The following is a 144,179-nucleotide window of genomic DNA, read 5'->3' on the forward strand; positions in this document are numbered from 1 at the left end:
ATTGATTTCCTTGGGCATTCAATTTCAGAGGGGCGCATTTCTCCTGGCATTGGGAAGCTTGAAGCACTGTTGAATGCACCTAGACCTGATACGCTCACAAAGTTGCGTTCTTATTTGGGGTTTCTGAATTATTATACCCATTTTATTCCTAATTTATCCGCTGAATTGAGCCCTTTATATGAATTGACTAGGAAGGGAAGAGAATTTAAATGGTCAAGGGAATGCGAAGAATGTTTCAATAGAAGTAAATACTTGCTTCAGAACAATAACGTTTTAGTTCTTTATGATGCGGAAAACCCTATAGTTATACAATGCGACGCTAGCCCCTATGGATTGGGAGCAGTTTTGTCGCATGTTATCGATGGTGTTAACAGACCAGTATTATTTGCTTCGAGCACATTAACAAAGGCAGAACAAAACTATTCCCAATTACATAGAGAGGCTTTGGCGATAATATTTGCAGTTAAGAAATTTCATAAATATATTTATGGAAGGCCGTTTGTTATACAAACGGACCATCAACCGCTCAGGGAAATATTTAACCCGACGAAGGCTACATCGGCAATAACCGTGGGCAGGTTGGTGAGATGGTCAGTTATATTAAGTATGTATGATTACAGAATTGAATACAAAAGATCTAGTATAATGACAAACGCTGATGGCCTTTCCCGCCTGCCCATAGGTGAGACAACAGGTGAGGGTGAGGAATCGATAAACCTTATTGAGGACTTCCATGTTAATAACATACGAATAAATCGGGTTGAGTTGGAGACACGAAGAGATGAGATCTTGACAAATGTAAAGAGGATGCCACTGGATGGTTGGTTATTCCCAGTACCATTCTCTTTGAAATGCTTTTACAATAAGAGACATTCCCTAAGCATACATGATGGATGTTTATGGTACGGTTATCGACTGATAATACCAACCATAATGAGATCGAATGTTTTGAGTACCATACATGAATCACATATTGGAATTGTGAAAATGAGATTAATCGCAAAGAGATATGTATGGTGGCCAAGCATAGACAGTGACATAGAAGAATATATTTCACAGTGTGACACATGTCAAGTTATGCTCTCAAAACCGCTCTCATCTTCTTTTAGTAGTTGGCCCAAATCCACCCACTTTTTCGATAGAATTCACATGGATTTCTTTCATTTCAGAAACAAGAACTTTTTGTTAATTGTGGATGCTTATAGCAAATGGTTGGATATAAAGGAAATGACTAGTACAAATTTGGAAAGTTTAGTGTCGAAATTGAGGGAAATTTTTGCATATTTTGGTTGCCCTCGAACTATAGTGTCGGACAACGGTCCCCCATTTAACTCTGAAGGTTTTATAAAATTTTGTTCAGATAATGACATCAAATATTTGAAAAGTCCACCTATCATCCTCAATCTAACGGCATTGCCGAAAGGTCGGTCCAAACTGTTAAGACTTATTTGAAAAAATATTGCATTGACCCAAAAACTTCTTCGCTACCTCTAAGTACAATTGTATCTAATTTTCTCCTAAAGTACAGATCAACACCATCGAATGTAACCAAAGAAAGTCCTAATGATCTGATATTCTCATTTAAGAATCACGTAGTTCCATTGCCGGATTCCCTTGATCTCCAAAACACTAATTTGGTATCCAAAAGAAAATATGAAACAGACCTCAGTCAAGCAAGAGTCGACGATAAAAAAGACAAAATGTTACCTAAACTAAAAACTGGGGAACATGTTTATTATAAATTAAGTTCTAACACTGACATCAAATGGGTTCCGGGGATTGTTGTTCGGAGTTTGGGAAAGGTCATGTACATTGTTAATGTTAATGGCTATCATCGCAGTGCACATATATCCCAACTTAGAAGAGCCAAACATAAGACAGTTCAATATGTTCCATTACACTGCATAGACGAAGAGAGTGTGAATGAGAGAAAGAGAAAGCGATCAGAAGGGGACGATAGCGGGGTTATTCTTCGTAGGTCATCTCGACTAAAACAAAAGAGATGCGATTTGGAAGACGATTGATAGTATTCTTTATTTAACAATACTGTTTGTATTTATAGAGCTATAAATACAAACAGTATTGTTATTACATTCACTGAACTGAATATAATGTGAGTAATTAATGCTTTCAAATGTTATTATTATTATTGTTGTATCCGTTGTTAATTATATTATTGTTATCATCATAAAGTTAAATTATTATTATTATATAGTTGTAAATATGTTCTGTTTATATATGTATATATACTTTAAAACTAAGTGGAAAGGAATGTTATGTATGTATGGTTATAAGTTACGCTTGAAGTATAAGAGTTGTGTTAAGGTATATTACCCTAGGATAATAATAAAGAGTTTTAGTCTTGAATCAACCGCTAACCGTGCTGTTTCAATCGGGCTTATCAGGGTCTAACAATAAAAGTGCCAAATACTGAGTGTATCAGTCCGCACTGAAAACTGAAAAATTCTTAAATAACTCGGCTCTGTCCGGTTAAATTTTCGATATTTAATCGTTCTCAAATGCGACAGCAATTGGATATTTTTGATCCCTTCGTATGGAAGGTACGTAAAGGAATGTCCAGAACCAATCTTTGCATTTTTCTTAGCCATTAATGAGGCTCTATAATGTTTCGCATTGCTACAATGCATATTTCAAAACAATATTATAGGAAATATTTTTGTGGCAACCATGTAGTATTTTCAACTCAGTGAACAATGTAATAGTCCTCATCTAAAATGCTGTAATATTGATATGGTGTTCGTTTTTTCTCGCAATTAAAAGAACACGACCGAAAATGTTATGATCTGCAAGAAAATAATTTTGTCCCAATTAAAAAAACATGGTCACGGGAGCCACACAAGGTCGTGGGTTCGATTCCTGCTTCGACCGAACACCAAAAAGTTTTTCAGCGGTGGATTATCCCACCTCAGTAATGCTGGTGACATTTCTGAGGGTTTCAAAGCTTCTCTAAGTGGTTTCACTGCAATGTGGAACGCCGTTCGGACTCGGCTACAAAAAGGAGGTCCCTTGTCATTGAGCTTAACATGGAATCGGGCAGCACTCAGTGATAAGAGAGAAGTTCACCAATGTGGTGTCACAATGGACTGAATAGTCCAAGTGAGCCTGATACATCGGGATGCCACCTAACCTAACTAACCTATGGTCACAATCTAAAATTTTATGACTTTATGATTTTTTTGTCGGCGAAAAAAGGACGCCATTTGAGAAAAGAAAACACAAAACTAACTTATAAAATTATTTTTATATGTTCACTAATTACTGGTTTATTTGTCAAACGTCATATGTTTATAACTCTATTGTGGTTTCTATAAGTAATCGTTCCACATTTACGTCGTGCCCATAAAATGTACAAACGCTGACATCATGTAACTGCAATAAAACAGGTACATTCTTTCATTTACACTTCCCTTCTTTTATGCTCACATAAAACCACGTGCATCTTATGAATAAATAAATTAACACAAAACACAGTAATTCCGTATTCTCCGACTATTCCAAGCAACAATCAAAACTCTACTAACGCTCAAAATGAAAATCGTGTGTTCATAATCAAAGTTTTTATACATTTTTTTTTGCTGCAAAAAAAGTTAAAAAATTAAATGGTCACGAAAAAATGCATATGGTCTTCATGACCATGTAATGGTACTAGACATATCTATACGTAACCTATAAAAATTTTTTCCCTGCAAAAAATACAAAGAATTTAATGGTCAGGTACATGATTTTCCCGACCATGTAATGGTCTCAAATTCTATAATTTCAATAATAGAATATGTTCGCGGCATTTGAGAAGCATTTAAATGCTTATTGTTAGCGTACATATTTTCTCGGTTAGAAAATTAGTTTGACAAAGACAAAATACATGGTTTTCTCGACATTTACATGTCCTGGATAAGCATTAAATGGATGCGGCAACCATGTCCAAACATGTTTTTTTCTGCGTGTATTCTTAAAAGCTCCTAAATGCGATCAGCAAACATTTGCTGTTATTCCGTAATTTGCGACAAATTCAGATTCTTGCGCACATACAAGATTTTTCAATGTGTCACGATAGTCGGTAGATTACATTGTTTTGTTTGTTTCGGCTGAATTTAACCATGGTTTAGTGCAATCGCTCTCAACTTCTAAGCAAGCCTGAAGTAACGGACTGCCACTACGTAACCTCCCCCAACACGCAGAGAAGGTGATCCTTGTTTTAAGACCAAAATGTTCTTTTTTGGGTGGGAAACATTTTTATCTTAAAAAAAGCAAAAAACATGTTCCCCGCCCAAAAAATATTGCTCTTGAAACATGTTTGGGATGATCATATTCCTTCTCAGGGTTTAGTATTGATACCCGATTGGACTTTGAAGATTATACGAACGTATTGTATTTAATGGGGCATTGCTACTTACCCAATGTATACTACAAAAAAAAAGTTCTTCCAAAACCAAATATTAGGCCAACAAAGTTTAGGTTTGCTATTGTTGTTGAAGTTATTTAATGTCACGTTGTTTCTACATTTTTTCCCAACTATTAACCATAGCAGATCTTTTACAACAATCTGGACCCTTGATAGTATGAACTTTCATATCGGTGAAAAGATATTGCATTTTTCTGTGTGTGTGTTTTTTTTTTAATTTTGGATAGAAAACAGTAACATTTTTTATTTATGAACTAAACTTGCATCTTGTATATTGGCAACATCTCTCATGGCAATCCCTTTTCACCTGTTTTCCATAAAATGCTTTGTTACGCCACCACAGTAATGATTGTTGATTGTTTTTACTTACGAACTTTTATAGTTTAATACTCGTATTAAATGACGACAAGATCACTCTTTGTCATTAACATCGAAAATGAGACACCCGCATTTACACTTTATTCGAATAGAGGCATTCAAATGTTAAGAGAGAGAGAGAGAGACAAACACACATTGTAAATACTTTCAGTCAATCTCACTATTTGCATTGTCGGTGGCCCCATCTCCACCCTCTCAACTGGCGTTGGGGAGAGTGAGTTTAGTTGCTCGGAAACAGTTGAACGTATCGTTTTGATTGCTGGCGGTTACGGAAACTTGAAGACGTAGTGATCGCTTTGTTCGTTTTTTTTTTGTTTACATCAAAATTGTTAGGCTTTGTTTATTTCATTTCTTTGTCAATGCTCTTTCATACACGCAGCTATGTACATATATATATATACATACGTACGTACAATAGCCGGTAGAAAATAAATAAAAGAAGTGGAAATATAAAGTTAAATATAAATTGAAAAATTATTTACAAAGAAGTGATTAAGTGCAATATACAAATAAAAAATTTTAAATCACTCAGTATATGATTGTGAAGATACACAATGAGTATAGCCAACAAACATTTTGCCAAGTGAATACGCCAAGCTCAGCTTTTTATTGTACTCATAGGAGAATTGTGTCGGTAAAGCTTTTGCTTGAAAGCATTTGGTAGTATTCGTGAGTTGAAGAAATCGCAAAAGAAAAGAATAAGCTAAGTGATAGAGTGGAAATGTCTAATTTATCTGAATAAATAAAGAACATAATAATAATAAAATCTAAAAAATATATATATTTATGCAAATACATATGTCCAGTGAATACCCGTTTATAATAACGAAATCTATTATGAATTAATAATAGTGCAAATACACACACTCACACTTTGTTTCAAGATGGAGTATTAATAACAAAAAGGTACGAATCGAAGTCCAAATCTACAATTAATAAAACAAAATCATACCAATAAACGGAATTATTTTGCGATGGACAACGCGCGAAAGTTGAACTATATTTCATTACAATTACGTCGTTTATTTTTTAATTTGTCATTATCATTATCAATACGGCTTCACAAGCATTTTAATTTGATAAAAATGAACTGGTGTATGTAAATGTAGTGTTTTAGCAAAAGCGAATAATTAATTAATACGCTACTAAGGTACAACGACCTAAATGACAAAATTTAACAATTGCCCAATTAAATGTTTCCGGGTCGATAGCGAAGATCCAAGATTCGTCGCCAATTATATTACGTTCCATGATATTCAGAATGCATTGTTTGACAGACGTCAAGATTGAGAATAACTTTTTTGCCAAAGCGTTCTTGATAATTTGTACAAATCCAAAACACTTGATTGCGGCGTAATATTATCACCGAAGGCGTTTTGCAATATTCTGAACATTTCGACATGTGAAATTTCATTCCGCAAACAAAATTTAATGGAACTTCGTACACAGAAAAAATCAATTGTTAATACTATGCACCCTCAAAACAAATCGCGTCTGCAACTAACATATAAACCAAATACAGTTTGCTTCAAGTATACATATTTTCAGGATTGATCCAAACAAAATATTGTTCAAACATGTTATGTTTTACCTTAGGCATACACTGGTAGAAAAAATTTTAATGAAAGTTTCGTTGTACATATATGTATATTTTTAAGGCGCCAATTGGATACTTCCATTCTTTTATTTGCAGCATACTCTCTAGGTCTCTCTTTCTAAACACATTTTTGTTTATAGGCTATTTCTAAATTAATATATGTTTGCATCCAAACATATTGTATTTACAAAAATGTCCCAAACATAACATGTACTAACATATTAACATGTATGTCCCAAACAAGTTATGCTAGTATATGAACATTATATACTTGCACTTAAAAATAATGTGCTAAATATTTTAAGCCTTTTGCGTCCGTGTGCTAAAGATAACAGATGCTTATTGCAAAAAAAAATATTTTGCTTTATTTTATTTCTTGTAAGAAATTTTCCTCAGCCCAATGAAATTTTCTTTATTCCAAACACGCAAAAATTATATGTTTCGAACATTAAGAATAAACTACAGCATGGCTAATATGGAAATGTTTTGGTGCTAATTATTTCTTACATATGAATCATTTTATCTTTTATTAAAACAAAGAATTTCCCAAATAATAATTTAAAAATCAAAAACGTGGGGAAATTCTCGCTATCATCATATTTCACTTAGTGCTTAAAAAATTGAGCATATTAAGACGATGCCTTTCCCAAACATATACCGAAAAATGAAGCACCTGCCGGTCAATTTCATGTAAATTAAAATTTTTCACTTAAAAAAAGTCTGACAAGAAGCCTGTTCAAATATCGTAAAAATATGTACCGAGGTACCATTTAGGGACAACCCTTTACTTTCGTTCTTCCCCGACCATAGCTTAGGTGGCAGCACGATGTATCAGGCTCACTTAGACTATTCAGTCCATTGTGATACCACATTGGTGAACTTCTCTCTTATCACTGAGTGCTGCCCGATTCCATGTTAAGCTCAATGACAAGGGACCTCCTTTTTATAGCCGAGTCCGAACGGCATTCCACATTGCAGTAAAACCACTTAGAGAAGCTTTGAAACCCTCAGAAATGTCACCAGCATTACTGAGGTGGGATAATCCACCGCTGAAAAACTTTTTGATGCAAATTGGTCCAAATCGGTCTATAGTTATATATAGCTCACCCAGATAAACCTATTCCCAATCACACAAAAATTGGTACATATCGGTTCGTAATTAAAGTGACCCCCATATTTGAATTCCGCTCTCTAATTACTGCGCAAAACTTCATATCCGTTGGTAAGTATTTATACGCTTCCCTATATACCATATACCGGGTCAAGAACTGAATTATATACGCATTTAATCTGTTGTTTTTTTGTCTTATATATTTTAAGATGACAAGGTCATCGGCAAATATTACCACAACCCAAGTAACTCGATTGTGGATGACAGTCTTTAGTAGAAGTTTCTACTCAATCCATGGTGGAGGGTACATAAGATTCGGCCGGCCGAACTTACGGCCGTATATACTTGTTACTATTCATGGACCCTGTATTTATTTAATCATCTTCTCCCACATTCTCTGTAACTTTCAAGTGGGTCGGAGAAGTTTAAATTTTGCTCTATTATTTAAAAAAGGGAGCTGCCTTTCCCCGTTCAAATATAGAAAATAAATTTCAAGAAGATATGGGAACTTTCCTTCAAGTTTCAAAATGTGGGGCAAGGGGAAGGTCCAAGTATCCGAAAATCAGGTACATCATATTGATTTCATAACCTCCCCCTAAGTCCTTTGTAAATTTCATGTAAAGTCCTCTCAAGGTAGGTCCTCTTCCCGACCAACTATCGAAAAATAAAGTAGCGGATCTTTGTATAGACACCGCTCCTAACCGTCCCTGAAAATGTCATTTTCAAAAAATTGGGCAAGAGGGAGGTCCCCCTCCTCCACCAGGTCTCAAAAAATGAGGTACCCCACTTTCACAATACTATCCCGTCTACACGAAAAAACAAAAACGTTTGAAAAATGTGTACTGGAAACGTTTTTCTTTTGTTAGAGATTTTTAAATTTCCTCAAAAAATTCAAACTTTTATCACCAGAACATTGTTTTGTTACAAAATTTTTAGTTTTGGAATACAAAATATAATTTTTGATTCGAAAACAATCCGTCCCGTTTATATCATGCACTGTTCTTTTCTGAATATAAGTCTTTAATAAAATGACAGATATTCTCCCAAGCCGAGCAGTTCAACCAGTACACTTCCCGAAGATAAATTTAAAGATTTTACCTACGAAGACAATATCAGATTCTGGATTTATAAGTACCATTTTTGGTTGAGTTTTAAAGGAATCATTAACATCTCTTGTAAGTGTGCAAGAAAATTATGAAATAACGCCTTGATTTGAAATCTAAAATCTGTACATTTTCACCCCGTTTAAATGATTACGAGAAGTAAAATCTGGAAATTTTACATTCAGTTTCAATTTTCATGATCAGTGCGCCTTCTATACCCTCAGGAAGTGAAATCGGCCTATATAGAGGCCTTACCAAATAGACCGATAAAAACTAAATCCGATACACGTTTTTGTGAGTCTAAAATTCCAGTATATTTACAATTCAGGCAAATCGGATAAAAACTTCGGTTTTTAGAAACCAAAAGAGTTAAATAAAGAGATCGGTCTTATGGGGGCTATACTAAAATATGGACCGATTCTCACCGTTTTCGGCACACCTGTTCCTAAAATCATTTCTTGCACACCTATTTATAGTCCTTAAAAACTCCAGATTTTCAATTTCAGGATAATTGAACAACTATGGTTTCTAAAAGCTCAAAAAGTAAAATCGGGATATCGGGGGTTATACTAAAACATTGAACGATACTCACCATTTTCAGTGCACCTCTTTATGGTCCTAAAATACCTCTAGATTTAAAATTTCAAGCAAATTGGATAAAAACTACGGATTCTTGAAGCCCAAGACCCCAAAATCGGGAGGTCGGTTTATATGGGGACTATATCAAAACCTGGACCAATATAGCCCATCTTCGAACTTGATCTGCCTGCAGACAAAAGACGAGTTTGTGCAAAATTTCAGCACGATTGCTTCATTATTGAAGACTATAGAAAAGATTATAGCGTGATTACAACAGGCAGACAGACGGACTTGGTTATATCGTCTTAGAATTTCTCCCTGATCAAGGATGTATATACTTTATATAGCCGGAAATCGATATTTCGATGTGTTACAAACGGAATGACAAACTTATTTATTATACACCCGTCACCATTCTATGGTGGTGGGTATAAAAAGATGCTAAGAACTAACAAAAACCAGTCGAAGTGGGAAAGATGTGAGGAAAGATGCAATTGGACAGAAAAATTTGTTTTTATACCCTCGTATTGAAATTCTGAGTCGATCTGAGCATGTCCGTCCGTCCGTCCGTCTGTTGAAATCACGCTAACTTCCGAACGAAACAAGCTATCGACTTTAAACTTGGCACCAGTAGTTGTTATTGATGTAGGTCGGATGGTATTGAAAATGGGCCATATCGGTCCACTTTTACGTATAGCCCCCATATAAACGGACCCCCAAATTTGGCTTGCAATTGCTCTAAAAGAAGAAAACTTCATCCGATCAGGCTGAAATTTGGTACATGGTGTTAGTATATGGTCTCACACAACCATGCAAAAATTGGTCCATATCGGTCCACTTTTACGTGTAGCCCCCATATAAACGGACCCCCAAATTTGGCTTGCGATTGCTCTAAAAGAAGCAAATTTCATCCGATCCGGCTGAAATTTGGTACATGGTGTTAGTATATGGTCTCACATAACCATACAAAAATTGGTCCATATCGGTCCACTTTTACGTATAGCCCCCATATAAACGGACCCCCAAATTTGGATTGCGATTGCTCTAAAAGAAGCAAATTTCATCCGATCAGGCTGAAATTTGGTACATGGTGTTAGTATGTGGTCTCACACAGCCATGCAAAAATTGGTCCATATCGGTCCACTTTTACGTTTAGCCCCCATATAAACGGACCCCCAAATTTGGCTTGCGATTGCTCTAAAAGAAGCAAATTTCATCCGATCAGGCTGAAATTTGGTAAATGGTGTTAGTATATGGTCTCACACAACCATGCAAAAATTGGTCCATATCGGTCCACTTTTACGTATAGCCCCCATGGTTAGGTTAGGTTAGGTTAAAGTGGCAGCCCGATTAAATTTCAGGCTCACTTAGACTATTCAGTCCATTGTGATACCACATTTAACTAAAAGTACCTATTACATATGGGCACTTCTAGTCTTAACCACTGAACCTTCTCTATTATTTACTTTTGTGGAACCAACCAGATTGCTCCAAAAACATTAACAAACTGCTTAAGTTAACGTTTTCCAGGTCAGCCAGTAATCTAAAGCTATATGCTCCTAAAATTCGCTTACGCCTTACACAAAAAGCAGGACACTCACACAAGAGGTGTTTAATTGATTCCTTTTCCTCCACGTCATGACAGCTTATACAATAGTCATTATACTTCGCACCTATAGTTTTTGCAAATTCGCCTATCAGGCAGCGACCCGTTATAGCAGATATTAGGAGTGCTATCTGACGCCTTGAGAACACTAGCATATCTAGTGTGCGGTTTAAGTTTAAATGGGGCCATATTTGCTTGGTGTCGTTACAACCCTTGCAATTTTCCCATCGAATATTGGCCATCATAACAGCCTTCTCACGCAGTAAGAGCTTGCAGGTGGCCAGAGGCATACCAACAGATTCTAGTTCCCCTGGAATGTGTAAGGTAGTTCCTAGCCTTGCTAACACATCTGCTTCAAAGTTCCCCGGTATGTTCCTATGACCAGGCACCCATATTAGGTGAATATTGTACTGCTCAGCCATCTCGTTGAGAGATTTGCGGCAGTCTATGGCCGTTTTTGAGTTAAGGAACACAGAGTCCAAGGATTTTATTGCAGGTTGACTGTCTGAGTATATATTAATGCCAATATTTGTTGGAACATTACTTCTCAGCCAATTCACCACCTCTCTTATTGCCAATATTTCAGCCTGAAAAACACTACAGTGATTAGGTAATCTTTTCGCTATTCGAATTGCCAGATCTTTAGAATATACTCCGAACCCCACTTGTCCATTAAATTTGGAGCCATCAGTATAGAAATCTATATATCTTTTATTCCCCGGGGTCTGTGTACACCACGCCTCACTGTTGGGAATTAGAGTTTCAAACTTTTTGTCGAAAAGTGGTTTTGCCAGGGTGTAATCCACTACGTTAGGCACATCTGGCATTACTTTGAGGACCGAACTATGACCGTACATTTTTTCCGACCACAGCGATAGCTCGCGCAACCGCACAGCCGTTGTTGCAGCTGACTGTTTGGCCAAAATGTCTAAAGGTAATAGATGTAGCATGACATTAAGGGAGTCTGTTCCTGTCTTACTAAATGCGCCTGAGATACATAAGCTCGCCATACGCTGAACTTTATCTAAACAAGTCGGTTTCTGAAGTGCCGGCCACCAGACTACAACACCATATAGCATTATAGGTCTAACCACTGCCGTGTATAGCCAATGCACAATTTTTGGTCTTAGTCCCCACTTTTTCCCTATTGCCTTTTTGCACGAGTACAAAGCTACCGTGGCTTTTCTCGCCCTCTCTTCAATATTAAGCCTAAAATTCAGCTTCCTGTCCAAAATAACGCCAAGGTATTTTGCACACTCACCAAAGGGAATTTCAGTACCCCCTAAGGAAATGGGCCTAACCGTGGGAGTTTTGCGATCTTTGCAGTACATGACTATTTCTGTCTTTGTTGGATTTACACCAAGACCATTATCTTTCGCCCATTTCTCAGTCATCCGGAGAGCTCTCTGTATAATATCTCTGATTGTGGATGGGAATTTTCCCCTGACTGCTAGCGCCACATCATCTGCGTATGCCACCACTTTTATCATTTCTTTTTCTAGAGAAACCAGAAGGATGTTTATAGCAACATTCCAAAGAAGAGGTGATAGAACTCCTCCTTGGGGAGTGCCTCTGTTGACATACCTTTGTATGTTTGCTTGCCCTAGTGTGGCTGAAATACGTCTCTTTATTAGAAGTTCGTCTAACAGCCTAAGTATACCTGGATCAACATTCAGAGTTGTCAGTCCATTTAATATCGAGCTCGGATGGACATTATTGAACGCCCCTTCGATGTCTAGAAACGCCACGATTGTGTATTCTTTGACAGATAGTGAGCTTTCAATAAAGCTGACCAGTTCATGCAATGCGGTCTCAGTAGACCTGCCCTTCGAGTATGCATGCTGTCGTTTCCAGAGCAAACTTGAATCCACGCTAGTTCTAAGATACATGTCTATCATCCTCTCCAGGGTCTTAAGTAGGAATGAGGATAAGCTGATTGGTCGGAAATCCTTCGCACTCGAGTGAGAGGCTTTTCCTGCTTTAGGTATGAAGACGACTTTTGTTTCCCTCCACTTTTCTGGAATATATGCTAAGTTTACACATCGTTTATATATCACCGTCAACCAGGGGATAATTCTTTCAGCCACTGCCTGTAATTCCGCCGGAGTAATTCCATCAGGTCCGGGGGATTTGAATGGTCCAAAGCTATTTAAAGCCCATTTTATTCTAGATTCCGACACAATTTCCTCGATAGGAAGTGATCTCCGAGCCTCTGTTACACCTCCGGAACATGGTTCAACCGTCTGATTTCCAGGGAAGTGTGTGTCCAAAAGTACCTCCAACGTCTCCTCACTGGACGTTGTCCAATTTCCCTCCGATGTTTTAATGAAACCTGGAGCGGTGTTAGTGGATGCTAGTACCTTCCGTAGTCTGGAAGCCTCTGACGTATTCTCAATACTGCTACAGTAATCATCCCAAGAGTTTTGTTGAGACCTTCTCAGTTCTCGTTTATATTCTCTCAGATTCATCTTGTAAGTGTCCCAATCCTCCGGAGCTCTTGTGGACTTTGCTTTGTTAAAGAGCTTCCTGCAGGATTTCCTCATATTACTTAACTCCGTAGTCCACCATGGCGGCCGATTTTTTCCCCTTGGCTTTCCTCTAGGGCAAGCAGCTTTCAGTGAAATGTTGAAGGCCTTCGTAATCCGCTCCACTGCGTGTTCGATATCTTGCACAGTGCTCATATTTGTCTCCGGCATTTCCGGTATCATCAAATTGAACGATTCCCTATACCTATTCCAATCAGCTTTCCTAACATTTGGCGGAAATATGGTCTGTGAAGTACGAACAGCCAATCTGAAACTGATGTAGCGATGATCTGAGAAGCTATGTTCCCTCAAAACTTGCCACTCAGATATCTTATCATTCAGTTCCGGAGAGGTCAACGTTACGTCCAAAACCTCTTGTCTGTTCCTGGTGACGAAGGTTGGTGCATCTCCCTTATTGCAAACTACCAGGTTAGTACGCAAAATAAACTCTATTAGCGACTCTCCCCTTGCATTAGTATCACTACTTCCCCAAATACTATGATGTGCATTTGCATCGCATCCCATAATGAGTTTTGTCTTTGTTTTTAGTGACTCCTCAACTAAGGTCTTAACGGCACAGGGTGGCATATCCCTATCATGTCCCATGTAGACCGAAGATACCCAATATTTGCATGTGGATATCTCTAGACTGGCTACGACAGTGTCTGCATTGCTCAATGAAGGAAGCAGAAACAAGTTTAGTTCGTTTTTAGCAATTATACATGCTCGATTTATATCGTTACCGGTATTATGCAAAAGTTTGAAACCCGGAGTGCCTAATTCACAGATCTTGTTCTTATATATGTATGGTTCTTGAATAAGAACTATATCTATGTCTCCTTTCATCAGGAGAACTTTTAAGGCAGCACAAGCGGCCTTACAATGGTGAAGATTTATCTGGAGGAACCGTAGAACCATCCAAATTTTCAACCACCGTCACATCAGCCGCTTCAATTGAGTCATCAAGGGCTTCCTCTTCACAGATCTCGGTGACTCTCGCAACAATCCGCGGTTCAGCGTTGGTGAGGCTTGAGCCTGTAGAAACATCCCGCATATGATTTTCGCCATAGTCTGCAGGTTTTATGTCTCCTTCGGCTTCGCTAGGAGATTTTTTCACTGCTGACTCTACCGAAGGCTTGTCCGTTTCGGCATCCTTTGACTGATCGCTTTTGTATACCTTCATATGGATATCATGAAAGCCATAACTTACGCGTCCTTGGGTCTGGGCTAGATGTGGCAGCGACTCTATGTTTAATATAAACACCGCATGTCGTCTTGGTCCATCCACCTCATCCAAACGACCAACCTTCCAATCGGCGGTTGGAAGATCTGGGTTACATTCTTTTAGTCTCTCTAGTATTGACTCAGGATCAGGAGGGTTTGCCGGTATCCATGCATGTGCTCTAGGTTTAGCCGGTATGTCTTTTTTATCGACTAACTCCAAAGCGGCTCCTTCCCAAACTTCACCAATTAGCATCAATGCAGCTTTAAAGCAATCCATAGACCTCTGGTCTGCAAAAGCTATTAACTTATATCGTCCTTGATACCATCCAACATCTTGCTGTCGAGGACTTGGTCCGGGAAACTTTTTTCGCACCTCTGAGTAGACACCAGACATCGCGTTCTCAATTTCCCCCCATTTTTGCCTTGGAATCATACCGTCCAATGCTCCTTTATTAATAATAGCCATCACAAGGCTGTCTTTTGCAACTGAGGCAAACGATCTTTGATCCCGTTTAGAGGATGGTAGCTCATCCGGTGATCGTTCCCTTTTTCCAGCTTCAAGAATTCCTTGAGCCCATTTTAAGGAATCGCTTTGCTTAGCCGACAACGTGCTTGGGTCGACTGATCCTAATTTCTTTAGGATAAACAAAGCATTTCTTCGTTCCTTGAATCTCTTTCGAGAGGGATTGCCTCCTTTTGATGTTGTCACCTTAGAAAAGGTTCGACTTGCCAAAGTGTCACCGCCAGTCGACCCGTCTACAGGTCGACTAATTGGGCCTGACTCTTGGTCGCTGCCCAAATTTATAACTTCAGTCGTTACCCGTCCACTGGGCCCTGAAGTTAGCAACCCAGTGGATGACTTTGAATTTCGCTGCATGGTGGTTTATTATTTCCACCACACGTGAAATTCGTAATAAGTACTTATTACGATGAAATACTCCGCTATTAGAAAACACGTCCGTTCAGTTCGACGGTTGAATAAAAAAAATAGCCCCCATATAAACGGACCCCCAAATTTGGCTTGCGATTGCTATAAGAGAAGCAAATTTCATCCGATCCGGTTGAAATTTGGTACGGGGTGTTAGCGTATGGTCTCTAACAACCATGCAAGAATTGGTCCATATCGGTCCATAATTATATATAGCCCCCATATAAATCGATCCCCAGATTTGTCCTCCGGAGCCTCTTGGAGGAGCAAAATTCATCCGATCCGGTTGAAATTTGCAACGTGGTGTTAGTATAAGGCCGCTAATAACCATGCCAAAATTGGTCCATATCGGTCTATAGTTATATATAGCCGATCCCCAATCACACAAAAATTGGTCCATATCGGTTCATAATATAGAAAATTTTGACAAAATTTTATTTCTATAGAAAATGTTGTCAAAATTTTATTTCTATAGAAATTTTTTCCAAATTTTATTTCTATAGAAAATTTTGTCAAAATTTTACTTCTGTAGAAACTTTAAACTTAATTATATACGTATTTAATCGGCCTTTTTTAGTTTAATATATACCACGTATGGACTATGTGGTATATATTACGGTGTTAGGAAGTTTTAAGATATCTTGCCATCGGCTTCAGTAGAAGTTTCTACGCAATCCATGGTGGAGGGTACATAAGCTTCGGCCTGGCCGAACTTACGGCCGTATATATTTGTTGTTTTTGTTTTTGAGTTAGTCTGTATGAAATTGTTTTTACAACCAGTAAAAGAATCGACGTTTAGTACATATTTACTGTTCTTCCAAACAAACTTTCATCGTGGAGCCACCATGGTGCAATGGTTAGCATGCCCGCCTTGCATACACAGGGTCGTGGGTTCAAACCCAGTTTCGATCAAACACCAACATTTTTTAGCGGTGGATTATCCCACTTCAGTAATGCTGGTGACATTTCTGAGTGTTTCAAAGCTTCTCTAAGTGATTTCACTGCAATGTTGAACGTCGTTCGGACTCGGCTATAAAAAGGAGGTCCCTTGCATACACAGGGTCGTGGGTTCAAACCCAGTTTCGATCAAACACCAACAGTTTTTAGCGGTGATTATCCCACCTCAGTAATGCTGGTGACATTTCTGAGTGTTTCAAAGCTTCTCTAAGTGATTTCACTGCAATGTTGAACGTCGTTCGGACTCGGCTATAAAAAGGAGGTCCCTTGTCTTTGAGCTTAAGATAGAATAGGGCAGCAATCAGTGATATGTTCACCACTGTGGTATCACAAGGGACTGAATAGTCTAAGTGAGCCTGATACATCGGGCTGCCACCTAACCTAACCTTACAGCGAAAAGCAAATGAGAAACGATATTTGTTTGCCTTTTGTTTCGTATGGAGGAAAGAATTAGTTTTTTGCGTGTACGTTATCAGAAAATTTCAAGTGAATTGATTGCAATTACAATATATAGTTCCATACATGACGAGACCTTACGAGACGAAATTAGATCTTATAATTTTTTCCATCTACTCATATATAATTAGAATTCAAGCACTCCTTCTCTTGTATTAATTTATGGGTACACTAAATCTTCGATCATTATTTTGTTCTCCTATTAACTCTCACTTCTATTCCACTTTCAGAAATATCTCTGCAAAAACACTCTCTATACTGATAATGACATCTTGATCGGAGAGGATTTTATGATATTGTTGCATAGAAAAATGCATCTGAATCACCTATTACAGCCACAACAACAAGAACAACATCAACAGCCAAATCAAAATCAACAAAAAGAATCACGCTATGATTTCGTCCAAACATCAGATAAATCCTCGTCATTGTCATCTGACGGAAGTAGCGTTAAGATAACGAACGCGACACAACAGCCTTCTCATATGGCGCAAATCGCTAGATCTGAAACAAATTGCACATCTTCCACTGACTCTGGTGTCCATATCAGTGATAACGAAAATATAAACATCACCACATCTGCTCCATCATCCTCACAACAGACGCCACAACATCAACAGCCCACTAAAACTTCACCATTTGTATCAAACACCGCCTCGAAGCCACAGCGACATCAGTTCCATCCCAATAATAAAGGCAATCATTCAAATGTGTTTGGTGATAAGAACTCGAGTAGCTATTCCATCAATAGAGAAAGCGACTGGAATGACTCGAATGTCTTGGGCTATACATCTAAGGGGAGGAACAGTAGCAGCAGCAGCAATGTAGATAAAAAGTTTGCAAAAATTGAAAAGAATTTTGAAAGTGGACTTGATACCAGTGCCTTGCAACAGAACAATAGAAATGTCATTGAGAGTGACAATGTGATGCTACACAGATATCCTGCTATGGCGGAAGAGAGGGTAACGATTGGGGGAGTCGTGGGGCCCGGCACAAATGGTCGTCAACGTGGCTCCTCACCAGATCCCTCATCAACTGTGTCATCATCGTCTACCGATACTCTACCAAATACGCACCCGCCTTTCCATCACCACTGCAACCGTTCACCTGCAGTCTCGATACGTAGCATAGACTCAAGTGTCATTGACTCCGATAGTGACTCCGATGAGGCCGGTGACGCGGAAGGAGTGCACAAAAACTATGTGATAAAGAAACTCGGCACCCAGGTGTCTTACCCGCCCAAACATCCCGATATACCAACAATCAACAAGGGTCTCACAGTGGTCAATCAACAGATAACCCCCAACCAGATGGGACCCATGCCTCCATCTCCTTTGGCCATCCTCACACAGTTGGGTGACAATCTAGGCATGGCGAATTCATTTGCTCAGGCCCCAGTCAATCGACCCCAAGTCGCAATTAGCAGTTCCACAGATGTGACCATTGGTGATAAGCACTTCTATGAGGGACCAGTGACAATCCAACAGTTCCTTATTGACAGTCGAGACAAGGCGAATGAGCTCAACGGCAAAGATAATGTCGTTTTTGTAGATGAAAACGGGGCTACTTGTACAAATGGTGAGTTAGTTGACCATGTTATAGCAGCGATATTTTTTTTTGTCCAATATTCCAATATTATTATGGTACTCAAAAGACGAGTGTCTACAATGACCTACATTTTTAATATGTTCTATTATGTTTGGGACATTCCATTTTGTTAAATATAATATCTCTGGATGTAAACATATATTAATTTATAAACATATACCAGTTTAGAAAGAGACCGAGAGAGTATAAAGAAAAATAACGACGGCGAATGAAAGAGATAGCGAAAAACATCAACACAACACAGTGAGGCCAAAAGTCCAACATGAAGGGATATGTAAAACGTAAATGTTAACTTTAATATTTTGTTAATAAAACAATATTTGGAGTATAACTTTCAAATAAATTATTAGATGTGAAGGTAAAAATTATATGTTTCGTATAAATGTGGGATTATGTTTGAAATAAATTACTTGTACAGCGTTCGCCTTCCATAGATATCATCCCAAGAAGTCTCATATGTAATTCACCTGAAAGGTTAGAGCCAAAAAGGATTTACGCAAATGATTGTCCGTCCAAACATATGTTGCGAGTCCAAACCCGATAGCCTTAATAGAATTTATTTCAGCAAATACTTTATCGATGCATTTATAACAAATTGTTTGAATATTTCCAGACATTGTTGCAGTATGTGACAAAAAGTTTATTACATCCACGTTTTTACAATTTCTTGCTCAAAAAGATGTTGCGAATTTAATAACTTTATTTAAGCCCTTCGCTTATCCTTCAGTATCTTATTCCGTTTTTTATACTAATTGAGTTCTTTTCATTTTAAAATTGATAAAACTTTTATGCTAAGTTCGATATAGTACTCCCATTGATTTGCATACATTTTTGCAGATGTCTCTGTTGCTATTAATTTTTGACTCTTTGACATTTGTACTTGTTGTTGACTTTTTAAAACACAAAATAGCACTGACCCGTTCAGTGTTTGCATTCGTTGACTACTGCCAAATAACTGATTGAAGATTATGTTTGTTTTTCGATTGATAGCAGTATTGCCAGGTGATTTTTTAACCTAGACCTACAGTTTTTCGAAAAATCCCTAAAGAATGTTAGAAATTTAAATGGGTACAAACTGATTTTCCAAATTTTGTGACAAAAATTGTGTAGTAATATTCTTCAAAAATTCAATGTATAACAATTAAAAAAGTAGGTAAAACAAAATAATGCCCGCCTTGCATGTATGGGTTCAACCCCAGTTTCGACCAAACATCAAAAAGGTTTTCAGTGGTGGATTATCTCCTCTCAGTAATGCTGGTGACACTTCTGAGTGTTTCCATAGACCTTTTAATACATAGATGATCCACTATTCTCTTTTAAAAAAATGTGTCAGTTCCAAAAATTAATTTTCTGACATTTCGTTTTGATTTCACACAAAAAAATAACTGCAAATAAATATTAACAACTTTATTTGTATATAAATCTGCTGATGCTCAACAAATTTATCTATTGAATATGAGGCATTTGTTGTTGAAATGTGTTTGTAGATGCTTGACAGAGGAAATAATAGAAATATTCTGAATTTTCAACAAATTGTTTTGTTGCGAAAATAGTTGACTGCTATTGATATGAAAACAAAAACAAAAATACAAGACTGGTTACGCGCACATCGCTGAGAACATGTACGAAAGCTAAAATAAGTATGCGAAGAATACCGTTAGAACAAAATGAGTATGAGCACATGCATGTGTATAATAGCAAGCAAAGAGCTCTTTCATCAGAGAATACAGAAAAGCATTTATAAATGTCTGTGAAAAATTTGTATTTTTCAATATGGTAGTTTCTTAAATGTGTTTGTTGTATGAGATAATTAATAAAACCATATTAATATCGGGATTAGAGTTATTACAATTCTAATTAACTAGAATATATATCACTGGGTAAAAAGTTGTCAAAATGCTTGCTAGACCCTGGACTACTCAAATTTAAAATCGTAATACATTTACAAAACTGAGTATAGGATTTTCGACACAAAAATGTTACATGTTCACCGTCCAAAAATAACATTTTTGTCATATTCCTTCTCTGTGTATACTTAACAAAATATCTCCAAAATTGTTCCTGCAATTTTGGTGCAATAATTCTGGCAATTTCAATTTAATTTTTTGTCAATACACCAATAAATTTGTTACAGTCATTGATAGACTCCAACAAACCACATACAAATTTTTTCGTTCAAATTCAAAAATATTTGTTGAGGATTAAATGTAACGTTCAGCAACAAATATTTTGTTGCTCAACAAATTACTTACAAATTATGTTACTGAGAACACAAATTATTTGTTGCCTTCTGATGGTAACGATTGCTAACAACTTTTTTGTAATAATGGTTATTAAAAGTACAAATTAGTTTGTTGCAGGAAAATTAACAAATTTTGTTACTGGTTTTCCAACAAAAGTTGTTGGTTCTCAAACTTATTTTTATCTGTGTTTTTCGTAAAGAGTCAGTCCCAAACATTAATTTTCGCGCATTTGCTTTTGTGTTGTTCGTAAAGAGCTACGCTGCTCAAAATTAAATTTCGTATTTTCGCGGTTTTGGTCATATTTTTTTGTTTAAATATGAACTTTTAATATATTAATTTATTTATAAATCCTCTGTTGCATCTTAAACGTTCTAATTTTGTGTAAAAGTGACAAACTACAAAAAGTTAAACGAAAGAGATTGTAAGCGTGCTCTTATTTTTTTCGTTTATTCTTAATCTTAGGAACTGCCAAACATAGTTTGACACCCATGGCTCATCTATGTATTATAAGGTCTATGAGTGTTTCTCCAAGTAGTTTCATCGCACTGAGGAACGCCGTTCGGACTCGGCTATAAAAAGTAGGACCTACTTGTTATTGAGATGAACATATGGTATCACAATGGATTGAATAGTCAAAGATAATTGAGAAGAAGATGCAGTCTTGTCACTCTGCTAACAAAATATCATAAAGTTTGCGTCGACGTGTTTCTCAAATGTACTGCCGTTTGCGTCGGAAAATATAATAACATTTGTGTTTTTCATAAATTTCTGAATGAAATCCCACAAAAGCAATACCAAAACGATTGTAGAAAATTAAAATAAAACGTATGTGTATTTTAAAGCGAATATTCATTATGGTTTTATGTGAATATTGGCGTTTTGAATTTATTCCTGGGCAGAGCTGCTTTGGAAACAATTGACAAATAAAACAATTTTTTCTCATAGCCCTCTACACCTTGACATTTGTTTTCTCTTTATAAGAGCACAATGCTTAATCTTGTTATACTCAATTATCTTTGGAATAGTCTAAATGAGCCTGAAATATTGCTGCCACTATACCAAACCAAACCATACATGTTTTAAAATTAAATTAGTTAACAAATAAAGGGTGATACGGTCAAAATTTGGTCAAGGGAAAACGCGTGTAAATCGGTGAAATCGTTTATTTAAAAAATCAAATTAAATTTCTTTTTCAAGTTCAATTAGTATAAAATTCAGGAAAAATATTCAGTTAGGCTTTTCCAAATCCGAATTGCCGGGCCTCACGCTTAACACCTGCCATCAGATTTTGTACAGCCACCTTGTCCACCTTCTTCGCCGCAGAAAGCCAGTTTGCCTTGAACTACTGCTCGTCCTTAGCAGTTTTTTGGTCTTCTTTAGGTTCCGCTTGACAATAGCCCAGTATTTCTCAATTGGGCGGAGCTCTGGCGTGTTGGGAGGGTTCTTGTCCTTGGGAACCACCTGCACGTTGTTGGCGGCGTACCACTCCATGGCCTTTTTACCGTAATGGCAAGATGCCAAATCCGGCCAAAACAGTACGGAACAACCGTGTTTCTTCAGGAAAGGCAGCAGACGTTTATTCAAACACTCTTTCACGTAAATTTCTTGGTTGACAGTCCCGGAAGCTATGAAAATGCTGCTTTTCAAGCCACAGGTACAGATGGCTTGCCAAACCAGATATTTCTTTGCGAACTTTGACAGTTTTATGTGCTTGAAAATATCTGCTACCTTTCCCCTTCTTTTTGCCGTATAAAACTCCTGTCCCGGAAGCTGCTTGTACTCGGCTTTGACGTATGTTTCGTCGTCCATTACCACGCAGTCAAACTTCGTCAGCATCGTCGTGTACAGCCTCCGGGATCGCGCTTTGGCCGTCGTATTTTGTTTATCATCGCGATTTGGAGTCACTACCTTCTTGTAAGTCGATAGTCCGTTCGTTTTTTGGCTCGATGCACGGTTGTAGACGATACACCCAGCTTATTTGCGGCATCTCGGAGAGAGAGAGGTTAGGGTTTCGCTTGAAACTACCGGCAACTCTCTTTGTCGTCTCAGCGGCTTCCGGTTTTCGATTTCCCCCGATCCAGACTTCCTGGCTGTCGACAAACGTTCCCCAAACACTTTAATTACATTTGTAACGGTTGATTTGGCAACTTTTAGCGATTTTGCCAGCTTTGCGTGCGAGTAGCTCGGATTTTCGCGATGCGCGAGCAAAATTTTGATACGCTGCTCTTCTTGCTTGGACGGCATTTTGACAACTGAAGAGTGAATTCCAAAATCAAAATAGGAGCAACATTTTACACACACACACCTTCAAAATGAGAGGTGTTCAGGTTTTTTAAATGCAAAATTGAAAGAAATACGTCGAGTTTATATTGACCAAATTATGACCGTATCACCCTTTATATAAGTGAAAATTCCGTTTAAAAAGTAAAAAATCTGTAAATGTATACATTGTCGCCAAAAATGTCCACAATTTCTAAAACTTCTGCATTTGCAGTGTACAAATTGTGCGAGGAAATAATTTAATCATTTCACTGGCAGGCATTAGCGTAGCTAGACAATTTTCCTAGGGGGGGGCTATAGCCCCCCTAGCTAAAAATTTATAGACTGAACTTATAGGTTCAATTAATGTTTTATTTCATAAAATTGAATAAAAAATTAGACATCAAAATAACTCGACAATTAATTTATAATAAAGCAACTAAAAGTAGTTCCACACTTTTCCCAGCAAAAAAATTGTGAGTTGTTCTAAAGGCACATCTTTAAAAGTACTTCCAAAAATGCCCTCAATTATTTTAACTACACAGGAAGTTTTTTTACTTTCATATTTTAATGTGTAATTTTTTGTTTTCTTTTTTTTTTCAAATAGTTAAAAAAAGAGTAAGAATAAATAAATTGGTACAAATTATTCAAATTTTGCCACAAAACTGATAAATCCATGATAGAAAAATCGAAATTTTGGAAATTATTCGAGGAAAAACGTTTCAAACAAGCGTCAGAATGCATTAAAAATTATAAAAACAATATAAAAATTATTTATTTGGGAAAATATCACAAAACTTTTTAATTCACATTCAAAACACTGAATTCGGATATCACCTTAAGAAGTGATGCAAATGCATTGCAACGGCTGTTGAAATGGTGGACATTTGTCCTATGACAAGCCCATGTTATATTCATCGCTTCTGCGCCAATTTTGCACCACTTCCGGATCCAAAAATAATATTTTCACTACTTTTTTGGCAACGCTTTTTTACAGCATTATTAAGATATTCATTTATGAAAGAATAGTTTTAATATCAATTACTATTTTTTTAATTAAATTGACTAAACTAAATCAATCATAAGTTCAACCACAGCTTTATTTCATAAATATCTGACTTCAAACATTGCCATCGGCAACTGCTACCACAACCCAAGTAATTCGATTGTTCATGAAAGTCTTTAGCGGAACTTTGTGCGATTGTATATACTTGTTTAATTTTTATAAAAATTAAAAAAACTATTGACATTTATTGAAAAATGGAAAATCATAAATAGAGTTTCAAATTCTGGGGGGGGGGCTAAAATTTTTCTGGGGGTCTAAGCCCCCTCCCCAGAGGCCTTCCTACGCTTATGCTGGCAGGAGTAAAATTATGATACCCGTCATTTAAGGAATATTTAACTTATAAAGTCCATGCCCGAATTGCTCCGATTTTTTATACCCTCCATCATAGGATGGGGGTATATTAACTTTGTCATTCCGTTTGTAACACATCGAAATATTGCTCTAAGACCCCATAAAGTATATATATTCTGGGTCGTGGTGAAATTCTGAGTCGATCTAAGCGTGTCCGTCCGTCCGTCTGTTGAAATCACGCTAACTTCCGAACGAAACAAGCTATCGACTTGAAACTTGGCACAAGTAGTTGTTGTCGATGTAGGTCGGATGGTATTGAAACTGGGCCATATCGGTCCACTTTTACGTATAGCCCCCATATAAACCGATCCCCAAATTGAGCTTGTGGAGCCTCTAAAAGAAGCAAATTTCATCCGATCCGGCTGAAATTTGGTACATGATGTTGGTATATGGTATCTAACAGCCATGCAAAAATTGGTCCACATCGGTCCATAATTATATATAGACCCCATATAAACCGATCTCCAGATTTGGCTTGCGAAGCCTCAAAGAGAAGCAAATTGCATCCGATCCGGCTGAAATTTGGTACATGGTATTGGTATATGGTTTCTAACAACCGTGCAAAAATTGGTTCACATCGGTCCATAATTATATATAGCGCCCATATAAACCGACCCCAGATTTGGGTTGCGGAGCCTCAAAGAGAAGCAAATTTCATCCGATCCGCCTGAAATTTGGTACATGATATTGGTATATGGTATCTAACAACCATGCAAAAATTGGTCCACATCGGTTCATAATTATATATAGCCCCCATATAAACCGATCCCCAAATTTGGCTTGCGATGTCTCCAAGAGAAGCAAATTTCATCCAAACCGGTTGTAATTTGGAACATGGTGTTAGTATATGATCTTTAACAACCGTGGCAGAATTGGTCCATATCGGTCCATAATTATATATAGCCCCCATATAAAACATTCTCCAGATTTGACCTCCGGAGCCTCTTGGAGGAGCAAAATTCATCCGATCCGGTTCAAATTAGGAACGTGGTGTTAGTATATGGTCGCTAACAACCATACCAAAATTGGTCCAATCACACAAAAATTGGTCCATATCGGTTCATAATCATGGTTGCCACTAGAGCCAAAAATAATCTACCAAAATTTTATTTCTAGAGAAAATTTTGTCAAAATTTTATTTCTAGAGAAAGTTTTGTTAAAATTTTATTCGGTTCATAATAAAATTTTCATCATTGTCGAAATTTTATTTCTATAGAAAATTTTGTCAAAATTTTATTTCTATAGAAGATTTGGTTAAAATTTTATAACTGTAGAAAATTTTGTCAAAATTTTCTTTCTATAGAAAATTTTGTCAAAATTTTTATTTCTATAGAAAATTTTGTGAAAATTTTATTTCTGTAGAAAATGTTGTCAAAATTTTATGTGTACTTTGTCAAACTGAATTATATACGTATTGGATCGATCTTTTTTGATTTAATATATACCACGTATGGACTTACATCAATTTAGAAGATGGTGTTAAGAGGTTTTAAGATACCTTGTCATCGGCAAGCGTTACCGCAACTTAAGTAATTCGATTCCGGATGGCAGTGTTTAGAAGAAGTTTCTACGCAATCCATGATTGAGGGTACATAAGCTTCGGCCTGGCCGAACTTACGGCCGTATATACTTGTTACTTTATAATTTTATATTTTTTACTTTATAAGTTGTAAGATAAAACCCGTGAAATTGGGTGGGGAAAACTCCCAAGCTGGCAACACTGATTGCTAGTTACTTCGTGTCATATAGAAAGTTTCGTCTTTGCAAAAGCAAACTATTTTATCTTCTCTAAATACAAATGTTATTTTGTTTTGCTTGTGACGTGACAATATCAAATTGGAAAGTACTGCACAACGATTCATATTGAATGTGATTCATATTGCAAGTAATTATTTGTATATATATATATATATATATATATATATATATATATATATATATATATATATATATATATATATATATATATATATATATATATATATATATATATATATATATATATATATATATATATATATATATATATATATATATATATATATATATATATATATATATATATATATATATATATATATATATATATATATATATATATATATATATATATATATATATATATATATATATATATATATATATATATATATATATATATATATATATATATATATATATATATATATATATATATATATATATATATATATATATATATATATATATATATATATATATATATATATATATATATATATATATATATATATATATATATATATATATATATATATATATATATATATATATATATATATATATATATATATATATATATATATATATATATATATATATATATATATATATATATATATATATATATATATATATATATATATATATATATATATATATATATATATATATATGAATTGTCTTCTTCTATTCACTAATTTTTCTCTAGCAAATTTTGTATCGGGAAAGACTAATATGGAGTTCGCATAAGCATGTCTTGGCGTTTGATTTGAAATATACCTAATGTTAAAAACTTTTATTTTTCTTCTGTTTTTACTTGTACACTGTTAGAAAAATATGTTTTTCATATGTTCCGATATAAACAAAATGTGTTTCGGGCACAATTTCTTAACACAATATATTTAAGTGCAAACATGTAATGTTCTCAAACTAACAATAAATGTTTGGGACACATATGTTAATATGTTAGAATATATTATGTTTGGGGCATGAATGTTTCATAAAAATAATATGTGTGAATGTAAACATATATAAATTTACAAATTTCGAGTAAACATATATATGTTGTGATATTTTATTCAGAGAGCGACAGAGAATGAAATAGAGATGGAAACCGGGAGAGTTGACGAAAGATATCAACATAACACAGCGAGAGAATCAAAAGAGAGACCGCTTGAATGTTGTTTCGGAAAACTGTTTTATGATAAGGCCAAACATTTGATATGCTTAAGTCTAAATATTATTTAATTTGAATATTAGAATGAGTATTCGGAGTAAAGAGAATAGGCATTCGGAACCAAAAGAATAGACATTGAAAAAAACAGCATGTATTTTCGCCTCGAGAGCAGCATTTTATGTATGTGTGGACATGTGTTCATAATTTTGGCATTATGGGCAAAATTTTTTTCTTGGTTCGTTAAAAGAAATCGGAACGTACGAGGAGTAAGTCAAAATATTCAGGCAAGGGAAATTAAAAAAAAAAAATAAACGGTGGAAAATATACAAAAATTACATAGGGAACTTCATAAAAATAAAGAAAGGGCACTATACTATTTTTAGAGTTGGGACAGTAAAATGAAAAAAGGAGGAAATAGTGAAAACTTAAACAGTAAAATGTATATAAACAAAGTTTAGTTCCTCTTTATTAATAAGTAGTCCAAGAGGAGTTGACGGACACCTTAAAATATAAAAGCGGGCATTAAGTTCGAGTGCAGCTAAAACAATTGAAAAAGTTTATTTCCTTTAAAATGAATTATTAATGAAAAGTACAAGGCAAAACAGGGTTATTTTAGAGCGATAATGCCAACTTAATACCGGCCTTAAAGGTAAAGGTAAAATTTTGCAATGCATTTAAAATGGTGTTAAATACTAGTAAAAACTGTTCACGCCTAAATAAATGTATGTGTGTATTATAAAATTATTTATGTATGTTTATACTCGACTCCACGTCTTCTATAAATGTGTAAATAAAAAAATTGGTGTTCGGTCGGAGCAGGGATTGAACCCACGACCCTTTGCATGCAAGGCAGACATGCTAACCACTGCTCCACGTGGGCAATAAATGTATGTATCTGTTAAATAATGTTGTTTACATGGGCTCGTGGGCGCTGCAAACTATACTATATAAATGTAACTTATGACAATAATTTTCTACTGGTGACTATAACAGCTACGTAGCCCAGTGGATAGTGTGTTGGCTTACAAACTGTACGGTCCTCGGTTCGATTCTCCGTCCAGGCGAAAGGTGAAATTAAAAAAAAATATATAAAATTGAATAATTTCTTCAACATTATTTGTATTACCGAAAAAGGTGCCAAGAACTAAAAAATTTCGTGGAAGTGAAAATTATGCGAGGGAATGAGCACAATCTTCTTTGGGGAAAATTCTTCCAAGCATATAATATTTTTGGGCTCAAAATGCTTCCAAACATATAATTTGTTCACACAAAACAAACATATCAATGTTTCGGCAGTATCCAATAATATATGTGCTTCCTGCAAAATATGTTTGGAACATATGTTAGAGAAGCAATTTTTCTTGAGGGTGTACTAACAGCATGTAGAACAAAAATTGTCATTTTAAAAACTTACCTCAATTACTTCAAGAGCTATATGAGCTTGTTCTGAAAATTTGATTCTTGAATCGTGACCAAATGGCCTTACGAAAATAAGCGCTATTTAGCATATATTATTTTTCAAAGTGTGAAAAAAATACAAAAAAGAACCCGAAAAAGTATCAGCTATATAGTTTTTGTATAAATGCCCACTTACTAGAAACATACAGTAGAAAAATTGTCTCACATTTTCGTATTTTTCGTTTATTGTTAAAGAAGATTATATAAATCTATTTTAGACCTCACCAATATGGACAACATTTATAGCTTATTTAGATTAAAGCCTCTACTTTAAAATAATATCGAGAAGAAAATCAAGAGTTAGTGGGAAAATAGAATTTGGTGTCTTTTTTGAATGTCCTTCTAAGTGGACATCGGTAGTGAAAGGGTTAAAACCAGTCGGTTTACTCCAAAACTCAACATAGGGATGTGAAAATAAAAAAAAATATGCTGCCGCGGTATTCAATTGAGCGAAATTTGAATTTATAAACCAGATTATTTCAACGAGTGTGTGGGAATATAGAATAACTATATGATTCCTCTTTTCCATGATTGCAAAATTTTTGCAAGTATTAAAACAACAAAAATTTTATTATGCTAACAAATTGTTGGGAGAATGCCAGTCTCATTTTAAATGAATTTAGCGAACCCATGTTCCCTTATCCATCGAGAGTAACTTTTTGAGTATTATCTATTTCAAACTCTTTATCAAAAGCAGGACTATCTACCAAATCCCATAAAATTCTTGCTATCAAAAATCTATAAAGAGGATTACAGAGTGAAACACTTCGAACGCGGAGACTCTCCATTTTAAAATTATTCTTTGTTTGTTTTTTGTTTTATTCTTATTAAATATTAATAAATTAAAATTTTCTTGAAAGTTAGCCTCTACAGCGATTGTAGGCACCGTTAATAGTAGCAAAAATAATGTCAAATTATATTTCAGATAAATTGCAACATAATTTATAATGCCAATAAAATATACACTTGTTTTCATAAGTTGTATAGTACATAATTAATATTGCAATTATACCCTACTTCTATGCCGTGGAGTAGGGTATACTAATAGAAACAAGTAAAGAAAGTCTAAAGTCGGGCGGGGCCGACTATATTATACCCTGCACCACTTTGTAGATCTAAATTTTCGGTACCATATCACATCCGTCAAATGTGTTGGGGGCTATATATAAAGGTTTGTCCCAAATACATATATTTAAATATCATTCGATCTGGACAGAATTTGATAGACTTCTACAAAATCTATAGACTCAAAATTTAAGTCGGCTAATGCACTAGGGTGGAACACAATGTTAGTAAAAAAATATGGGAAATATTTCAATCTGAAGCAATTTTAAGGAAACTTTGCAAAGTTTATTTATGATTTATCGCTCGATATATATGTATAAGAAGTTTAGGAAAATTAGAGTCATTTTTACAACTTTTCGACTAAGCAGTGGCGATTTTACAAGGAAAATGTTGGTATTTTGACCATTTTTGTCGAAATCAGAAAAATCTGAACCGATTTCAACCAAATTCGGCACGCATAGCTACAAGACTAATTCTACTCCCTGTGCAAAATTTCAACTAAATCGGAGTTAAAAATTGGGCTCTGGGGTCGTATGAGTGTAAATTGGGCGAAAGCTATATATGGGAGCTATATCTAAATCTGAACCGATTTCAACCAAATTTGGAACGGATAGCTACATTGCTAATTCTACTCCCTGTGCAAAATCTATATATATATATATATATATATATATATATATATATATATATATATATATATATATATATATATATATATATATATATATATATATATATATATATATATATATATATATATATATATATATATATATATATATATATATATATATATATAGGAGCTATATCTAAACCGATTTCTTCTAAAATCAATAGGGTTCTATTCTGATCCCAAAACACATACTTGTGCCAAATTTGAAGTCGATTGCACTAAAACTGCGACCTAGACTTTGATTATAAAAATGTGTTCACGGACAGACGGACATGGCTATATCGACTCAGGAGCCCACCCCGAACATTTTTGCCAAAGACACCATGTGTCTATCTCGTCTCCTTTTGGGTGTTGCAAACATATGCATTAACTTATAATACCCTGTTCCACAATGTGCCGCAGGGTATAAAAATTGCGTCCCACAATCGTGAACGGACGGTGACAAAATGAAACGGAAACGTTCACAAAAAATCAAAACGGAATGTTCACGATTTCGTCCAATTTCATGAACGGCATTTTTTCATTTGGCCATGAAAAGTCTTAAAATAATCGCTAGACGTTGTTACGGCAACTCCGCCGGTGGTGCAATGTGCTAAGGCGACTGTTAAATGATATGGTGCAGGCAACACAGGTTCGAGTAACGATAGCGGATTTTTTTTTAATTTTGTTCATAAAGTCGTAACCATTACGTTGTCAGATCATGAACGCTGGTTGTTATTTTGACAACGCATGGTGTCATTTTTACTTTGTCAGATTGGACGGGGTCAATCTCTGTTTGACAGCAAGTGTGTGTTGATTCACTTTCAGGAACGGATCGTTTTGAAATGACCACGCCGTTCATGATTTTTTCTATGGGCGTATAGTTTGTTGGATTACAAAACAACAAGTCTGAGTTTGATTCTTCATACACGCAAAAAAATAATTCTTTCCTCCTAAACGAAATTTTAGACAAACAAAGTTCGTTTCTCATTTGCTTTTCGCTTAAAGGAAGTGTATTTGGAAGAAAAGTATATACTTTTTGTGATAAACGTTTATTCTTTTCCAGGATGTAAAAACAATTTCATAAAGACTAACTCAAAAAAAAATTTTCTGGCTAATTGCATTTTCCCTCACATCTTTCTCACTTCCACGAAGTTGTTTAGTTCTTAGCACCTTTTTCTGTTATACAAACAATGTAGAAGAAATTATACGATTTTATAAATTTTTAAATTTTTTTTACCTTTCGCCTGGACGGAGAATCGAACCGCGGACCATGCAATTTATAAGCCAACACACTATCCACTGAGCTATGTAGCCGTTATTGTCATCAATAGACAATTACCCATATAAGTTATATTTATATAGCATAGCTTGCGGCGCCCACGAGCCGATTAAACAAAGTTTATTTCACAGAAAAATACATTTAGTTGGGCACCATGGAGCAGTGGTTGCTACGTCTGACTTGCATGCCAAGGGTCGTGGGTTCGATCCCTGCTTCGACCAAAGTTTTTTTTTGTTTTTTTTTACATATATTCCAGATATGTTAGGAAGATTCCGAAAAAATGTTCAACATTACATTGTAGTATATTAAATTTTGAACTGTAAAATGTGTCATATTAAAGACCTAAAGTCGGAAAAGAACAGTGTTTGATATAAACGAAATGGACTGTGTTGTTGGTTCAAAAATAACTTTTTTTATTAAAAAAATTAACATTTTGTAACAAACGAATTTTTTTGGTGATAAAAGTGTATACTTTTCGAAGCAATTCAAAAAACTCTAACAAAAAAAAAAACGTTTTCGGTACACGTTTTCCAAACGTTTTTTTTCTTTGCGTGTAGAGATTTTCAAAGTACAAATTGTACCATAAATGTAAACAGAGAGAAGGTAAATGTAGATAAAGACCGAGACTACGAAACTATCTTATAAGAGAGAATAAAATCTATAAATAGATATGAGAGCAGCAACTCTCTCGTTTAAGTATATTTACTTTACGACTGCTGGTATGCTTGCATCGAAGCACTTTCCTCCAATGTTATGCCCGTGTAAAAGTATTACTACTGATATACATATGTACGAAGAAGTTGTTACCTAATTTGGCGCAGGCATACTTGTACCTATACCTGCCCAGCAAAAAAATTTGGAAGTTCTTCCAAAGGCACAACTTTGAAAGCACTTCCAGAAGATGCACTCCCAATAAGGTTCTTTATTTTAATTACCAGGAAGTTCTTTTAATTCGTTTTCTTATAAATAACTTGGTTTTTTCATACTTTTAATGGATAGTTTTAACTTTTTTTGTCTAAAATAGGTTAAAAACAGAGTCAAAATTTATAAAATGGTACAAATCATTTAAATTTTGTCGAAAAAATGCTAAATCCAATCTGAAACAATTGTGAATTTTTGAAAATATTTGAGGTCTAACGTTTCCAACAATCGTTAGAATCCATTAAAAAATTATAAAAATTATTTATTTGACAAAATATCACAGACTTTTTTAATTTACATCCAAGACACTGAATTCGGATCACATCTAAAGAAGTGATGCAAATTCAGTACAACGGCTGCTGAAATGGAGGACTTCCGTCTTATGACAAGCCCATGTTAAATTCATCACTTCTACGTCAATTTTGCACCACTTCCGGATCCAAAAAGAACATTTTCATTACTTTGCTGGGTGCTAATAGGAGTTTTTGCTGTGTTAAAGTAAAAATGTATTTTAGGTGTTTTCGTTTTGTATCTAAAGTAGTTGTTGTTTGGTTTTGCTAAATAAAAATTTTTTGAAAAGTACTTTTGCTCTCAAAAATGCCCTTTTTGTACTTTTTCAAAAATTGGATTTTTCATCTCTGGTGTATATAGAGAATAATCTGACATTGCTCAATAGAAAAAGCAAATCTTGTCTTGTCGTCTACAGATTATAGGAGAGTACTATGTTCGTATTTTTCACCAAAACACTAAATTAAAAGTACAAAAATTAGAGGTCTGCACAATTCCATTTGTAAATGAAGAGTACACGTGTACTTACTACATGAGTACATCTATTTGAGAGAGTCGCAAAACAATTGGTACACATTTTGGTGAACACCAAAGGTTAGGTTAGGTTATGTGGCAGCCCGATGTATCAGGCTCACTTAGACTATTCAGTCCATTGTGATACCACAGTGGTGAACTTCTCTCTTATCACTGAGTGCTGCCCGATTCCATGTTAAGCTCAATGACAAGGGACCTCCTTTTTATAGCCGAGTCCGAACGGCGTTCCACATTCCAGTGAAACCACTTAGAGAAGCTTTGAAACCCTCAGAAATGTCACCAGCATTACTGAGGTGGGATAATCCACCGCTGAAAAACTTTTTGGTGTTCGGTCGTAGCAGGAATCGAACCCACGACCTTGTGTATGCAAGGCGGGCATGCTAACCATTGCACCACGGTGGCACGGTGAACACCAAAAGCCACGAGTAACTTTTTGTAGCTACTCTGATGTCTTCACTACCAACAAACACATATTCCTCTTTCTCTCTTATTGAAGTGTACTCAGAGTGATAACGTCGAGTATGTTGCGAGAACAAAACTTCATAGAGTACTCCATGTACCACGTGTAGTTTCAGAAATACAAGAAAACAGTTACTCTCCATAATATGACATACATAAATATATGTGTGACATACATAAATATATGAAATATATGACATACATACATATCTATGATGAATAATAATGGAAAGTTTTGCTTCGCACATAACTGAGAAATACTTGTGGTACCACGTGAAGTAAAGAGAATCCATGTTGTACTTTTTCTCAAGTACTTGCATTTTTATTGTTCCTTTTTTTCGGAACACATATTGTTTCGGATAAGTACTTGGTGGTATTTGACAAGCAAGTATTCTCTTCACTTCACTACTTGCGCTCTGAGAGAAAGACAGTGTATGAACTATATTCTACAGCGAATTGCATACATGTAGTGAAAAGTTATTCGATGCAGACCTCTAACAAAAATCTATATGAAGACGATTATATTTTTATAAAGTTTTGTGAAATAATGAATGGAAAAGATCTAAGGAATTGATTGTGAACCATTTTATATTTATAATTTAATTAATTTAAAAAAGTAACCGTGAAAACAAGCTGGTTTTCAGCTTGAAAACTGAACATAGTACTCAGCTTATCATTTGTAATTGCTTACCATTGGATTTGAATTTATTTAACATATAAAACTGAATTACATTCACCCCTAAATCTCATGGCTACTACGTATTTGCTGATGTTCAATAATGGAAGCAGGCATTTGGTAGTTTGTGTTTGCTGACACTGCGCCTCGTGTATGGTATAACGTTTCTCCAGAAATGTGTTTCTGCCTAGCAAAGCGTCTTAGAGCATTTTTGCTGCTGGCCAAGTTACAGGGTGGAGCGTAATTTTATTGCTTTGCATAGTGAGTATGTTCTTACATATGACTCTAGAATTTCGAATCGCATTTATGCCTCTTTTTTCAAGAGGAATGAAGGAGATTTACTTATTTATATTAATTTTGTAATTTGAAGCCAATTAGCCGAGATCTATGAATTATAAAGCACTCAAAATTTTGTGATCCCTTCTTTAAGTTATAATAAACAATAAGTGATTTTAAAGAGCCATAGGCCATTACTGCTGCTGGTCATGGTACAGGGAGAGGCGCAATTTTATTGCGCTCCCTAGTGAACATATTAACTTATGTTGTTTTCTTTTCTGAAAAAAGTGCTTTGCCTTCATTTTGTCTGTACAGAATGCGCATTTTTCGAATGCTGCCAGCAACCTAAAAAATGCTATCATTTCAGTGGGCAGAAAAGAATTCGAATCCTTTTCGCACTTTTGCCTGTTTGTTAGAAAAAAGTAAAATTTCCGGGCAAAATGCAAACAAAGCGCGCATTTTTTACAAGAAAAGAAAACGCCATTACTTATAATTCGTGAACTTCGAATCACATTTATGTCTGTTTTTTCAAGAGGAATGATGAAAGTTGATTTACTTAAACTCATTTTGTAATTTGAACCACACCCAAAAAAAAGTGAACCCAGCGTGGAAGAAAATGTATGTTTATTTTAGAAAATTTTAACTAAAATAGTTTTCTAATTGCAACATGTTATAAATAAGTTAATACTTTTTGTCAAATTGTAGAATTTTTTTTTAAATAATAAATTTTTTTTCTGTTGTTTAAGAAAATTTCATATGTTGAAGGAAAAATTTGGATTTAAAAATTGTTAAAATGTCTTTAGCGCTGTCCGAAGTTCAAAACAGGTACAATTTTAGTAAAATTTACTCATTTGAGAGACTTACGAACTCAATTTAAGCAAACTTCTGCCATTTTAGGAAAATATGAACTATTTTATTTTGTAGTAAAATTGTGCACTATATTTGTATACAACTTTTTTTCTTATTTTTAGTAGACGTCATTAAAGTTACCAAAAAAATTATTCAAATAAGGAACATTTACTCATATTGTGCAAAATTTAACTAAAATCAACTTATCTTCATGAACTAAAATAAAGTTCAGTTGGCATTAGAGCCCCTTTTTTCTGAGTGCACTTAGTAGCCAAATTACAATGCACTCAAAATAAAGAGAGCCCTTCTTAATGTTAAAACCATCTAATAGTGAAGAAGGTTGAACTTCGCTTAGCGCCATAGACAGTTTTATACCATCCATCATACACCGAAAGAATTCTCTTCGTAAAAAGAACGAAAAATGTCATTAAAAGTACGAAGTTTGTCATTGTTTTACAACCAAAGAAACTTTTCATTGAAAGTACGAAATAATTCGTATTTTTTGCGACGAAAAGTTCTTCCAAAAATTTCGTAGTTTTTAAGAAAAAAATTCGTACTTTTTATGAAACAATTTCGTACTTTTTATGAAACAATTTCGTACTTTTTATAAAAAAATTTCGTACTCTTTTTTGAGAATGTTCGAACTTTTAGAAAAAGTATAGTTCAAAGTGCATTTAGTTGTAACATATTAATAAAAATAATTTAGTTTGAATCAAAAGACAATGGTCACGATCTAAAATGTTATGGCATTCGCCAAAAATGTTTTTCTTCCAGTTAAAAGAACATGGTCACAACCTAAATTGTTTTGATCTTCATGAAAAAACTTTTTTCGTCGTCGAAAAAAGACGCTATTTGAGAAAAGAAAACACTAAATTAACTTTATTTATTTGTTTTTTTATTTATAAACTAATTCATTGTTTATTTGTATTTATAATGTCGTGCAAGCAAACATCACATACATAATTTTACACACTCTATTTTGGTGCAATTTCAACAATATGTAATCATTCCATATTTACGTCGTGTCCATCAAATTAACAAACGCAGTCATCATATAACTGCAAATAAAAATAAATTATACCATAAGCAAAATGCAGACCAAAACCCAGGTACATTTTTTTAATTACACTTTCCTTTTTTGTGTTCACATAAAACCACGTGCCTCTTCTGAATAAATAAATTAACACAAAACAGAGTAATTCCGTATTCCCCGTCCATTCCAAGCAAAAATCAACACGAGACTGACGCGAAAAATGAAAATCGTGTGTACCTACTCAATGTTTTTATAAAATTCTTTTCGCTGCAAAAAATTAAATGGTCACGAAAAAATGTACATGGTCTTTATGGCCATGTAATGGTTCTAGACATGTCTATACCTAACCTATAAAAATACTTTTTCCCTGCAAAAAGTTAAAAAATTGAATGGTCAGGTACATGATTTTCCTGACCATGTTATGGTCTCAAATTTTATCATATAAATAATAGAACATGTTTGTGGCATTTGAGAACCATTTAAATGCTTATTGCCAGCATACATTTTTCTCTGTTCGAAAATTATTTTTACAAAGACAAAATACATGGTTTTCGCGATAATTACATGCTCTAGATAAGTATTAAATGGATGCGGCAACCATGTCCAAACATGTTTTTTCTGTGCGTGTACCTTCCAGTTTTATGTTGCTGTCCTAACGATTTTGCCCTTTTTTAAGATTTCATTCCCTACAAATATAAGAAAACCATAAACCAATTTTTTTCACAGAAGGTTAGCATCACTGAATGCTACCTTATAATAAAATTTTTTTGAAGACACTAACATATCAAGTGTGAGGTTTATGTTTAGATGGGCCATATTTGCTTGCGGTACACCCTCACAAAAAATCGCTTCTTTAACATATGTTCCAAACCTATTTTGCAGGAAGCACATATGTTATTGGATACTGCCGAAACATTATTATGTTTGTTTTATGTGAACATATTATATGTTTGGAAACATTTTGAGCCCAAAAATATTATATGCTTGGAAGAATTTTTCCCAACGACGATTGTGCTCATTGCCTATCATACCCGTAATTTTCACTTCCACGAAATATTTTAGTTCTTGGCGCCTTTTTCTGTAATACAAATAATGTTGAAGAAATTATTCAATTTTATAACCTTTTACCTTTCGCCTGGACGGAGAATCGAACCGAGGACCATACAGTTTGTAAGCCAACACACTATCCACTGGACTACGTAGCTGTTATAGTCACCAGTAGATAAATATCGTTATAAGTTACATTTATATAGCATAGTTTGCAGCGCCCACGAGCCCATGCAAACATAACATTATTTAACAGAAACATACATTTGTCCCTGCTCCGACCGAACACTTTTGTTTAATTTACACGTTTATATTTATACTACAGTAGTTTTCGCTTATAGTCCATAGCACATATAGGAGATTTTCACTTATAGTCCAAAAATTATTCTTCTAGTGTCATTATGACATAAATTTCAAACATATAGTTTGCTGAATAATCAATTTCACATATATGCCGATTTTGCATATATTCCGTTTTTTATTGTGCTGATCAAAAGAAGTCGATAAAAAATATTTAAGATATAGTCCACAATAATGTAAAATTTTGGCAACATCATGAAAAATGCGCCAGATTGGCAGTATTGGTACATATTAAGAAAATAGGGAAATCCCATTTTTTTACCTCAAACTACATTAGCAAAAGTGCGTTCTGAGTACACAAAATAAGTTGTCTTTTTCTTATTTTCCGTTTATCTCATATTCTTGGAAATGTGCGAAAACAGTTATATAACAAAGTGGCATATAAATGCATTTGCTTAACTGTCGAATTTCACTTATAGTCCAAAAAAGTTGTGCAACTATTGGTGTGGACTATAAGCGAAAACTACTGTATATTAAATTTTTATAATGAAACTTCGAAATGTGGATTATTAAAGATTTATAGTCAGTAACAGTGCTTGATATAAACGAAATTGACTGATTTTCGGATAAAATATTATTTTTTTATTGCAAAAATAACAATTTTGTAACAAAGAACTGTTTTTGGTGCAAAACTTTAACATTTGGAAGGAATTCAAAAACTCTAACAAAAGAAGAACGTGGAGTCGAGTATAAACATACATAAATAATTTTATAATATAACATAAATTCATTAGGCGTGAACAGTTTTTTTTACTAGCATTTAACACCATCGCTCTAAAATGCCTTTTATTTTTCTTTAATAATTCATTTTAAAGAAAAAAAAAACTTTTTAAATTGTTTTAGCTGCAAAACTTGAACTTAATGCCCGCTTTTATATTTGAAGGTGTCCGTCAACTCCTCGTGGACTACTTATTAATAAAGAGGAACTAAACTTTGTTTTTAGACATTTTACTGTGTAATTTTTCACTATTTCTCCTTATTTAATGTCCCAACTCTAAAAAAAAGTATAGTGCCCTTTCGTTATTTTTATGAAGACCCCTGATTTCTTTTAACGAACCAAGAAAAAATTGTGCCCATAATGCCAAAATGATAAACAAAACACATGTCCATACATACATAAAATGCTGATCTCAAGGCGAAAACATATGCTGTTTGTTTTTCAAATGTCTATTCTCTTGTTCCGAATGTCTATTCTCTTTATTCAAATTAAATAATATTTAGACTTAAGCATATCAAATTTTTGGAACAGTTTTCCGAAACAACATACAAGCGGTTTCACAGAAATTGTTCTCTTTTGATTCTGTGTTAAGTTGATATCTTTCGTCAACTCTCCCGGTTTCCATCTCTATTTCTTTCTCTATAATCTCTCTGTCGCTTTGAATAAAATATTACAACATATGTATGTTTAGTCGAAATTTGTAAATTTATATATGTTTGCATTCACACATATGATTTTTATGAAGCATTCATGCCCCAAACATAATATATTCTAACATATTAACATAGATGTCCCAAACATTTAGTGTTAGTTTAGGAACAATACATGTTTGCACTTAAAAATATTGTGTTTTAAAATTGTGCCCGAAACGTATTTTGTTTATATCGGAACATATGAAAAACATATTTTTCTAACAGTGTAGTTATTGTGCCGGTATTTTCTTTATATTATGTTATCTTTATATACCATCACGCATATTGAAAGACTCATAGTGTTTTGTTATTGATTTGCAATATCTTCCAAATAAAAATGGAGAAATTAAATCACTAATTTAAACAAAACATAATTAATACATTTTCGTTGTAGTTTTCCAAATAATACCGACACAAAATTAATTTTTCACAGTAGACAAAAAATATAGGAAAATTTTGCTATATTTAAAAAAAATTGTGTTACCTTAAGTTTTGAAAGGATTGAATACTTCTTAGTACGAGTGAAAAATCTTTTTATACCCTCCATCATAGGATGGGGGTATATTAACTTTGTCATTCCGTTTGTAACACATCGAAATATTGCTCTAAGACCCCATAAAGTATATATATTCTGGGTCGTGGTGAAATTCTGAGTCGATCTAAGCGTGTCCGTCCGTCCGTCCGTCCGTCCGTCTGTTGAAATCACGCTAACTTCCGAACGAAACAAGCTATCGACTTGAAACTTGGCACAAGTAGTTGTTATCGATGTAGGTCGGATGGTATTGAAAATGGGCCATATCGGTCCACTTTTACGTATAGCCCCCATATAAAGGGATCCTCAGATTTGGCTTGTGGAGCCTCTAACAGAAGTATATTTCATCCGATCCGGCTGAAATTTGGTATAAGATGTTGGTATATGGCCTCTAACAACCACGCAAAAATTGGTCCTCATCGGTCCATAATTATATATAGCCCCCATATAAACCGATCCCCAGATTTGACTTGCGGAGCCTAAAAGAGATGCAAATTTCATCCGATCCGGCTGAAATTTGGTACATGGTGTTGGTATATGGTCTCTAACAACCATGCAAAAATTGGTTCACATCGGTGCATAATTATATATAGCCCCCATATAAACCGATCCCCAGATTTGGGTTGCGGAGCCTCAAAAGAGAAGAAAATTTCATCCGACCCGGCTGACATTTGGTACATGATGTTGGTATATGGTCTCTAACAACCGTGCAAAAATTGGTCCACATCGGTCCATAATTATATATAGACCCCATATGAACCGATCCCTAGATCAAATTTCATCCGATCCGCCTGAAATTTGGTACATGATATTATATATGATATATTTAACAACCGTGCCAGAATTGGTCCATATCGGTCCATAATTATATATAGCCCCCATATAAAACATTCTCCAGATTGGACCTCCGGAGCCTCTGGGAGGAGAAAAATTCATTCGATCCGGTTCAAATTAGGAACGTGGTGTTAGTATATGGTCGCTAACAACCATACCAAAATTGGTCCAATCACACAAAAATTGGTCCATATCGGTTCACAATCATGGTTGCCACTAGAGCCAAAAATAATCTAAGTTGCGTTACCGCAACTTAAGTAATTCGATTGTGGATGGCAGTGTTTAGGTGAAGTTTCTACGCAATCCATGATGGAGGGCACATAAGCTTCGGCCTGGCCGAACTTACGGCCGTATATACTTGTTTATCCTAAGTCTTATTCAAATATAGGGTAAGCTTTATATAACAAAGGAAGTCAAATATATCATCTCATAAGAAATTTTACTACATTTGAGGAAAACTAGGTTTAGTTAGGCTTTTGTTTATTACTATGAATATTTAAGTACCGGTGTATGAAAACTTTTTTATTAGATGTAAATTTTTACTCCCCGTGAAGATATCAGTGTTAGTAAAATTCCATATCATATTCTAGTTAATGAACTATTTCTAGCAGCTGCCAGTTTAAACTTTGGGCTCGAACCCATGACAATAGGGTAAGTGAAAAGTCAAAATTCACTTCAAAGCTCGAGAACGAGTTGGCATTACTTTCACAAAGACGAAAAGTACTCTTAAGCTTAGAAAAGTATTTTTTCGAAACCGATTTAGGACTATTTCATCAATGCCATTTATCATCCCTGTCGTCTACATCTTTATTTCTTTCTCTATTTATCTCGCTCTGAGCGATAACAAAGATAATTGAGAATAATAAGATTAACTCTTGTGCTTTTATAAAGAGAAAACAAATGTCAAGGTGTAGAGGGCTATGAGAAAAAAATTGCTTTATTTGTCAATTTTTTCCAAGGCAGCTCTGTCCAGGAATAAATTAAAGCATCAATATGCACATAAAACCATAATAAATATTCGCTTTAACATACACATACGTTTTATTGTAATTTTCCATAATCGTTTTGGTATTGCTTTTGTGATTTTTAATTCAGAAATTTATAAAAAACTCAAATGCAAACGGCAGTACATTTGAGAGACACGTCGACGCAAACTTCATGATATTTTGTTGGCAGAATCCTCTGGTGCTTCAGTTCTGCTATGACAAGACTGCGTCTTCTTCTAATTTGTCTATGGCGATAACCTATGAAGGGGTTACCTGATTGGTGTGAGTAAACTTATGTGTTAACCATGTTATCTTGCATATATAACTGTTATGGAACAGTTGTTGTTGTAGAGGATACTCTCTCCTCAGCTCCCTTTTCAATAAAAATCTTATGATTGATAAGAAACGTGACGAGACAACATCCATCGTTGTATTGGTCGAAACACCTCTATGAGATGATTCTTTCATAGGTTCTCTATAAATCTCCAAAGTGGTAGCGGGGATTTTTCGTTTTACATTTATGGCAGTGACACGTAGGGGAGCTTAACATCCAATGCTATTTAATCGTCCATTCATGTACGGAGTGGGGATTTCCCTTGCTTGTTTTGATTCGCTTGCGTTAATTAAACGCTCTATTGCATATAATTATCTAATAAGCACGCGAATAATGCTAGCCGTCCCCAGTAGTCCAGAGAACTCGCATATTCTAGACGCGTTCATTCCAATAAAAAATTTGTATAACGCGGCACAATTCAAATCCAGTGAAAATGGAAATTTGTGAAAAGTGTAAAAATTCCATTGAAACGCATGAACGATATGGCCACGTTGCTTGTGCGGGTGCGTGCGCAGAGAAATTTCATGGTTCTTGTGTTGGCCTAACCGATAACCAATTAACACTCATTAATTCATCCAAAAACATTCGATGGCTTTGTGACGAATGTTCTAATCGGCGAGTTTCACCGCAAATTAGGCTTTGCGAGGCAGTTGATCCAATGGAATTTAGAAAGATTTCGAAGCAACTCGAATATCAAGAGAGACTTTTCTCGCAGTTGCTTAATCATTTGACTGATTTGGAAAAAACACCAATACGCAAAACCTTTTTTGGCAAAGGTAAGACAAGTGGTATTCCATAAAATTCAGGGATTAAATGTTGTGCAAAAATTTCTCATTTCTGGTAATTTCGATACTAGCAAAATGGTTTTACAGGTTATGCCAAGGAAACTAACGTGTGAGTTTTGGGTACAGTGACCAAAATCACCTTTTGAGTTTTGCCAATCTCAGTAAAGACCGGGTAACCACTGGTAATTCCCCTAGCATTATCGGTAATCAAAATCTACTACTTAGGTCGAAAACCTTTGTTGTTAGTACCTATCTCATTTAATATCATAATTTATTATGGGTTTAAATTCTTTAATTAATAAATAAATAAAATCTACAACTTTCACTATTACCGGGGATTTACAAATAATAAGTTACATGTGTAGACAAAATGTAGTGGCAGCCCAATATTTCAGGTTCACCTACACCCTTACAAAAAATCGCTTCTGTAACATATACTCCCAAACATATTTTGCTTCAAGCATATACATTTTTGGGTATTGCCCAAACATTTATATGTTTGATCTCTTCCAATATATAATATGTTTGAAAGCATATTGGTCTAAACAATATATGTTTGGGTAGTCTAAGTTCCAAACATTTTGTATTTTTGCATCCAAATTCAATAATGTTGTCTTCCAAAAAACAATATGTTATTATGTGAACATATAATATGTTTGGAAGCATTTTGCACCCAAAAATATTATATGCTTAAAAAAATTCTCCCAAACAATATTGTGCTCAAAATTTTATTTATTTATTTATATATTTACAATCATAATGAATTATGAAAATAAACAGGTAATATAGGTGCTAACAACATAGGTTTTCGACCTGAATGCTCAAAATTTTGTTTCTGCCTAATTGTATATTCCCCCACATCTTTCTCACTTCCACGACATTTTTTAGTTCTTAGCACCTTTTTCTGTAATACAAACATTGTAGAAGAAATTATTCAATTTTTTTTTTATTTTAATTTTACCTTTTGCCGGACGGGGATTCGAACAGCGGACCACACAGTTTGTAAGGATCAAAGAAGTAGCTGATCAATTGCCCAATGAAAAATAAAATGTTAATTTTGTAATAACAAGCAACAACCACCAACTTAATTCAATATCGCTCCCTGTTAAATAGCGCTCCAAGCTACTAAACACATATATGTTTATAGGCTATTTCTAAATTAATATATGTTTGCATCCAAGCATATTATAGTTACAAACATTTTATGTCCCAAACATAATATGTTCTAACATATTAACATATATGTCCCAAACATGTTATGCTAGTTTATGAACATTATATGCTTGTACTCAAAAATATTGTGTTTAAAAATTTGTGTTCCAAACATATTATGTTTATAACCAAACATATGAAAAACAGTCTTTTTCATCCGTGCAGGAACAATGCCAAGCAATTATATTTTCTACGGCAAGAGATATAGGGTTGGATATTTACCAACGGGAGGGGAATCATATTTCTAGAACGGGAAATCATTCCAGGAAGACTTATCTCATTAACGAACCTACCCTCTGACCTAAAATGTATGGCAGATTAATGTACTTGTAATACCCTCTAATTAACGGGTAAACATTTATTGAAGCGATTTATCAGGACTTCAAAAATGTTTCTCCAATATTAGCTATGTTTACCTACAAATAGTACGAGGGGAGAAATGCGCCTATGGGGAGTAGGTCACATCCTGTCGACATAACTCCGACACAAATATATACTACGAGAGACACATTTTCGATAAAACGAAAATCCAGCTCCTTACCAATATGATCCTTTTTCAAGCAATATAAAAATAAGGTAATGAGGAAAAGCAGAAAGATTGCATACCAGATTAATGGCCAGGAGCAGTGACCACATCTTCGAAACGAATTATGCTGACGCCATCAACTTACCACTATTGTACAGTCCTATGAATCTCCTCTACGTATTGGTGTCACTACGCCTGTTCAAATGTGGCCAATCTCATATCGGATTTCTGGCCAGGAGCAGTGGCTACATCTTTGGAACGGATTATGCTGACGCCATCAACTTACCACTATTGTACAGTCCTATGAGGCTCCTCCAGTTTATTCTAAAATTGATTTTGGTATACCAAGATACGCCTGTTCAAATGTGGCCAATCTCATATCGGATTTCTGGCCAGGAGCAGTGGCTACATCTTTGGAACGGATTATGCTGACGCCATCAACTTACCACTATTGTACAGTCCTATGAGGCTCATCCAGTTTATTCTAAAATTGATTTTGGTATACCAAGATACGCCTGTTCAAATGTGGCCAATCTCATATCGGATTTCTGGCCAGGAGCAGTGGCTACATCTTTGGAACGGATTATGCTGACGCCATCAACTTACCACTATTGTACAGTCCTATGAGGCTCCTCCAGTTTATTCTAAAATTGATTTTGGTATACCAAGATACGCCTGTTCAAATGTGGCCAATCTCATATCGGATTTCTGGCCAGGAGCAGTGGCTACATCTTTGGAACGGATTATGCTGACGCCATCAAATATCCACTGTTTTATAGTCCGATGATGCTCCTTTACGGATTGTTGTCACCTTATTCCCGAATTGATTTTGGTATACCCAGATACGCCTGTTCAAATTTGGCCATTTCATACCGAATTTCTGGCCCGGGGCAGTGGCCACATCAATAGTTACGATGACTTTGCATCGAATTCCAATGAAAATGTGGGCATTTCTCCTTCATTATTTCATACTAAATTATGAATACTTATTTATTTATTATAGTCTATTTGTTCAATCAACCAGCCCAATACAACTGTATAATATCATTAACACTTCATTGTATACAGCAAAAAACTGGTATTTATTGTAAACATGTCTCGGCGTTCACATCTATTAACATTAGAGTGGATCAAAGACTTGAAAAGTGGAATAAAAAGCTGAAAGGTTGTGTATAAAAATCAATTCACCTTAATTCAAAATCTAACATCGGAAGCACTTGTGGTGTGGAGAGCCACACTTGCATCAGTGTCAAATAATGTAAGGTTACTTAAACACTATCATTTAAAAAATTATTTTACGGCATGATAACGACGGCAAACAATATCGTCTAATATTAAATGCAAGGAAAAACATGATTGTCATGATCATATAAGAACAGAAAAATTATATTATTGGAGCCTTTTTGTGCACACTTGCTTAAGAAAATTGCTGGGACATTTTGTAACAAACATTATATTCCTTCTCTGCGTGTATGATAAACAAATTATTCAATTGATGCTCGCCGTTCCCTTCAAAATAGTGATAGATTTTGCAAACTAAATATAACCATATTTTTATTATTATATTTTGTTCCTGAGTTTTTTTAACACAATATTTTTAAATGCAGAATTATAATGTTCCTAAATTAGCATGAAATGTTTTGGGGCACATATGATAGTATTTTCGCACGCAAAAAAATAATTCTTTCCTCCCAAACGAAATTTTAGACAAACAAAGTTCGTTTCTCATTTGCTTTTCGCTGTAAGGAAGTGTCTTTGGAAGAAAAGTATATACTTTTTGTGATAAACGTTTATTCTTTTCCAGGATGTAAAAACAATTTCATAAAGACTAGCTCAAAAAAAAAAAAAACATTATTTTCTTGCTAATTGCATTGTCCCTCACATCTTTCTCACATACACGAGGATTTTTAGTTCTTAACACCTTTTCCTGTAATACCAACAATGTAGAAGAAATTATACGATTTTATAAATTTTTAAAATTTTTTTTACCTTTCGCCTGGACGGAGAATCGAACCGCGGACCATGCACATTGTAAGCCAACACACTAACCACTGAGCTATGTACCTGTTATGGTCATCAATAGATAAATATCCATATAAGTTATATTTATATAGCATAGCTTGCGGCGCCCACGAACCGAATAAACAAAGTTTATTTAACAGAAACAAACATTTAGTTCGGCACCGTGGAGCAGTGGTAGCTACGTCCGACTCTCATGCCAAGGGTCATGGGTTCGATCCCTGCTTCGGCCAAAGTTTTTTTTTTTTTGCTTTTGTTTTTTTTTTTTTACATATATTCCAGATATATTCGGAAGATTCCGAAAAAATGTTCAACATATATTAAATTTTGAACTGTAAAATGTGTCTTATTAAAGACCTAAAGTCAGAAAAGAACAGTGTTTGATATAAACGAAATGGACTGTGTTGTTATTTCAAAAATAACTTTTTTTATTGAAAAAATAAAAATTTTGTAACAAACGAATTTTGTTGGTGATAAAAGTTCAAAATTTTCGAAGCAATTCAAAAAACTCTAACAAAAGAAAAACGTTTTCGGTACACGTTTTCCAAACGTTTTTTTTCTTTGCGTGCGAATATATTATATTTGGCATATCAATTAGTCATAAAAATAATTTGCGTGTATGTAAACATATATACATTAAAAATTTCGAGTAAACCTATATATGTTGCGATCATTTCAAAAATTTCAAAAAAAAATCGGCACTCTTTTCAGAAAAAATTGTCAAACCGAAAATTAACGAGCACAACTACACGCAAAAAAATAATTCTTTCCTCCCAAACGAAATTTTAGACAAACAAAGTTCGTTTCTCATTTGCTTTTCGCTGTAAGGAAGTGTAATTGGAAGAAAAGTGTATACTTTTTGTGATAAACGTTTATTCTTTTCCAGGATGTAAAAACAATTTCATAAAGACAAACTCAAAAAAAAACATTGTTTTCTTGCTAATTGCATTTTCTCTCACATCTTTCTCACATCCCCGAGATTTTTTAGTTCTTAACACCTTTTCCTGCAATACCAACAATGTAGAAGAAATTATACGATTTTATAAATTTTTTTACCTTTCGCCTGGACGGAGAATCGAACCGCGGACCATGCACTTTGTAAGCCAACACACTAACCACTGAGCTATGTACCTGTTGTGGTCATCAATAGATAAATATCCATATAAGTTATATTTATATAGCATAGCTTGCTGCGCCCACGAACCGAATAAACAAAGTTTATTTAACAGAAATAAACATTTAGTTTGGCACCGTGGAGCAGTGGTTGCTACGTCCGACTTGCATGCCAAGGGTCGTGGGTTCGATCCCTGCTTCGACCAAAGTTTTTTTTTTTTTGTTTTTTTTTTACATATATACCAGATATGTTCGGAAGATTCCGAAAAAATGTTCAACATTACATTGTAGTATATTAAATTTTGAACTGTAAAATGTGTCTTATTAAAGACCTAAATTCAGAAAAGAACAGTGTTTGATATAAACGAAATGGTCTGTGTTGTTGTTTCAAAAATAACTTTTTTTATTGAAAAAATAAAAATTTTGTAACAAACGAATTTTTTTGGTGATAAAAGTTTAAAATTTTCGAAGCAATTCGGTACACGTTTTCCAAACGTTTTTTTTTCTTTGCGTGTATGCATTTCAATAAAAAAAATAACGAAACTTTAAAAACTAATCCAGTTTTTACACCCTAAACCACATAGTGCTTAGGGTATAATATTTTTGACCTGCAAAAACATGTACCTACCAGAAATATTTTAGACCCTATAAATTATACACCGATCAACTCAGATACACGCAAAAAATAATTCTTTCCTCCCAAATGAAATTTTAGACAAACAAAGTTCGTTTCTCATTTGCTTTTTGCTTTAAGGAAGTTTATTTGGAACAAAAGTATATACATTTTGTGATAAACGTTTATTCTTTTCCAGGAGGTAAAAACAATTTCATAAAGACTAACTCAAAAAAAAAAATCTTTTCTGGCAAATTGCATTTTCCCTCACATCTTTCTCACTTCCACGAGGTTTTTTAGATCTTAGCACCAGGGCTGTGGAGCCGGGGTCGGAGTCTGAAGATTTTGTTGGAGTCGGAGTCGTAAAAATTTTGCTAGACTCCGACTCTGGCTAAACTAAATTTTTTAAAACACTTCACATGTTTGTAACTAAGCAAGTTTTTACGCAAATTAGTTTCCATTGCGTTATTCATTCGATCAATGTACAGCATGATTGTAAATGAAAATCAACTTCCAATTACGGCTATCTTTTTATGTTTCCTAGAATGTTAGACTAGCAGATGGGCTGGATCGATCCATTTTAATGCCCACATCAATTTATTTGAAATATTTCGAACAATCGAAATTATTTTTTTTTAATTTTATGGCCATATACACGCAAAGAAAAAAAAAAGTTTGGAAAACGTGTACCGAAAACGTTTTTCTTTTGTTAGAGTTTTTTGAATTGCTTCGAAAATTTTAAACTTTTATCACCAAAAAAATTCGTTTGTTACAAAATTTTTATTTTTTCAATAAAGAAAGTTATTTTTGAAATAACAACACAGTCCATTTCGTTTATATCAAACACTGTTCTTTTCTGACTTTAGGTCTTTAATAAGACACATTTTACAGTTCAAAATTTAATATAGTACAATGTAATGTTGAACATTTTTTCGGAATCTTCCGAATATATCTGGAATATATGTAAAAAAAAACAAAAGCAAAAAAAACTTTGGCCGAAGCAGGGATCGAACCCACGACCCTTGGCATGAGAGTCGGACGTAGCTACCACTGCTCCACGGTGCCAAACTAAATGTTTGTTTCTGTTAAATAAACTTTGTTTATTCGGTTCGTGGGCGCCGCAAGCTATGCTATATAAATATAACTTATATGGATATTTATCTATTGATGACCACAACAGGTACATAGCTCAGTGGTTAGTGTGTTGGCTTACAATGTGCATGGTCCGCGGTTCGATTCTCCGTCCAGGCGAAAGGTAAAAAAAATTTTAAAAATTTATAAAATCGTTTAATTTCTTCTACATTGTTGGTATTACAGGAAAAGGTGTTAAGAACTAAAAATCCTCGTGGATGTGAGAAAGATGTGAGGGACAATGCAATTAGCTAGAAAATAATGTTTTTTTTGAGCTAGTCTTTATGAAATTGTTTTTACATCCTGGAAAAGAATAAACGTTTATCACAAAAAGTATATACTTTTCTTCCAAATACACTTCCTTACAGCGAAAAGCAAATGAGAAACGAACTTTGTTTGTCTAAAATTTCGTTTGGGAGGAAAGAATTATTTTTTTGCGTGTACATATGTGGAATATTGACAGAAAATTTTTTTCAAAGTTGTTTTTTTTTAGAAAATTTCGTCAAAATGTTATTTCTATAAAAAGTTTTGTCAAAATTTTATTTCTATAGCAAATTCTGTCAAAATTTTGTTTCTGTAGAATATTTTGCAAAATTTTATTTCTATAGAAAATTTTGCAAAAAATTTTTTATTTCTATAGAAATTTTTTTTATAGAAATTTTTCCAAAATTGTATGCTCACTGATACTCATTGCTAAATTGAAAACTTGTGGAAATGACTCAAATTTTCAAACTTTTCAATGAATGAATCATAAATGCATTTTTGCGAAATTGTCTAAACAATTATAAAGATTTCCCAAATAGTGCCCGAGATTTTGTAGAAGTCTGATTTGAGTTTTTATCAAAATGTAGATCTAAATACAACGTTGTGCAGAGTATATCATAATCGGCCCTCCCGACTTTAGACTTTCCTTGCATTTTTATTTTTTGTTAAAATTGTGTTACGTCCCATAACATTAGATTTAAATTTAAAGTACATAGATTTTGTAGAAGTATATACAATTTTGTCTAAATCGATTCAGATTCAAATTCATGCATATGGGAATATAAACCTTTATATAGCTCGCAAAAAATTTAAAGAATTTGAGATAGTATCAATAATTTTGGTCCACAAATACATATACTCTTGGTATCTTCTCGTATTATGATGGGTATTTATATCATTATTTTATTTATTAAACATTGACCTAAATTTGAAATATAGAGTTCAATTGGCATCTAATGTGAAATTAAGAGCTTTTTTTTGTACACATAAATAAATACGATATCGATCCACTTACGGTACCCCCACAATAGAACTACAAATTAGTGGTATTAAAATGAGATTTAGTTATATTACCCGGAATCGACTCCGGAGTCGGAGTCGAGCTGATGAAAAATGCTGGCGTCGGAGTCGAGCAAAATTGGCTCGACTCCACAGCCCTGCTTAGCACCTTTGTTCTGTAATACAAACAATGTAGAAGAAATTATTCGATATTATAATTTTTTTTAAATTTTACCTTTCGCCTGGACGGAGAATCGAACCGCGGACCATGCAATTTTTAAGCCAACACACTATCCACTGAGCTATGTAGCTGTTATTCTTATCAATAGACAATTATCCATATAAGTTATATTTATATAGCATAGCTTGCGGCGCCCACGAGCCGATTAAATAAACTTTATTTAACAGAAACATACATTTAGTTGGGCACCGTGGAGCAGTGGTTGCTACGTCCGCCTTGCATGCCAAGGGTCGATCCCTGCTTCGACCAAACAACAAAAAATTTTCTGTTGTTGTTTTTTTTTAATATGTTCCAGATATGTTCGGAAGATTCCGAAAAGATGTTCAACATTACATACTACTATATTAAATTTTTACTATGAACTGTAAAATGTGTCTTATTAAAGACTTAAAGTCAGAAAAGAACAGTGTTGAATCAAAAATAATTTTTTTTTTATTGAAAAAATAAAAATTTTGTAACAAACGAATTATTTTGGTGATAAAAGTTTAAAGTTTTCGATGCAATTCAAAATACTCTAACAAAAGAAAAACGTTTTCGGGACACGTTTTCCAAACGTTTTTTCTTTTTTTGCGTGTACATGTGTCGCTCGATTTCAACAAATGAATTCGCTTTTTACTAACTGATCGTCTTCAAATTTAACACAAAGTAATTTTCAAAGTACCCAAAATTTAATCAAAGTCGATTCAGATTTATGTATCGCACGGTTTGTTCAAATTTGCACAGCGTAATAATAAACACAACCCTTGCATTTGAAAAATATCAGTCATATCGGTTCATATTTACATATGACATTTATGTGTATATCTCAATCATATTTTAGTAATACCCCTCAAATGCCTAGGTTTACTAATTCAGTTTATGGTATAATATAGTGGGCCCGCCCGACTTTCTACTGTACTCAATTGTTTTAACTCCCAAGAGTGACTAAGGAACATGTTCATTGTACTAAAATCTTGTTTTTTTACAAATCCCATGAACGGAGCTAATTTCGTAATTTTTGAAGCAAAAATGGGAAAATCGGCATTTTCTATTTTTTGAGTAAAAAATCGTCATTATACCCTTCACCACTACTGTGGTACAGGCTATTTTTTTATGTATGTATGTTTTATGTATGTATTCATTTTTATACCCCTCACCATAGGGTGGGGGTATATTAACTTCGTCATTCCGTTTGTTACATATCGAAATAGTAGTCTCGAACGCCATAATGTATAGCGGCCTTATTCGTACAAAAAAAAAAAAAAGAAAACGAAGCTTATAAATGACTAATACACTATTTCATGAAAATTAGTATTCATAAACGATTAATAGCTTACCAATTCTCTAATAAGTACTTCGTAATTTGCAAACATTTGTTGTAGGATGTACCCTTCTTATTATTTATTTATTAAACTTATAATAAATATAAAAATAATAGAGAATAATCTAGCATTAGATACTTAGGCTATCAGTCATGTACCCTTCTTTAACACTTTGATAAACTGTAAAATGCTTTTTGGGACAATACAAATTAATTTTTCACAGTTTTATGCCATTTCGTGGATCATATGTCGTTTGTAATGCCTTCTATAAATTAATATAAACTGGAAAATTATTTTCGCCAAAAAACATCTATCAAAGCAAAAAAAAAAAGCGTCGCCAAAAAAGTAGTGAAAATATTATTTTTGGATCCGGAAGTGGTGCAAAATTGGCGCAGAAGCGATGAATTTAACATGGGCTTGTCATAGAACGGATGACCACCATTTCAACGGCCGTTGCACTGAATGTGCATCACTTCTTAAGGAGTGAGGCGAATTCAGTGTTTTGGTTGTGAATTAAGAAATTTTGTGATATTTTGATAAAAAAAAATAATTTTTAAACATTTTTAAACAAAAAAAAGTTTAAATTACCCATTAAAAATATGAAAAAAGCGACTTATAAAAAAAATTGACTCAAATTAACTTCCTATGTACTTAAAATAAAGAACATCTTCGGGAGGACATTTTTGGAAGTGCTTTTAAAGTTGAGCCTTTAGAAGAACTTCCAAATTTTTTTGATGGGTATATTAGTGAACCCTCTATTTCACTAAAGCCTATTTAACTTTATTATAGTTCATGGAATTATTACATCTGGAGAAAGTTTCCTTTACTCTAAGAATTCTTTGCATACGTTAGTTAAATTAACTAAGAAAAATTATACACAAATGAAACATAAAGATTTACCAAATTTGTACTTCTTAAAATATGTAAATGCGCCCATCTTGAACTTCGTACGGCATTAAAGACATTATTGCAATTTTAAACTCCAATATTTTCCATCAAACTACAAAATTTTCTTAAAGAAGTGAAAAAATTAATTATGTCTAATAAATTTTCATGAATTTGTCGAAAAATATTTACTTTCTAGTACTGTTTAGTTAAAATTTTATAAAAATGATATAAAATTAACCAAAATTTTTCTTCGTGGAGGGTTCACTGTTTTTTCAGTGTATTGTTATAGAAGACTTATAAAACAGACTTATAAAAACTTATAAAAAAAGTGTGCGATAGCTAATCAGTGATAGCTGTGTTAATGATTTTTTTTTTTAATAAGGCCGTATATTTTCTACACTGTTAGAAAAATATGTTTTTCGTATGTTCCGATATAAACAAAATGTGTTTCGGGCACAATTTTTAAACACAATATATTTAAGTGCAAACATGTAATGTTCCTAAGCTAACACTAAATGTGAATGAATGTTTCATAAAAATAATATGTGTGAATGTAAACATATAAAGAGTTACAAATTTGGAGTAAACATATATATGTTGTAATATTTTATTCAGATATATGTTTAAGTCTAAATATTATTTAATTTGAATATTAGAATGAGTATTTGGAGTAAAGAGAATAGATATTCGGAACCAAGAGAATAGATATTTGAAAAAAAAACAGCATGTGTTTTCGCCTTAAGAGCAGCATTTTATGTATGTGTGGACATGTGTTTTGTTTATCATTTTGGCATTATGGGAACAATTTTTTTCTTGGTTCGTTAAAAGAAATCGGAACGTACGAGGAATAAGTCAAAATATTCTGGCACAGGAAATTTAAAAAAACGGTCGAAAATATACAAAAAATACAAAGGGATCTTCATAAAAATAACGAAAGGCCAAATGTAAAAGCGGGCCTTAAGTTCGAGTATTGCAGCTAAAAAATTGAAAAAGTTTATTTTATTTAAAATGAATTATTAAAGAAAAGTAAAAGGGGGCTATAAAATAGGGCTATTTTATAGCGATAATGCCAACTTAATACCGGCCTTAAAGGCAAACATGAATTTAAGTACAAAACACGAAAAGTTTTAAATGCATTTAAATTGGTGTTAAATGCTAGTAAAAACTGTTACAAAATTGTTATTTTTCCAATAAAAAAATAATATTTTATACAAAAGCTCAGTCCATTTCGTTTATATCAAGCACTGTTCTTTTCTGACTGTAAATCTTTAATAACCCACATTTCAAAGTTTCATTATAAAAATTGAATATAGTATAAATATAAATGTGTAAATTAAAAAAAAAAATGGTGTTCGGTCGGAGCAGGGATTGAACCCACGACGCTATGCAAGGCAGACTTGCTAACCACTGCTCCACGTGGCCAATAAATATATGTTTTTCGTGGGCGCTGCAAACTATGCTATAAAAATATAAATTATAACGATAATGGTCTACTTAGTTTCCATTGCGTTATTCATTCGATCAATGTACAGCATGATTGTAAATGAAAATCAGCTTCCAATCGTCTTTCTTTTTATGTTTCCTAGAATGTTGGACTAGCAGATGGGCTGGATCGATCCATTTTAATGCCCATATCAATTTATTTGAAATATTTCGAACAATCGAAATTATTTTATTTTTAATTTTATTTTAAGGCCATATACATATGTGGAATATTGACAGAAAATTTTTTCAAAGTTGTTTTTTATAGAAAATTTTGTCAAAATGTTATTTCTATAAAAAATTTATTCAAAATTTTATTACTATAGAAATATTTTTTTATATATAAAATTTAATCAAAATTTTATTTCTATAGCAAATCTAGTCAAAATTATGTTTCTATAGAATATTTTGCAAAATTTTATTTCTATAGAAAATTTTGCAAAATTGTGTTTGCTACACAAATTTTTTTTAATTGTATTTCTATTGATAATTTTTTCAAACTTTTATTTCTATAAATAATTTTGCAAATTTTATTCAAAATGTTATTTCTATATATTTGGTCAAAATTTGATTTCTATAGAAATTGTTGCCAAAATTTTTTTCTATAGAAAATTTAGTCAAAATTTTGTTTCTGTAGAAAATTTTGCAAAATTTTATTTCTTTTTTATATACTATAGACATTTGTTAGATTTAAATTTGAAGTAAATAGATTTTGTAGAAGAATATACAATTTTGTCTAAATCGATTCAGATTCAAATTCAGGCATATGGGAATATAAACCTTTATATAGCTCGCAACAAATTTAAAGGATTTGAGATAGTATCAATAATTTTGGTCCACAAATACATATACTTTTGGTATCTTCTCATATTATGATGGGTATTTATATCATTATTTTATCTATTAAACATTGCCCTAAATTTGAAATATAGAGTTCAATTGGCATCTAATGTGAAATTAAGACCTTTTTTTTTTGTACACATAAATAAATACGATATCGATCCACTTACGGTACCCCCACAATAGAACTACAAATTAGTGGTATTAAAATGAGATTTAGTTATATTACCCGGAGTCGACTCCGGAGTCGAGCTGATGAAAAATGCTGGAGTCGGAGTCGGAGTTGAGCAAAATTGGCTCGACTCTACAGCCCTGATGGTGACTATAACAGCTACGTAGCCTAGTGGGTAGTGTGTTGGCTTACAAACTGTATGGTCCTCGGTTCGATTCTCCGTCCAGGCGGAAGGTAAAATTTAAAAAAATTGTAAAATTGAGGAATTTCTTCAACATTATTTGTGTTACAGAAAAAGGTGGCAAGAACAAAAAAAATTGGTGGAAGTGAAAATTATGTGAGGGAATGAGCACAATCTTCTTTGGAGAAAATTCTTCCAAGCATATAATATTTTTGGTCTCAAAATGCTTCCAAACATATAATATGTTCACATAAAACAAACGTATTAATGTTTCGGCAGTATCCAATAATATATTTGCTTCCTGCAAAATATGTTTGGAACATATGTTAGAGAAGCGATTTTGAGGGTGTATATAATCGCCCAGCAAAAAAGGAGCTTCCAAAAAAGTAGTTTGGATACCAAATCTGTGATCCGGAAGTAGTGCAAACGTGGATCATCTCCAATGAATTTTACATGGGCTTGTCATAGGATGGAAGTACTCCCTTTTGGGATCCTTTGCATTGCTTTAGAAGTTGTGCCCTGGGAGTTAATTTGAATGAAGAAATTTAAAAAGCAAAAAAAAAATTTCAACCAATTTCACTTTTTTTTTTCATCCATATGTTTTATTACACTATTATCTAATTTTTACAATTTGAAAAACTTTATCGCTCCGACCAGGGGTTGAACCTGGGTTTGCTGGCACCATAACAGAACGCCTTAGCACACTCAGCCACTAACGCCATTGAAAATAAGGCGTCGATAGTTCAATTTAAATGTTTGTGATATGATCGTAATACGACACTAAGGAATAACATTCTACTTGCTTCTCGAGATGTTCTTTATAAGTATGAAAGAAAAAACGCAGGTTCAAATTTCACCAGCGGCAATTTTTCTATCAAATATTTTTTTCAAAAATGATTTGTTTATGACATGCATCGTTTTTATTTTATATTTTCGGCATATATTTTCGTATAAATATTTTTTTCCATTGAAAATCAACCAAAAAATTAAAAATTCTCGTAATTTGCAAAACCTTCTCAAAAGAACTTCCATGGAAGCGAAAAAGTCAAACGGCACAGGTTCAAATCCCAACGGGTATGAAATTAATTTTTGATTATTATTTTGTTCCTTTTTTTACTAATTTTCTATTTTTTTTTATTAGTTTTCTATTTTTTTGTAAAAGTTAATTGTCCAAAAATTGCACTTAAAGTAGCCTGATTGCGTTCTCTCTAATATTTGTCCACAAGGACTGCATCGGAAGTAAAAAAAAAACATTGGGGAATCCCAAGATGCGCTTTAGAAGAAATGTTTGTAGACTTGTCCAAAAAGACTGCATCGGAAGTTGAAGAAATTCGATGGGGGATTCTGGGATGGGCTTTAAAAGAAATGTTTGTGGGACAACTTCCAATTTTTTTTGCTGGGTCGTTATATATTGGAAAAATGAAAAAGTTTGTTCGTTTAGAAAAACTCTTCTAAACTCTTTGAAAATTGGAGAACTAATATCAATGTGTAGAGGTCTATGTGAAAAAATTGATTTTTCTGTCCAAGCAGCAATATGGACCAAAAATCACAATAAAAAATCGCTTTAACATATACATTTTGTCTATTTTCACTCTCTATTTACCATCGTTTTGTTTTTGTTTTCTGGTTGTTAGTTGATTTTGTGCACCAAAAAGAAAAATCGTTCCTCTAACATGTTTACATCCACATATATTATTTTTTTTATGAAAAATTGATGTCCCAATATATTCTAACATATTAACACATGTGTCCCAAACATTTTATGCTAATTTAGGAACATTATATCTTTGCACTTAAATATATTGGGTTCAAAAAATTCAGCCCAAAACATCGGAACATGTGAAAAACATATTTTTCTATCCGTGTGGTCGTTATTCTATCTTAGAGCAAGGTTATCAATGTAGATACTTCACAATATTCCACTGAAATCAAAATGGTTGATAATATGATACAATAAGATGTTTCGCAATATTCTTAAAAAAATTAGAATGTACCTCTTTCGAAATGAAATGTTTCGATGCAATATTGAAAAACGTTGTTTTTTATTGCTATGTTTGTTTACGAAAACATCGGAAAATTGGAATACATAAAAAGTTTAATTTGTGAATAAGTTTTATGTTATTATTCAGGCGAATCAAAATTTATTACAACAAGAGGTTTGCATAAAGATATGAAGAATTCAAAAAGTGTTTAGTTTTTATCCAATTAATAAATACAATTGACATGACACTCCATCCTTAATATAGTTAAAAATTGTAATATTAATGTAAAACATAACATTAAGAAAAAACTAAAATAATTAACGTATTTAGTACTACACCCTCAAAAAAAAATCGCTTCTTTAACATATGTTCCAAACATATTTTGCAGGAAGCACATATATTATTGGATACTGCCGAAACATTAATATGTTTGTTTTATGTGAACATATTATATGTTTGGAAGCATTTTGAGCCCAAAAATATTATATGCTTGGAAGAATTTTTCCCAAACACGATTGTGCTCATACCCTAACATACTCGCAATTTTCACTTCCACGAAATATTTTAGTTCTTGGCACCTTTTTCTGTAATACAAATAATGTTGAAGAAATTATTCACTTTTATAATTTTTTTAAATTTTACCTTTCGCCTGCACGGAGAATCGAACCGAGGACCATACACACACACTATCCACTGGGCTACGTAGCTGTTATAGTCACCAGTAGATAATTATCGTTATAAGTTACATTTATATAGCACAGTTTGCAGCGCCCACGAGCCCATGCAAACATAACATTTAACAGAAACATACATTTGTTTGCCACGTGGAGCAGTGGTTAGCATGTCTGCCTTGCATGCAAAGGGTCGTGGGTTCAATCCCTGCTCCGACCGAACACTTTTTTTTTTTTTTAAATTTACACATTTATATTTATACTATATTAAATTTTTATAATGAAACTTTGAAATGTGGGTTATTAAAGATTTATAGTCAGTAACAGTGCTTGATATAAACGTAATTGACTGATTTTTGGATAAAATATTATTTTTTATTGCAAAAATAACAATTTTGTAACAAAAAACTGTTTTTGGTACAAAACTTTAAAATTTGGAAAGAATTCAAAAACGAACAAATGAAGAACGTGGAGTCGAGTATAAACATACATAAATATTTTTATAATATAAACATAAATTTATTTAGGCGTGAACAGTTTTTTACTAGCATTGAACACCATCGCTCTAAAATGCCTCTTATTTTTCTTTAATAATTTATTTTAAAGAAAATAAACTTTTTCAATTGTTTTAGCTGCAAAACTCGAACTTAATGCCCGCTTTTATATTTGAAGGTGTCCGTCAACTCCTCGTGGACTACTTATTAATAAAGAGGAACTAAACTTTGTTTTTATAGATTTTACTGTGTAATTTTCCACTGTTTCCTCCTTATTTCATTTTACTGTCCCAACTCTAAAAAGAGTATAGTACACTTTCGTTATTTTTATGAAGACCCCTGATTTCTTTTAACGAACCAAGAAAAAAAAATTGTGCCCACAGTGCCAAAATGATAAACAAAACACATGTCCACACATACATAAAATGCTGCTCTCAGGCGAAAACATATGCTGGTTGGTTTTCAAATGTCTAGTCTCTTGGTTCCGAATGTCTATTCTCTTTATTCAAATTAAATAATATTTAGACTTAAGCATATCAAATTTTTGGCCTTATCAAAAAACAGTTTTCCGAAACAACATACAAGCGGTTTCACAGAAATTTTTCTCTTTTGATTCTTTCGCTTTGTAATGTTGATATCTTTCGTCAACTCTTTCGGTTTCCATCTCTATTTCTTTCTCTATACTCTCTCTATCGCTTTGAATAAAATATCACAACATATGTATGTTTAGTCGAAATTTGTAAATTTATATATGTTTGCATTCACACATATGATTTTTATGAACATTCATGCCCCAAACATAATTTATTCTAACATATTAACATAGATGTCCCAAACATTTAGTGTTAGTTTAGGAACATCACATGTTTGCACTTAAATATATTGTGTTTTAAAATTTTGCCCGAAACACATTTTGTTTATATCGGAACATATGAAAAACATATTTTTCTAACAGTGTATACTGTCGACCATTGCACAGTGGGCCAAATGACAGGGTTTTGACGCATTAAATCAACGAAAGCACACAGAGCTCTGAAATTTTGTACATATACCACTGGGGGTGAGAATAAAGTATGATAAACATTTTGGACCGATCGGCCCACTGCCACGCCCACTTTCAAATGATGCAACCCAAAGGCGGCGCCTAGAGCTCTGAAATTTTGTACATGTAACACTGGGGATGAGAATAAAGTTTGATAAAAAAAATTGGACCGATCCGCCCATTGACACGCCCACTTTCAAATGAAGGGCGTATTTCAACCCAAAGGAAGCGCCTAGGATCTGCAATTTTGTACAAGTTCCACTGGGGATGAGAATAAAGTATGATCAGCCCGACCGATCGGGCCACTGCCACGCCCACTTTCTAATGGAGGATGTATCACAACCACTTTTATCATACACCAAATTAAATATATCAATATGTAGTAACATTGGAAACTGAAAATCTTCAATGACTATTAATCAAGTTCCTTAATCTAATTTGTCCATAAAAGCTCGAATAATAATTGTAAAATTAAAATATCATGCATTTGGACGTTAATTGTCTGTTTCAGTATCAGGCTAACATGAAAAATAATTAGAACGGATGCTCACTGTTACTCCATCTTGATCACTACCTTAGAGTGTATATGATTTCAGAAATTTTAGTTCAATTCAATCTCTTACACTCTCATTTTATACCATTATTTCTGCAACACTATGTAGAAATGCGAACATATTCATTACAAAATGTCCAGATTTTGCCAACCCTGTATGTGTTTGTAGAAAAAAAAAACATTTTTGTGTTCCCAGTCCAAAAAAAAACATTTTGTTCTTGAAACATGTTTGAAGTAATAATATTACTTCTGTACGTGTCACTACATTAAAACTCTGCTATATGTAAGTCTATATTTAAATAATAGCTTTATGATTTAGCAAATTTTGTAACGGAACCTGTGTCGACGAATCAGTTACAGTAAGACACCCAGGACGACATTTTATTTTATATACCTATTATTAATGATATGGTAGATATTGCAGATTTACCCAAATCTACTAAACAAAGTAATGCTACTTCATTCTATTTCCGTGCACAAATATTTTACTTTTTTCTTGATGGTAGACTTATTACTTTTTAATGTTTTTGCATTATTATTACAGCTCTGGGAGTTGTTTTCTATCCAATATTTAATAATGTCTGCGTTTTGATTATAACACCATAATTATAATGGGGTACCTTCATTAGCACTTATAAGCAGACAAATGTATGTTTGCAAGAACGACAACATCTCAACCTTTCTAACGCAGTATAAAACTCTACCAATACGTTCCAATATAGTAAGTTCTACTCTACACGCAAAGAAAAAAAACGTTTGGAAAACGTGTACCGAAAACGTTTTTCTTTTGTTAGAGTTTTTTGAATTGCTTCGAAAATTTTAAACTTTTATCACCAAAAAAATTCGTTTGTTACAAAGTTTTTATTTTTTCAATAAAAAAAGTTATTTTTGAAACAACAACAGAGTCCATTTCGTTTATATCAAACACTCTTCTTTTCTGACTTTTGGTCTTTAATAAAACACATTTTACAGTTCAAAATTTAATGTAGTACAATGTAATGTTGAACATTTTTTTCGGAATCTTCGGAACATATGTAGAATGTATGTAAAAAAAAAAAAAAAAAAAAAAAAAAACTTTGGTCGAAGCAGGGATCGAACCCACGACCCTTGGCATGAGAGTCAGACGTAGCAACCACTGCTCCACGGTGCCAAACCAAATGTTTGTTTCTGTTAAATAAACTTTGTTTATTCGGTTCGTGGGCGCCGCAAGCTATGCTATATAAATATAACTTATATGGATATTTATCTCTTGATGACCATAACAGGTACATAGCTCAGTGGTTAGTGTGTTGGCTTACAAAGTGCATGGTCCGCGGTTCGATTCTCCGTCCAGGCGAAAGGTAAAAAAATTTTAAACATTTATAAAATCGTATAATTTCTTCTACATTGTTTGTATTACAGAAAAAGGTGCTAAGAACTAAAAATCTTCGTGGAAGTGAGAAAGATGTGAGGGAAAATGCAATTAGCCAGAAAAAAATTTTTTTTGAGTTAGTCTTTATGAAATTGTTTTTACATCCTGGAAAAGAATAAACGTTTATCACAAAAAGTATATACGTTTCTTCCAAATACACTTCCTTACAGCGAAAAGCAAATGAGAAACAAACTTTGTTTGTCTAAAATTTCGTTTGGGAGGAAAGAATTATTTTTTTGCGTGTAGACAACATGGGACATACATTATATTTAGCAAAGAAGAAATATGCTTTTATCACATACATTTTTTTACATTTTAAATTAAGTTTATAAGTTTAAACACTTTTTTTACCAGAAAAATCTCTAAAGCACTTTTCTAAGCTATGAATTCAAGATAAAAATCAATAACAAAGAGTTGCCACTTCGTCGGCCTGAAACCACCAAACGTGTTGCCATATTAATATCATGTATTTGGCCAGAAGTTCAATGTTTTACCATATTGTTTTACCATTTTGAATTTGTTTTTGGTAATGTGTTGTCAACTTTTTCGTACCACCAAATATTTAATTTTCACAAGTTCAAAAATTGATTTTATGCGTGAGATTGCGTCATTTGGCCCAATGTGCATTGGGACAACTTTTTAAATTTTCATACGCCAGAAATGATAAGCCATTACATGTACTACACTGAAAAAAAAAAACAGTGAACCCATCTGGAAGGAAAATTTTGGTTCATTTTAGATAAATGTGGCTAATTTTAGAAAATTTTAACAAAACTGTACAATAAACGCCTACGTCACACCGATTTCTACAAATTCAAGAACATCCCAGCAAAAAAAGCGTCGCCAAAAAAGAAATGAAAATGTTCTTTTTGGATCCGGAAGTGGTGCAAAATTGACGCAGAAGCGATGAATTTAACATGGGCTTGTCATAGGATGGAAGTCCTCCATTTCAACAGCCGTTGCACTGAATTTGCATCACTTCTTTAGGTGTGATCCGAATTCAATCTTTTGAATGTAAATTAAAAAAGTCTGTGATATTTTGTCAAAAAATTATTTTTATAATTTTTTAAAACTTTTAATGGATTCTAACGCTTGTGGGAAACGTTTGACCTCAAATATTTTCAAAAATTCACAATTTTTCCAGATTGGATTTAGCATTTTTTTCGACAAAATTTAAATGATTTCTATCATTTTATGAATTCTTTCCCTGTTTTTAACCTATTTGAAACAAAAAAGTTAAAATTACCCATTAAAAGTATGAAAAACCAAGATATAAAAAATTGAATTAAAAGAACTTCCTGGGTAGTTAAAATAAAGAACATCATTGGGAGTGCATCTTCTGGAAGTGCTTTTAACGTTGTGCCTTTGGAAGAACTTCAAAATTTTTTTGCTGGGATGCAATTCAAAACATAATTATAATTAACTTTTTCACTTGATAAAAACAAATTTCGTGAAGGAAAAAATTGCAACAATGTCTTTAGAGCCATACGAACTTCAAGATGGGCGCATTATTGGTAACATTTACATATTTTAAGAAATTCTGAACTATTTTTTGGGATACACGAATTTAGTTCATCGGTATGCTTCATTTGTGTAAAAGTTTCCTCCCTGTTTTAGTTCATTTAACCAACGTACATAAAAAATAATAATTCCGTGAACTACGAGTATAATAGAGTTAAATTGGATTCAGTGAAATGTAGTGTTCACTTTTTTTTTTGAGTGTACGGCATACTATATGTACTTCGTACAACAAACAGTCTCGCATGCGCATTATAGATGTCAAAATACATCTTTAAGAAATGTATTTTTATCGTCTCAAAAAAAAACATTTAGGGAATTAAGTATGTAATATAAAAAACAAGAACATATGTGGACCACTCTAATGTACATACTTCACAACAAAACAAAAAAAAAAAACAATTGCTTCTATTTATCAAATAGTACACATCTTTGGAGGCAACCTTACTAATGGATTTCGTTTCTTCTCTTTACAGCCAAAGATATAAACTCATCACCAACCGGGTCTGACGCACCGCATATAAACTTTCTGAGACGCAAAAAATTCATGATCGCAGGTGCTTGTGCGGTGATAGCACTCATTGTGGTGGCCATCATTTTCGGAATGGAGGCGATAAACGACAACAAAAGTAAGATTGCGTCCGGAAATAGCGAAGAATCGAGAAAGAATATTCCAATCAATTCAACCATAGGTATTCGTTCAATCTTCCCCCAACACTCACTTATATCATATATAAATACAATTGCCCGGATATGGGCAATAAGTACCTAAAAATTATTTCAATTTTGTCCTCTTACATACATTTTCTGGACTAAATAAATTGAAAAGTTTTTGACGAATTAAATGCTGGGTGTATGGCCCCGCGCGGTATTTTTTTTTTCACAAAAACAGATTCTTTAAAATCTTTTTCAAATCGTTTGGTGTAATTGTTTAACCACACCGTATTTGCTGACTACACTCAAAAAAAAAGTGAACCCTCTATTTCACTAAAGCCAATTTAACTTTTTTTTTTAGTTCATGGAATTATTACGTTTGGAGAAAATTTCCTTTACTCTAATAATTCTTTACTTACGTTAGTTAAACGAACTACACTCCAAAAATATGTTTACTTGGATCCAAAGATTTTGACCTTTCCATAAGGATTTTGGTAGCGATTCCTAGCCGGTATTGATTCCGAGAATAATGAAATTTTTACGGACCTCCTTGGCTTTAAATCTAGGATCGATAAAATTAAAATTGGATACAGATCTCATTCTTCGAATTTTTATTCTCTGTTTGCGATAAATTAATGAAGGTATTCATGTACAAACAAATTCCAGTTTCAAAATCAGCATTATGCCAGGTACTTCAAAGTACAAACTGTTTTCTTAATGCTAAAAACAAAACTTTAAACCAAAGATGCAAATCCTTAAAATAAGTCTTAGACTATATTTGAAGCGTTTTTATCTTAAATTTAAAAATTCAATAAGTCAGTTGAGTTAAAGACGATTTCTTTAAATCAAAATTGTTTTTCTTTGTTTTAAGGAAAATTTGCCTTACTTCAAAGATCTACAACTTTAACAGAAGGACGCAAAATATAAAGACTTGTGTCCTAAAGTTTATGAAAGCATGGACTATAAACTTTCTTTTAATTAAAATGAAAAAATAACAACTGAAAAACAAAAATAATTATGTCTAATAAATTTTCTTAAATTTGTGGAAAAATATTTACTTAGTTTTGTGATATCGTCGTGATGTCAGAGTTTGTAATACTGTTTAGTTAAATTTTTTTTTTAAATAAACTAAATTTTCTAAAATTAACCACAATTTTTCTTCCTGCTAGGTTCACAGTTTTTTTCAGTGTATTGATTAGTTGCTTATACAAAAGATTATAGAGGATTATTTGACCGAATTTTACGAAATCAAGTTTGTTGCATCTAAAACATCTAAATGCTTTACATTTTTAAGAATGTTTTTTTTTTTTTGAAAGCTAATTGAAAAAAAAAATTTGCCCGAATATTCAAAAACGTACAAACTGGAAGGTAAATAATATTTACCAGATATTAAAGTAGAGTAGGTAATACGGCTTTATAATGTAAAAATATATCTGTTCTCTACTACAATGTGCTGGAAGGGTGGTAGATGAGTTTTACGTTGTTTGATAGGTTTCCGGATCTTTCGTCATTTGTTGCCTCTCCTGTATCGGGGACGAAACGGAAGAGGTCTTCCAAGAAGTCGTCGCCGAAGGAGGGTCGTACTAAAGTTGTTGGGACTGGTTCGGGGGTGCCGAAATCTGGTGTCTCCGGTACGTCGGAAAGTGGTGCCGTATCATCACTGCCTCGAACGGCTGTGACTGCTCCTATTGCTTGTCATCCTGTTCTAAGTATTGTAGCTGAACAGCCCATGCAAGCTCCTGTACCGATTCCTTTGGTGACTGACTCGATATCGTCTTCTTCGCGGGGTCGATTCAGGCTTGTCTCTCATAAGTTTCGCGACGCCTACTTTGTTGGATAGCCCTCAGCCTCAGTCGTTAGTTTTTGTTTATCGTTTTCCCCGGAGACGACGGCTGAGGATATTGATTGTTATATTAGGTCTAGGGTCGATGGTAGATCGGGATTTAGAACTATTAGTTTGAAGTCTCAGTTCTCTGATTCATTTGCCTACTCTTAGGAGCCGACGGACGATGTTGAGTTCCATGATGATGTATAGGCTAGTTTGTGGGGATATTCCATGCTCTGAATTGATATCTACACACAAAAAAAATTTTTTCTGATTCAATCACGAAATTAATTGATCCAATTAATTTTTAATTGAAATGTCTTCAATCACAGAAATGATAGTATCAATTAAAAAATTAATTGAAGGTCAATTAAACAGTTAATTGATCCAATTAAAAAATTAATTGATACTATTATTTTTGTGATTGACTTTTGTTTCAATTAAAAAATTTGTTGAATCAATTAAATTTTTAATTGAATATTTTTTAAAACACAATTAAAATTTTAATTGGAAAAATGTTCGTGAAATTTTTTTGTGTGTAGGATTAGGATAAATGTTCCTTTTCGGTCATCTAGGAATTACCATTTTCTTTTCATTGATTTTCAACATTCGAATTATGCTTCTGTGGAGCCTATTCGTAGGATGTGCATTCATTTTAATTCCATCTATCATCTAGTTAACACTAACTTAAGTATTGAAATGGTGAAGTCCAGAATTTTAGCATATTTGGATAACTAATACATTTGTTTTATTGAATAACCTAATATTTGGTCTTGTGTTGTAATATATCCGGCTGATGAGTCCTTCTTTGTAGCTGGTTAAATCCCTCAGCCTCCACCCCGCCATGGTCCGGATCATGGTGTGTACGCTGTCTCTACGTCATGGGTACGAGGCCCTCACAGTCGGAAGGGGCTGGAAGTGGCCGATGGGACCGTTTCCCAATAAAAATAAATTAAAGATAGCGTTAGTTTAATTATGGGATTTTGTTTTGGTGCATGTTATATATTCTTTTTCGGAGAAATCGGTGTTCTTGTGCATTTAAGGGTTAAATATATAATATGAAAATGGAAAAAATAAGAACATCTGCAAAAATATTTAGTGGTTGTATCTTACAAGATATGTTACAGTACGAATTAAACTAAGCTTTTGTTTACAAATAAACAATTTGATTGAAGTAGAGAATAGAGATATTTTACACTACATATTTTATTATTCCGCAATTTGTAGGGCTTTTTCAAATTTGGTTTCATATTACACAGAAGTACCATAGACTTTCTGGAAAAATATATTTTTTGAAACAGCATTAGATGTTTTAGATGCAACAAACTTGATTTCGGTCAGAATTCGGTCAACATTTTAAGATGTAATAATTTTTTCGATTGTATCTTAGAAGAAATATGCACTAATGTTGTAAATTTTGATTACTTTTGACTACTCGTTACTATTTGTTACTTTTGAATTGAGTACTCGTTACTACTCGTTACTTTTATAAAAAAAAAATCAAAAAGACATTGTGGGCAATTTTCAATATTTTCTTCTTTTTAAAATTTAAAAACAGTATAGAAAAGCAGATTACATTATCCAGTTTTATTTTAGTGTTATAAAATGTGGTGGTATATGGGTCTCGTTAGAAAAAGATTTTCACCAATCATTCAAATTTTTAGAGCGAACTTCGTATTCACTATTCGGTATTTTTTTCGTCAGGGTATATCTAGATGGCATTGTGTATTACTGATGCCTGCAATTTGCAAACTTTTTAAATCCACGATTTTCCACCATTGACAGTGGATGCAAATATTTAGCGACCATTTTTATCGTGAGACCCAATATTGAAATCTTCCATGGGTTTTTGAATAATGCGCTTTACAGACTATCAGTTATTCTGGACGACAGTGCTCGTGTCGAACATATCCCATATGTTGTGCACATTATAAGTTAAGTCCGAAGGCATAATCGATACTGCTGCATGTTTATGGGATCGATAACACATTTACCGATTATTTAGTCATCGTCGACAAGTCGTATCGATCCGACACACTGTAAGATTCTTTACAAACACCGACAGTCCGGAATAACTGATAGTCTGTAAAGCGCATAAGTGTGGGCCCTTCTCTGAAAACAATTGATTGAACCAGCTGAAGTCAACACCCAATGCAATTTTTTTCAAATGCAAACGTTTTTAAGAAATCAGAAAATTTTTCACTTTCTTCAAAGATGAAGCCATATATCCTTTTCGTGTCATTTTAACTGATAAACGATTTTCGAAAACTTCAATTAATATTTTCCAAGAAGTCAAGAAAAAACTGGCATTGAATATATTGAGTACTCATTTAATAGTAGGTTAGGTTAGGTTAGGTTAAAGTGGCAGCCCGATTAAGATTCAGGCTCACTTCGACTATTCAGTCCATTGTGATACCACATTAACTAAAAGTACCTATTACATATGGGCACTTCTAGTTTTAAACGTTGAACCTTCTCGATTATTTTCTTCTGTTGAACCAACCAGATTGTTCCAAAAACATTAGCCGACTGCTTAAGTTAACGTTTTCCAGGTCCGCTAGTAATCTGAAGATATGCCCCTAAAATTTGCTTACGCCTTACACAAAATGCAGGACACTCACACAAGAGGTGTTTTATTGATTCCTTTTCCTCCGCATCATGACAGCTCATACAATAGTTATTATACTTCGCACCAATAGTTTTTGCAAAATCGCCTATCTGGCAGTGACCCGTTATAACAGATATCAGGAGTGATATCTGACGTCTCGAGAACACTAGCATATCTAGTGTGCGGTTTAAGTTTAAATGGGGCCATATTTGCTTGGTGTCGTTACAACCCTTACAATTCTCCCATCGAACATTTGCCATCATGACAGCCTTCTCACGCAGTAAGAGCTTGCAGGTAGCCAGAGGCACACCAACAGATTCTAGTTCCCCTGGAATATGTAAGGTAGTTCCTAGCCTTGCTAGCTCATCTGCTTCGCAGTTCCCCGGTATGTTCCTGTGGCCAGGCACCCATATTAGGTGAATATTGTGCTGCTCAGCCATCTCATTGAGAGATTTGCGGCAGTCGATGACCGTTTTTTTTATTGCTAATATTTCATCCTGAAAAACACTACAGTGATCAGGTAATCTTTTCGCTATTCGAAGTTCCAGATCTTTAGAATATACTCCGAAACCCACTTGGTCATCCAATTTGGAGCCATCAGTGTAGAAATCTATATATTCTTTATTCCCCGGGGTCTGTGTGCACCACGCCTCACTGTTGGGGATTAGAGTCTCAAACTTTTTGTCGAAAAGTGGTTTCGCCAAAGTGTAATCCACTACGTTAGGCACATCTGGCATTATTTTGAGGACCGAACTGTGACCGAAACTTTTTTCCGACCACAGCGATAGCTCGCGCAACCGCACAGCCGTTGTTGCAGCTGACTGTTTGGCCAAAATGTCTAAAGGCAATATATGCAGTATGACATTAAGGGAGTTTGTTCCTGTCGTGCTGAATGCACCTGAGATACACAAGCACGCCATACGCTGAACTTTGTCTAAACTTGTCGGCTGGTGAAGTGCCGGCCACCAGACTACCACTGCCGTGTATAGCCAATGTACAATTTTTGGTTTTAGTCCCCACTTTTTCCCTATTGCCTTTTTGCACGAGTATAAAGCTACCGTTGCTTTCCTCGCCCTTTCTTCAATATTAAGCTTAAAGTGCAGCTTCCTGTCCAAAATAACGCCAAGGTATTTTGCACACTCCCTAAAGGGAATTTCAATACCCCCTAAGGAAATGGGCCTAACCGTGGGAGTTTTGCGATCTTTGCAGTACATGACTATTTCTGTCTTTGCAGGATTTACCCCAAGACCATTATCTTTCGCCCATTTCTCAGTCATCCGGAGGGCTCTCTGTATAATATCTCTAACTGTTGATGGGAATTTTCCCCTGACTGCTAGCGCCACATCAGCTGCGTATGCCACCACTTGTATCCTTTCTTTTTCTAGGGAAACCAGAAGGTCGTTTATAGCAACATTCCAAAGAAGAGGTGATAGAACTCCTCCTTGAGGAGTGCCTCTGTTCACATACCTTTGTATATTTGCTTGTCCTAGTGTGGCTGAAATGCGTCTCTTCCTTAGAAGTTCGTCTAACAGCCCAAGTATACCTGGATCAACATTCAGAGTTGTCAGTCCATTTAATATCGAGCTCGGATGGACGTTATTGAACGCCCCTTCGATGTCTAGAAATGCCACGATTGTGTATTCTTTGACAGATAGTGAGCTTTCAATAAAGCTGACTAGTTCATGTAATGCGGTCTCAGTAGACCTGCCTTTCGAGTATGTATGTTGTCGTTTCGAGAGCAAACTTGAATCGACGCTAGTTCTAAGATAAATATCTATCATCCTCTCCAGAGTCTTAAGTAGGAATGATGATAAGCTGATTGGTCGGAAATCCTTCGCATTCGAGTGAGAGGCTTTTACCGCTTTAGGTATGAAAACGACTTTTGATTCTCTCCACTTTCGTGGAATATATGCTAAGTTGATACATCCTATATATATCGCCGACAACCAGGGGATAATTCTGTCAGCCACCGCTTTTAACTCCGCCGGAGTAATTCCATCAGGTCAGGGGGATTTGAATGATCCAAAGCTATTTAACGCCCATTTTATTCTAGATTCTGATACAATTTCCTCGATAGGAAACGACCGCTGAGCCACTGTGGCACCGTCAGTGCATGGTTCAACCGTCTGATTTCCGGGAAAATGTGTGTCCAATAGTACCTCCAGCGTCTCCTCATTGGACGTTGTCCAATTGCCCTCCGATGTTTTAATGAAACCTGGAGCGGAGCTCGTGGATGCTAGCACCTTCCGTAGTCTGGAAGCCTCGGACGTATTCTCAATGCTGCTGCAGTAATCATTCCAAGAGTTATGCTGAGTCTTTCTCAGTTCTCGCTTGTATCCTCTCAGATTCTTCTTGTAAGCGTCCCAATCCACAGGAGCTCTGGTGGACTGTGCTTTGTTAAAGAGCTTCCTGCACGATTTCTTCATATTACCTAACTCCGTAGACCACCATGGTGGTCGATTTTTCCCCCTTGGCTTCCCTTTAGGGCATGCAGCTTTCAGTGAAATGTTGAAGGCCTTAGTAATCCTCTCCACTGCGTGTTCGATAACTTGCACAGTGCTCATATTTGTCTCTGGTATTTCCGGTATCATCATATTGAACGATTCCCTATACCTATTCCAGTCAGCTTTCCTAACATTTGGCGGAAATATGGTCTTGGTGGTATGAACATCAAATTTGAAACTGATGTAGCGATGATCTGAGAAGCTGTGTTCACTTAAAACATGCCACTCAGATATCATTTCATTCAGTTCTTTCGAGGCCAAGGTGATGTCCAAAACCTCTTGCCTGTTTTTAGTGACAAAGGTTGGGGCATCTCCCTTGTTGCAAACTACCAGATTAGTACGCAAAATAAACTCTATTAGCGATTCTCCCCTTGCATTAGTATCACTACTTCCCCATATACTATGATGCGCATTCGCATCGCATCCCATAATGAGTTTCGTCTTTGTTTTCAGTTACTCCTCAACTAAGGTCTTAACGGCACATGGAGGCATCTCCCTGTCATGTCCCATATAGACCGAAGATACCCAATATTTGCATTTGGCTATTTCTAAATTGGCAACGACAGTGTCTGCATTGCACATTGAAGGAAGCAGAAACAAGTTAAGCTCGTTTTTAGCAATTATACTGGCTCGAATTACATCATTACCAGTATACTGCAGTAGTTTGAACCCCGGAGTACTTAATTCACATATTTTGTTTCTATAAACATATGGTTCTTGAATAAGAACTATGTCTATGTCCCCTTTCATCAGGAGAACTTTTAAGGCAGCACATGCAGCCTTACAATGATGAAGATTTATCTGGAGGATCCGTAGGACCATCGAGATTTTCAACAACCGTCACATCAGCCGCTTCAATCGAGTCATCAAGAATGTCCTCTTCAGAGATATCGGCGACTCTCTCAATAACCATAGGTTCAACTTTGGAGAGTTCTGAGGCAGTAGAAGCCTCCTCACGCATACGGTATCTATCCATGTCTTCAACTTTGGTATCTCCCTCGACTTCGCAAGAGGATCCGCTTACTTCTGATTCAGACAGAGGCTTGTCAATTTCGTTTTTATATACCTTCATTTGGATATAATGAAAGCCATAACATACACGGCCCTGGGACTTTGCTAGATGTGGCAAAGTCTGAGTGTTCAATATAAACACTGCATGCCGTCTTGGTCCATCCACTTCATCCAAAAGGCCAACCTTCCAATCAGCTGTTGGAAGATCTGGATTGCATTGTTTTAGTCTATTTAAAATAGATTCAGGGTCAGGAGGGTTTGCAGGTATCCACGCATGTGCTCTTGGTCTAGCCGGTATGTCTTTCTTCTCGACTAACTCTAGAGCAGCTCCTTCCCAAACTTCACCAATTAGTATCAGAGCAGCTTTAAAACATTCTATAGACCTCTGGTCCTCAAATGCGACTAGCTTAAATCGTCCTTAATACCAACCAGCCTCTTGGTGTCGAGGATCTGGGCCGGGAAACTTTTCCAGCACCTGTGAATAGACGCCAGACAAAGCATTCTCAATTTCCCCCCATTTTTGCTTTGGAACCATACCGTCCAATGCTCCTTTATTTATGATAGCCATCACAAGGCTGTCTTTAGCAACTGAGGCAAACGATCGTTGATCCCTTTTGGAGGATGGCAGCTCATCTGGTGATCGTTCCCTTTTTCCAGCCTCAAGAATTCCTTGAGCCCATTTTAAGGAATCGCTTTGTTTAGCCGGCAACGTGCTTGGGTCGACTGATCCTAATTTCTTTAGGATAAACAAAGCATTTCTGCGTTCCTTGAATCTCTTTCGTGAGGGATTACCTCCTTTTGATGCCGTTACCTTGGAAAAGGTTCGACTTGTCAAATTGTCGCCATTTACTAGTAACGAGTACTCAAAAAAGTAGTCAGTAACGAGTACTTGTAATCAAATACTCGTTACTTTCCCAACACTAATATGCACTGTATTTAAGGGTTAAGGAGACACCCATTGCCCAAAAAAAAAAGTTTTACAAATAAGGTGTCAATGTAAACGGTGCATTAGTCGGCATGTGTACAAGTAACTACGTTCATTAGGAAATTGTCCAAAATCTTGTATTGGGTTTAAAACCAAAAAGAGAAATTGTGAACGGGAGATTTTCACTTTTATTGATGCGGGGAGTTTTAGTGAAAGTACATATATTAATCATGATTTGGGTTGCCGATTTTTTGGATTTTTGTTTTGGATTTCGATATAATTATGCATGGATTTGAAAACATTCGAAGGTGCTGTCTAAATTTAAATTTTGTATAAATAGCACCTGCATTGATGAGAAGTTGCACTACTCCAAATCACTAAATTAAAGTATTTTTAAAATATGTTCATTCTCAAAAAATTGCTTCTCTAACATATGTATGTCTCAAACTATTTCGCAGGAAGCACATATAACATACAGTTCTGTTCAAAACATTTGCAACTAGCTCTACCATGCACTTAATCTATGTATATGTTATCTCCCACAATAATAACTTTATTGTTTCACTTCCACTTAAAAAATAATCGTTATGGAGTTGTATTTCCAAATTCTAATTTGGAAAATGAATGGGCTGTTATTAAAAATTGATATTTCACGAAAGGTAAAGAATCGTATGATTCGACCCGTTCAAAACAATTGCAACTACCAGGACCCTGTAATATTTTCTTCTTTAAGGGCATTGTTTTTTGTATTTTTTACCTGAAATAGTTATACGAACCTATAAGAACATGGATTAAACGTACAAAAATAGCATTGTATATGTAACATACCCTATTCAAAATAGGCGACCGGACATATCCTCCAACGGACATTTCGCCCAAAATGATTTTTGGGCGTTATGACCTCCAATGGAGCGGTCACATCGCCCAATTTTAGTTTGGGCTTTATGTCCTCCCTCATCGCGGTCATATGTCCCAAAAAATAGGCGGTCAAAACGCCCAATATTTTATGGGGAAAATAAAACTGTCCTAAATGAAGTAGTTTTGATCCCCAATTTTGGTTAACTAAATACGTACGGTACTTAATTCAAAATGCCGTAACTAGAAAGACAGTGCAGATCTCGTGGTCTATAAGAAAATTAAGGAGAAAATGGTACAAAACGCTCCACAAAGCCCCCAAGAACTCATTGCACTATTTGCCAAATCAGAACATATGAGTGAATACTAAATGTGCGAAAGTGTGCCGGAAAAGATATTTTACCAAACCACTATTATGGAAGCCGATTTGACATACAGTCTCTTTGTGTTCCACCCCAGTAACTGAAATAATGAATAATATGGATGATGGAGATGCTATTGTTTTATTGATGTCCCTTTTTAGGTCGTTTCATTTTATCTTATTGGTACAAGAAATTACTAATATTTACGAAGGTTACAAACGACATGTCAGTATAACTGTCTTCATTTTTAAAATCAAGTTAATAAAACGAAAGATGCAAGAACTTGAGGACAAACTGAATGTGATGAATTTAACAAAGGATTCGCGTGCGCGAATTCTCGTCGTCCTCAAATACTCAAATAAATCGCGCGCGCGATTTTTTTCACGTACCCATCAGCAGCAAATCGATCATCTCATCTTGTTCCAATTTTAATGTTTAGAACAAGATAATAAAACGAAAGTTCAGCATTTGTCTGGTTTGTTCAAAAGAAAAAAATTATCAATTTCCGAATATTCATGTTTCAATATATAAATTCAAATGTCTTGGAGCTTTAACCGACCTATTTCACGAGCGAAATAGGTCTTCGTAGTGCCACTTTAGCCGCTTTTCCATTTCAATCATACGCTGAGAAGAAAAATAGTCAAAAATTATGTTCCAGTCAAAAACAATTAAAACAAACGATGAAGACCAGATATGCTAGTTTTACATCTTCTTCCAGCATACACAATAAAAGCAGGATTCGATATTTGTCAATAAGAGGCATATCTATCTATTAAATATTTAAAAAAAAATTATGGATAGATGAAGTAATCATATATAGCTTTTGAATGATTTAAAAAAATTTATTTTGTTATTTTAAACTATTGTTTATATTCAATTATATTCAAACGGTCATAACACCCACATTTTTTATGGGGCTTATGACCGCGATGAGGGAGGACATAAAGTCCAAACTAAAATTGGGCGATGTGACCGCTCCAGTGGAGGTTATAACGCCCAAAAATCATTTTGGGCGAAATGTTCGTTGGGCGATATGTCCGGTCGCCTTCAAAATATTGAAATAAGTTTCATAGAAAAAAAATAAAGAATAAACAAAGGCTTTTAAGAACATGGACATGTGAAAATAACAAAGAAATTTTTCCCTTTGCGACCGCGGTAATTATTTGGACATAGGTTGCATATATGTGAATTTAGAGTAAATGTGAATTTCTAGTTTCCATGGTAACTGTCAAACTAAAACATCTCAACCCGGTGTGAACGGTGAAATGTTTTGGAAAAAGGAATGAGGAAAACGCGTCGATGGGAATACAGCATAAGCATTCCGGGAAATGCCGCCTGCATTGATTATTCAGCGCGATTATGACCTCTAGTACACGTGTAACGTGGTAAAACAATGGATTTCCGATAAAAAAATTCGGGTGCTTGACTAGCCTGTTCAGTCGCCTAAAGTAAAAGTCATAAAACAAGCTTTGGACTTACGAAATCTATTTGAACCTGAACCATAGTATATCATTTAATCTTAACCAATGGAAAAAAGTTGCGCAGAAGTTATCAAACGGCATGGCTATAGTTGAACTTCGTATAGCGCCAAAGGCATTTTTATTTGTTTGATTTTCGTAGAAATTAGGTAGAATGCATTCCATATATTAGTTAACATTTTTCTATATTTATGTACCACTATACTACAGAATGAAAAAATTTAACTGAATTGAATTAATATATGGATTGATTTTATTGAAATTTTTTCATTCATTTAGACAAATCTTACATATTTGTGGTAAACCTTTTACTTCAAAATTAGAACTGTTTACCTTCGTTTTTGAATACAATTTATTTATTAATAAAACCATTTTTTTCTTCTACAAAATACATGTTTTATTAATATATTAAATATACGTATTTAAAATCAACAGCATCGACTGGCCTTGAAATATTAGTTTATTATTCCTCTATTTTCAATTTCCATGTAATGTTATCAACTGTAAGCCGCATTTTTCTTCTTCTTGTACCTTTCACTTTTAATAAGTTCCTGCCTAACGATTTTGTCCTCCTTTTACAATTTCAATACATACAAATATAAAAAATCATAAACTAATTTTTCACAAAATTTTAACATCACTGAACAGCGTCACCTGATAATTGAAGACGAATTAAGGGGTTGTTATTCTTCAGGCATTTTCTCACTTATTTAAAATAGCAAATATATTATATATTTTATTTGTTATTTATTATATTATCTTACTAAATTATTTTTTAACTATCTCTCCTATATCTAAAAAATAACCCACGCGCAAACATGTCGATTACATCGATGACAGGTATCGATTACAGGCAGATAAAAGAAATATAGGAAAATTTCCTATATTCTAACAAGTGTGATTCCTTAACTTTTGAAAGGATTGAACTGACATATTTTTCTATGCCAAGTGTTATTTGTACATATGTATGATAAGCTTTCTATAATAAAAGAAGTCAGAATTATCATTTTATTGGAAATTTTACTAAATTTGAGGAAACTTGGGTGTAGTTCGGTTTTTGTTTACTTTTACGAATGCTTTGTTATCAGTGAATAAAATTTTCTTTTTCAGTAGTAAATTCTTATACCCAGCGAAGAAAACAGCATTAGTAATATTCCATTCCTTATTCTACACGGACGAAAAAGACTGTTTTTCATATGTTTGGGTATAAACATTGTATGTTTGGAACTCAAATTTTTAAACACAATATTTTTGAGTGCAAACATATAATGTTCATAAACTAGCATAATATGTTTGGGACATATATGTTAATGTGTTAGAACATATTATGTTTGGGACATAAAATGTTTGTAAATATAATATGCTTGGATTCAAACATGTATTAATTTAGAAATAGCCCATAAACATATATGTGTTTACAAAGAGAGACAAAGTGTATGCTGGAAGTTTAATAATGAAAGTAACCAATTGGCGCATTACAAATATATATACACAAAAAAATTTCATTAAATATAGGAAAAAAATACTACGTGTGAATATAAACAAGTATAAATTTACATATTATGAGTAAACATATATATGTTGTGATATAAGACTTCGCCAAAAATTGTATATGCTTAAGTAAATTATTAAAATGAGTATTCGGAGAGAAAATTCATTCGGAATCAAGATGAAATATATTTGAAAAAAAAAGAGCATGAGTTTTGTTTATCATTTTCGCATTACGGGCACAATTTTTTTGTTTCGTCAAAACTAATCGGAACGTAGGACGAGTAAGTCAAAATATTCAAACAAAGGTAATTAAAGGGATCTTCATAAAAACTAACGAAAGGGCACTATACACTGAACAAAAAGCATGTCCGGTTCCAAAGATTGTGTCTCCACTTTAACAATTTTGGTATTGATTCCGAACCAAAGAAGCGGAGAATACAAGTTAGGATGCTTTTAAGACACAATTCTCTTTTAAATGGGGTTTTGTGTACTTGACTCTACACCCTCATAAAAAATCGCTTCTGTAACACATACTCCCAAACCTATTTTGCTTCAAGCATATACATTTTTGGGTATTGCCCAAACATTTATATGTTTGATCTCTTCCAATATATAATATGTTTGAAAGCATATTGGTCTAAACAATATATGTTTGGGTAGTCTAAGTTCCAAACATTTTGTATTTTTGCATCCAAATTCAATAATGTTGTCTTCCAAAAAACAATATGTTATTATGTGAACATATAATATGTTTGGGAGCATTTTGCACCCAAAAATATAATATGCTTAAAAAAAATTCTCCCAAACAATATTGTGCTCAAAATTTTATTTATTTATTTATATATTTACAATCATAATGAATTATGAAAATAAACAGGTAATATAGGTGCTAACAACATAGGTTTTCGACCTGAATGCTCAAAATTTTGTTTCTGCCCAATTGTATATTCCCCCACATCTTTCTCACTTCCACTAGATTTTGTTTAGTTCTTAGCACCTTTTTCTGTAATACAAACATTGTAGAAGAAATTATTCAATTTTATGATTTTTTTATTTTCATTTTACCTTTTGCCGGACGGGGATTCGAACAGCGGACCACACAGTTTGTAAGGATCAAAGAAGTAGCTGATCAATTGCCCAAGGGAAAATAACATGTTAATTTTGTAATAACAAGCAAAACAACCACCAACTTAATTCAATATCGCTCCCTGTTAAATAGCGCTCCAAGCTACTAACCACATATATGTTTATAGGCTATTTCGAAATTAATATATGTTTGCATCCAAGCATATTATATTTACAAACATTTTATGTCCCAAACATAATATGTTCTAACATATTAACATATATGTCCCAAACATGTTATGCTAGTTTATGAACATTATATGCTTGAACTCAAAAATATTGTGTTTAAAAATTTGTTTTCCAAACATATAATGTTTATAGCCAAACATATGAAAAACAGTCTTTTTCATCCGTGTACGAAGCACATTTCAATTTGTCGCTTTTTCAGCTTTTTTATATGCTATAAAATGTCCGTTAAAAACAAGACTTCCAGTAGAAATTATGCTATGTTTTAAGTAAAAAATGTCTTTAAAATAAAGTATTGAAAAACATATCCTATTTTTAATGATTTTTGCCTTGTAGTCAAGATGCAAAAATGCAACAAATTTAAAGACAGTTTCATTAATTTTAAAGAATTTTTCTGAATTATTAAAGTCAAGTTGACCTTAGTCCAAAAATTTGTTCTTTCATGTTATGATACCCATTTTTAAGTCAAATCACTTAATTATAACGACAACACGACTTCATTGAAAGTATCGACCTTTGAACATGGAAAAAACTTTATATTAGAGAAATGCGTCTTCTAAGCTAAGCAAAAGTTGTATTCTTATTTTAAGGACATGAACTCTTTGGCCTCACAACAATATTTTTTCAATGCACTCTTTTTAGAGTTGTGAAAGTAAAATGAAAACAGGGCGAAACAGTGAAAAATTAAGATCTATAAAAACAAAGATTACTTCCTCTTTATTAATGAGTAGTCGAAGAGGAGTTGACGGATTTTTTCGAAAATAAAAGTGGGCATTGAGTTCGAGTTTTGCCGCGGCAAAACCAGAATAACATTACAACTTTTTCCGGTAAATTGTATTATAACATGTATATAGAATTTAAATATAATGTGCTTTTGAATGGTTATCGTTAATCTTAGGATGAAAATTTGTAGACATGAATTCATTATTTTTTTTTTTTTGTGTGTAAATTTTGCCACAAATCCCACCATCGAGAACTTCGTATGTTGAAAAAAAAAGCTAAATCCAATCTGAAAAAATTTTGAATTTTTTGAAATATTTGAGGTCAAACGTTTCCGACAAGCGTTAGAATCCATTAGAAATTATAAAAAAATTATAACAATTACTTATTTGACGAAATATCACAGAATTTTTTAATTTACATCCAAAACATTGAATTCGGATCACACCTAAAGAAGTGATGCAAATTCAGTGCAACGGCTGTTGAAATGGAGGACTTCTGTCCTATGACAAGCCCATGTTAAATTCATCGCTTCTGCGTCAATTTTGCACCACTTCCGGATCCAAAAAGAACATTTTCATTATTTTTTGGCGACGCTTTTTTTGCTGGGCAAATAAGCGTTGTCCATACGCATCAGAAAGTTTAGGTTTATAAAATTCCATAAATAAAAATTGGATGATTTGAAGATGAATTAAAAAGTATGTCTTTGTGGCAGAATAACGATCGGTATTGAATTTGGAAGAACTGGGACCGTTACAAACTGCAATCATATGAATGCTTTATGCTAGCTTAATAGTTTCAGAACATTTTACATGAGCCTTTTTACCCGATCAGCACATGTGTTTGTTTGCGGTATTTCGCTACTGCGAATAATTGGTGCAAAATTTGCCAAAATAAGAATTGACGAATATTGCTTTGAGTTTTTGTTCTTCGCTATGTCCTACCCTATTCGCATCAACATTTATCCGATATATGGAAATGACCAATCTCTAACACCACTCATTCCTGCATATTTTAGATACAACCTCCTATGACAACCTTGAGGATGATGGTTGTGTCGAGGGTCAATTATGTCTAATCGAGAGGGATATATGGAGAGGTCGTCCACAAAAAAATAAATTGGATCCACAGAAGTTACCACTGCATCGCGTAGTTATCGCACACACAGCTTCTGAACCCTGCGACTCCTTAGTAAGTATTGCCGTCAGGTAGTTGAAAGAATTTCCACGTCTAACCGTCTTAACCTCGCCTTACAGCCTACTTGTCGCGAACGTGTCCGTGTCATACAGGATTATCACATGGACTCCATCCATTGGGATGATATCGGCTATAATTTTCTTATAAGTAGTGATGGTCGTGTCTACGTGGGTCGAGGATGGGATGATGTCGGAGCTGTGGTGAAGGGTTTTAATTACGATAGTGTTGGTATTGCATTTATCGGCACATTTGTGAAAGATAAACCCACCGAGGCTCAGCTTAACGCTTGCCGACTGTTGTTGGAAGAGGGTGTCCGTCTGAAGAAATTGGTCCCCGATTACATCCTTAATGGTGCCCGACAGTTGAGTCCTACAGAAAGTCCTGGAGAAGCTCTATACAAAATAATTCGACGATGGCCACATTGGACATCGCAAATATTATTGTGATTTATTGAAATTTTCAAGATGTATGTGAATCTACCAATGCAAGTTCAAATTAAAACTTATTATTATTATTTTTTTTTTTAACTCGAGCAATAACATCAGTGCACAAATTATTCAGCCTATCTCTGTGCCAAATGTATTCCCTTAATGTATGTATCTCAATAATTTTAGATTTGTTCTTAAACATATTTGTAAGAATTACCATTCAATTATTTATAATAAAGAGAAACTATATATTAAAACAAATTGTCAAGGGATTTTGATTCTTTGTGAGCAACCACACACAGAAACAGTACCTTTAGACAGACAAAATTGCCTTTTTACATAAAGGCAATTACTTTTCGCTATAAGAAAGCTTTTTGGAAGGAAATTACATACTTTTGCGATAAACGTTGGATCTTTTATAGGATGCGAAAAGAATATAACTCAAAAAAAAATATTTTTTATAAATTTTCTACCTAGTTGCATTTTTTTCTCAGCATTTTTTTCTCTAATAAAATCTTGAAGCAATGTTGCGTGTTAGTTCTAAGGTCGAGTTTAGACGTCAAACTCAAAAATAAATCTGTACAAGCAGAATACATTTACAACAATTTGGTGCAAGTTTTATTATAACTGCGAAGGAAATGATTCAATGCAACAATTAACAACATATCCCAGTGGTGTTTGTCTACAAGACATCCTCAACGAATCTTGCACGACCGTTTTAAATCCTTGAAGACATACTCTGGACACTACACACAAATGTCGCAAAATTCCAGCATGAAATTCTAAGCCACAATGTGAACGATCATGTCAATGACGACAACATCGCTTACAGTTTCTTATACTTTGTCATTAATGATAAGCTGGCAGACACAGTCATAAACATTTTCGTTGATGACTTGGTAGGAGACAGAATCTTCTATGTTCTTGTCGATGATAATATTAACGACAATTTCTAGCATTTCGTCCTTGACGACTACATAAGACACTTCGCCCTGCTATATCTTTTGATGATATAGTTGACGTATTTACACAAAAAGAGGTATTTTAACAGTAATGAATATAATTTTTACTTTTTATGTATATTGTTTTTTTTTTACGAGAAATCAATATAAATATATTCATGGTTGTACCATGAAACTTTACATCACATTTTTACAACGGCAAATTCTTTCCTTTCTTCCATTTTTCTGCATCTGAAAACTATGGAATACATTTAATACAACATTAAATTGTTTAACACAGAAAAACTTACCTTATAAACCGTTCACAATATTTGAGTCTTACACTTTCGATGATCAAAATTTGAATGTCTAATTTATTCTGCACTGATTTGTAGTTTTGTTTTGTTTTTTCTTTTTTTTCATCTGATATTCCGTTAACTTACATTAAAAGAGGAAGAATGGTTATCCACGACAATACGCAGGGCGCTGGCAGTGAACATGTCGATGATGACATCTGCACAGTACTTCGATTATTTAGTCGACAAGTACACGCAAAGAAAAAAACGTTTGGAAAACGTGTACCGAAAACGTTTTTCTTTTGTTAGAATTTTTTGAATTGCTTCGAAAATGTTAAACTTTTATCACCAAAAAAATTCGTTTGTTACAAAATTTTTATTTTTTCAATAAAAAAAGTTATTTTTGAAACAACAACACATTCCATTTCGTTTATATCAAACACTGTTCTTTTCTGACTTTAGGTCTTTAATAAGACACATTTTACAGTTCAAAATTTAATATACTACAATGTAATGTTGAACATTTTTTCGGAATCTTCCGAACATATCTGGAATATATGTAAAAAAAAAAACAAAAAAACTTTGGCCGAAGCAGGGATCGAACCCACGACCCTTGGCATGCAAGTCGGACGTAGCAACCACTGCTCCACGGTGCCAAACTAAATGTTTGTTTCTGTTAAATAAACTTTGTTTGTTCGGTTCGTGGGCGCCGCAAGCTATGCTATATAAATATAACTTATATGGCTATTTATCTATTGACGACCATAACAGGTACATAGCTCAGTGGTTAGTGTGTTGGCTTACAAAGTGCATGGTCCGCGGTTCGATTCTCCGTCCAGGCGAAAGGTAAAAAAATTTTAAAAATTTATAAAATCGTATAATTTCTTCTACATTGTTGGTATTACAAGAAAAAGGTGTTAAGAACTAAAAAACCTCGTGGATGTGAGAAAGATGTGAGGGAAAATGCAATTAGCAAGAAAACAATGTTTTTTTTTTGAGTTTGTCTTTATGAAAATGTTTTTACATCCTGGAAAAGAATAAACGTTTATCACAAAAAGTATATACTTTTCTTCCAAATACACTTCCTTACAGCGAAAAGCAAATGAGAAACGAACTTTGCTTGTCTAAAATTTCGTTTGGGAGGAAAGAATTATTTTTTTGCGTGTACAGAAGACATATTATTATTTTTCTTTGAAGACAAATTCTTCATAGACAGATTTCCCACTGGGATATTTTAAATAAATTGTTGAACAAAATTAACCACACTATTTTAGTGTGAATTTGTTTACACACAAAAAAATTTTTGATTTCAATCACGAAATTCGCAGATTTTAATTGAAATGTCTTCAATCAAGAAAATGATAGTATCAATCACCCATTTTGATTGGAAACACGACCAACACGATTTTCAATTAAAAATTTAATTGACTTTTGTCACGGAATCAATTAATTGTGTGATTGAATCAATTACAACAGTGATTGGTTTCTGACATTTAGTTTTATTTGAAATAAAAGAAAATATGCGTTTCTTATAAAACATTCAATATTTTATTTTTGCGAATTATGCAATAGACGAAAGAATTTGGTTCTTGTCATTTGTGTGTTTCCCATGTCAGCATGCTCCTTCTAATATGTAGATGCGCCTAGATTTCCAATAAGCCAGAAACCTGTAAGCTATCTTTGTTTTTCTGAAAGTAAAGAGAATAATTATAACTTATTTTATACCCTCCACCATAGGATGGGGGTATATTAACTTTGTCATTCCGTTTGTAACACATCGAAATATTGCTCTAAGACCCCATAAAGTATATATATTCTGGGTACACACAAAAAAATAACTGCAAATAAATATTAACAACTTTATTTGTATGTAAAATCTGCTGATGCTCAACAAATTTGTCTATTGAATATGAGGCATTTGTTGTTGAAATGTGTTTGTAGATGATTGACAGAGGAAATAATAGAAATATTCTTAATTTTCAACAAATTGTTTTGTTGCGAAAATAGTTGACGGCTTTCGATATGAAAATAAAAACAAAAATACAAGACTGGTTACGCGCACATCGCTGAGAATATGTACGAAAGCTAAAAGAAGTATGCGAAGAATACCGTTAGAACAAAATGAGTATGAGCACATGCACGTGTATGATAGCAATCAAAGAGCGCACCAGGGCTGCCAATAAAATTTCAAGAAAAATCGTCACTTTTTTCGATAAAAATCGTCATAAACGGCACTTGCATTTTAAAAATCGTCAAAAAATCGGCAATATAAATTATATTAAAATAATTAAACGTATTTTTGGGGTAAACTAAAAACAAAGTAAATAAAGAAATCAGTTTTGTATACAAATAACATTACCATAAAAATCATTTTTTGTTAAACAAAAATATTTCGTAATTTTTGTATAAAAAATCTATTTTTCTAAAATATTGTTATTAATTGAGTAACATTTTTAATTATATATTTTGAAACTAAAGAAAAAGTCCCATGTTTTCCAAAATAGGTGATTTTTATGGTGGTTATTTTTTATACCGTACTAGAATTTTATCATAATAATAATAAGTAAAAGTTTCTATTGCACATTCTGTGTAAATCATTATCAATTTTGGTATTAAAACAATTTGAGTTATTTCATTTTAGGTTGTTTTTTAAACAGAATATTCCATCCAATGAATTATTCTCCAGCTATCATCTAATTTTAGTTTTTTGCTTAAAAATGTCTACGTTTGCTGTGGAGTTTGGAAGAATCATGATTACGAATTTTGACAAAACTCGAAAAGCCAAAGTACTCCACGTTCTGTTTCCGAATTTTTTCCCAACATTTTTCAAATTTATTTTAATATTTTCAAAAATTTCTTAAAAATGTAAAAAACTTAAACTCCATAAACTATGTGTCTAATATCGTTAAAATCGGAAAAAAAATCGGAGTTGTCCATTTTGTGAGTAAAAAATCGTCAAAATGCCGATAAATCGGCAAAATTGGCAGCCCTGGAGCTCACTCATCAGAGAATACAGAGAATACAGCATTTATAAATGTCTGTGAAAAATTTATATTTTTCAGTTTGATAGTTTCTTAAATGTGTTTGTTGTATGAGATAATTGATAAACCCATATTAATATCGGGATTAGAGTTATTACAATTCTAATTAACTAGAATATTTAGCACTGGGTAAGAAGTTGTCAAAATGCTTGCTAGACCCTGGACTATTCAAATTTAAAATCGTCATACATTTACATGTTCCCCGTCCAAAAATAACATTTTGGTAATATTTCTTCTCTATGTGTACTTAACAAAATATATCCAAAATTGTTCCGGCAATTTATAAATGTCTGTGAAAAATTTATATTTTTCAGTTTGATAGTTTCTTAAATGTGTTTGTTGTATGAGATAATTGATAAACCCATATTAATATCGGGATTAGAGTTATTACAATTCTAATTAACTAGAATATTTAGCACTGGGTAAGAAGTTGTCAAAATGCTTGCTAGACCCTGGACTATTCAAATTTAAAATCGTCATACATTTACATGTTCCCCGTCCAAAAATAACATTTTGGTCATATTTCTTCTCTGTGTGTACTTAACAAAATATATCCAAAATTGTTCCGGCAATTTTGCAATTTTGGTGCAATTCATAGCATAATTCGGTCAATTTTAATTTCAATTAAATTTTTTGTCAATACACCAACAAATTTGTTACAGGTCATTGATAGACTCCAACAAACCACATACAAATTTGTTCGTTCAAATTCAAAAATATTTGTTGAGGATTAAACGTAACGTTCAGCAACAAATATTTTGTACTCAACAAATTACTTACAAATTATGTTATTGAGAACACAAATTATTTGTTGCCTTCTGATGGTAACGATTGCTAACAACTTTTTTGTAATAATGGTTACTAAAAGTACAAATTAGTTTGTTGCAGGAAAATTAACAAATTTTGTTATTGGTTTTCCAACAAAAGTTATTGGTTCTCAAACTTATTTTTATCTGTGTAGGTGTGAAATTCTGAGTCGATCTGAGCATGTCCGTCCGTCTGTTGAAATCACGCTAACTTCCGAACGCAACAAGCTATCGACTTGAAACTTGGCACAAGTAGTTGCTATTGATGTAGGTTGGATGGTATTGCAAATGGGCCATATCGGTCCACTTTTACGTATAGCCCCCATATAAACGGACCCCCAAATGTGAATTGCGGGGACTCTAAGAAAAGAAAATTTCATCCGATCCAGCTGAAGTTTGGTACATGGTGTCAGCATATGATCTCTAATAACCACGCAAAAATTGGTCCACATCGGTCCATAATTATATATAGCCCCCATATAAACCGATCCCCCGACTTGGCTTGCGGAGCCTCTAAGAGAAGCAAATTTCATCCGATCCGGCTGAAATTTGGTACATGGTGTTAATATATGGCCTCAAACACTCGTGCAAAAATTAGTCGAAATCGGTCCATAATTATATATAGCCCCAAATATAAACCGATCACTAGATTTGACCTCTTGGAAGACCAAAATTCATCTGATTCAGTTGAAATTTGGTACGTGGTGTTAATGTCGAAATCGGTCCATAATTATATATAGCCCCATATAAACCGATCCCCAGATTTGACCTCCGGTGCCCTTTGGAGAAGCAAAATTCATCCGATCTGGTTGAAATTTGGTACTAGGTGGTAGTATATGATATTTAACAGTCATGCCAAAAGTGGTCCATATCATTCTATAATCATATATGACCCCCATATAAACCGATCCCGAGATTTGGTTTTGGAGCCTCTTGGAGGAGCAAATTTCATCCGAGTGAGTTTAAATTTGGTACATTGTGCTAGTATTTATATGGCCGTTAACAACATTCCTAACTAGGTCCATATCGGTCTATAGTTATATATAGCCCTCAGATAAATCGATCCCCAATCACACAAAAATTGGTCCATATCAAGTTCATAATTGTATATAGCCCCCATATAAGCGACCCCCATATTTCAATTCTGGCTCTCTACCTCGTATGGACTAACTCACAATTTAGAAAACGATGTTGAGAAGTTTTAATGTACCACAACCCAAGTAATTCGATTGTGAATGATAGTCTTCCGTAGAAGTTTCTACGCAATAAATGGTGGAGGGTACATAAGATTCGGCCTGACCGAACTTACGGCCGTATATACTTTTTTTTTCAATTAAAACTTAATTTTGTTAAAAATGACCTGAATTCTTAGTTATAATCTTCATTAACCTTTATAGTCTTTTGGCATAAAAGGGGCTCGGTTTAATTTAATTTTAGCAGCAATTCCTTTCCAAAATTTCTACACATTGAAATGATCTATTAAAATCTGAACCAATCAGAGACAAAAATAATAGCAAAGCAATGTAATATTTGGTATTATACCATATTGAAAATACACATTTTTATTATTTTCGGATTTTTTCATATTATTAAGAAAGAAATGTTTTACCATTACATAGAGATTGTATTACTGCTCATCAGGTTATATATCAGATATGCTGCTTTCTACTTGGGTTCAAACTGAAAAAGGCAGGTAAAACAAAAATGCAATTTAATGCCAACGCTACTTCGCAGGAGTAGGATTACTAAGGCCTTCAACATTTCACTGAAAGCTGCTTGCCCTAGAGGAAAGCCAAGGGGAAAAAATCGGCCGCCATGGTGGACTACGGAGTTAAGTAATATGAGGAAATCCTGCAGGAAGCTCTTTAACAAAGCAAAGTCCACAAGAGCTCCGGAGGATTGGGACACTTACAAGATGAATCTGAGAGAATATAAACGAGAACTGAGAAGGTCTCAACAAAACTCTTGGGATGATTACTGTAGCAGTATTGAGAATACGTCAGAGGCTTCCAGACTACGGAAGGTACTAGCATCCACTAACACCGCTCCGGGTTTCATTAAAACATCGGAGGGAAATTGGACAACGTCCAGTGAGGAGACGTTGGAGGTACTTTTGGACACACACTTCCCTGGAAATCAGACGGTTGAACCATGTTCCGGCGGTGTAACAGAGGCTCAGCGATCATTTCCTATCGAGGAAATTGTGTCGGAATCTAGAATAAAATGGGCTTTAAATAGCTTTGGACCATTCAAATCCCCCGGACCTGATGGAATTACTCCGGCGGAGTTACAGGCAGTGGCTGAAAGAGTTATCCCCTGGTTGACGGTGATATATAAACGATGTGTAAACTTAGCATATATTCCAGAAAAGTGGAGGGAAACAAAAGTCGTCTTCATACCTAAAGCAGGAAAAGCCTCTCACTCGAGTGCGAAGGATTTCCGACCAATCAGCTTATCCTCATTCCTACTTAAGACCCTGGAGAGGATGATAGACATGTATCTTAGAACTAGCGTGGATTCAAGTTTGCTCTCGAAACGACAGCATGCATACTCGAAGGGCAGGTCTACTGAGACCGCATTGCATGAACTAGTCAGCTTTATTGAAAGCTCACTATCTGTCAAAGAATACACAATCGTGGCGTTTCTAGACATCGAAGGGGCGTTCAATAATGTCCATCCGAGCTCGATATTAAATGGACTGACAACTCTGAATGTTGATCCAGGTATACTTAGGCTGTTAGACGAACTTCTAATAAAGAGACGTATTTCAGCCACACTAGGGCAAGCAAACATACAAAGGTATGTGAACAGAGGCACTCCCCAAGGAGGAGTTCTATCACCTCTTCTTTGGAATGTTGCTATAAACAACCTTCTGGTTTCCCTAGAAAAAGAAAGGATAAAAGTGGTGGCATACGCAGATGATGTGGCGCTAGCAGTCAGGGGAAAATTCCCATCCACAATCAGAGATATTATACAGAGAGCTCTCCGGATGACTGAGAAATGGGCGAAAGATAATGGTCTTGGTGTAAATCCAGCAAAGACAGAACTAGTCATGTACTGCAAAGATCGTAAAACTCCCACGGTTAGGCCCATTTCCTTAGGGGGTACTGAAATTCCCTTTGGTGAGTGTGCAAAATACCTTGGCGTTATTTTGGACAGGAAGCTGAATTTTAGGCTTAATATTGAAGAGAGGGCGAGAAAAGCCACGGTAGCTTTGTACTCGTGCAAAAAGGCAGTAGGGAAAAAGTGGGGACTAAAACCAAAAATTGTGCATTGGCTATACACTGCAGTAGTTAGACCTATAATGCTATATGGTGTTGTAGTCTGGTGGCCGGCACTTCAGAAACCGACTTGTTTAGATAAAGTTCAGCGTATGGCGAGCTTATGTATCTCAGGCGCATTTAGTAAGACAGGAACAGACTCCCTTAATGTCATGCTACATCTATTGCCTTTAGACATTTTGGCCAAACAGTCAGCTGCAACAACGGCTGTGCGGTTGCGCGAGCTATCGCTGTGGTCGGAAAAAATGTACGGTCATAGTTCGGTCCTCAAAATAATGCCAGATGTGCCTAACGTAGTGGATTATACCCTGGCAAAACCACTTTTCGACAAAAAGTTTGAAACTCTAATTCCCAACAGTGAGGCGTGGTGTACACAGACCCCGGGGAATAAAGGATATATAGATTTCTATACTGATGGCTCCAAATTGAATGGACAAGTGGGGTTCGGAGTATATTCTAAAGATCTGGAAATTCGAATAGCGAAAAGATTACCTAATCACTGTAGTGTTTTTCAGGCAGAAATATTAGCAATAAGAGAGGTGGCGAAGTGGCTGAGAAGTAATGTTCCAACAAATATTGGCATTAATATATACTCAGACAGTCAACCTGCAATAAAATCCTTGGACTCTGTGTTCCTCAACTCGAAAACGGCCATCGACTGCCGCAAATCTCTCAATGAGATGGCTGAGCAGTACAATATTCACCTAATATGGGTGCCTGGCCATAGGAACATACCGGGGAACTGCGAAGCGGATGAGTTGGCAAGGCTAGGGACTACCTTACATATTCCAGGGGAACTGGAATTTGTTGGTATGCCCCTAGCTACCTGCAAGCTCATGCTGCGTGAGAAGGCTGTTAGGATGGCAAATGTTCGATGGGAGAATTGCAAGGGTTGTAACGACACCAAGCAAATATGGCCCCATTTCAACTTAAACCGCACACTAGATATGCTAATGTTCTCGAGACGTCAGATATCACTCCTGATATCTGCTATAACGGGTCGCTGCCTGATAGGCGATTTTGCAAAAACTATTGGCGCGAAGTATAATGACTATTGTATGAGCTGTCATGATGCGGAGGAAAAAGAATCAATTAAACACCTCTTGTGTGAGTGTCCTGCATTTTGTGTAAAGCGCAAGCAACTTTTAGGAGCATATAGCTTCAGATTACTGGCGGATCTGGAAAACGTTAACTTAAGCAGTCTGCTAATGTTTTTGGAACAATCTGGTTGGTTCAACAAAGAAAAATAATCAGGAAGGTTCAGCGGTTAAAACTAGAAGTGCCCATATGTAATAGGTACTTTTAGTTAATGTGGTATCACAATGGACTGAATAGTCTAAGTGAGCCTGAATCTTAATCGGGCTGCCACTTTAACCTAACCTAACCTACTTCGCAACTTGAAGGTGAATCTTCCTGCGAACGCATACCGCTCTTGGTTTAAAGAAAACTAGGAGTGAACAAAAATTTTAAATTTTAAAAGATAACCTACCATTTGATTGCAAAAATATTCTTATACTAGATGCTTTCACCCTCAAAAAAAATCGCTTCTCTAACATATGTTCCAAACATATTTTGCAGGAAGCACATACTCGTATATTATTGGATACTGCCGAAACATTAATATGTTTGTTTTATGTGAACGTATTATATGATTGGAAGCAATTTGAGCCCACAAATATTATACGCTTGGAAGAATTTTCCCCAAAGAAGATTGTATTGTGCTCATGCCCTCACATAATTTTCACTTCCACGAATTTTTTTTTAGTTCTTGGCACCTTTTTCTGTAATACAAATAATGTTGAAGAAATTATTCAATTTTATAAATTTTACCTTTCGCCTGGACGGATAATCGAACCGAGGACCATACAGTTTGTAAGCCAACACACTATTCCCTGGGCTACGTAGCTGTTATGGTCATCAATAGACAATTATCGTTATAAGTTATATTTATGTAGCATAGTCTGCGGCGCCCACGAGCCGATGCAAACAAAACATTTAACAGAAACATACATTTGTTTGCCACGTGGAGCAATGGTTAGCATGTTCGACTTACATGCAAAGGTTCGTGTTATTTTTGTTAATTTACACATTTATATTTATACTATATTAAATTTTTATAATGAAACTTCGAAATGTGTGTTATTAAAGATGTACAGTCAGAAACAGTGCTTGATATAAACGAAATGGACTGAGCTTTCGTATAAAATATAATTCTTTTATTGGAAAAATAATAATTTTGTAATAAATAAGTATAAACGGCCGTAAGTTCGGCCAGGCCGAATCTTATGTACCCTCCACCATGGATTGCGTAGAAACTTCTACGAAAGACTGTCATCCACAATCGAATTACTTGGGTTGTGGTTTCTTAAATAGTTTTCAAAATTGTGAGTTAGTCCATACGTGGTATACATTAAACAAAAAAAGTATGTGTAGGTAAGTCTACAAATAATTACGAATCGATATGGACTTTTGCACGGTACGTAGGGAGCCAGAATTGAAATATGGGGGTCGCTTATATGGGGGCTATATACAATTATTGATATGGATCTGAGGGCTATATATAACTATAGACCGATATGGACCTAGTTAGGCATGGTTGTTAACGACCATATACTAGCACAATGTACCAAATTTCAACTGACTCGGATGAAATTTGCTCCTCCAAGAGGCTCCAAAACCAAATCTCGGGATCGGTTTATATGGGGGCTATATGTGATTATGGAGTGATATGGACCACTTTTGGCATGGTTGTTAAATATCATATACAACCACCACGTACAAAATTTCAACCAGATCGGATAAATTTTGCTTCTCCAAAAGGCACCGGAGGTCAAATCTGGGGATCGGTTTATATGGGTGCTATATATAATTGTGGACTGATATGAACCAATTCCTGCATGGTTGTTGGATACCATATACTAACATCACGTACCAAATTTCAACCGAAGCGGATGAATTTTGCTCTTCCAAGGTGCTCCGGTGATCAAATCTGGGGATCGGTTTATATGGGGGCTATATATAATTAGGGACCGATTTCGACCAATTTTTGCATGGGAGTTTGAGGCCATATACTAACACCATGTACCAAATTCCAGCCGGATCGGATGAAATTTGCTTCTCTTAGAGGGCTCGCAAGCCAAATCGGGGGATCGGTTTATATGGGGGCTATATATAATTATGGACCGATGTGGACCAATTTTTGCATGGTTGTTAGAGACCATAGACTAACACTATGTACCAAATTTCAGCCGGATCGGATGAAATTTGCTTCTCTTAGAGGCCTCGCAAGCCAAATCGGGTGATCGGTTTATATGGGGGCTATATAATTATGGACCGATGTGGACCAATTTTTGCATGGTTGTTAGAGACCATATACTAACACCATGTACCAAATTTCAGCCGGATCGGATGGAATTTGCTTCTCTTAGAGGCCTCGCAAGCCAAATTTGGGGGTCCGTTTATATGGGGGCTATACGTAAAAGTGGACAGATATGGCCCATTTGCAATACCATCCGACTTACATCAATAACAACTACTTGTGCCAAGTTTCAAGTCGATAGCTTGTTTCGTTCGGAAGTTAGCGTGATTTCAACAGACGGACGGACGGACGGACATGCTCAGATCGACTCAGAATTTCACCACGACCCAGAATATATATACTCTATGGGGTCTTAGAGCAATATTTCGATGTGTTACAAACGGAATGACAAAGTTAATATAACCCCCATCCTATGGTGGAGGGTATAAAAACCGTTTTTGGTATAAGTTTGAAATTTTGAAAGGAATTTAAAAACTCTAACAATAGAAGAACGTGGAGTCGAGTATAAATAATGAATAATTTTATAATATACACATAAATTTATTAAGGCGTGAATAGTTTTTTACTAGCATTTAACACCATGTTAAATGTATTTAAAACTTATTGTGTTTTGTACTTAATTTCATTTTTAACTTTAAGGCGGGTATTAAGTTGGCATTATCGCTCTGTTTTGCCTTTTACTTTTCTTTAGTAATTCATTTTAAAGAAAATATACTTTTTCAATTGTTGTAGCTGCAAAACTCGAACTTAATGCCCGCTTTTATATTTGAAGGTGTCCGTCAAGTCCTCTTGGACTACTTATTAATAAAGGGGAACTAAACTTTGTTTTTATACATTTTACTGTTTAATTGTTCACTATTTCCTCCTTTTTTTCATTTTACTGCTGTTGTTTGTTTTCAAATATCTATTCTGTTGGTTCCGAATGTCTATTCTCTTTACTCCAAGTACTCATTCTAATATTCAAATTAAATAATATTTAGACCTAAGCCTATCAAATTTTTGGCCTTATCATAAAACAGTTTTCCGAAACAACATACAAGCGGTTTCACAGAAATTGTTCTCTTTTGATTCTCTCGCTGTGTTATGTTGATATCTTTCGTCAACCCTCCCGGTTTCCATCTCCATTTCTTTCTCTATACTCTCTCTCTCTCTGTCGATCTCTGAATAAAATATGTAAACATATATATGTTTACTCAAATTTGTAAATTTATATATGTTTACATTCACACATATTATTTTTATAAAACATTCATGTCCCAAACATAATATATTCTAACAGATTAACATATGTGTCCCAAACATTTAAGTTTAGGATCATTACATGTTTTTCACTTAAATATATTGTGTTTAAAAATTGTGCCCGAAACACATTTTGTTTATATCGGAACATATGAAAAACATATTTTTCTAACAGTGTTTTTATTAAAATGATTGATTGCCCAATTTGACGAAATAAATTTGATTACTAAAGGAAATAAATAAAAAAATATATTATTTTAGTTCATTTAATATAAACAGGCTTCAATGGAAAACTGTATTCACATTTCAAATTGCTTACCTTCAATAAATGCAGATTGTGTTCCATGTTTACAATATCGCAAAACATAAACGCAGGTAATTCCAAATGCATTCCTTTGGCGCATGGCCATTTGTTGTTGCACACTTTATTTTTATCGACCTTTTTGTTTGACTTGTTATTGTATTCAATATATGTATTCATACATTTCGAACGCAGTAGACAGAATGTTGCCAAACATTTTTTTCAATTTACGCGAAAAACAAAAACCTAACCGTTCGTTTCGAGTTACTTCCACAGACTGATCTCTCCATCACGTGTTGTTGAAAAAATTCACATTCTCTTGTTCTCTTTTTGCTCTTTCTCTCCATCGCTCAAAACTTTTCAATTTCAATCACAAAGGTGATTGAATCAATCACATGTTTAATTGGGAACGGAAAAATTTTCAATCACGTTAGTAATTGAAAATTGATTTAATCAATTAATATTTTAATTGGAAACGTAATAAATATAAATAATTTTTTAATTGGATTTTATGCGGATTTGATTAAGTAATTAATTGTATCAATTAACATATCAATTGAATGCGTTCCCAAATTCAATTAAGTGTTTAATTGAAAATATATCGGTGATAATTTTTTGTGTGATAGTTGCAAGCAAACAATATATTTATAGAAACGTCAGAGAAAGCGAGAGAGAATAGAGGAGAAATGTAAAGATGGCAACGGAGGTAGATAACGAAATACATTTAAAGATATGCAAAACTGCAAGTGACATGACAGTCATAAAAATACGACTCCCAACACAAACTCAATTCTATTATTTTCTTGTATTTAAAATGGGAATGCGTGTTTTGCTTTGCATAGAAGACACATCTCTCTTCTACAAAATTTTTTCCTTGTCCAATAGTGAATAAACTTTTCAATGAAGTCGTTTCGTTACTGAATTAAGTAATTTTTAGACTTAAACATTTCAAATATTTGGATGCCTCGTTCATGTACCAGACCCATACCAATATGAATGTTAGCACATTTGTCCCCAACAAAATATGTCTCTCTAGTTGATCACCATTTGATTTGGTTTGAATTTCTCACTGTGTTATGTTGGAATTTTTCGTTATTTATCTCCGTCGCCATCTTCATCTTTTCGGACTAACTCTGACTTTTCTAAACATATATGTAGGTATATGTCAATACGAAATTTCTAAATTAATATATGTTTGCATCCAGAGACATTATATTTAAACAAATTTTAGGTCAGTGAAACAGACTTAAGTAGCAGCAATAGTGAATAGCAATTTATTGTTAATTTTTGTGAGCGTTTTTTATCTACATCGCCATCAAACCAAGTAACATAATAATAGTAAAATGAAAATATGGAAAACAGTGAGATGTATAAAAACAAGTTTAGTTCCTCTTTATTAAAAGGGGGACCAAGAGGGCACAGGTAAAAACAGGAATTAAGCACAAAATTATTCGTTAATAAAAACGTTGATATTAATTTGTATTTCTAAATACGACAAATTTTGAATGTAATCAAATTGTGTTTAAATGTAAAAATAAAACATAGTTCGTATGTGTGGGTTGAAAAAATCATTGCTTGCAAATATATAATATTTTTTTTGGGTCAAAGGACTTCCATGCATAGTTTTTACACCAAATACCAATTTTTTTCTGATTCAATCACGAAATTATTTAATTGGCTAATTTAAATCAATTACATATTTATTTTATTATTGTTAATTTATTTAAAATTATAATAAAATATTTTTTTTTGTAATTCTACATGGGTTTATACATTATTATGAGTTTTCCGGTTATAAATACATTTGGATTTTTCTTTAGATGAGTCAAAATGAACCAATGGATAGTATGAAACTAAATAATTCCAAATAAAATTTTCAATTATTTTTCATTCGGAAATACTTTTATAAATAAAATGTTAATTGGGATAAGCAATATTTTATTTAAACATTTTTAATTGTTTTTTAATTGGCTGTATTTTTTAAATTGATTAATAATTAAATCTATAAGTAAATTATTTAATAGATTACACTGAAAAAAAAAACATGCCCGGTTCTAAAGATTTTGTCTTTACATTAACAATTTTGGCATTGATTCCGAGCCAATGAAGCGGAGAATTCAAGTAAGGATACTTTTAAGACACAATTCTCTTTTAAATTTGGGTTTTGTGTACTTGATTCCAGGAAGCAAATTTCAATTGTTCGTTTTTTCAATTTTTTTTCTTCATATTCTATCAAAGTCCTTTAAAAACAAGTTAACGACAATTTTATTGTGCAAATTCATACTCGACTTCCAATAGAAATTATGATATGTTTCAAGTAAAAAAGTGTTGAAAAACGTGTCATATTTTTAATCGATTTTTTTAAAGACAATTTCATTAATTTTAAAGAATTTTTCTGCATTATTAAAGTCAAGTTGACCTTAGCTCAAAAATTTTTTCTTTCATCACCCAAAGAAGGAATATGATCACCTCAAACATGTTTTAAGAGCTAAATGTTATTTTTGGGTGGTGACCATGTAACATGGTTTTCGCAACCATGTTATTTTCTCGGAAATCATGTATCTGATTTCGGCAAGCAGGTTATATTTGACGATAAAATAACATTTTAGTGACAAACATGTTACATGGTCACCATACAAAAATAACATTTTGCTCTTGAAACATGTTTGAGGTGATCAAATTCCTTCTCTGCGTGATGTTATGATACCCATTTTTAAGTCGAATCACTTAATTATAAGGACAATAAGTTTATCGACTTTTGGACGAGGAAAAAACTTTTCTATTAGAGGAATGTGTCTCCAATGATAAGCAAAATCTGCATTCGTATTTTAAGGACATGAAATCTTTGACCTCACGACATTATATTTTTCAGTGTACGTTTTCAACTTCCATCAATTTTATAATTGGAAATATTTTAGTAATATTTTTCACTGTGAAACATATGAAGAACTATTTTTTTCATCCATGTATGGAGAGACAAACTTATAGTTGAGAGAGAGAGAAAGTTGACGAAAAATACATAAAACAATTTTTTTAAATGCCATATATGAGTATGGATGGTGAGGTGATGAAACAAACCTATGTGATGCATAATTTCGTATCGTCGATGATTTGATTTCATCTATGTGATGATATGATTATTCACTACGGTGACTATGTTTTCAATTCAAGCCTATTCTGAAAACATACGTAGAATGCAAAGATTACTAAGAATTTAAAGACAGTTGGCATTATTTGAAAGAAATTCGAATGTAGAGGAAGAAAACACATTCCAATTTTTTTCTCAAGAATGAAATGCCCTAAATCAATGTTTAATATTTTGAATCAACTGCACAGAAAAAATATAATCAAAATATTCACAATTTAAAAGATGGTTGGAGCTGGAAACGTCTTAAATTAAATTATTAACTGATACAGTTAACTTTATAATCAATTATCGGAAATTTTAAAGTTTTTTTATTTATTTATTTATTTATTCATTCAGCTATGGTAAGCCAGCTTGAAGATAAATTCATTAGTACAATAGGTTTATATATACTTTAACGTTAAACAAGAAATGCGGACCAGAAAAAAAATTATGTAACGATAAAAAAAACTGGATAAAATGAACAAAATAGATAGCCTCAACTTCTTTAAAGTATGACAATTACGACCAGAAAAAAAGAAGTTGAGAAGAAAAAAAAACTGGTGTACGTTGGCATAATAACGGGATTGTCACAAACGGGAACAAAAATGTAAGCTGGTGACAGGAACATTCGAATCCATCAGATTATAGGAATTGGTGAGACAACAATCAGGAAACAGTAAATCAGGAAGCAGTAAATTGAAGAGACAAATAGAACGGCAGGAACAATTTGCTGACAGATGATATAGGTTAGCAGGAACAACTTGGAAGGCAGGAACAGTGATGCGATCAGAACAGGAGAGAATTTTACTGGAACAGTTCTCGAGACAGCCAATTTTCCAGGGTACGGGGTAAAGACTTAGGTAGAATTATAACGAAGTTCCATGGCAAAGCTTAAAGTGGTGTACGATGCTGGACGACGTGTATCAAAACTCGTTTAACAATATGAATCGGATCAGATAAATCAAATACGTTGCTAAATTCATTGTAATGTCTACAGAGGCGGTAAAAGGAACTGTGTTCCTCGTAATTATTTCTAACTACGGGTAGTTTCAATGGAATGTATTGTCGCGTAACACGTGAAGGAACATTAATGTCAAGTTTACTAATCAATTGCTGTGAGTTGATTTCACCTTTCAGGAGTCTACTAATAAAAATTACATCAAACACTAAACGTCTTCGCTCCAGAGTCGGCAAATCTATCAATTTCAAGCGATTTACATAAGGAGGGAGATCCAGAGGATCAGTCCAACCTAAGCCACGTAACGCAAAAAGTAGAAATCTCTTCTGAACCGATTCAACTCTATCAACATAACATTGATAACTGGGAGACCAAACGACAGACGCATATTCCAGGATCGGACGGACAAGTGAGGTATAGATACGTTTCGAAAGGTAAGGATCATTAAATTCCCTCGACCATCTCTTAATGAAACCCAGTGTGGACATAGCTCTGGAGACAATTGACTCAACATGAGAATCAAACTTCAGTCTGCGATCAAATAACACACCTAAATCATTAAATATTTGAACGTCTTCCAATTTAACGTTGTCAATATAATATTCCGTCAATAAAGCATTGGACCGAAAGAAGGTCATCTTCTTGCATTTGCCGAAATTGAGACACATTCCATTAATGTCACACCAGCGAACAACCAGATCCAGATCTCCCTGTAAACGACAAGAGTCAACCGTCGTACTAATGGACGAAAATAATTTCACATCATCCGCATACATCAATATATTTTAATGATGGATGGCCGATGACAAATCGTCAAGATAAAGAGCGAACAGTACTGGTCCGATATGGCTTCCCTGAGGAACCCCAGATGTAACCGATATCTTACGAGATGTTCGACCCTTAAACATAACGCATTGAACCCTGTCAGACAAGTAGGATGAAATCCAGCATAGTAAAGCTGGAGGAAACCCTAGCGCAGATAACTTATACAACAATAGACGATGATTAACCTTATCAAAGGCCTTGCTGAAGTCAGTATAGACAACATCAACTTGATTACGCCTTGAGAATGCATCATGTATATATGAGGTAAACTCCAAAAGATTTGTCGACGTAGACTTCCCTTTCATAAAACCGTGTTGATACACCGAAAATATAGACCTTAATGAGTGAACGAGTCTATCAGTAACCAATCGTTCAAAAAGCTTCGGAATAGCACTTAGTTTGGCTATTCCCCTGTAATTCTCTATCTCCGTCCTATTTCCCTTCTTGTACAAGGGTATAATGTAACTCTCCTTCCATAACGTAGGAAAACAACCTGATGACAAAGAATAATTGAATAGATTCGTCAGGGGAATGCACAACACGGATGCACAGTTCCTTAATACCGCTGAAGGAACTCCATCCGTGCCAGGGCTAAAATCTAATTTCAAGGAGCAAAGTGCACTTAACACCTCGTCAGACGTAAACCATATATTGGGAATCGTATCGAAAGTGCGAATCCTGTAAGGGTAATATACATCAACGGCCGAATACTCAACATAAGTCTTCTCAAAAAAATCAGCAAATAAGTTAGCAATTCCATGAACATCCGAACACTCCTTGTCCAAGTACCTAAGCGTATTTGGAAAACTCGTCACATTCCTCTTAGAGTTCACAAATTTATAAAAACATCTCGGATTAGCATTAAGGTTAAATCTCATACGTTCCAAATATCTTTCATAACATTCCTTAGACTTCTCCTGATATAAGTAACGTGCATTAATATATCTCGTGTAATTCAAGTTCGAGTTGACACTTTTAAATCTTTTAAACAATCTGTTCTTTCGATTTCTCAGACTTCTTAATTCTTAATACAATTAACATTTTAATCAAATTCGCTAGTCAGCTAAAAAATGGATTTTTAATTAGATTTTTTTTTTAACTATCAACTTTTTAATCATAATAATGGCCAGTTTTTCATCTTCCGATTAATTTTAACCGGAGGATAGACCTCCGGTTAGTAAAATTTTTGTATGGGATCAGCTGTTTTATCGACACGATAAATAATAACAAGACATTGAGAAACTTGCCCTAACAGTTAAAAAGGGATTGAAAATACGTTACGTTTTTAATTAAAAATCCGATAAATTTTTAATTGAATCAATTAAAAAATTAATTGAAATTTGCTAATGAAATCAATTAGGTTTTTAATCAAGTATTTTTTATGCCCAATTAAAACTTTCATTGATTCTATAACTTTTGTGATTAAAAAGAAGTGAGCCTAATGTAAAGATTAAGAAGGATTTAAAAACCATTGGCATTATTTCAAAGAAATTCAAATATAAAGGAAGAGCACACTTTTCAAAAATATCCTTAAAGATTTAATTAAGATATATTTGTGTATATGAAATTTATGAGCAATACACAATCTCTAATTCAGTTAGTAGTTTTTCTAGAATATCTTTGGTTAATTTATAATAACTATATATTATAATAAACTTATTTCTACAGGCACAAGCATATCCTTATAAGTCATCCTTTATCTACTACTAATTTCCATAATGAACAGCTTGAAAGACAATTCGAGTTATAATGAAATTGTGTCTGTCAATTATCTACTTTAGGTCAGGATAATGTTGGAGGTGGAAATATTTTGCGAATAGTTCCTAGAGATGGATGGCTAGCTCAACCACCCATAAACCCATGGGTACCACTCGACCTACCCGTTGAACGAGTTATTGTTATTCATACCAGGACCACAGATTGCGAAACTCAGGTATTATTTGCTATTTCTCGATAACACAAAAACGAAGATTTTATTCCATTTTATATATTCCAGGCCGCCTGCACATTTACAGTTCGGAATACTCAAACCTTCAACATAGAATCACAGCAACAGGACGATATTATTTACAACTTTCTCATTGGTGGAGATGGAAATGTTTACGAGGGGCGTGGATGGAATTATAGGGGTTCCACCATCAAAGGATACAATGATGATAGTATATCCCTGGCCTACATTGGATCATTTAAGAAACAAAAGCCATCGGACAAACAATTGAAAGTCACCAAATTATTACTTGAAGAAGGAGTGCGCTTGGACAAATTGTCCTCGGATTACCGAATTGTTGGTGCAAACAAATTGGATCCAGCATCCACAGCTACATCAGCCGATGCTTTATATGAGAGTTTTAAGGACTGGCCACATTGGTCAGACCATTAAGTAAATTACTTAGATAGATACAAAGAAAAAAATAGCAAAATTTTTGAACACCAGGACTTTTGAAATTAGTGTGGTTGTGGATGAAACGAAGTGGAACCGCAGGTAAATTAACATCGTCAGCTTTTTGATAACATTACAGTGAAACCTCTGAAAGGTGGACACCCACGGTCGCCTAAATTTTGTCCACCTTTGAGAGGTGTCCTGGATTGAGAGGTTAATTTTAATGCGTTTAATGCGTCTTCCGAGAACTATTCGTGTTCTGGAGGTGTCCGGTTTTCAGAGTGTCCAAGTTTGAGAGGTTTCACTGTATACACACACACACACACACCAACAAAACACGTAGTTAAAAATAAAACATTTTAAACAATTGTAGACTCCGGAATCGAATGTCGCTTACCAACTTTCCTTATAGGCAAACTAATTATCATTATCTACCAATTTTTTTTTTTAACAAACCGAGTTCGTTTGCGATATTCGTTATTGCTGAAAAAATCATTTTTACCCAAAAGAAAAGACAAAGAAAATCTTTAAAATTTTCTTCTTCGTGAATTATTCATTACCAAATTTCACTCAAAGAAGGAATTTTTTAACTTTGATTTAATTTATCTTTTAAAATTGTTTTTGAACGTATTTTTCTATGCCATTAATCTTACAATAATGTCACATTAGATTGGATTTAGTTTGAAGTAAATTTTAAACCAAATTGTATATTGCTTGCATATAAATCAAAAAGTATAAAGAAATAAAGAGTATCGAAATCGCTCACCTACGATATGCCCAAATGCCATAGATTAGGGTGAAACACGCAACATGTTTTATTTACGTTTGATGACTTGGAAATTATATAAGGCGTGTTCTGCAATGCGAGTTAGATTTTAATTAGTTTGTCTTTGATTAAAATCAAAATGAAAAATGCCAAAAGGACTAAAAAATACTTTTGTTTGCTAAATCTATATATTTATTATATGTTCCAAAACATTCATTCGACATGTTTTCTTGATTTAGACAAATTATTAAATATCGTCAAACAACAAAATTACTGTTTTTATGACAATATGACTTTAACATATTTAAGCAAGCATTTTAAGGAACATCTGAATTGGTACCTACATATAAGTTCGGTTGGAGATGAATACTAGGATTAAAGTAAAATACTCGAGAAAACTTTCACTTTTCACCAGATTTTTGTGTGAAGTCACTTTTTAGCATTTATACAAATTATAAGAATACACTGTTTATTGTAAATTAAAACAATTTTTGGATTACAAAAAGAATAATTGGATTTATAACAATCGAATCGCAAGTCGCCGAATCAAAACCATGTGAAATGCTGTAGACAACAAAAGGGAATACGAAGAAAAAGTTCGTATCGTTTTGCAACATGTTCGACCCTAAACTATGACATTTATACGATATTTCAAAAATGAGCGGTTTCGACCCTCTTTATTTCTTTATACTCTTTGATATAAATACATCTTATATAAGAAACAAAAACGCATATAAAAAATTTAGTAAAAACAATGCCTTGGTGTTATTTACTAGCAATTTTATACACTAGAAGTACTACAAAAAGAGAACAATGTACTGTGAGATAAATCTTTCGTTCAAAAAAAAAAAAAAGCTAAACAATTTTTTCTGATTCAATATTAATTGATTCAATTAAGTTTTTGATTGAAATATCTTCAATCACGGCATTAATTACTAATAACAAATTTGGTTGATTTTAATATTATTTGTTTTCTGCCAGCATTGTCAATTAATTTTTATATGAATTTTTTCTTATATGTGATGTGCTCATATCCGTTACCTACTGTTGTGTATTTTGATTACAGCCTGGTGACGCTTTCGAATGTCCTCTGTAGTGGAAATCTGTAGTCTAAGAAATTTTAAACTTATAAACAATAGATAACTAAACGGAAAAAGTTTTTTTTTTGATTTCCTTTTATCCGTTATCGACGGTAGCATATCTTTATTTTGCCACAATATTTTGCTAAGCTAATTAATTATTGGAACCATTAAGTCACCGGATCGTGTGGTGATTTACCTTTTATTGCCTTTATGTTACTCTTTGGTAACTGGGTCGAACTGTATGACGCAATATGATCCTGCAATTCATTATGAAAGTGAATACAGTACAACCTCTCTAATCCGGACTATCAATGTTTCGGTTTTAAGGATTGGCCACATGTTTCCTCTATAATCCGGACAGTAATTTTTGTTTGTTTTTGTCGCAGCAATTGTTCGTTATTTTATCGTTTGTATAGAAACTAAAACAATACACACAATTTGCGTGTTATCGCAGTTCGTCGGATCTTATAAAAATCAAAGCAAGGAACTTTCACAGAAAAATTGGGGGACATGATCTGCTAGCAATTGTTGCCGCAGGATTTTTTTTGAAGTGGTTAAAATACTTAAATATATGCGGTGAAAAAAGTCATCTTTCAACTGTCGAGAATTTTAAAACAATCAAGTGAAGGAAATGGGCCTTGGTGAACTGAAAAAAGCATTGCCGGTTCCAAACATTTTGTCTTTACACTAATGATTTTGGTATTGATTCTGAGCCAAGGAAACGGAGAATTGAAGTAAGGATACTTGTAAGACAGAATTGTCATTTAAATTTAAGTTTTGAGTACTTGATTTTAGGTTTATTCATTTTTTAATTTATTCATTTTTTCTGTTTTTTCTTCATGTGCAAGTCGTTTAAAAACGTGTTAACGACAACTTAAATTTTCAAATTCAGATTCAACTTCAAGTAGAAATTTTGCTATGTCTCAAGTACAAATCGTCTTTAAAATAAGTTGTTGAAAAACGTCTACTATTTTTAAACGCTATTTTGCTTTGTTGTCAAGATGCAAAAAGACAACAAATTTAAAGACAATTTCATTTGAAGCATTTTTCACAATTATTAAAGACAAGTTGGCCTTAGTCAAATAAAATTTTCTTTCATTCAAAGATACCCATTTTTAATTTGAATCACTTAATTATAAGGAAAAAACGACTTTATAGAAAAGTTAATCGTTTTTCGGGCAAGGAAAAAAAACTTTATATCAGAGAAATGCGTCTTCTATGCTAATATTTTTTTTAAGTGTGAAGATAACAAATATATAAAGCAGATGAATGCTCTGTTTTGGAGACTGCTCCCAACAAATGGGTTCACCGAAAAGAGACTTCAGTACCTGGAACAAAACTATCATAAGCTAGATTCATTTTTATGACATGTATAAAGCATAATTTGACACTTCTTGTAATTGGCAAGGTTTTTTTTTATAAAAAATGTAATGTCATCATCACACCCAAAAGAAAATAAACCCCTATACTGACCCCAGCATTCGTAACAAATTTTTGTCTTCTTTTTGCATGGTAATACTCCAATCAATTGACGAGAATTTTACTCATTTTGCAAAAAAAATTAAGCTACGAAAAATAAAGACGATATTCAGTCAATATTGTTAAACGAAAATGTTAAAATATACGAAATATATATTTAAAACTCCAACCAACTAGCTACTTTAAATTTGATTGTACTATAATCCGGACAAAGGTCGAAACTATATCTGACCCGACTAGGGAGGTTGTACTGTACATTTGGCTTTAACTCCTCTTCTCCAAGTGCTAAGCGTTTTCGTTGATTTTTACTGAAGATGATCTGCAATAAAAATTGTGAATATTTATTTAATTATATCATATGTATATGAATATTCTATTAAATTTTTAGTGGTGTGTGTATTTTATCGCAAAAAAAAAAAACAAAACTATGTAACAGGAGAACAAGAAATACAACATACTGAACTTTCACAGAAAAAAAACTTAAGTATCAATAACATTTGAGGGGAAACAACAACACACATATATCTGAAAAGGTAGTGTTGTATAAAGGGTGATATGGTCAAAATTTGGTCATGGGAAAACGCGTGTAAATCGGTGAAATCGTTTATTTAAAAAATTAAGTTAAATTTCATTTTCAAGTTCAATTAGTATAAAATTCAGGAAAAATATTCAGTTAGGCTGTCGCTTTTCCAAATCCGAATTGCCGGGCCTCACGCTTGACACCTGCCATCAGATTTTGTACAGCCACCTTGTCCACCTTCTTCGCCGCAGGAAGCCAGTTTGCCTTGAACTGCTGCTCGTCCTTAGCAGTTTTTTTGGTCTTCTTTAGGTTCCGCTTGAAATAGCCCAGTATTTCTCAATTGGGCGGAGCTCTGGCGTGTTGGGAGGGTTCTTGTCCTTGGGAACCACCTGCACGATGTTGGCGGCGTACCACTCCATGGCCTTTTTACCGTAATAGAAAAATGCCAAATCCGGCCAAAACAGTACGGAACAACCGTGTTTCTTCATGAAAGGCAGCAGACGTTTATTCAAACACTCTTTCACGTAAATTTCTTGGTTGACAGTCCCGGAAGCTATGAAAATGCTGCTTTTCAAGCCACAGGTACAGATGGCTTGTCAAACCAGACATTTCTTTGCGAAATTTGACGGTTTTATGTGCTTGAAAATATCTGCTACCTTTCTCCTTCCTTTTGCTGTATAAAACTCCTATCCCGGAAGCTGCTTGTAGTCGGCTTTAACGTAGGTTTCGTCGTCCATTACCACGCAGTCAAACATCGTCAGCATCGTCGTGTACAGCTTCCGGGATCGCGCTTCGTCGTATTTTGTTTATCATCGCGATTTGGAGTCACTACCTTCTTGTAAGTCGATAGTCCGGCTCGTTTTTTGGCTCGATGCACGGTTGTAGACGATACACCCAGCTTATTTGCGGCATCTTCGAGAGAAATGTTAGGGTTTCGCTTGAAACTACCGGCAACTCTCTTTGTCGTCTCAGCGGCTTCCGGTTTTCGATTTCCCCCCGATCCAGACTTCCTGGCTGTCGACAAACTTTCCCCAAACACTTTAATTACATTTGTAACGGTGAATTTTCGACTTTTAGCGATTTTGCCAGCTTTGCGTGCGAGTAGCTCGGATTTTCGCGATGCGCGAGCAAAATGTTCATACGCTGCTCTTCTTGCTTGGACGGCATTTTGACAACTGAAGAGTGAATTCCAAAATCAAAATAGGAGCAACATTCTACACACACACACCTTCAAAATGAGGGGTGTTCAGGTTTTTTAAATGCAAAATTGAAAGAAATACGTCAAGTTTATATTGACCAAATTTTGACCGTATCACCCTTTACTATTGATATTGCACAGATTTACTCCGATGTTGGATGCTATTATCTTTACTTGTCTCTTTTTATGATGTGTCTGTGTATACGATCATCTGTTATCTGTATCTGATTTGGAATTTATTCTGTTTTCTGTTGATTGCTGAGTAAGATTTCTGATGTTAAAGTTTCTTATTACTCCTCTCTTTTTCTATTATTTTCACATCGTCAGAATTCGGGTAATGATTTGAAGTTACACAGTGTGTTGATATCCTTGGTTTTAATTTATTTATTATGGTTCCTACATATATTTTATTAGATGTGATATTAAATGTCGCAATGAGTGGTAGCTTGTCTTTCGTTTTGATTTATTTATAAATTTTTATATTATTTTATTGCCTTGTGTTACGGTTTGATAAATTTTAGTATTGAAAACATCTTATTCTTTGTTTAGGGGTCGGCATTGGCGTAGCTAGGGGGGTGCTGGGGGGGGCTATGCCCCCCCCAGAATAGTTCTTGCCCCCCCCAGAATAATCAAAGCTACAGTTGTTTTATATTTTAATTCAAGCTTTGCGATGTGTTTAATCCAATTAAGATTGTGGCAGAGAGAGTATGTTAAGCATATTTTTTAGTATTGATATTTACATTACAACTAAAAACACGTAATAAAAACACTAAAAGGAAACTTGAGACGCACATTTTCAAAAATAGTCAATTTATAACTACGTTGATTAAAATCAAAAATCGTCACATGCCCAATTTACCATCTAAAATCGTCAAAATCACGAAAAATCCGTGTTTAGCGTGTTTATCAACCGATTTTCTTGAAATACCGTACATTCAAATATTTAATGAATCTCGCAAATCTTGCAAAATATCAGCCAAATCGGTTCAGATTTAGATATAGCTACCATATATATCTTTCGTCCGATTTAGACTCATATGACCACAGAGCCCAAAGTTTACTACCGATCTTCATGAAATTTTGCACAGAGGGTAGAATTGGCATTCTACCAATGCTTGGTACACTTGATTGAAATCGGTTCAAATTTAGATATAGCTCCCATATATATCTTTCGTCCGATTTGAACTTATATGGCCTCAAAATCCAGGGTTTTGCCGTGATTTGCTTCAAATTTCGCACAAGGAGTACGTTTAGTAGTATAGGTAATTGTGCCAAATTTGGTTGAAATCGATTCAGATTTAGATATGGCTCCCATATATATCTCCCGTCCGATTTGCACTCATATGACCAGGGGGCCCAAAGTTATACTCCCATTTACGTGAAATTTCGCATAGATAGCAGAATTATTATTCTAACTATGCATGTCAAATTTAGTCAAAATTGGTTCAGATTGTATATAGCTCCCATATATACGTACACCAGAGTTGGGGAAATATGGTCGACTGTTTCATATTTTAGACCCATTTTCAATGGGATTTTCCTCCAATTGACTGGATAGTTTCCACAGAGAATACAAATATGGCCAAAATTCTCACAGTTTATACAAAATTCTGTGATGATTTCCCCATATCTTAGCCATATCCTACACACTGCAATGCCAAAATTTCCACAGAACGGATGAGTTTTAAATAAGGCTCCAAGTCGCCCTACACATATCTTGGCGAGATCTAACCAATATCCTTGTAAAATCCCCACTGCTGAGTAGCAAAAATTGTAAATATTACTCTAATTGTCCTATATCTCGAATACATATGTATCGCCTGAAAAATCATAAATCTCTTTTGTACAATTGCATTAAAATTTCTCTCGCTTCATATTTCCCATATTTTTTACTAACATTGTGTATCATCCCAGGGCGTTAGCCGATTTAAATTTTAATTCTAGAGTTTTTGTAGAAGTACAAAAAATTGTTTCCATTAAAAGTATTTGTATCTGGAAATGCAAACCTTTATATAGCTCCCAGCAAATTTTAAGTAGTTGAGATGGTAACACAAATGTTTGTCTACATACACGCAGAGAAGAAACATGATTGCCACAATCATATTCGAAGAGCAAAATAATATGATAGCAGCTATTTTTGCGGCGACCATGTAACATTTTAACCTGCAACCATGTTGGCTCAGTGAACATGGTTCTAAGAAAAATACAATTGTCCTCGCCTAAAATGTTATTATATTGATAAAAAGAATTTTGTTTCCATTAAAAGACAATGATCACGATCTAAAATGTTATGTTATTCGTCAAAAATGTTTTTCTTCTAGTTAAAAGAACATGGTCACAACCTAAAATGTTTTGATTTTTATGAAAAAACTTTTTTCGTCGTCGAAATGATAAATATGGAATGATTACTTTCAACAATAAGTAATCATTCCATATTTACTTCGTGACCATCAAATGTACAAACGCAGACATCATGTAACTGCAAATAAAAATAAATTATACCATATATCAAAATGCAGAACAAAAACCAGGTATATTTTTTTCCATTACACTTTCCTTGTTTGTATTCACATAAAACCACGTGCCGTTTCTGAATAAATAAATTAACACAAAACACAATAATTCCGTATTCTCCGTCCATTCCAAGAAACAATCAACACACGACTGACGCGCAAAATGAAAATCGTGTGTACCTGCTCAATGTTTTTATAAAATTCTTGTCGCTGCAAAAAAATTAAAAAATTAAATGGTCACGAAAACAATGTACATGGTCTTTATGGCCATGTAATGGTTGTAGACATGTCTATACGTAAACTATAAAAATATTTTTTTCTCTGCAAAAAAGTAAAAAAATTGAATGGTCAGATACATGATTTTCCTGACCATATAATGGTCTCAAATTCTATCATTTAAATAATAGAACATGTTTGCGGCATTTGAGAACCATTTAAATGCTTATTGCCAACATATATTTTTCTCCGCTCGAAAATTATTTTTACAAAGACAAAATACATGGTTTTCGCGACAATTACATACTCTAAATAAGCATTAAATGGATGCGGCAACCATGTCCAAACATGTTTTTTCTGTGCGTGTAGTGGTGAAGGGTATAATATAGTCGGCTCCGCCCGACTTTAGACTTTACTTACTTGTTTTTAATTGAAATGTATGCAATCAAAAAAAAAATGATAGTATCAATCATCAAAGCCAATTAAAAATTTAATTGATACAACTAATTTTTGTGATTGAGTTTTTTTGTTTTTGATTGATTTTGCTGCATATTGCCTTTAACACCGCAATAAAATTGAGGATGTATAGTTTTATCAATAGGCGTAATTTATCGCTTCGGAAATTTCGACAAAATTTTGAAGGGTGTCTGGGGGGGGGGGCTACGCCCCCCCCCAGATAAAATTTCTAGCTCCGCCAATGGGGGTCGGATAAACAAATTTTTGTAAATTAAATTTTCTCTAATTTACAGACTTATGATAAAAACTCTAGTTTACACTAAAAATATACATTTTATGAGAATTGACTTTTATTATGTATTTTGATCTGTTGAATTCGACAAAAAATTAAACAGTTTTTATGGAACGGTTTTTGAACTATCCCGATATTTTTAGTTTTTTGCTCATTTTTCACTAAACAAATTCTATCTCGAGTTAGAAATGTCCGATTATATTGCTGTTGGTACTTATGAAAGGTATTGAGATGACGATTAATCGTGTATAATTGGATCTGTGATAAGTTAAGTGGTTCAAAAGCTATCGATGCAACAAGGCAAATCCTGTTTTTCAGCGATCCCTTTCCGACAGAAAAGTACAAACCATTGAAAATAATTTTTTTCTCTCCTTGGCCGAGAGGGATAAACTAGAAAAAAAAACGTCTCTCAGACGTAGATAAGCTGTCTAGGGTTAAGGAACTCACTTTGGTCACATCGATAGTATCGGTATTAGTAGTTATGAAAATTTTGCAAAATTTGTTCCTCTGGCCGAAAATAATGTTATTAAAACATTATTATAATAGTACCATATGCTTGTGATATTTTGAATTCTAGTGGAATAATCTTTATATAAAATCCTTGTAGCCATGGTGTCGTTCGTATTTGTTTTCTTGGGAGATTCTAAATTGTTTAACTATTTTAGATATCTTTAGCTTGTATTTGTGTAAGGTAACATATTTGTAAAATCTGAGTCTCATTTTCTTTGGCATTTGGATTTAGAGTTTTGAAAGAAATTTCTCTATCAATCTGAATGAAGGCCAATACGAGTCGCTAAAATTGTCGTAATAGTATTTTTTTTTTTGGTAAAAATTGATAGTTCTTTTGTTTGGTCGTACCGTTCAGACAAAAAATGCTCCGCTTCTGATCACTGGTTGACAAACGAAAATGGTAGACCCTAAATTGTCTGACACTTTTATATATTGAAGACTTCTTTACGATTTTAAAAGTGAGCGAAATACAGAACACTTTAAAATGTTTTAACGAATTTCATAAAACAATAAGTTTTACATGGAAGAACATAATAAGCTGAAGTACTTGCATAGACTACAAATAAAACCTATCACGGACTGGTATTAGAAAGTAGCAGCGTGTCGAATAATACTGAACTTCTATTCCAATCACCAAAGAGCAATACTGATTAAGAAAGCAAAACACTTCATCAAGATAGCTCAGAGCACTAACAATCATAAATATAACAAACAAATGCTACAACGAACTCATTTTGTCATGTTAACATCGCCCATAAAAATAATAATAAATTAAAATATTTTCACAAAAACTAATGATAAAACACAAACTATAAGTTTGTTTTTTTAGTACTGGATAACCAAGCCATGAGGGACTGAAAAATAACACAGTAACCGTTTATGCAGAACATATGAAAAATTGCGCAACACTGGCATCAGCTGTTTAAATACGAAGACAGAAAATAAGTGAAATTCTACATTTGCTACTGCGATTATTTCTGGCACTTTCTTGATTTTAATCTCATCTTATTTGGATAAATTAATCATTGTGATTATGGCTATGGTGTATCAAAAACATGTCACTTGACGAAAATTTATCCTGGCAATACTGGCGACATTTATGCTTACGAGTTGTTCGGGATAGAACTCCAGTGCAACGATGTTCTGCATAGCTCATTCAAATGTTGCATTAAATAATAAAGGAAAACAGCACTTATGGAGTCGAGTAATGTGATTTATCAAATAACATGCAAAGGTGATAACAATGAGCCATGCCACAAAATTACATAGGATATATAAAAAATAGATAAATAATCAAATCAAATAAAAAACCTGACGGTAACAGACTCAAAAAATAGAGCCGGCTATACACTGTGGGACAACTAACCAGAGAGAGAGAGAGTGAGCGAGAGCAACAACAGTATGCGATTAACATTAGTAATGAGAATCAACTACAAATCTGATACACATAAAATTGCTCACATTTGCAGACCTATCACAAACAATAAAAATTATATAATCAATTTTCAATTTGATGATTGAACTGATAAATTTAAACCCCTTTTAAATAAATGATTAAACACTTTTTACTGTTTTTTTAATTATATTTTTTATTTCGGGCATTAACGTGTCGAATGGTTGTTGTTGTTGTTGTAACAGTTTATTGTGATTTCATCCATTTTTATGTTATACGCTTTGGTACTTCAGCTTGTGGCCAGATCGAGGAACTCTGCGACTAAGGTGGGGTGCGTCCAGAGTGACCTGGCGGTAAGTCGGGTTGGTTTAGCTGGGCAAGAGAAAAGATGACGCGTGTCGTGTGGCCCTTGGTTGCAAATTGGACATACGTCAGCTACGCTGCTATCAATCACTGATAAATAGGAATTGAGGCGGCTGCACTTGCCTGATCTTAACTGGGCTAAAACTACCCTAGTCTGCCGTGAGAGGTCTTTTTCCTCCGGTGCTATGGGCGGTGGAAGGACTCCGAGAACAGGATTAACCTTGTAGCTTCTCACCGCTTCAGCTACAGTATCCTCATGAATCCTGTTCAAACCTGCCTGGTACGCTGCTTGATCTAGAGGTTCTCTTTTGTAGCGCTGGATCTCGCGCTCTAGATTATGTATATCAACCCTTACGTTCCTGGGTGGTGGTTGTGCATCCATGAGATGGTGGTTTGGATGATTACTGCGATAACAACCCAGGAGATACTGCTTTGACAACATGTAGTTGTGTCTTCGCACAGGGATGATCTTTGTCTCCACATAAAGGTGATCCAGGGGTGTGCTGCGGAGACACCCAGTCGCAGTTCTAAGGGCAGCGTTCTGACAGGTTTGTATGTTATTCCACTGCGTATCACTAGTCTGCGGTGTCCACACTGGCGCTGCATAGTTTACCACTGACCGGCCAATTGCCTTACAGGTAGCTAACAAGGTTTCTTTGTCCGCACCCCAAGTACTGCCGGCAAGTGACTTGAGGACCTTGTTTCTACAACAGAGCTTATTACAAATTGCAGTGGCATGGGCAGACGACCTAAAAGGCTGTCGAATGTGACCCCAAGAATCTTGGGGTAATTTGTGGTCGGAATTATTTCGCCATCGACACTAATATTCAACTGCCTGCGCACTTCTGCCGTCCATGTAGTGAATAGTGTGGCTGAGGATTTGGTGGGGGATATCCTCAAGTTTCTCGCAGTGAAATAACTGGTAAGATTAGCTAAGTAGACATTTAAACGATGGCAGATGTCATCAACATTGGGCCCAGATGCCAAGATTGTACAGTCATCCGCATATGATACAATCTCGACGCCGTCAGGTGGGCGTGGAATCGAGGACAGGTAGAGGTTAAACAGTGCCGGAGATATCACCCCACCCTGGGGAACTCCCTGTTTAACTCCACAGGGTTTTGACTTTTTGTCCCTGAATTCCACGTACGACTGGCGTCTACACATATAATTGAGCACCCAACGTTTCACTCCTGCCTGTAGGGACGTATTCTCGATGTCCTCCAATAATTTGGCATGGTTGACCGTATCGAATGCTTTCGTTTATCAGACCAGGCGACGCTAAAGATAAATCTGGCGAACTGCTGCAGTCACCCATAATCCTCGTGGGGGCCTCTTCGTTCACCGTGCAAAATGTGGAGTCATCTATCGGCTCTGCCAAAGCTATGCCTCTCTGGTCATTACCTAGGAGAGACTGCCAAAGTTCATGGTGGGCATTAAAGTCTCCTAGAACCAATCGGTTATGCCCGCACAACAGCCACTCAATGTTTGGGCTATAACCTGTAGCACAGCTACCAACCGGCGGTATATACACATTGTATAGCTCTATCTCGGCAGCCCCATACATTCCATATACGGGTCACTAGTGTCTGGTACAAGCGGGATAAGTCTATACTGCACGGAACGGTGTAATATGAAAGCCAGGCCACCACCTCCACTTCTCGTGCGATCCTTTCGAAGCACATTGTATCCATCACAATGGCGTAGGCTGCAGGTGGAATTCAGCTTTGATTCCTGGATCGCCGCGACCCTTATCCTTTTCCGATTCATAAAGTCCACGATCTCGCTAATCTTACCCCGGAGCCCTTTGCAATTAAATTGCAAAAACGATGCACTATCCGGAAGTGGAGCAACAATATTGGGTGTGAGATGCTGCGGCGGAGTATATTGTTGTACGGGAGATGTCGGGGGAGTCTCATAGTCAGACGACCCGCTGTTGCTATCGCTGGCACAGCATCCTGTCACGTAGTCAGTATGACTATACTGCCGCAGCGATGTTAAGCCGGAGCAGTTCCGGAAGTGCACCCACTCCAAGCACCGGTTACACCTGACCGAAATCGAACGGTGATGGATCAAGTTTCGGCAGACTGAACAATACCATGGTCCGGGGTTCTCCTCTATCCCGGCTCGGACCAACAGCAAACGGAGAAGGCTCCCCGGGATGCACCTTCTCCAACACAAAAAGACGGACGAAACAACACCTACACTGATGTGGCAGCCGCTGGCCAATGGATAGGGTCCATCGGGTCGATCCGGTACACAGAACCCGCCGCCGTGGGATCGGTGTCGAATGGTTGGTGAGTGTTGTTTAGGTATGGATGTGGAAGTCTTTAAAGGATTCCCATACAATTTGATAGCGTTTTATGATTACGTATTGTTGGTCCATAAACATAACAACATAGCCATCGTGGTGCAATGGTTAGCATGCCAGTGCCGTGGGTTCACACCAAGTTTCGACCATACACTAAAAAATTTTTCAGCCGTGGATTATATCCTCTCAGTAATGCTAAGTGATATCTGAGTGTTTCATTCGCCGTTCGGACTCGACTGTAAAAAGGAGGCCCCTTGTTATTGAGCTTAACATGGAATCGGGCAGCACCCATAGCACTCATAGCATTAAAAGGCGTGTATTTATAAAGTAGAATATGCTATTTCTTTTATTAAATATGTTGTCGGATTACATTACATACAAGAAAATGTTAAAAGCAAATAGGTCTCTTTTTCCTGTGAATCTTTAGAATGCGATTTTCTCTACATGCCCGGAAAAAACATTTGAGAGAAGTTAGAATTGCCCTAGTATTTCGTGTGCACTGCTGACTGTATGTAAAAACCATTGCAACCAGAAGAAAATATAATTTGGTAACTCCGAATAGTAAAAACATATGACAAAAAAAAAACGAAACATTTACAGTCAATGACGCGGGAAACAAGTTTGTAAAATGTAAGTAAATAAATATGTTGCAATAAAACTATTAACAATTTCTAATTTCGCTGAGGAAAACACAAAACTGCTGCGTTTCTTTAAAACCGAAAATAATTAGTGGATTTTATTGTTTTTTTTTCGGATTCGGAATAGACTCGAAAATAAGAACACGCACTAAAAAAAAAACGGTGAACCCACCAGGAAGAAAACTTTCGGTTTATTTTTGGAAAATTTTGAATATTTTTAGAAAGTTTTAACTAAACAGTATTACAAACGCTAGTATCACGCCAATATCATAAAAATATGTAAATATTATTCGACAAATTCAAGAAAATTTATTAGACATACATAATTAAGTTTTTTCACTTGTTAAAGAAAATTGTCTAGTTTGAAGGAAAAAATTGGAGTTCAAAATTGCATGAATGTCTTTAGTGACATACGAAGTTCATGAAGAACGCATTTCTAGTAAAATTTACAAATTTAAAGAAATAATGAACTATGTTGTGTGAAATACGAATTTAGTAAATCATTATGCTTAATTTATGTATAATGTTCCCCCGTTTTTTAGTTAATTTAACTAACGTACGCAAAAAATTATTAGAGTAAAGAAAACATTCTCCAAACATAATAATTCCATGAACTAAAATAAGGTTAAATTGGCTTTAGTGAAATAGAAATTCACTTTTTTTAGTGTGGCTGTTAAACTTCGACTCCCAGTCGTATGCGGTATTTTATTTGATTGCTTTTGAAACGAATAATGCGATTATTGGTTTGGTGCAATTTACATCCGTTTCCGTTCTCTCCACTTTAAAAGAGCAAATATTTTAAAAATAATTATTGCATATTTTCAGGCATGAGAAATTTTCTTCAAAACTATAAACACCTTCAAGTTTCAGAGTATATTTTTAGGGATTTGAAATATTAATTGAAAGCTTTTTATTTCTTCATTAACATTAGCTCCGTTCGAGAACCCGATAATTTTTGATAATTATTAAAAATTTTTACTGGAAGTCGTTCGTTTACACCAAAACGCCAGCAAAAGAGAGCCAGAGAGAGACTACATTTTACAGTTATGAGATAGAGAAATTGCAAGTTTTTGCTAGAGATTTTTCTCCCAGTAAAATCTTGCCAGCTGGTTCTTGATAACAAACAAAGTACCAATACAATGTACATGTTCGGCAACTACGATTGGAAGTTAAATATACAGGATTCGTTTTTTGTTTTCAATGGTTTAGCAGCTGAAATTTTCAATGTGCAAATAGTTACTGGATACCGTTCGTGTACTTTTCAGCAATTTTAAGCAAAGAGTGCAAATTACACTCTTACTCTCTTGCTAGTTTTTACTGGATATTTTTTACTGGAAAAGTACGCGAACAGACCTATTATTCATGTTTCGATGCCCTCATTCCAAAGTACGCTAAGTCGACTTAGCATGTTTTAATGGAGTTCGCTGTTTTTTACTCGGATTGATGTGAATTGCGTTCTGTCAAAAGGTCGAATTTATTGGACACTTTTATCAAAAGTTATGGTTAATATTGTACTTATCCTGTGACTAAAGTTTAAGTAATTTTTAGCAATGTTCTATTATCACTATTTTGAGTTCGTACTTACTAAAAGAAATATAATAAATATGATTTTAAGACCGAAAATAAGGGAATTTCTATCTTAAGCCTAGTACTAATATCACGAAAAACTGTTATACTCCATAAAGAAAAAAACGTTAGCGCGGAATAATTGCGAAATCTTTGTGTTGAGCTTTTTTAAACACATATTTATACAACCCTGGATTTTTCGCACGAAAAAATTGGCAGGTATATTATTTCGCATAAATAAGTTAACATCCCTGCGTTTGAGAACCTATTTACGGACACAGATGAAGATATTCGTTTTTCGCAGAAACGAACTTAGTACTAAGCATTATACGGTTTTTGAGAAATTAAAAAAAAAAAAACAACTTTGAACTTGTTTCCTGTAAAATTCACTTTTTAGACTTAACGTACTTTGGAATGAAGACATCGATATTTAACATTTATGATCCCTTTAAAGTTCTCTCCGGGATCCCGAATTTTTCGGAATTCTTTAAGTATTTAAAGTAATAACAATCTACAGCGCCAAAAAATTGTTTTACATGACACCAATGTACACGCAGAGAAGAAACATGATTGTTACAATCATACTCGAAGAGCAAAATAATATGATAGGAGCTATTTTTGCGGCGACCATGTAACATTTTAACCTGCAACCATGTTGGCTCAGTGAACATGGTTCTAAGAAAAATATAATTGTCCTCATCTAAAATGTTATTATATTGATAAAAAGAATTTTGTTTGAATGAAAAGACAATGGTCACGATTTAAAATGTTATGGTATTCATTCAAATGTTTTTCTCCTAGTTAAAAGAACATGGTCACAACCTAGAATATTTTGATCTTTATGAAAAAACTTTTTTCATCGTAGAAAAAAGGACGCCATTGAGAAAAGAAACACACAATATTAACTTTATTTGTTTTTATTTATTTATTTATAAACTAGTTCATTGTTTATTTGTATTTATAATGCCGTTCAAGCAAACATCATATATTTTTACACACTCTTTTTTCAATTTCAACAATAAGTAATTATTCCATTTTTACATCGTGCCCATCAAATGGACAAACGCAGACATCATGTAACTGCAAATAAAAATAAATGATCCATATAGCAAAATGCAGAACAAAAAACAGGCAAATTTTTTCAATTACACTTTCCTTTTTTGTGTTCACATAAAACCACGTGCCACTTCTGAATAAATAAATTAACACAAAACACAGTAATTCCGTATTCTCCGTCCATTCCAAGAAACAATCAACACACGACTGACGCGCAAAATAAAAATCGTGTGTACCTGCTCAATGTTTTTATAAAATTCTTTTCGCTGCAAAAACGTTAAAAAAAATTAAATGGTTCCGAAAAAAAATGTAAATGGTCTTTATGACCAAGTAATGGTTCTAGACATGTGTATACTCAACCTATAAAAATACTTTGTATAAAAGTAAACAATTGAATGGTCAGGTACATGATTTTCCCGACCATTTAATGGTCTCAAATTCTATCATTTAAATGATAGAGCCTGTTTGTGGCATTTGAGAACCATTTAAATGCTTATATATAATGCAACATATATTTTTCTCCGCTCGAAAACTATTTTTACAAAGACAAAGTACATGGTTTTCGCTGCAATTACATGCTCTAGATAAGGATTAAATGGATGCGGCAACCATGTCCAAACATGGTTTTTCTGTGCATGTAGTTTCATTCATTTTTGTTAACAAAAACAAATTACGAAAGAACATAAGAGTAAATTAAAAATCAATTTTAAATTGCTATTATACTTAACGATCACTTAGTCCAACTCAACATTGTGAAGAAAAGAAAAACAGAAATATTATGGGAAAAATAAATAAAAAAGCCATTTCATATAGCTATCTTACTCAACAAAACATTTTAAGGATTAATTTACATTAGGCGTATTTTCGTATACTTTTGATAATCCCATTGTGCTTCATCGATTTAATTAAAAATATCAAAGCATCCCATTTTCTTTATCAGATAAACGCGATCTTGCTTTTTATTTTATGTGGCACGAATTCCATTTCGCATGAACTCATTATTCAAAGGACTTGATCGTTTACTTCGATTTTTGATGAAATTGTGCGGTTTAGTATACCCCATCTATAATAAACTCTTACTCAAGGTGTACCATAAATTGAATTTGTCGGGTATGAAATCTATGGCTATGGTCACACTATTTGACCAAAATGAGTGTCAAACATTTTTCCAGAACCATTTTCCAAATATTTGAATACCGTGTTTGGAAAATACTCCTATCATGATGTTATATATCCAATATGAACTAAAATGTTAGTTGGTTTGGCTGTGGCGACGGATTCTTTTTTGATTTCTGTCAAATATTTGCCCATAGGAGCCGTTTACACTGAATGAAGGCTCCAATTTATTAATAAACAATCGAAAAATCCCGGTATTCTAAATAAAAAATCCCGAGTGACAGCCCTATTTTTGACACGTAAGATAATAATCTCACAAATTGCTTGTTTTGTTTCCTTCTTCACTTTCCGTTTTTACATTTTATTATTCACATTAATTTTATTTTATTTACAATCCGTTTTTTAAAACAGGACCAGAATGAAGCCGATATAAATTTGTTATTCGGCGGCGAAAAATTATTCATTACAAAATCATTGAGGTTATCCGAATGGTTATGAGATGAGATTATGACGAGTTGTACAACCAATCTTACAAATTTGCATTACATTCAAATCTTCTGAACAGAGAGTCACGCCTCCAATTTCAACTGCCGCCGTCCAGTTTTCGCAAGTCGACGCCACCGCCTACTATATTGACTCAAATTTAGCCGCCCATTAATCAAAATACTGATTCAAATCAGAAAAAAATACTAATAATTGTTTTACACGCAAAGAAAAAAAAACGTTAGGAAAACGTGTACCGAAAACGTTTTTCTTTTGTTAGAGTTTTTTGAATTGCTTCGAAAATTTTAAACTTTTATCACCAAAAAAATTCGTTTGTTACAAAATTTTTATTTTTTCAATAAAAAAGTTATTTTTGAAACAACAACACAGTCCATTCCGTTTATATCAAACACTGTTCTTTTCTGACTTTAGGTCATTAATAAGACACATTTTACAGTTCAAAATTTAATATACTACAATATAATGTTGAACATTTTTTAAAAAAGAAAAAAAACTTTGGTCGAAGCAGGGATTGAACCCACGACCCTTGGCATGCAAGTCGGACGTAGTAACCACTGCTCCACGGTGCCAAACTAAATGTTTGTTTCTGTTAAATAAACTTTGTTTATTCGGTTCGTGGGCGCCGCAAGCTATGCTATATAAATATAACTTATATCGATATTTATCTATTGATGACCATAACAGGTACATAGCTCAGTGGTTAGTGTGTTGGCTTACAAAGTGCATGGTCCACGGTTCGATTCTCCGTCCAGGTTGGTATTACAGGAAAAGGTGTTAAGAACTAACAAACCTCGTGGATGTGAGAAAGATGTGAGGGAAAATGCAATTAGCAAGAAAACAATGTTTTTTTTTTTTGAGTTTGTCTTTATGAAATTGTTTTTACATTCTGGAAAAGAATAAACGTTTATCACATAAAGTATATACTTTTCTTCCAAATACACTTCCTTACAGCGAAAAGCAAATGAGAAACGAACTCTGTTTGTCTAAAATTTCGTTTGGGAGGAAAGTATTATTTTTTTGCGTGTATGTTTTGCCAAAATGTTGAACTTTCCACGTACAATTGATCAGTATCAAATTGCTATAATAATTTTGCATAACTTTAGCTTCGAAAATTGGAAAGATGTGTACATTTGATTGTAAGTTTGGTTATAAAATTAATCTCAGTACCATTTAGGTGACATCAAATGGATAATTGCGCGCCGCCGAATAGGCAAATTTATAATGGCCGGAGGCAAAAATTTAGTGTCAGCCACCGTCGAAAAAAAATGGGTCGGCTTCATTCTCTGCTTCTGAGTGAGGATTTTATATAATTATTATAGCAATTTGATATTATGATTGTTGGTATTATGATTGTGCCGGCCATAATCGGCAACGAGACTCGAAGGTTTCATTCTCTATACAGGAATGTAATTTTCAATTGGTTCAGTCGAAACAATATATTTGCTAATTTTTTGTAGCGCAACTGTGCCTCAATCAATAAAACCGTGATTCTATTTGGGAGGCTTATTACTTGTCCATCCGATTTATTTATTGTGATAATGACCGAAGTTTTTTAACAAAAAAAAATAAAAGAACGAATTTAAATAAATATTGCGTTCAACTGTAATACCGGTATATAACATGGAAACACAGACCTTAAATTGGAAGAGTTTGCAGTAAATGTTTTAGTTGGAAATATTATAGTTTGCCCAATACCAGATATGGAATTTGGTCACCGTCTTGCTTTTTTATTTCGTTTAGTAATTCAGATATTTTAGCTGTTTCGCTATTTATACCCTGCGCCACACTGTGGAACATGGTGTTATAAGTTAGTGCATATGTTTGCAACAATCAGAAGGAGACGAGATATGTTAGACATATGGTGTCTTTGGCAATATTGCTCAGGGTCGGCCCCTGAGTCGATCTAGCCATGTCGGTCTGTCTATGAACACATTTTTGTAATAAAAGACTGATTTACTTTAAATTTTGCACAAGAAGTGCAATTGATAGTATCGTAAAGTGTGCCAAATTTGGTTGAAATCGGTTCAGATTTATATATAGCTCCCATATATATCTTTCGCCCGATATGCACTTATAGGCCCCAGAAGCCAAAGTTTTGCCCTAATTTACTTTAAATTCTGCACAGAAAGTAAAATTAATATTGTAGCTATGTGTGCCAAATTTGGTTCAAATCGGTTCAGATTTATATATTGCTCCCATATATATCTTTTCCACGATTTTCACTCATATAACAACAGAGGTCAAAGCTGTAATCCGATTTAGGTGAAATTTTGCACAGGGAGTAGAAATAACATTGTAACTATGCATACCAAATTTGGTTAAATTCGGTTCAGATTTAGATATAGCTCCCATATATATGTGTTTCTTATTTCGGCAAAAATGGCTAAAATACCCAAATTTTCTTTGTAAAATCGCCGCTGCTAAGTCGAAAACGTGTAAAAATAACTTTAATTTTCCTATACTTGTAGTACATAGCTATTGACCGATAAATCATAAATACACTTTTACAAAGTTGTCTAAAAAATTGCTTCAGATTTAAATGTTTTCCATATTTTTTTACTAACATTGTGTTCCACCCCAGGGGGTGGAAGACTGGCATACTGAAATTTTAAGTCTACAGTTTTTTGGATGTCTAGCAAATTTTATAGGGGAACAGAACTCTTTATATATAGCACCCAACACATTTGACGGATTTGATATGGCGAAAATGTGGATCTACAAAGTGATGCAGGGTATAATATAGTCGACACCGCCCGACTTTAGACATTCCTTACTTGTTTTTATATACGTATAGGGGTTGCATATTACATTTTAGCAGCATATCTCAAACGCAAAATATTTCCATCATCATTTTTAACTAAATTTCAAAAGTAATAATCATTGATTTATTTTATTGAGCTGTTATTAAATTAAATTATATAATTCCCATTTAAAGTAGTATACATTTTTTAGATGTATTATTTATTTTATTATTTTATTTTTTCATTATTATCATCATTATTGCTTTTCATCTAAAGCTATAATTTGTAATAATTTTTTGCTCAAATGTTTATTTTCTTCAAATTGCAGTTTTATTTTTATATGTAAGAACTTCTTCAATTTTTGCGTCTTTTTCTTTTTAATCTTTATTAGGTAATGGTACAATTTTTTCTATTTTAGCTTTTATAAATACTTTTGGGATTTTTATTCTTATTATTAGATAAATGTTATTATAACGTAGGTTGTCTTAATGTTATTAATTTATTGCCAGCTTCTATTCTTTGTTACTGGCTTTCATTAATATGATATCATCTGTCATTTTCTATTTCGTCAATGTTGATTATGTGTAAAACTATGTCACTGTCCAAAACTATGTCCTGGGTTCCATGCCTATGAATACTAATTTTTCCACTAATCCCGTAAAGGTCATTGCAGTTTCACTCTGTACTATCCACATCGTTATCTTAAGAGTCATTAACAGTGTCGTATTAATTTTCAAGATAGCTACTCTTTTGTATAACTGGTGTGGCTCTATGTCCGGCCTGTATCTCAGCTTAAGGATTTCTTTGAGGAATGTCCAATTATCCAGTTCTGGCAGATTGATGTTGGCACTTTTCGCTTCTTCTTGAATTACTCGATAGTAAATTGCCCTTACAGCTTCCCTTCTTATTTTGTTGCTGGTGATGGAGGATAGTAAATATTCAATGTTGATGAGTAAGGAGTTAATAATACTGTCTCCAGTTCACGTAAATGCTGATAAGCCATTGATAGTTCTAGTTGTCGGTCTCTCCTGGCTAGTTCCTTTTCTAGCTCTACAGGTGGTAGTTGCTGAGTCGGTCTCTCCTGGCTAGTTCCTCCTCTAGCTCTACAGGTGGTAGTTGCTGAGGATGCACTGCCTACTTTATTGTATACCAAAAAGCCCAAGTAAGCTCTTACTGCTGAATTACTTTTTGCTGGGTTGATTGTGTCCACTTTACATTTTTAGAGTTCACTGTTCGCAATATCTCTTTTTGACAATTATTATTTATTTTTTTTTATTATTATTCCGGTTCGTATCACTGGATGCTTGTATTATTTTTTTAAGGATCCTACCGACTGCGCCACTTAAATATTTTGAAAATGACGAAGTTAACAACGAATTAAGATAAATATTGCCTTCAAATGTAATACCGGTATCAGACTGACTTGTTCTTTATTTTCAATTGTATACCTTAGATTAATAATTATTACAATTTTGCTCACTTGACTAAAAATGAAGTACACAGAAAAAAAAGTGTCTTGTAAATTTAAGGACCATTTTAACTTCCACATAGTTCAACAAATTTACTCTAATATAGTTCATTTTTCGTAACCACAACGAAAATTAACTTAGCTAAAGGAAAACTTATAAAAATTCAGTAAATGTTTTTTAGTTCACTAACTACGAAATGGGAAGGATTTTTCCTTAAATAAATTTCCAACACAGTAGTAAATGCATCGTTGATTCTATTATAAATATACATGGGTAATATAAAAATCTTACTACGAAATGTGGACAATTTACTAAGAAAAAATTTTGTATGGAAAAAAAATTTTGTAGTAAAAATTAACTTAACGACATTACCGATTCGTACGATGGCTACCTACAGATTATTTCCCTTTTTACTATGTGTTGGAGTGTTTTTACTCACATTGAAAATTTTAGATAAAGTAGAATAAAAAGTAGTTAATATAATCCTTGACGGATGTATATAATTTTATATAGATTCCTCATAGATTTGGTATATATTTAACCTTAACTTATAGATAGAATTCCAACTAATCAATAAACGTGCTACTGGAAAATGTGAGTGCATCATGTGAGGGAGTTTTTAGAGACATTTTGTGTATATCTCGTATGATTGTTTGTGTTTGTTATTGCGTCATTTATGCTGTTGTTGGTTGTTTTGATTCTAGAGACAATGGAATGTTCCTTGTGTGTTGTTGGTATCTTTTGTGGTGAGAGTTGTTTTTTTGCAATAGCGAGATCAGAAAGGGATCGTGTGTGTGTGTGGAGTTGTTTTTCTTTACGGCAGCTATGTATCCTTTATGACTATTTGTGTCTTTGAGTTTTATTGTTGCATTCAGTTATGTTGATGCATTTATGAAGTGCACACGTGGATTTAATTTTGCAAAATTGTACGTGCGGTATTGGTGTTTATTAATGAAAATACATTTATTCGAAACATTTTAGAAACTGAGAAGTGAATGTGATGTTACAGAAATCAAAAACGCTTTTTATTGATTTAAAAAAAAAAAACAAATAATAGATTAAGGAACTGTATATTTCTGTTAATAGTTTAAAATTAGTGCGGATTTTTAATTGATTTACATAAAAAATATACAACATGAGTGGTAATAGCATGATCTATATTTATTCCACATCTGGATCACAGGTTGGAGTCTATTTTTTGGAATCTATTTTTTTATGTTACGGCAATTCCTACGGGTGAGTACTAAGTTCGAGTTTAGCCGCTAAAATTAAAAATAAATCACTAAGAAAATTATAAAATTGTACGTCTTCGATACAAATTTAAATATAACTTGATGGAGAATAGCCCAAACCAAGTTTTTTATAAAGATTATTTTTTTTAATGGAATATTAAAGAAAACTTGTCATTAAAATTGCGATTTTAGCCTCTAAACTCGAACTTAATGTCCAACTTAAATACTAAATGCTATACTGACAAGTGGAAATTATGTCTAATTTTATAATATATTTTATTTCAAATATATTCTGAGAATAATTTCAAAAACGTCCCATTAGTCCATGGATATGATTCCAATACCTACAGGATGGATTTTTCAATGTGGTAAGTTTTTCTATAAACGGTATTTTGTCCGTTTTTAATAAAACCAAAATTTCAATTTATTAAAAATAATTTTTTTCACTTGCAGTTAGACAGGTCTTGTAATGGTAATTTTTTGAATATTCTTACTGTTTAATGCTAATTAAGCTGATATCCTTATTGGCTCTAAGAAATACTCTTGAAAACCGTAAGTTAAAAATCAATATGAACGATAGAATTAATTAATTAAAAATATTTTTCTTATATTTTGTATAACTTTGCAATTTCAGATGTTTAAAAGACAACTCCGCCCAACAAAAGTTAGCCAAAATCGATTAAATTGGACAATTCAATTGAATATAGCAACTTATGCCACATATATCTTTCATATGGATAGAAAATATGGAAATTTAAATTAATTACTTTAGTCCTATTAACATAGAATATTACTCTTTTGAAGAAGCAATTACTAACTACCGACAAGTAACTGCATCCAACGTACGAATAAAAATATTTCCTTTGTTGTATATCATAAGCCATGTTTTGTGTAATATTATAAATTTCTTTTTTAAATAAAATACTGGTGGTTATAGAAAATTGACTTGCTTTGTACGAAAAATTTCTTAGTTGTATAGAGGCTTGTTGTACATTTGATTCCTCAATTTCTCTACTTTTTTGAAAATAATACTGACAAACAGTTTATTTCCAACCAATTTCTTAATATAGGTTTCCCAAAAAATTTTTCATTTTTCTAGATAGCAGGAATATTTTGAATGAATTTAAGTATATTCTTCCCACAGCATAGTAGTAATGAACTAAAATACGATGCAATACATGAACTAATTTATAAGAAAATCATGAACTTATCTAGACGAAAAAAATCTTTGGCGCCAAATCATGGTCATTCTTACTATGGGTTAGTTCATTTTTCATAAAAAATAGTAAACTTTTTTTTCGGTGTAGGTTGAAAAAATATATAACATAACAAAAAGTTTAAATTGTATGTGTTTGCAGAAAATGTTTTAGTTGGAAATTAAAATATTTGTTCAATTAATTGATATATCTCATCTAAATTGTACCTAGCACTAATAATAAGATTAAGTTCTTCTTGTGTTAGGTTCCCAAAAAGAAATAAAAAAATAAAATAAAAATAAATAAATAAAATATTATAGTTTGCTCAATAACAGATATGGTATTGAGTCACTGTCTTGCGTTTTTATTTCATTTATTTAGTAATACAGCTATTTGATCTGTTTTGCTATTTTTAAGATACGTATGGGGGCTTGCATACGTATCCATATCGCTAGAGATTAATAGGGCCGTATTCACCTTCAAGTTAGCTACTCTTTTGTAAAATTGGTGTGACTCTATGACCGGCTTGTACTCGGTAGTAAATTGTTCTTACAGCTTCCCTTCGTATTTCGTTGCCAGTGATCGAGGATAGTAAATATTCAATGTTGTTGAGGAAGTTTGATAGTAATGTCTCCAGTTCCCGTAAATGTTGATAAACTATTGATAGTCTTTATTTATTTCAGTATTTTGATTTGCATTACAATCCTTTCATTTGTAATTTCTAATATAAATCGCGACGTTACTTTCTTCTCACCTTCTTTCTTTCTATTCGCCCGACATACATAGAGTGCATCCATGCTGATAATAGAGGTGTGCACGTGACACGAAATTGTCGGGAATCACGAAAAAATCCGTGACTCACTCGTGAGTCACGCTGATGGCAATGGCGTGAGTGTGCGTGAGCGTGACTATCAAACCAAAAGTCGTGCGTGAGCTTGAGTCAAGAAAATAATTTCTTCGTGAGTGTGCGTGAGTAACGAAATTCGGAAAAATACGCTCACGAAAAAAATTCCGCCCACGGACATAAAACGCTTACGAGATGAATTCATTTACAATCTTATTGACACCTGGGATGTTAACGCTCTCGATTTTAATCATGCTCATGTTTTCAAACACGTCTCTAAGTTAAATTAGTCATAAAATTGTTTGTGAGTCACGACATTTCGTGCGTAGTACAATTTTTTTTCGTGAGTGTGGTTGAGTCCTACCAGACAATATCGTGCGTGAGTAAGATTTTTCCGTCGTGAGTGTGCGTGAACGTGAGTAAAATATTACTCACGTGCACCCCTCTAGCTGATAATAGGTTTCTATTTTAGTCAGAGTTGGACTCCACAATATCGAACGTTAGCTGGTTTTAAAATGTATTTATTGGTGATTTCATTGAATCATTCAATGTACACATGTGGATCAGAGAATGAAGCCGACCCATTTTTGTCGGCGGCGGCTGACACTCCTCCGGCGGAGCGGCTTGATGGCTAAGCCGAAATAAATATGTCTCGTCGGCGGGGGACAATTTTCCATTATATAATAATATAAACAATTTGAAGTTATTCGAATGGTAATGAGATTAATGGTACAACAAATCTTACTATCAAATTTGCATTTCATTCAAATTTTCTGAGCTAAATTTGTGCAAAATTATTATAGCGGCTTTAAATTGATTGATTATGGGCATAAGGTTCAAAATTACGACAATTAATAATAAACTTTTCTGATTTAATACGGTATTTTAGATTAATTTGCGGCCAAACTTGAGTCCAGATGAATCGACATGTTCGGCGGCGGCGTCGACTGGCAAAAAATGGTCAGCGGCGGCTTCATTCTCTGATGTGGACCCCTTTTCAAATATTTAGTCATGGTTTTAGCTATATTTGAAAAGTCTGGTATGAATTTGAGTAACTTAGTTTTAAGGTTTACATATTTTAAACGATCTAAAACCAACCTTAAGAAAATAAGGTGTTCTTCAAGGGTAGAATACTTCTCTACTAAGTACTTTAGGATATTATTCTTGAGATGATGAAATTCTCAAGAACTTGTAGTGCCGATGAAGCCATTTACGTACGCCTCTCTCATTGATTTTGATTTGGTGAAATACTTTTGCCAAATTGAGCATAGATAATTACTAGTTTATCTAATATATTGCCGATATTGGGTATAGGGTATCTATCGTCTATAACAGGATTCGATTTTTCTTCACTACTTGCATTGTCACTTTTAGGTACGATCCAGATAAGTACCAGAGTGAAGTTAAGAGGATTCAATCCTCGGTTTGAAATAGGTTTAGAGTCTCTTGGTGAGATTGACAAAGCTTCCCAAGTAACTCTTTCAACGCGTTCAACACCGATTTAGAAATAAAAGATTTTGGGGTTGTTTTACGTGCGCTTTTCGTAAGCGTCGGGCGACTTCTTTATTCGATCAACAAAAATGAAGTGCGATATGTTTTCTACATTACATAAAAATTAAGACATAAATTTAATAATCAAAATGCTTACTTACTATTTTCCATTAAATCAGACTATGCAATTTATTAATTAAAATAGATTAATAAAATTGCTGCGGGTATCGGAAGACTTGAGAATGTTAACAATTCTCTTTTGTATGTCAAATGTCGCATCTCAAATTTAGAGACATTTCTTCGTATGCGGTTAAAACATTTTTAGATTGAGGTTTAAACATAGTAAATATTCAATGATGTTGAGGAATGAGTTGATTGTAATGTCTCCAGTTCCCGTAAATTTTGATAAACTATTGATAATCTTTATTTATTTCAGTCTTGGGATTTGCATTACAATCCTTTAATTTTTAATTGCTAACATAAATCGCGACGCTGCCTTCCTCTCACCTTCTTTCGCCCCACATACATTGAATGCATTCATGCTGATAACTTTTATATTATTTTTATTATTAATATTCGGAGGATTCCGGCACTTCTTGAGAAAGGATGGATCCTTGATTTGAAGCTTTGGGGTAAGGTTACTATGGCACTACTTAAGGGCCTTGATATTTTCCGCTAGTTAATTGAATATTATACCTCAATCAGATTTCAAGAACTTAAATATGCCGTACCTCAAAATTAAGTTTTTATTTAATTCCTTTGCTCTTGGCATCGTCTCTTTGGATACCATTGGTACCGTATTTGTATTGGTAATATGTAAAAATAATTTTCTGATGGATGAAGGGGATCTACTGTGTCACTTACGACTGTACTAAAACTGTCTGTCGGCCTATGAGTTTTCGTTAAAGGTTCTTTTGCGTGTTTTACTTGTTGATTTCTATTCTTTGAGGATTTGCATATAAAATAATGACGTCATTATTCTTTATACAATCCTTCATTTTTTTCTTTAATTTTCCCATAAGTTATTATTTTAAATATTTCGTCACCTTTTTCCAGTGTGAACTGCCCTATATTCAATCTGCTTAACTCAGATGATAGCTTCTCCAGAATATTACTTAGATAATACTGTTTATCACTTCAACTGATTCGTTCATAGAAAGATAATGGACTACAGTACGAAGTCGATTTAATACATTTTAATTTTCTATCCAGTTTTATATATTTTATGGATGTCCATTCATTTCTATTTTTTTATATATTATTTCAAAATCATAGTAAGATAATTTTAGTCTTATTTTTGTTAACTTGGAGCTGGGATTTTTATGGGAAAACAGAGAAACTAATGGGCGATGATGTGCTACTACAATGAACTTACGATCATAAAGGTATGGGTGGACTTTAAACATAGGGCTATGTATAAAACGACGGTAGTAATTACAGAGTGCAACAAATCTTTGAACATCATCAGAATTTTTTACAACTGGGTATTTAATTATTGCATCTATTTTGACTGATCTGATTTGATGCTATTAGATGTAATTAATCTCGCTTCAAATTGAAAACAAATCGGAAGAAGTAGCCCTTCTCTTCTTCACAAATGGTTTGGTTTAACAATTCTAGATTTGAAGTGAAGCTACGCAAACTTTCTCTCTTACCAGCGAAGGGTGGAATCAATTTAGAAATCGGGGCTAATTTGGAAGTATCCATAGTCATATTCTGATTTTGCGAAATTCGTGGCTTACTACGTTGTCTCATTAATTCCAGCCTTTAGTTTTTTAAATGCTCCGAGGTACTTTCGTTTATTATCAGAAGTTATTAACTCCTCGAAGTTACCTACTTCCTTTTTATTTTTGCATCTACGGTTTCCTGGGAATAAGGACGACGCTTTTTCGCATTTGTTACCAAGGTCTATCCATTTGATAAAGGAAATACTAGTATTATACATAAAGTTAAAATTTTCGTAGTTTATATTGTCTTCATTATATATTCCTTTCTTATATTATTTTATTGTTACTGTAATACCCCAGCTCTAGCTTGTTGCATACGTAATTTCTTCCTCACACAATTCCTCATGTATCATGTATGTAATTCTTAAAATTACAAATAATAAAATTTTTACTTCAACGCTCACCCTAACAACCGTGGAAGCGTTTGCATTAATGATTTTATTTATTTTAGACTGGGTTCCTCCCACTATATAAAAATTATTTTCTTGTTTCAATTTTAATTTTAGGATCCAATATGATTTTTTATTTCAGTAATCTGTTTCATCTTAAGATTCCATTTAATTGTTTCCTCTACACACAAAAAGTTTTTTTTTCTGATTCAATCACGAAATTAATTGATCCAATTAATTTTTAATTGAAATGTCTTCAATCACAGAAATGATAGTATCAATTAAAAAATTAATTGAAGGTCAATTAAAAAGTTAATTGATCCAATTAAAAAATTAATTAATACTATTATTTTTGTGATTGATTTTTGTTTCAATTAAAAAAATTGTTGAATCAAGTAAATTTTTAATTGAATATTTTTTTTTAACTCAATTAAAATTTTAATTGGAAAAATTTTCGTGAAATTTTTTTGTGTGTAGTTATACAACAATAATTTTTGTATTGTTTATGTTTTCCATATATTAATATATTGTTGTGGTAAAATACCCTTGTTTTTTGAGAGAACTCGAATTTATTTTTTATTAAGCGTTATTGTTATTAAGCGTGACTTATCGTTTTTACTTTTTGTTTGAAGAAGTTTGTAGTAATTTTTTTGGCTGTTGGTGAATCATGTGCAAAAACATATCGTAAAATTGTCTCCACTTTGTATAATCTCCATCGAAGGTGGGAATTGCAATTTTCGGTAACTTAACACTTGAATTAGCCGAAATTGTATCTTCACGCCAGTTCACTGTTTTAACTTCTAACTCCAAATACTCCTTGACGCCGTACCCTTCTTTCGACGGATTGTCATATTCCTCGTGGATTTGCAAATGAATTTCTTTTATACTACTCCACAGATTATAAACGGTCTCTAAAGTGCTTGCTGGAGCCGTCCTTCCTGTGGTGCCATCTGCTAGTATCTCCAGTGACCTCATGAGCGCATTCTGTCTCCCGAGGAGGCCAATTATTGAAACCGCGTCTCTTTCGTCTTGACTAGGTTCTCGTGTACACCCCCTTATAACCGGGAGAGGAGGCACAGACATCTCGACTGTCTTCATTTGCAGCAAGCATGCTTCAATTTCATCTACCGCTTTCCTGTACTCCAATCCCATACTTCCATGGGCGTTTGGTGCAACGTGAGAGTGTGATGGTGCAGCATGATCATTTTGGATCGCATTTTCGTTTCGATTCACCTGCTGCCACAATGCTTCCAGCTCCCTTATTTCTTCTGGTAAAACTCTTGTGTTCTCCTTTCTAATGGAGCCTTCTTGATATTTGCTATGGATTTTTTAAAATTTTCCATGGCGCCTTCCTGTTCTGCAATTAGTTCCGTAAACTCCATGCTGGTCCAGAGAAAATATGCCACCAAAATCTACCGAGTCTAAATGTCACTATGCGTTGACGGGATCCAAATCTCTCCAAATAGAACGGCAAAAACGATTACAGATGCTACAATAATGTAAGCAATATAAAAACTAAAAGTCAAGCAAATAAAATTACAGTTTATAATAAAAAATTGACGAAATCCAACACACACGTTGTTGTTGAAATTTCGAGGTCCACCGAAGCATAATTTTAATCTCATTTCCCTGTCAGTTTTTATTCGATTCGTTTTGAATTGGTTGTGCTTCCGTTGTTTGGTTTATTTTTTCTTAAGAGACTTTCTTCCTGTTTTTACTTGTGCAACTGCAAATGCAGAAGTGAAAACGTATCATTTGTGATTTTGTTGGGAAGATCTTGATGGGAACGCCATTTCGTATAGTGGTTTTCTCAAACCGGATATAATGTTCTCATCGCGTCCCCTCTATATTATTCATTTATTTCATTTCCTCCAAAGTCCTATTTCCTTGTCTGTTCTCACTCATTGGTTGCTCTATTAAATGAATTGGCTGCCTATCCGCGAGTTATATTAAGTGAAGAATTAAACACATGTGTTTTTTTAGTTTCAAAAGTATGACAGATACTGTATTACAAAATTTTCTCCTATTTATATTTGATTTATGCTAAATGAGTTTTGGTGCTGAGTTGAGGTGTTTGGGTGAGTGTGTTACAATTAAAGGAAATTGATCTTGGTTGGTAAAGAAATTAAACGGAAGTGAAATTTTGCAGCGTTGCAGAGTTAAGATCTGAAAGTTATTACATGGAAATGAATCTAGTTAGTATCTATGTTGTTAGTGTTTGTTATTGCTTGAGCTTGTATGCTCAGCGTATTCTGGTGGTACACCAGAATTAAATGTTAATTGGTTGTTCTGGTAGTACACCAGAACTTTTCTTTTAAGAGGTTTTGAGTTTTTTCTCTAGGTGGTACACCAAGAAAAGAAAATTATCACATAAGTTAAAAAAGTTTTTAAGCATAGTGATAATTTTTATTGATTTTTTTCTGTCTTATATACCAATAGTAAAATACAATGAAAGTAATAATAACAACAACAAAACAAAAAGAAATAATATAGTCGAAATATTTTTGGCTGGAATTGCTTATGCTGCAGTTGAACTCTTTTCCATATGAAGCTAATGGCCGGTGTTTAATTTCATACTGTTTTCGTTGGTAGCTTGAATAGCATACGTAAATGTAAATTTTCTTGTGTGTGCCATTCAATACTTGACTTATGAATTTCCACGTTTTGATTGGCTAAAATATGGGAAGAAGATTTGTAATTTAATTTTTATTCTACTTAATTTTTATTTTATTTTGCCAAACAAAATAAAGAAATCATGGAGAATAAATATATTGCGGCCCCTAGGGGAGCGTGTCGTGAATAATTTTGAAAGGCTCGCATAAGCTAATTCTGTTTACGTATGATGTCGTAGAAGTTTTGGATTAAGCTGGGTCCACTGAAATATCCCATGCTGATCTTGGAGCCGGCTGTGGTGGTATATGCATATTGGCTCTTTTCTTTAAAATGCATTCATTAGTAAGACCACAACAACGATTAAAATAAGAACTTCATGGTAGGATGAGGTTGGTGGAATTTCACGTAGTTGTGCCTTCACTTCTGTCTGCAAACAACTTATTTCTTCGATACTTGAGTGGTGTATGAACCATTGCGTCATATTCTCCACTTTAGGTAGTGTATTAAAGAATGACATCCTATTGTCTGAGCTGGATTGATGAAGGGTCGATATGATAGTTTGGTGGCTGTTGGTAGTAATCATCTCATTGTGATCCAGTGAGCTGCCGTTAAATAGTTTGTTGTCATCCCTTTGAAAATATTGATCACGATGAGCGTTAAAGGCTATCATTTTTGATGTCGGTATGACAGCTACTGGTTTGACAATGGAATGAACAAGGTGCGATGATATGATATTGAAGCATGAGCTGTTGCGATGCCATATAAGTGTATCATATCCACTACTGGTAGCGTTAAATCTTTCGGTATGGAGTTAGTAAAATAGGGCTGATCCGACCATGATGACTGTTAGCCAACAAATCCTTCATGGTAGCACCCATTTTTGCAAGTTATTTGCAATTAGGATTGACTGGATACTCAGAGATAAAATGAGTTGTAATCGGTAGATATTTTCGTTGTTTGAGAGATTCATGAGACTGCTGATTTTAGAGTTTTTTTTTTCAAAACTGTGTCCGAGTTTCAGATTGCTTCATCAGGTTAAGTGTGGAGTCCAAGAATGAGGCTTGGTTCCGGAGTAGGCCTTGCAGTGGAACTTGATCGGTTTTAATGATGTTGATTGTGTCTAACATTTTCTGAATTTGCTACGTTGCCGACTATATATATTGTCCCTCGTTTCTTCCGTATAATGAGATTTTCGGGACCAGCTGGCAAATCTTTCTGGATATTGTAAAAATGGGTTATTAGGTCAATGCATTAATCGCGGAAGTGTGAGTGATTGCAAGTTTTCGCTAAAGCATTGCTTCCGTTGATGAAGAGCTGCAGTTCCTTATGAAGAAGTACTAGTCAGCAATATATCATCAGTTTTCATTCTGATAAACTTGGCTTAATATTTCCAATACGCTCAAACTGTATACCAGGGTTACTCTTAATCTGACTATAAGTAACTTGTTAGCACTAGCATGCCGGTTTTGGTAAGGTTAGTACAACCGTCACTAGGTTGTTCTAGAGTGAGCGAGTAGTTGGATGGCTCCCTTAATGATACCCGTTGATGTTTTTACCGCAGCTGTCCTGACGAAACCATCTGATCCTGGAAAAGTTTCAATGACTTTACCAAGTCACCATGGTGCCCAATTGCAGATTTTGAGACATAGTTTGCCACTTGTTACGCTGCTGGTGTTCATTGAGGTATTCCTTGGACCATCATTTCCAGAATTGGTGTTTTATTCGGGATACTTATTCTCAGCGTTTAGCCAAAGTTGTGGCCCGGAATCAATGCGGCGGCGTCATTAGGATTATTTGGTAGTGGTGCTGTTGGCCTTGAGTTGAGTATCGCTTCAATCTCTATGGCAAGTGTTTCCATTTCTTCATAATTTTTTTATTAAAAGACCTTTAGCGGATTTTACAGCTGCTTCCCAAAGTCCACCGAAATGAGGACATCGCGGAGGTATAAAATGGATTGTAATGTTTCTAGTTGCACATACTCGTTGTATGTAATGTTCACCCTGTGTGGAACCTTGGTCTGGTTTCTTCCTATACCACTGATTGACATAGTTGTAGACCTAGCTGTAGTCGTGCTACTAATATTTCCGTAAATATGATAACTTGCGATCCTGAGTCGAGTATTGCATTGCATTCGGTTTCCAAACCATTCGCCTTAATCTTCGCTAATGCAATTCCTAGTAAAATGTATTGAGTGATTTAATTGAAGAAGTAGAATGTTGTGTTGGAGATTGTTGAAGGTGAACGACCCAAAACCCTTCATTGTTTAGTGGAATGCCTGCTGCTAAAACAATTTACACATAACTTCCGCCTCTGTACGAGATTGAGGCGGTGTTTTGTGCTAAGTGAAAATCCTTCTTGCAAATGATGCCATGTCGGCTTTCAGGACTCGGCTGGGAAGTTATGGCACAGGTTTTGGAACTATGGATAGAGGTATTTTTCTTTAATCCCATTGCTTTCAGAGTATTGAAATAGTTCTCCAGGAACGATAGAAAGTCGCTTATGGTTTCCAATTCCTTCGGGGTTTTAATCATTTGTTCATATTGACTACGAACACATTTGCCCAAATTTTTAACGAGGAGGTGGATTAAAATTGGATCCCATGACGAAGTCTGGAGTCCCATGTTGGAAAGCGCTGCCAAACATTGTTTTGTTGTGTCATGCGATCGCTTGAGGGCACATAAAAATCCATCACCTGAGGGTTGATCGAGTAGTTTTTGGATTGCCGAAGCTACCCTCTTGTTTTTATAGGCATGTTCCAATAATTGTCATGCCGTGTGGGCCTATTGTTTATTTTTCTCGTGTTTGTTCAAAGATCTGCTTGCGTGAGATATTGGCATATCCTATCTCTCCTTGCGATAATACAGCACCCAGTGCAAAATAGGAAGCATCCGTTGTTAATACAAAAGGTTTATTGAAATCGGTATATTGCAAAACCGATGGGGTTATTAATCTATTTTTGAGAGTTTCAAAAGCTTTTGGGCATTCATCAGTCCAGTCAAATTTAATATTTTTCCTTGATAAAGAGTTCAAACTACTTGTAATTTCGGCGAAATTTTTAATAAAACGTCTGCATTAAGTGCAAAATGCTACGAATCTTCTTACATCGTTTGAATTTTTTAGTACTGGATAATTGGTAATAGCTTCAAATTTGGTAGGATCTGGCTATATGCCATTGGGTGTTACCAAGTGACCTAAATAAACTACTTCTGGTTTTAGAAAACAACATTTATCTGGGTTGAGCTTTAGATTATACTTGGTGAGTCTATCCAATACTTTTACAAGATTTGTATTGTGAAGTCTGAAGTTACATCCGAAAACAATGATGTCATCTACATAAAGAAAAGCTTCGGAATCTAATCAAGACAAAGCTATCGTCAACATACGTTGGAAACTGTTGGATGATATTTGAAGACCAAATGGTAGTCTAGTGTATTGATAGTGTCCATTAGGCGTGGAAAAAGCTGTCTTGATTTATGATCCAGTTCGATTTGATGAAAAGAACTAGTCATATCCAAGGTTGAAAAATATTTAGCTCTTCCCAGTCTATTTAATATATCGTCCAAACGTGTTAACGGAAATTTATCGTTTACGATTTTGTCGTTCAATTTGCTAAAATCAACTACCAATCTCCATTTCTTCAGATCTGATTGTCGTTTCTTAGGCACAAGTAATAGTGGTGTATTATAAGGACTAATTGAAGGTTCTATTGTTTTACTATCCAGAAGTTTTTGAATTTGATTTTTCAATTTCCTCTTTATGGGTTTGTGGTAGTCTGTAATTTTTTGTGTATACTGGTGTTTTGTCGTGTAAATTGATGATTTGTTTGTAAAAATTGTTCGTTGTTAAATCTTCATTATCAAGATGAAATATTGACTGCTATTTTGTTAAGATAGATATAATTTCCTTTCGTTCTTAGTTATTTAAATCTGTTAAATTAAATTTTTGCATTAATTTCTTAAAACGTTTTTCTCCCGTGACTACAAAATTTTGATGAACCGTTATTATCTCATAATTATGCAAAGGAATAGTTTCAATTCTTAAATTTTTTATTTATTAATTTATTCTTGTCTGTGGCATTTGATAATTTAATATGCTGAGTAGCGGGGATGATAAAATTTTCTATGAATATGTCTGGTCTTACTTCGCGATTTAGAACAACTGCATCATGATTAATATTTTTTCTGATAGGAATTATTATTTCACTTCGACTAAGGATAGTTATCTGATTACTCTTAAAAGAATTGTTATGTATTGGGATAGTTATAGTTTCATTATTAACATTAATGTCATAATCTATATTACACCTATGTTTCAATAAAAAAAATCTCTTCATAATATACCGTCTGTACTGATGGGAATATAATTCGCAACAAGTTGTATGTTGTGTTCCAGAACGATGCCATTAGTGTTTATGCTAATAGTGGTTGAACCTAACGATTTAATTACTTCCCCTGTTATTCCTGTTAAATTGCAATAATCCTCTGAGTTTGCTTGATAGTAATGTAGAAATTGTTCTCTAAATAAGGAGATGTCAGTTCCTGGATCTATAGAAAACTTAGTGCTATGTCTGTATTTAAGACATTTAGTCTTACGTACTTTCGTAAGTTAGAGGATAAGCAATATATTCGCTTTTCATTTATTGGAACATCCCCGAAGATGTAGGTGGATCCATCTCTGGTATTTGGAAGTTTCCCTGTGCCTGAACATGGTTAAAATTTTGGTTCTTCGCATTATAATTTCTTTTACTGTAACTATTATTTCTATTATTGTGGTTGTTATACCTATTGCTATTATTCCTGGACCTGTTGATATTGTTGTAGCTAGTAGTCCTATTGTTACCATAGCTGTTATTATAATTGTTATAGTTTTGGTTATTACTAGTGTAGTTCCTGTTATTTTTAAAATTGCTTCTATACGTATAATTATTCTTATTCCTACTTCTATTGTTTCATAACCGGGGTTAGATTTCTGAGGAAAAATCATGTTCTGTTTCGCACGAGATACAGATTTTTCTGCTATTTGGAGAGCTTCGCTGAAGGTTGATACCTGATTTGCTTCAATACACAGAGAATATAGATTGGTTGTGACTATCGAATTTATTGCCAACCTCCTTTTGGCAGTTGTAGCAACTACCAGTTGGCAGTTGTGCCACCCGACTGATTCGGTCGACACAACTAATATCTCATAAGGTGTTAGTTGGGTCTCCCGACGACATCGCTTGTTGCCCATATTAAAAACCATTTATTCTCAGTATTATATTATATTTTATTTAATATATATATATATATATATATATATATATATATATATATATATATATATATATATATATATATATATATATATATATATATATATATATATATATATATATATATATATATATATATATATATATATACATATATAGTATAATTCTAAAATCAATGTATTTGATCAAATGATGAAAATTGCACTTTATGAGTTTTAGCTATTAAATTGGTTGTAAATCATCCCGCATATCCTTCGACATGAATTAGAAATCATCCTATGCGGCAAAACATCTTTACTATAAACAATATAAAAATTGATTAATAAATTGATTCATATATATTCGTATCGAAAACAACTAAATATGGCAGAAAGATTGGCCAGGCCGAATCTTAAATACCCAACACCATGGAGGGTATATTGGAAAATTTCCCGAAGACTCATCTCTTAACATATTACATGAAAATCTGCACAAGTAGTATATACGATATCTAAATAAAAAATACTAGTATAATAAATATATACCTCAAAACATTTTGCCGATTTCACCAGCTATCGTGAAAGTTCATATTTCTTTCAGCATGTATTTCAGTTATCTGGTCAGTATTCTACTAAATTAAAAGAAACAGGTTTTGGTTAATTGATAAAACCATAGACTGAACTCTGATAAAGATAAATACCTGTTGAAACTCCATCGATTGGAGCACAAAAGGCATATGGCATAAAAATTGAGCAACGCAGCCGTTTTTTCATGCAATGACATTTCCAAATTAAACATATTGAAATATAAATTGGGGTATATCCCAATCCGTTTTGGACCATGTAATAATCTGGACCTACCAGGTGTGTCCAATCATTAAGGGTGTTCTCTGTAGAATTACGGAGGTACACCGTGGTGCAATGGTTAGCATGACAGCCTTGCATACACAAGGTCGTGGGTTCGATTCCTGCTACGACCGAACACCAAAAACTTTTTCAGCGGTGGATTATCCCACCTCAGTAATACTGGTGACATTTCTGAGGGTTTCAAAGCTTCTCTAAGTGGTTTCACTGGAATGAGGAACACCGTTCGGACTCGGCTATAAATAGGAGGTCCCTTGTCATTGAGCTTAACACGGAATCGGGCAGCACTCAGTGATAAGAGAGAAGTTCACCACTGTGGTATCACAATGGACTGAATAGTCTAAGTGAGCCTGATACATCGGGCTGCCACATAACCTAACCTAACCTAACCTAACCTACATTTTCCATCAGATGCGCTTTAAATCGTCATATCTACCTCCTTGACCATTGAGGAAGTGTATTTCTCATCCAATCTATTACATCCTGAATCTTCCGATAATTTGTTACATGCTTAGAAGATTAAAAAAATTGCCGCATCTAAAAATTCTGCCGTTTTACTTTGAAATCAATAAAATACGTCTTCTTTCGACATGAAGTTAATATTTTAATAGAAATGACATTTGTAAAATAATTCAAATAACATTCGATTGTGAAAACCATCCGTGAGTGGTGATAACTAAGTGACAGTTACGACAATTAATTACGGCAGATCGTGTCATCCGAATTCAGACAAAAATTTTAAAAATTGAGACATTTATTTCGCACAACTGTATGTCTTCTATCACAAACATAAATCCATTGAAATGGATGGAACATTGTAGTAAAGACCCACACGCAAAGAAAAAAAACGTTTGGAAAACGTGTACCGAAAACGTTTTTCTTTTGTTAGAGTTTTTTGAATTGCTTCGAAATTTTATCACCAAAAAAATTCGTTTGTTACAAAATTTTTATTATACCCTCCACCATAGGATGGGGGTATATTAACTTTGTCATTCCGTTTGTAACACATCGAAATATTGCTATAAGACACCATAAAGTATATATATTCTGGGTCGTGGTGAAATTCTGAGTCGATCTGAGCATGTCCGTCCGTCCGTTGAAATCACGCTAACTTCCGAACGAAACAAGCTATCGACTTGAAACTTGGCACAAGTAGTTGTTATTGATGTAGGTCCGATGGTATTGAAAATGGGCCATATCGGTCCACTTTTACGTATAGCCCCCATATAAGCGGACCCCCAAAATTGGCTTGCGATTGCTCTAAGAGAAGCAAATTTCATCCGATCCGGCTGAAATTTGGTGCATGGTGTTAGTATATAGTCTCTAACAACCATGCAAAAATTGGTCCATATCGGTCCACTTTTACGTATAGCCCCCATATAAACGGACCCCTAAATTTGGCTTGCGATTGCTCTAAGAGAAGCAAATTTCATCCGATCCGGCTGAAATTCGGTATATGGTCTCTAACAACCATGCAAAAATTGGCCCATAACAGTCCACTTTTACGTATAGCCCCCATACAAACGGACCCCCAAATTTGGCTTGCGATTGCTCTAAGAGAAGCAAATTTCATCCTATCCGGCTGAAATTTTGTACATGGTGTTAGTATATGGTCTCTAACAACCATGCAAAAATTGGTCCACATCGGTCCATAATTATATATAGCCCCCATATGAACGGACCCCCAAATTTGGCTTGCGAAATTTGGTACGTGGTGTTAATATATGGTCTCTAACAACCAAGCAAAAATTGGTCCACATCGGTCTATAATTATATATAGCCCCCATATAAACCGATCCCCAGATTTGAACTCCGGAGCCTCTTAGAGGAGCAAAATTCATCCTATCCGGCTGAAATTTTGTACATGGTGTTAGTATATGGTCTCTAACAACCATGCAAAAATTGGTCCACATCGGTCCATAATTATATATAGCCCCCATATGAACGGACCCCCAAATTTGGCTTGCGAAATTTGGTACGTGGTGTTAATATATGGTCTCTAACAACCAAGCAAAAATTGGTCCACATGGGTCCATAATTATATATAGCCCCCATATAAACCGATCCCCAGATTTGAACTCCGGAGCCTCTTAGAGGAGCAAAATTCATCCGATACGGCTGAAATTTGGTACATGGTATTAGTATATGGTCTCTAACAACCATGCAAAAATTGGTCCATAATTATATATGAACTCAGGAGCCACTTTTACGAGCAAAATTCATCCGATCCGGTTGAAATTTGCAACGTGGTGTTAATATATGGCCGCTAAAAGCCGTGCCAAAATTGGTCCATATCGGTCTATAGTTATATATATAGCCGATCCCTAATCACACAAAAATTGGTCCATATCGGTTCATAATCATGCTTGCCACTCGAGCAAAAATAATCTAGCAAAATTTTATTTCTATAGAAAATTTTGTCAAAATTTTATTTCTACAGAAAATGTTGTCGAAATTTTATTCCTATAGAAAATTTTGTCAAATTTTATTTCTATAGAAAATTTTGGCAAAATTTTATTTCTGTAGAAAATGTTGTCAAAATTTTAATTCTATAGAGAATGTTGTCAAAATTTTAAATCTTTTGAAAATTTTGTAAAAATTTTATTTCTATAGAAAATGTTGTCAAAATTTTATTTCTATAGAAAATTTTGTCAAACTTAATTATATACTATTTAATCGGCCATTTTAAGTTTAATATATACCACGTATGGACTACGTGGTATATATTACGGTATTAGGAAGTTTTAAGATACCTTGTTATCGGCAAAAGTTACCGCAACCCAAGTAATTCGATTGTGGATGACAGTCTTCAGTAGAAGTTTCTAAGCAATCCATGGTGGAGGGTACATAAGCTTCGGCCTGGCCGATCTTACGGCCGTATATACTTGTTTTTTCAATAAAAAAAGTTATTTTTGAAACAACAACACAGTCCATTTCGTTTATATCAAACACTGTTCTTTTCTGTTCTTTACGTCGTTAATAAGACACATTTTACAGTTCAAAATTTAATATACTACAATGTAATGTTGAACATTTTTTCGGAATCTTCCGAACATATCTGGAATATATGTAAAAAAAAACAAAAAAAATTGGTCGAAGCAGGGATCGAACCCACGACCCTTGGCATGCAAGTCGGACGTAGCAACCACTGCTCCACGGTGCCAAACTAAATGTTTTTTTCTGTTAAATAAACTTTGTTTATTCGGTTCGTGGCCGCCGCAAGCTATGCTATATAAATATAACTTATATGGATATTCATCTATTTATGACCATAACAGGTACATAGCTCAGTGGTTAGTGTGTTGGCTTACAAAGTGCATGGTCCGCGGTTCGATTCTCCGTCCAGGCGAAAGGTAAACAAATTTTAAAATTTTTAAATCGTATAATTTCTTCTACATTGTTGGTATTACAGGAAAAGGTGTTAAGAACTAAAAAACCTCGTGGATGTGAGAAAGATGTGAGGGAAAATGAAATTAGCAAGAAAACAATGTTTTTTTTTTTTGAGTTTGTCTTTATGAAATTGTTTTTACATCCTGGAAAAGAATAAACGTTTATCACATAAAGTATATACTTTTCTTCCAAATACACTTCATTACAGCGAAAATCAAATGAGAAACGAACTTTGTTTGTCTAAAATTTCGTTTGGGAGGAAAGAATTATTTTTTTGCGTACACGTATGATTGTAAATATAGTATATGTATTGGGACAATTGCTATTTAATTATGAATGCAGAATTTTCATTACTTCAACCGATTTTCAACCAATCTCTTCTCTGTGTGTAGTCTGGATCAAAGCTGGATCTTGTAATCCGTTCAAAAATGTATTGAAGGCTGTAGCGTTATTCGAAACGATAATACCTGCTCTCCTATCTTCGCCTTGCTGTGATACATTGAGTTCAGAAACAAGACTCTCAAATTGTGTCTGTGTCTCAAACCCGTCAATTCATTTTATAGTTGACATTCTTGGTTTGCCTGTATGCCTTTTTCAAAGAATGTATTAACCCGGGAATCGTAGTGGGGACGGTGTCCTGCTTTATCCTAGTCTGGACCTTCACATCTAGTCGAGAATTGAATATGAATTGCAAGAAAAATGCTTTCTTTTCATTTGGTATTGTCTGAGAAATAATTTCCAAATTAGCTACGAAACTATCGTTTTTGCCATTAAAAATTGGCACCAATTTCGATATCCATGGCTGCAATTGTTGGTATGGGCAAATTTGAAGTCGTAGATAGATTCGAAATCTTAGACAAATTTGAAGTCGTAGATGGATTTGAAGTAGTAGACTGATTTGAAGTCATTGACTGACCCACTTTGGAATGAGACAGTTATATCGTCTCGGTTCTCAATTCTTTGTATCTAACTATTAATTCTCCTGTTTCATGTAGGTCTTTCTCAGTTAATAACTCATTCAAGTCGGATATGAGATCTTCAATCTCCGAGGCAAAACCAGAAACATTGTTGCCTCTTTGTGTCAAGGATGCTAACTCGCTAAGTACCGTGTTGGCCTTCTTCAATGGCTTATACGCCCTTTTCAACCCGTCAATTAGTTCTTCTACCGTACGTGGAATACCTATCTGCTTCACGCGGTTCTGAACCTTTACATCTAGCTTGGAATTAAAAATATATTGAAAGAACAAAACTCTTATTTTCTGCACTGATGGTTTGATTTACCAACTCCAGACTGGCAGTGAAGTTATGTAAATCTTCTCTCTTACCAGAGAAGGTCGGTACCAACT

General features: G+C 34.1%; 1 protein-coding gene across 6 annotated transcripts; it reads left to right on the forward strand.

The window, feature by feature from the left end:
- The first annotated feature begins 5,021 nt into the window (after nt 1-5,021).
- Nucleotides 5,022-112,265, forward strand: LOC142236870 (peptidoglycan-recognition protein LC-like). Of its 6 annotated transcripts, none has more exons than XM_075308150.1 (6): nt 5,022-5,707; nt 17,118-18,465; nt 64,263-64,478; nt 101,071-101,222; nt 101,286-101,771; nt 111,518-112,265. In XM_075308150.1, exons 2-5 carry the CDS (start codon nt 17,178-17,180, stop codon nt 101,667-101,669), a joined length of 2,040 nt encoding a protein of 679 aa, XP_075164265.1. In that variant the 5' UTR covers nt 5,022-5,707; nt 17,118-17,177; the 3' UTR covers nt 101,670-101,771; nt 111,518-112,265. The 6 variants fall into 6 exon arrangements, with proteins under 6 accessions (XP_075164265.1, XP_075164266.1, XP_075164268.1 ...); XM_075308151.1 differs by having other exon boundaries at nt 111,531-112,265; XM_075308153.1 differs by having other exon boundaries at nt 64,263-64,415.
- Nucleotides 112,266-144,179: the final 31,914 nt, after the last annotated feature.

The sequence above is a fragment of the Haematobia irritans genome, chromosome 4, assembly GCF_050003625.1.
Source record: "Haematobia irritans isolate KBUSLIRL chromosome 4, ASM5000362v1, whole genome shotgun sequence".
NCBI lineage: Eukaryota > Metazoa > Arthropoda > Insecta > Diptera > Muscidae > Haematobia > Haematobia irritans.

Excerpts from the sequence above, each read along its gene's own strand:
- LOC142236870 (XM_075308149.1), top strand. The coding sequence starts at position 17,178 with ATGATATTGTTGCATAGAAAAATGCATCTGAATCACCTATTACAGCCA. Across the intron at positions 64,479-80,548 it reads TCCAATCAATTCAACCATAG|ATACAACCTCCTATGACAAC; the intron begins GTATTCGTTCAA and ends TGCATATTTTAG. Across the intron at positions 80,722-80,786 it reads CTGAACCCTGCGACTCCTTA|CCTACTTGTCGCGAACGTGT; the intron begins GTAAGTATTGCC and ends CTCGCCTTACAG.